General features: G+C 46.2%; 1 protein-coding gene and 1 pseudogene across 2 annotated transcripts; one reads left to right on the top strand and one right to left on the bottom strand.

Moving 5' to 3' along the window:
• Positions 1-77,557: 77,557 nt before the first annotated feature.
• On the bottom strand, positions 77,558-128,303 carry LOC146839307 (uncharacterized; annotated as a pseudogene). The gene is made up of 3 exons (XR_014981057.1): positions 128,114-128,303; positions 100,045-101,337; positions 77,558-79,963 (listed from the first exon to the last, which is right to left on the bottom strand). The product of XR_014981057.1 is annotated as an uncharacterized LOC146839307 (transcript).
• A 115-nt stretch (positions 128,304-128,418) lies between these two features.
• LOC146839306 (uncharacterized) lies at positions 128,419-143,095 on the top strand. The gene is made up of 4 exons (XM_085651331.1): positions 128,419-128,619; positions 139,215-139,383; positions 140,767-141,547; positions 141,596-143,095. Exons 2-4 carry the CDS (start codon positions 139,246-139,248, stop codon positions 143,002-143,004), a joined length of 2,328 nt encoding a protein of 775 aa, XP_085507457.1. The 5' UTR covers positions 128,419-128,619; positions 139,215-139,245; the 3' UTR covers positions 143,005-143,095.
• Positions 143,096-144,179: the final 1,084 nt, after the last annotated feature.

Here is a 144,179-nt window from a genome sequence, read left to right as displayed (position 1 = left end):
GCGCGGCTCATATGCCTCAATGCTCCACAACGTACTAGTGGTTCTGGGGAGTTTCACACGTGACCTTGTGAGCATTTCCGCTTCCTATTAAGTGCCAGCTCAGTTACCTGAACACGGCCAAACAAGCGGATCCGATCGGCTGCGTAGGTGAACACGACCTTTCTCCCCTGCCAAATGTGAGTACTAGTTTTCGAGTAGCCATACCATGCTGCACAAACGGAGTTCTTCCACATAATTGTGTAGTTATCCTTACTACCTCTTCATCTCGATAGGGTCAGCATGGGACTTTGCAGGCCGATCGGATCTCAGAGGAATAACACACTCAGAGTTAATGTGAGACCGCCATTGTCAGTCCTTCATGTTGTTGGTCTGTTTTTAGTTTTCACATGATTTTCACAGAATATGAACTACGCGCCACAACTAAATATATGTTGTTGAATGACGACTTTGTTTGTCTTAAGTCTGTCTTTATGGTTTATGTGATTGCCACTATGCGCCACAATCAGATAGAGCTTATCGTATTTAGAAGTTAAATGTATGAAAGCACTTAAGAATACTCATAGGCAATAGTGTATATGAGGTCAATGTGCCCAAATTTGTCGCGCCATTATCACTTACCCTCATACACCTATGGATTTCCCGTTTATTCTTAGCATCACCGGGGCACATTGTAGCCACGCAAGTTTTTTAGTGGTTAACCATCATGCATGCCCACCCTGCCACATGCATGAAACCACCAGCTACAAATAAATTGGAGCATGCATTAATAATACAGATGCATGAAAGAACAACTGTGTACTTGTACTCGCTAATCTTTTTATTTGCAGGTACTCCCATCAGAGGTTTTGTGAGTAATAATCACAACCCACTACACTCACAGCACACTTTAGGGTGTGTGCTGATACTTGCACCCCACGTGGCCTCGTCCACTTTTTAGGCCACGCACTATTTTTTGGTCCTGAAGAAAGCCTAAAGAGCTATCTAAAAGGCTGAAACTAGTAGACCTTATGTATCAGGGATACCAGGGTACATCCTATACCCCTGTAGAGATCCCGATTTCGTTTTTACTCATGTCCAAGGACCCTTCCATTAAAATTTTTCAAAAGGGCACTCCTAAGAGACATTTTTAACTCGTAATCACACTTCACATAGCACGTCACTTCCCTTTCACCAACAACCTGCTCCGCTGTAACTCAGGCGTTGTAGCACAGCTGGATTGCATCAGGTAATCCAGTTGGGCCCCGATGATGAAGCATGCCACCTACTAGGTAGGTGGGTGAGGGTTTTTTTACAACAGTTGTTTACTCTCCTTTTCATTTTCACAAAAGGTAACGGCAAAAAGCGTGTGCCTGAAGATACCTTGTTAAAAGAACTTGTCCATTTTGTTTCGCAATACTTACTGGGGAAGAGGACAAGTTACCCTTTTTTTTCTCGCTCTCTTCTTGTTCACATATACTGTTCCCATGAGGCACAGGGTCAGACTGATTTGCATATGGACATGTCTGAACCGGAGTGGTGGAGTGAGCTAAAGAATAATGATGGATTAAACCCAGATCAGTTGACTGGGGGTGAGTGTTTGATTTGCTCAAGCGCTACGTCCATCATCCCCTTTGGTACTGCCCCTCAGGGTGGCAAAAACAGGCACATTAATGCTCCCCAAAGGGGAGCAACCCTTGCCCCAGGGGCCACTCCCCACTACATTTATTCTATTGGCCCAGTGGGCCGATTTCATTTAAAAAAAAAAAATAATCTACACCCCCCCGGGGGCCAGACAAAGCCAAAATGTATGCCCCCAAAAGGGGAGTGACCTTTGCCCAAGGGACCACTCCCCACTACATTTATTCTATTGGCCCAGTGGGCCGATTTCATTTAAAAAAAAAAAAATCTACACCCCCCCCAGGGGCCAGACAAAGCCAAAATATATGCCCCCAAAAGGGGAGCGACCCTTGCCTAAGGGGCCGCTCCCCCAAACAAAACATACCTACATAGTCTTTCTAAAATGGCCCCGAAAGGGGGGTGACCCTTGCCCAATGGGCCACTCCCCACTACATTTATTCCATTGGCCCAGTGGGCCGATTTTATTTAAAAAAAATTAAATCTGCCGCCCCCCTGGGGGCAGACAAAGCCAAAATGTTTCCTCCCAAAAGGGGAGCGACCCTTGCCTAAGGGGCCGCTCCCCAAACAAACATAGGCTGTGGAAAATGACCCCCAAAGGGGAGTGACCCTTGCCCAAGGGGCCACTCCCCAGTACATTTATTCAGTTGGCCCAGTGGGCTGATTTTTAAAATCCCGGGGGGGCAGACAAAGCCGAAATTGAGGCCCCCAAAGGGGGTGCGACCCTTGCCTAAGGGGCCGCTCCCCCAAACAACAACACTCACACCAGCACATTTAAAAAAAAAAAATCCCTGGTGCTCGTGGGCATTCCTGCTGCACAATTGCACGATCGTGCAGCAGGAATGCACAAAAGAGGCATCGAGGGAAAGGAAAACCCTTTCCTTTCAACGATGCCTCTTTCGCTTAAATCCCCCCTCCCCAGCCCCAAAACGTACCTGTTTGTTCTCTGACATGCAGGAAGCAAATGGCTTCCTGCGCGTCGGAGAACAAAGGGAAACCTCCAATGACGTCAGCGCGGCTCGCGCGCTGACGTCATTGATGACGCAGAGGGGCGGAGGCAGGGGAAGGTCTTCCCCTGCCTTCCCCTGTAAAAACACCGGGATCAACCGCCCACGGGGGGAGCGCCAGCGCCTTCCCCATGGGTGGGTGTCATGACGAGCTGGACTCGTCATGAGCACACGACGACTGTGCGCCATGACGAGTCCAGCTCGTCATGAGCATGCAAGGTGTTAAGAGTCTGAAGAGTCCACGCAAATTGCATGACTGAACACTATTGAATTTGACCATGGTACAAAAGAGAAACATCCTCTTGCACAATGTCCACAACAGATGAAACAATATTGTCCAAAGTGTAAATGCGGGAAGAAAGTGTATTAATACTATTATCAACAACAGCAAGAACTTTCTCAAGATTAGCCTGATCAATAGCCCTTAAACGTGAAGCTGCTTCAATTTAGGATAGCTTCCAGATTTCAATGTAAGTTGTATAAATAAATCTTTTTGATCTTAGACCAGCAGGACCTTCTGTAAAATCTGTCAAATCAATGTCACCTGATAATAACGACAAATGTTGTTTCACTGAACCTAGAGTCGAGTGTTGCAACCAATTTTGACATAACTTACCAACGGAATATGTAGTAACTGAATGGGAGTTAACAAAACGAGGATCAGGCCTATCCTGTGTGTAACCAGGAGCCTTGTCATGGAAACGAAGTTGGCAAATATCCCAACTAGTCTGCCAAACCAACCAACCTAGGGGGTCCAGACTAGAAAAATTAAAGGTGTCATTGTTAAAAAGCAATTGTAATTCAGATAAGGAGTAATTAGTACAAACGCTCCAGTTCTGATATGCAGCCAGAGCAGGAAAAGCAGGGGCATTCATTTGCTTAGAAGTTGCAAATCCAAAACAAGTAGTTTGATAAATCAATTCATTTAAAAATTGAATCTGTGATGGGATCAGGCACGCGCGGTGTAACACTTCTGTGCCTCGTACTTGCCAGGATTTAGAACCCCAAACTGATTTAAGATCAATTGTGGACTTGCAAAGGTCATAGCCACCCACTGACAATTTATCAATAAAGGATTTAGAATATAATAATTTACTGTGGGTTAGCATTATTTTTTAATTTGAAGAAGCATTTAATTTAAAATAGAACGACCCGGGGTTTGATTTTTCAAAACTGGTAAAATATGTGAGTGAATTTTAGAGCAGCCTTCCAAAGGAGCCGGGCAATGTTCCCATTGTGTATGATTAAAAACATTTCTAAATGTGTTAGCCTTATGCAGATAATGATGACCATAGTGTTGATAGCAAAACAAATCTGCATAATTTGAAGTACTCAAATACAAATCTTCAGCATCAAAAGCGGCTTAGTATTTCAAGTCTGAAAACAAAGATTGCTCGGCTTGCACGTCCCAATTATCAGACCGTATGTTATGTTTCACTACATCACCCATTGAAACACGAAGTACATTTGGCACATTAATTATTTCTGTAGGGCCATGGATTTGAAAATCTACAGCATCCCAAACTATGCCGTCTATAACTGGCCTGGTAGTGATGTTCACAAAAGTCATGTCTCTTTTCATGATGTGTGAAGAAGAGTGCGGAGCCAAAGTTCCAACTACCAGTTTAACAGCAAAGCGTTCAGGAAGGTAGTGGCCATTGATGAGAAGGAAAAAGAATGTCACAAAGCCATTGGACATAAACAAAAAAATTGCGATGAGCACCAACCAGATGTATGTCGAAGGCGGAACCAAATAAGTTTGTTTAAACCATGCGACAATCTGGAAGGGGTCTTCGATGATCTGGAATGCAAGTCAAAAGAAAAACGGGATTCATTAATGGCTTCAGGTCCTAAACCAGGTAATGACACTGTAGTTGGATAGGCATATTCAGTTTCTTCATTTTGAGTGGAAGCAGGCGGGAGCAGCAAAGGATTGGTAACAGAGTCCAGCTCAATGGAAGTGTCTTCCTGCGTGTTGTTAGTAGCGGGCAAACCAGGATCGCTCGACACTGTTGTTGCAGAGATTGCTGGTGTGATGCTATTCAGGATCGGCCAGATGTTGTAGCTTGACATTGTCCACTGAAATGTTTCTGTTTTCTTTTTGACCAGAAAGAGGTGGTAAAATGACTGTACGAGTACCCTCCACTCCAAGCACTGGGACAGGTGCACGATAAGATGGGCCAAACTCTTTCTTGTTCTCCACCTTCTCTCGGACCAGCTCACCGATTTTGGGTAGCTAGCCGACTACCGGAACTGCAGCGCAGCATCAGTGGATGAGGGGAAATGTTCCTTTGCAAGACTGTTGAGGGTCTCTTGTAGTTTCTGTAATACAGCAGAATGATTATCTACGTCAAAGGATGCGGCTGATGCCGCCATGTCTAGACCATCAAGGTCTGGCACAAACATTTTCATGCTGAAGAGCATTTCGTATGGGGTCCGCCCACCCAGAGATCTTCTAGGGAGATTATTTACTGCACGTTGTACGCCATACAAATGGGCGAACCAGTTCCTGCCAGTCCATATAACCCTAGCTGTCAAGGATTGCTTTAAGTCACGGTTCATTCGCTCCACAACCGAATTGCCCTCAGGCCTGTATGGAGACAAAAATTTTACCTGCACCCCCAAAGACCTCATGGTATCCTTGTATGCCTTAGAGGCGAATGCTGGACCCTGGTCCTAATGGAACGTGCCACATGCAAAAATTCCCACAAAGACACGCAATCCCTGATGACAGTTCGGGCGTCAGCACTGCGTTGTAGCCAAACCCATAGAAAGCGTGTGCACGAATCAACTGCAACTAAGATGTATTTATAGGCAGTATCTGAAGAAAAAGGACCGCAGTGATCTAAATAAACACAACCAAAAGGGTTATTAGAAATGCATAGCTGTGTTTATGGTGGGCGGATTTCCGTGGACGGTTTAATCTGCTGACAAATGTCACAAGATAGTATTTAATTACGGGTTTGTTTATGTAATCCGCGCCACCAGTAACGCTGCTGCAAGACAGAAACAGTAGCAGACAATCCAGCATGCGCCGAAGCCATGCCTTCGTGTGTGGCTGTTATCAGTGAAGGTCTGCGGTCCTCGTTGGGTATCAACCTGTCACCAACGTCGTTAATTCTCATGTATGGAACATTATCAGGACTTAAATGATAAGAGTATTTGAAAGGGAAACCCTGCGGGTAATTAGCACCCTTCTCTGTAGCAGCTATTGATGCAAAATGTAATTATCACTTTTATTCATGGATCTTGTAACTGCTGCTACTAAACACATGGCTACTGCTGATTTGGCAGCTTCATCCGCCAAACTGTTGCCAACTACGTGTACTCCTACGTGCTGATGACCAAGAGTATGAATAACCTGTGGGAGAGGCAGACGGTCTTTAAGATCTGCGACTCGAACCCAAAGCATTTTATGTTTAATTGCGCTGCCTTTCGAATCACGATAGTCATTTTGAAACCAAAAGAATAAATTGTCATTAAAAAACTGAACACAGTAGTATGAAACGCTTTCAATTAATGTAGTCGGATTTGGATCTGCAAACTCCAGAGCTAGTACCAAAGAGTGCAACTCTGCTAATTGGGCGGTACAGTCACCTAGTGGCTGAATATGCACAACATTCGACTTGTACTCTCCGTTCACCAAGGTACCTGCCACTATAGCACAAGCAGCCAAGTAAGAATGCTTTGACCCAGTTGCTGGTTGCGCCAAACCGTCAGTATAGATGATACATTGGTACTTCTTAAGGGAGAGCATTGACAGTGGAGGAGGATGCACAAATTCGTACTGTAAAAACTCCTGTGTACGCAATGATGAGTCAAAAATAAACGTTACATCAGGAGAGGTCAATGCTGTGGCCCATTGTATCCATCGAGGATGTAAACCCTTAGACTTCGGTACACTTGCCTTTGTCACCGCTTCCAGAGCAGGACATGGTGTTACAACCAAAATCCGTTTCCCTTGTGCCAGTGCGCATTCCTTTAGGATCGCCATCTGGACCGCAGTCAAAAAAATTTCAATAGGGGAAAACCATAATTCTGCCAAAGTGTACAAATGCGACTTGTAAGCAACAGGTACTGTGTCTCCTTCATTAAACGTTAAGTAAGTGAAACCCACTGCACCTGGCACGATTCGTATCCCCAGGTTTGTATGGTTATCACGGGTCAACAAGAACTTAGATGCAATAAGATCAGACTGCAAAGATTGCAGTAAAGTGGAATGTTCCGGTAGCCAGCAGGCTTTTGACAAGTTAGGTTGTATCAAAGCATACAAAGGCTTGATATGCTGGGCATAATCGGGAATGTTTATTCGAACGAAAGTTAAAAAACCCAGCAAAGCCTGTAATTTTCTCAGTGTAGTTGGAGGGCGCAAACGTGCCTATTTTTCAAGAAGTGAGGTGCTAAGCCTCTTCCTTCATTATTGAGCTTGTAGCCCAAAAACAACACTGTGTACTCCGCAATGTGTGATTTTGCAAAGTTAACTTTGTAACCGTGGTCCACAAACAAAACTATGATGCGATCCACGCGACAAAGATGCGGCCACAACTCGTTGTCAGTTAGATATCATCAACGTACGAGTATGCATCTTCGTCTATGCTGTCTAACAAAGAGACAATACGGGCGGCAAAAACACCAGGGCTATTTTTGTAGCCCATTGCCAAATGAGATTTTTTTTCTGTTTTCCGCCCGCTGTGAGGGCGGTCTATTGAGTGCTTTCAGTTGATAGATTGTGTGTAAAAAAGCTGTTTGAAATGTCTAGTGTAGTTTTATATTTTTTGCGAACAAGACTGACGACTAACGCAGAACTATGGGTATTCTGCACCGCACAAGTCCAACAATGTGAGTTCAAATGTCGGTAATCCAAAACGAAGCAGTACGACCCATCGTGTTTCGCTACGGTGAATAGAGGGTTATTCATCGGTGACACACATGATTCAATTACTCCTTGATACTCTAGTTGATCCAGAATATTTGCAACAGGAGTTTTTGCCTCCCGCAGGAGAGGATGTTGGGGTTGTGGCTGTGGCATAGACTGTAATGGTATCTCATGCGGAGGAGAATCTTTATCCCAGCCCACCTGAGTACGGTACAGAGCCGGTGCAAGCACCAAAGCCCACTCTTCTGCAAAAGCCATTGCTTGCTCCTTGGAGACATTATGTGAAAAACTGGGGAGTATAACCTCCTCACCCCTAGGAGAGGCTAAAACAAAAGGCGGTGGCCAATCTTTCTCTGCCAACAGTATGTCATACGAAGGAGTCAGATTTTCCCAAAAAATCCCTTTTATTACAAATTGTATGTCACCTTCAATTAGAAATACTATATCATATAGTCTGTTAGGGGGTGCCACTCGGGTGTCAGACGTTTCAACTGTGATGTATGTTTCAGTTGCTGTCGCCTCCAGAAATGGATGCAGTGCTTGCCGCACTATTGTAACCTCCGCTGTGCTGTCTAGCAGCGTTACTGCCCAAGTTAGGTTCTGGAGCCGTGTTCTCACCGTCTGAGGCATATCTCGCTGTTAAAGCTGCAACTTTCTTTTTCTGAAAAGACGGTCGCGGATGAGGAAAATCGTCCTGTTTCCCTTTGCTTTCAGTCTGACGAGGCTCACGACCTTGCGGGGCACCTCGACCTCTGCCGCGATCCTGGGGTTCCTCTCCACTGGCTTGTGAGCCTGATGTTGCCTGTGAAGAACGAGGAGAATGCTGATCAGGAACCTGAAACCTGTCAGGAGACCTAATTCTTGCATGGTCGCGCAAATCATAAGTGCGCTCAGAAGGTTCGCGAACCAGTGACGGTGCATGAGACCCTTGTGTTTGTTGTTGCTTCACCTGTTTCTTATTTTTTCAGATCTTTTTAGGAAATTTCAGACGGTCATCTTTAGCAGACTGTGCCGTCTGTGCCGCTGGAATTCCAGCGAAAGGCTTAACACCCAAACTATTGCCCCCAATTGTCCTAAAAGCTTCTGCAATCATTTTTTATAATTCGCTGGGTTTCTCTTCATCCAGGACAAGGCGCAAAGCATTAGACACTTGAAAATTAACTGCATCTCCCTTGACATTAGCAAGGATTAGATTAGCAACTACGTCAAACACTCCAACCAACCTCCACAGCCACCTCCAGTCTGTGTTCATCCTGAACACGCTTTATCACAGAGGGGAGCACAGTCATAGATGGTGTGCCAAAACATTTTGCATATACTGCTGCAAACACTTTACCCCAAATTTCAAAATCAGTTACTTTGGGTATTAAGTCTTTCTGCAAACTAATAGTAAGAATCCTGTGTTTCTCAACAGGAGTTATATTCAGAAATACTGCTTCCAGCTGGTCAAATTTCTCTGCAAGCCAGTAAGGTAAATCTTCCTTATTCTGGGGACACTTGAACATAACCGAATCAACCATTACCGGACTAATAGTTAGTCCCACTGGTCCAGCTGGTTGAGCAGCAACCCCAGGTGCTCCCACCTGTAGATTCCATGGGACGTATTGTACTAGAGCCCTGTGCACCTCGATCAAGGAGGTGTGTAGGACGCGCAACTCGTCTACAGGGACCGCTAGATAACGTGGATATGGTGAGTACCTGGCCAAAACTGGCCAAGTGGCCGCTGGAATTGATAAAGGGTCTAACCGGACTGGGGTCACGGTGTGGGGTAGGGTACCATTAAACCAAATACGGTGTTGCCATGCTGAAACCGGAACTTCGAGAGTCGTATATGGTCGATACGCTATAGGTATTGCAGTGGGAGTATATGTATGAAACAAATTATCATCTCCTTTCACTGCCGGAAAGGTTACCCAAGAATAAAACACCTCAAAGTGGTGAGCTGGATTAGCCCCTAACACAAAAATTAGTGAGATACCCGCGTCAGGCACTACAAAAGTTGTCAAATGATGACGGAGCGGCCCACGGCTATGTGCCACAATATTTACCTCAGCCGTATCAAGTAGAAAAGAAAAACAACTTCTGCGTGGCAGCGCAATAGGGTAGTAATTCAACAGAACAATACAACCATTTAATGAATCAAGCTTGAAGCTCTGCCGGCACCTGGGAAAACCTAGCAAACCTATACAGTTTTGAAAACTAGACCAGCCCAGGGCTAAAACCTCATGGGACCCCCCCACCCCCCTTGCAAAACCAGGTCATTTTCGGATACATAGGGGGCATCTAAGTTTTTTGTCCCAAGTCGGCAGCCATCTAGAGAAACCTACCAAAACCACACATTTATAAAAACTAGAGACCCAAGGGAGTCCAGGGAGGTATGGCTTGCATGGGTCCCCCAACGTTTTCCTACCCAGAATCCCCTGTAAACCTCAAATTTAGTTGAAAAAAATCACTTTTTCTCAAATTTCTGTGTGGGAAAGTTCTGGAATCTACGTGGATCCACAAATGTCCTACCAACAATTGCTTATGGTAGTGAGGCAATGCGGGGAAGAGATGCAAAGGAGCTGGACAACACGCAGGTCAAAGCCTATAGAATCATGTTCAGCCTTCCGTCCTAAACATCACCTGCTCAAATAAGGCTGGTGTTTGGCCTCCTACAACAAGATCTAGCTAGGTATGGTGCTTATATCATCTGCTTGCACAGGATTAGAAGTGCCACCACAAACACGTTAAACTATCTGCTGTGGCAGGATATACAGCATAGGGAGCACCCCAAAGCCAGAAGCTACCTTCAGCTAGCCCTAGAATCTACCAAACTCACAGAACTCTGGGATGCGCAAATTGGCTATCCCAACTTCAAAAAACTGGTCTGGAAAACCTTAAAACAAATTTCTTTGGTAGAGGACAAAGCAAGCTTTTCAAACAGATCGCATGCCTGGATGACCCTTAACTGCTATACATTACTGGCTCCACAACCATTCTTCAACCAGGGTTACCCGAAGTCCATAAAAATGAACTTTCTGAGGCATAGGATGGGAATCTTTCTGTGCGCTCAGCATTTTCCACCATGGCTAAGGACACTAGCACAAGAGCCGTGCAGGTTGTGCAAAACCAAACAAGGTGACATACTACATCTAATCTGCTTATGCAAGGAACTGCACCAAGCACGGCAACAGTTTCTTAAAGAATCCTTCAAACAGAAAGGCTTCCGCACCAGGAGGCAAGCGGTGCGGATACACGACTAAATTGTAGACTGATAAAATTCCTTATGCTGGCTAAACAAAAAATGCCCAAAACATCAAAAACTGAACCAGACCTGGCACCGCAGTACTCCGCTGACAGGAACATGTCCTAAACCAGACCACTATAAGGACATACTGCCCACAGTAAAGAGATAATCCTCACAACAAGTGGAAAAATTGGAACAATACACACATGATGACCTGCAAAAAGAATTGCATGGCTGGCCCAAAGGAACACGAGACTGCCATTTTTGGCATCTAGTTATATAAGGACATATACGATGTCTACAATTAATTCAGATATTAAATTTAGAAAGATTTATCCAACAATGGGTATTAATTTGGTTTTAATCTGAAGCTTGCCTTTCATAATTCAAAAAACAAAAAGGAAGCGAAAATGGAGGAAATCATACATACATTGTTGAAAATGTTATATATATTTTTGTATTTTATGCAGAAATATTGCAATCGTTTTAAGTAACTATGCAGGAAATAAAGAAACCTGAAACTACCACTGTCACGTCCGCCGTCGTTCCTGTAGATTCGAGTGATGCACAAGGGTTCCACCTAACGACGTCTCCGGCTCTGTTTACAGAAACACAGAGAACCAGAGCAATCAGGCGAGGGAAAAGGAATAGGATGGGTACCGCAGGGATTGGGAGTTCTGTAAGGACAAGAAGTGAGAGTACAAAGAATAAAGACCACAATAACAACCTACTCTCATTTAGGTCTCACTAAGTGTAATGTGGCACCTCAGACACACTGCTGCATCTCCAGCGTTGAACACAAAACGAGAGGACACACCCCCTCCAACTCCAACACGATGTATCAGTCTCTTCTCCCTCTACTTTCCCCGGTTTGCCTTTCCCATATTTAAATGACCCATCTAAGCGTGTCTCTCTGTGATGCTCTATAGTCCCCTTCACTGGTAAGTACTCCAGCAATAGTTTCTTGTAGAGATTCAGGGTTCCGCTTTTTAATAGTAAGAATGAGAGCGAAGGGGAATCAAATGTCTCGCAAGCCCAGGTACTGAACGCTCCTTCTTCTAAGCACACTGCGAGCATAGGCAAAACAATGTCTCGTACTTCCTATTTCATAACGCTCTTTCTTCCAAGAAAAAACGAGAGCGAAGGGAAATCAAATGTCTAGCAAACCCTCAAGCCTAACGCTATTACTTGCCAGTAACCGAACAGCCCCCCTCTCTCTCGGGTTCCGGGGATACCTGTCTACAAGAGTGCCACGGCGGCGTTCTCGAAGTCCGGTGATCAGACGTTCTCTCCGAACCTTGCGATAATCCTGAGGTCTTGGAACGCGGCGACGCTTACGTCAGCGTCCCGCGTTGGAGTTCCGGGATGACGGAACCAAACAGTCATAAGCCGAGTATCTCTCGGCGGTTTTCTTATCACGGCGAAGTACCAGTTCCCATCCGAAGCCGCAGACGCTAACCCTCGTGTCTTCCTCGCTCGGTGATGGGCATCGAAACCATCGTGATCCACAATCCAGTATTACGTGCCTCCATTGGCTCCTGAGTCACGTATTTACCCTGCTTCGGCCCCGCCTTCGTACAGCCGGGAATTCTGGTTGTTGTAGTCCTCCGACGACTGTACTTTCGGTAGGCGCTCTTGATCAGCGCCTGACAACCACCCCTGTTCCAGCGAAGGGAAAATTCCCTGTATTCTCATGAAAATTATAGATTCAAATGATTACTTTTGTGTTTGGCCAGGTCACAATATACTGTTTATTTGATATCAGTTCTATGTATACTGTTGTAAAAAGATATGCCCTTGAATCTCGTTTGAAAACTTTTAAAATTTCTTCAACTCCTTACACTATTAAGCACCTTCTTTCACGTTCTATGGAACAACTTTCCCTTCCTTTCTGACCCTCTAAGGTCTCTGTACCTTGTTTTTACTCATTACCACCCAGCGTCCCCCCAGGTCTCCCGGGTGGGTCAAGTACACGCGACAGGCAAGGGCCCAAAACGTATTGAGGAGACATCAAAATGACCTATCACAAAACAACCTGGTTTCGCAAGAGGGGTCACCTGGGGTTTTGGACCCGGGCACAGCGTCCAACATGGAAAACTACCAAACCCACACATTTCTGAAAACTAGACACCCGGATGAGTCCAGCGAGGTATAGCTTGCGTGGATCCCCCAACGTTTTCCTTGGGTACTTGTGATAGGTAATTTTGATGTCGCCTCAATAGGTTTGGGGCCCTTGCCTGTCGCGGGTACTTGGCCCACCCATGCGAGTGAGGTACCATTTTCATCGGGAGACCTGGGGAAATGCTGTTTAGAAGGAAATTTGTGCATCCACACAGATTCCAGAACTTTCCCACACAGAAATGTGAGAAAAAAGTGATTTTTTCAGCTAAATTGGAGGTTTGCTGGACTCCCCAGGGTGTCTAGTTTTCAGAAATGTGTGGGTTTGGTAGGTTTCCCTAGATGGCCGCCTAGCCCGGAGCCAAAAACTCATGGGACCTTCCCTTGCAAAACCAGGTTGTTTTGTGATAGGTAATTTTGAAGTCGCCTCAATAGGTTTTGGGGCCTTGCCTGTCACGGGTACTTGACCCACCCACACAAATGAGGTACCATTTTTCTCGGAAAAGACTTTGGGGAGTGGAATTTTGTAGATCCGCACAGATTCCAGAACTTTCCACTACAGAAATGTGAGGAAAATTGTTATTTTTGGACACATTTTGAGGTTTGCAAGGGATTCTGGGTAACAGAACCTGGTGAGAGCTAGACAAGTCACCCCATCCTGGATTCCCCTGGGTGTCTAGTTTTAAAAAATGTGTAGGTTTGCTAGGTTTCCCTACGTTCCGGAAGAGTTAGGGTTCAAAATCTACAGCTAGGCACTTTGCAAAAAAAGGGTCAGTTTTCACTGTGAAAATGTGGTGTCCATCAATCAATCAATCAAACATTTGTAGAGCGCACTACATACCCGTGAGGGTCTCAAGGTGCTGGGGGGGGGGGCGCTACCGATCGAACAGCCAGGTCTTGAGTAGCCTCCTGAAGGTCAGCAGGTCTTGGGTCTGTCGTAGGCTCAGTGGGAGGGTGTTCCAGGTCTTGGCAGCGAGGTGGGAGAAGGATCTCCTGCCGGTGGTTGTTCTTCGGATGCGTGTGACGGTGGCGAGCAAGAGGTCGGCGGAGCAGAGCTGGCGGTTGGGGATGTAGAAGGAAAGTCGTCTGTTGAGGTAGGCTGGACCAGTCTTGTGGAGTGCCTTGTGTGCGTGGATGAGGAGCTTGAAGGATATCCTCTTGTTGACGGGCAGCCAGTGCAGGTTTCTCAGGTGGTGGGTGATGTGGCCGTGGCATGGTACGTCGAGAATCAGTCGTTCCGAGGCGTTTTGGATGCGTTGCAGTCGTTTGATTGGCTTCCGCATAGAGGGCGTTTCCGTAGTCGAGTCTGCTGCTGATGAGGGCCTGGGTGACTGTTCTTGTATCTGTCGGGATCCACCTGTAGATCTTGCGGAACATGCGGAGGGTGTAGACGCAGGAGGAGAAGACGGCGTTGACTTGCTTGGTAATGGAGAGCGTTGAGTCGAGAATGATTCCCAGGTTGCGTGCGTGGTCGGTGGGTGTCGGGGCTGCTCCCAGTGCCCTCGGCCACCAGGAGTCATCCCAGGCTGAAGGGTTGGAGCCGAGGATGAGGACCTCCGTTTAGTTTGTGTTCAGCTTCAGTCGGCTGATCTTCATCCAGTCGGTGACGGCCTTCATTCCTTCGTGGAGGTTGGCTTTGGGGGTGATGGGGTCCTTGGTGAGGGAGAGGATCAGTTGAGTGTCGTCGGCGTAGGAGATTATGTTGAGGTCATGCTGTCGGGCGACGTGTGCGAGCGGGGCCATCTAAATGTTGTACAGTGTCGGGCTGAGGGAAGATCCCTGGGGTACGCCGCAGATGATCTCAGAGGCTTCGGATCGGAATGGGGGAGGCGGACGCTCTGGGTTCTGCCGGAGAGGAAGGAGGTGGTCCATTCCAGAGCTTTGTCTTAGATCCCTACGGCATGGAGGCGAGCGCGTAGTGTACGGTGGCAGACGTTGTCGAAGGCGGCGGAGAGATCCAGGAGGATGAGAGCTGCGGTCTCCCCGTTGTCCAGCAGGGTCCTGATGTCGTCGGTGGCGGCGATGAGGGCGGTCTCGATGCTGTGGTTGCTGAGGAACTCTGACTGGGAAGGGTCCAGTATTCTGTTATCTTTGAAGTATCGGGTTAGCTGTCTGTTGACGATCTTCTCGATGACCTTGGCCGGGAACGGGAGCAGAGAGATGGGCCGCAAGTTCTTGAGGTCTCTAGGGTCTGCCTTGGTTTTTTTGAGTAGGGTGTTGATCTCGGTGTGTTTCCAGCTCTCTGGGAAGGTCGCGGTCTCGAGGGAGAGATTGCTGACGTTGCGCAGGTGGGGTGCGATGGAGCTGCTGGCTTTGTTGAAGATATGGTGCGGGAATGGGTCTGACGGGAAGCCGGAGTGGATTGTGCTCATGGTCTTGATGGTGTCATCGATGCTCACGCTGGCCCAGGCTAGCAGGGGGTCGTAGTCGATGGTGTGCGGAGTGTCTGTTGTGTTGCTGTCTGTTGGGGCTGTCTGGGTGTTGAAACTGTCGTGGATGTCTGCTATCTTGCGGTGGAAGAAAGTGGCGAGGGAGTCCCACAGGGCGTGCGACGGCGTGATGTCATTGGTGTTGGAGCTGGGGTTGGAGAGTTCCTTCACGATGTTGAAGAGCTCCTTGCTATTGTGTGTGTTGTTGTCGAGGCGGTCTTTGAAGGAGGTCCTCTTGGCAGTCCTGATGAGGTGATGGTGGTTGCGGGTGGCATCCTTGTGGGCTGCGTGGCTGTCTGGAGTCTGTTCACTGTGCCATTTCTTCTCTAGTTTCCGGCAGGCTCGCTTGGAGGCTGGGAGTTCTGGGGTGAACCAGCTGGCCCTCTTGCTGGTGTCTCTCTGGGGGGTTTCATCAGCAGGGCGAGGGTGTTGGCACAGTCGTCAATCCAGCGTCTGAAGCTGTGGACAGGGTCATCGGTGTTGGAGGGTAGGGTGGGTGGGCTGAGAGCGAGGTTTGCGTGTAGTTGGTCTTCGGTGATTTTTCCCCAGCAGCGGCGAGGGATCTGTTGGGTGCGGTGGTGTGTGGTGGGTTTCTGGAAGGTGAAGTGGATGCAGCTGTGGTCGGTCCAGAGGAGTTCGGTGGTGTGGCTGAAGGTGAACAACCTTTACAACGCAACTGTTACAACGCACTACACTTACAACAAAATTTTTACAACGCAACATCCACTACAACGCATTCCATTACATAGCATGACACTACAACGCATGTTTAAAAACTACCTTTACAACGCATTCCATTACATTGCATACTACCTTTACAACGCATACCATTACAACGCAATCCAACACTTACCCTACTGTTGCACCCCCTGGAGTTAGAATAGTAATTTTTACCCCTATACTATGCGTTGTAATGGTATGCGTTGTAAAGGTAGTATGCGATGTAATGCAATGCGTTGTAAAGGTAGTTTTTAAACATGCATTGTAGTGTCATGCTATGTAATGGAATGCGTTGTAGTGGATGTAAAAAATGCGTTGTAAGTGCATGCGTTGTAAAAGTGTGCGTTGTAACGACATACATCCGTGGCTGAAGGAGACGTGGGGGCTTGCGGAGATGACGGGGTCAAGCGTGTGGCCGGCAGAGTGGGTAGGCGTTGTGATGAGTTGGCTCAGTCTGAGGTTGGCGAGGTTATCGATCAGGGTTGTCGAGTTGCTGTTGTTGTTGTTCCCAAGGTGAAAGTTCAGGTCTCCGAGGAGAATGTAGTCGGTGGAGGTCAGGGCATGCGTGCTGATAAAGTCGGCAATGGGGTCGCTGAACTGGGGTCAGGGTCTGGGGGGTCTGTAGACGAGGGTGCCTCTGAGGGTGGAGTTGGGGGTCTGTGTGGATATGGAAATGTATGTGTTCGGCGATGCTGAGAGTGTCGTCAGTGCTGGTCAAGACCCTGATGCTGTTCTTGTGGACGATGGCGATTCCTCCTCCGACTCCATTGGTGCGGTCTCTGCGGGTGATCTTATAGCTGTCTGGGATGGCAATGGCGATGCCGGGTGCGGAGGAGTTGTTCATCCAGGTCTCTGTCAGGAAGGCGACGTCTGGGGATGATGTGTCGAGCAGGTCCCAGAGCTCGACGGCGTGTTTGCGTGCGGAGCGGGTGTTCAGTAGGATGCAACGGAGGTGGTTGAGGTGTTTCTTGGCGGGTTGTTCGGCGGCTCTGAGGTTGGTGTAGCTGCAGTTCCGGCAGGTGAAGGGACCTTGTGTGCATTTTGGGGCTTCCTTGAAGCAGGTGTGGGTCCATCCGGGGTTGAGAGCGTGGAGTGTGCTGGCATCGTAGCGGCGGTGGTCGTCGTGGCGGGTGCGGGGACCAGGGGTTCTGGCGCTGGGCACGGTCCAGGTGCAGACAGGCTTGCCTTAGGCTCGCCAGCGGCACGTCCGCTTTGCGCGGCCACGCAGCGGCTGCCATATATGGGGTGGTGGGAGGGAGCAGCAGCTGGGAGGTGGGAGGTGGGAGGCGGGAGGCAGGGGCAGTGAATGGGCAGTGAGGGGGGCGGGGCCGCAGGGGACGCAGAGGCGGGAACAGGAACAGCGAGGGCACCAAAGGCAACCAGGCACAAATCAGGGCAGCTAGGGGGAACAGAAGGCAAATGAGGGCACAGAATGAAGGGGCAACGAGGGGAAAAAAAGGCAAGAAAACGGGCACAGAAAAGACTGCAGTCACAGGGGGAGACAGGCAACAGCGGTCACAGAAACCAGAAGACAGTATGGGCGCTACAGGGAAAGACAGACAGACAGCGACAGTGATACAAACTTAAGGCCTACCACTGGCCACCAGGGATGAGGTGCAGGTGGTAGCCTGCGGGTGGAGGAGGGCCTCAACTTCTGCAGCAGCGGCAGCTGGGGCAGGGTCAGGACACATAGGCGTAGCAGTGTGGTGGGGGAGCGACCTACCTAACAGGTTGCGTTTTGGGCCATTTCCTGTCGCGGGCACTCAGCCTACCCACACAAGTGAGGAACCATTTTTCTTGGAAGACTTTGGGCGATGCGGGCTATGTGGAATTTTGTGGCTCCACACAGATTCCAGAACTTTCCACCACAAAAATATGAGGAAAATGTGTTTTTTTGACAATGTTTAAGGTTTGCAGGGGATTCTGGGTAACAGAACCTGGTGAGAGCCAGATAAGTCACCTTATCCTAAATTCCCCTGGGTGTCTAGTTTTCAAAAATGTATAGGTTTGCTGAGTTTCCCTAGGTGCCGGCAGAGCTAGGGTTCAAAATCTACAGCTAGGCATTTTGCAAAAAAAGGGTCAGTTTTCACTGAGAAAATGTGGTGTGTCCATGTTGCGTTTTGGGCTGTTTCCTGCCGCGGGCCTAGGCCTACCCACACAAGTGAAGTACTATTTTTATCGGAAGACTGTGGGGAATGTGCGGTGGGTGGAATTTTGTGGATCCACACAGATTCCAGAACTTTCCATCCCAGAAATTTGAGAAAAATGTGTTTTTTTTAAAACTAAGTTTGAGGTTTGCAAGGGATTCTGGGTGACAGAACCTGGTGAGAGGTACACAAGGCACCCCATTCTGGATTCCTCTTGGTGTCTAGTTTTAAAAAATGTACAGGTTTGCTAGGTTTCCTTATGTACAAAACAATGACACCAGAGCACAACATGTACATATTACTATCATCCTCTATTATATTGGGACAAAACACAGATGAGTCCACATCACTAAGCAGCAAGAGTAGTTGTCGATCTTTTCCAATTTATTATTTTCTTTTTTCAAAAACAAACAGCCGACACGCGTTTCGCCCCAAAAGGGGCTTCCTCAAGGCTCTATTCACATCCTGTATTGTTTGTGTAAGATCAGTCAGACAAGTCGATATAGTCTATGTTAGATCAGTATAGATGTGTTAAAATCCGAGAAATGCTAAAATTTGAGTCCATACGCTTCGTTACTCGCAGACATATTTGTATAACAACTTCTTATTATTTTCAGACGTAAATAATTCCAAAAAGAACCATGATAAGTTCCATCCAAGTATTGTTCAAAAATAACGTCTCTCGTCAATCCAACGGCGTATCTAGATACGCCGTTGGATTGACGAGAGACGTTATTTTTGAATAATACTTGTAATTTGAGTTACCTTAATGCAATTTTAAGGAGCCACTATTGATGTGCAGATTGTTTGAAGCATATCCACTATACCTTAACCAATCATTAGGTTTCCTTATGTGTTGACTGTGCTAGGACCCATTGGCACATTGCTAAAAACAGGGCCGTGCCTAGTGGGCTTTCTGCCGTCCTGTGGGTAAAATGGTGGGGGGTTCCCCGATATGCTCCCAAGGGGTGCAGAAAGACTGTGGCTATTAGTTTGGAGGGTGGGGGCATTGGTATGCTCATTCTGGGCGGCCCCACACATAAAAAAGCCAGCTTAATCGCTGGCGCCTAGTGTGCTCTCTGATGCCCCATGGGGGGCAGATCAGGGGCTACTGCCCAAATCTGTCTCCTGGGGGGGCAGATAGACTGTGGCTTTTTTGGGGCATGGTGGGGGAATTTGGCATGCCCATTCTGGGCAGTCCATAACCCTGAATTACCAAAAAATATATTCCCTGATGCCTATTGGTCTTTCTGCCCCCCCCCCGAGTCAGATAAGGGCCTTTTGCTCCTATCTGCCTCGGGGGGCAGAAAGACTGTGGCAATTTTGTGGTGGGGGCATTGGCATGCCCATTCTGGGCAGCCTCCACCTCAAACTTTGGAAAAAAAAATCCCTGGTGCCTAGCAGGGTTTCTACCCCCCGGGGGGCAGATAAGGGGCTATTGCCCCATCTGCCTTCCAGGGGGGAAGAAAGTCTGTACCATTTGGAAGGGGGCATTGGCATTCCCATTCTGGGCAGCCCCCACCCCTAATTAAATATAAAAAAATCAATCCCTGGGGCCTAGTGGGCTTTCTGCCCCCTGGGGTGCAGATCAGGGGTCTTGCCCCCATCTGCCTCCTGGGGGGTCAGAAAGTCTTGTGCCTTCTTTGGGGGAGTTAGGGGGAGGGCATTGGCATGCCCATTTTGGGCAGCCCCCACCCCTGGCATATAGAAAGAAAATCCCTGGCGCCTAGGGTGCTTTCTGCCCCCCTGGTGGGGCAGATAAGGGGCTATTGCCTCATCTGCCTTCCGGGGGGGGCAGAAAGACTGCACCATTTGGGAGGGGGCATTGGGATGCCCATTCTGGGCAGCCCCCACCCCAACGTAAATATATAAAAAAAATCCCTGGGGCCTAGTGGGCTTTCTGCCACCCCAGGGGGCTGATGGGGGCTATTGCCCCATCTGCCTCCTGGGGGGGCAGAAAGTCTTGTGCCTTCTTTGGTGGGTTAGGGTGGGGGCATTGGCATGCCCATTCTGGGCATCCCCCACCCCTGGCATATAAAAATAAATAAAATCCCTGGCGCCTAAGGTGCTTTCTGCCCCCCCGGGGTGCAGAAAGGCTGTATGGCTTAATTGCAGATGGGGAAGCATCAGAGGCATCTGTTTGTACGATGAATTCCCGACTGTAGTCGGGGGCCTGGAGCACAGGGGCAGTGCACATGGCGGCTTTCAGTCCCGTGAGGGGCCCCACAATGCTGCCATAGTCCCTCACGAACCGCCGGTAGTAGCCGGTGAGCCCCAAGAAGGCTCGGACCTCGGTCTGCGTAACGGGAGGCTGCCAGGACTGGATGGCAGCAATTTTGAGTTGCAGAGGGGCCACCAGACCGCTTCCCACCTGGTGTCCGAGATAGGTCACGGACCCCTGACCAATTTGGCACTTGCTGGCCTTGATTGTGAGGCCGGCCCGTTGGAGGGCCTGTAGGACCTCTCGGAGGTGGTGGAGGTGATCGGACCAGTGGCGGCTGTACACAGCGATATCGTCCAGGTAGGCGGCGCTGAACTCCTCGAGCCCCGCCAAGACCTGGTTCACCAGTCGCTGAAAGGTAGCTGGGGCATTCTTCATGCCGAAGGGCATGACTTTGAAGTGGTAGTGGCCATCGGGGGTAGAAAAGGCGGATCGTTCTTGGGCCCGGGGTGTGAGACCGATCTGCCAGTAGCCCGCTGTCAGGTCGAAGATGCTGAGGTAGCGGGCAGCCCCCATGCGGTCGATCAGCTCATCCGCTCGGGGGATGGGATGAGCGTCGGTTCTGGTGACAGCATTCAAGCCCCGATAGTCGACGCAGAATCGGAGCTCAGGAGTGGTGCCGGGGGCAGCAGCTTTGGGGACCAGCACGACCGGGCTGGCCCAGGGGCTGTCCGAGGGCTCGATGACCCCGAGCGTGAGCATCTTTGATACCTCCTCTTGGATGCAGGCCCGTACCCGATCTGGTACGCGGTACGCCCGGTGTCTGATAGGGGGACTGTCCCCAGTGTCCACGTCGTGCAAGCACCAGGGGGTGACCCCTGGGGTGAGGGAAAACAAGGTAGCAAACTGCAGCAGGAGGTCCCGGCAGCCTTGGCGCTGTTCCGGGGTGAGGGCATCGGAGAGCCGGACCCCGTCCACGGAACCATCTTTCTCACGAGTCTTCAGGAGATCAGGGAGAGGCTCGGAGTCTTCTTCCGCTCCACTGTCTGTAGCCATCAGGAGGCTGAGCTCCGAGCGCACAAAGTGGGGTTTGAGTCTGTTGGTGTGGAGGACCCGGAGGGGGTTCCGTGGAGATTCCATATCGATGAGATAGGTGACGGGGCTCTTGCGTTCGACCACTTTGAAGGGCCCCGTCCACTTGTCCTGCAAGGCACATGGTTCGGTGGGGGACATCACCCACACTTGTTGGCCAGGTTCGAATTCGATGGAGGAGGCATTTTGATCGTACCATTTTTTCATGTCCTCCTGACTGGCCTCAAGGTTTGCTTTCGCCATTTCTCTGACTCGCCTGGTCTGATTGCGTAGGGTCAGGAGGTACTTGAAGACGTCTGGAGGGGTCTTTAGGGGGGCCATCTCCCAACCTTCTTTGACTAGGCTGAGGGGCCCTCGCACAGGGTGCCCGTACAAGAGTTCGAAAGGGCTAAAGCCGAGGGACTTCTGGGGAACTTCTCGAAAGGCGAAGAGGAGGCACGGAAGTAGTACATCCCACTGGCGACGGAGGGGCTCTTCCAATCCCCCAATCATTCCCTTGAGCGTGCGGTTGAACCGCTCGACTAGTCCGTTTCCTTGAGGGTGATAGGGGGTCGTGAACCGGTAGGTGACCCCGCACTGTTGCCAGAGGGACTTCATATACTTCGAAATAAAGTTTGTGCCTCTGTCGCTGACGACTTCTCGGGGGAAGCCCACCCGGGAGAAGATTCCCATTAAGGCCCGGCCGACCACCGGGGCTGTTACAGTTCGCAGGGGCACAGCCTCGGCGTAGCGGGTGGCGTGGTCCACCAGTACCAGGATGAACCGATGTCCTTGTGCTGTACGGGGGTCCAGGGCCCCACAATGTCTATTCCCACCCTCTCGAACGGGGTGGTGACAACTGGGAAGGGCTGCAGAGGTGCTTTGAGTTTGCGGCCGCTCTTCCCGCTGGCCTGGCACGTGGGGCAGGACCGGCAGTGGTTGAGGACGTCGTTCCTCATCTTTGGCCAGAAAAAGTGGGTCACCAGGCGACTGTACGTTTTGTCCTGGCCTAGGTGTCCAGCCAGAGGGACATCGTGGGCCAAATTTAACAGGAAGTCTCTAAAACGGAGGGGCACCACCAGCACTCGACTGGCCCCTAACTCCGTGATTCTCTGTTCACTGTACAATAGGTTGTTGTCCCAATAGATCCAATGGGCTCCGGTGGTGTCCCCTGCGCTCTGGGCGAGGGCTTGCTGGCGGAGTCCCTCGAGGGAGGGACAGGTCTTCTGTTCTTGAAGGAACTGTTCCTGGGTGGGCCCCCCTTCTTGACGCCACTGAGCCAGGTTGGGAAGGTCCTGGGGCTGAGCGAGCCCTTCGGGGGTTTGCTCTGGGGGGGTCGGTATTGTCGGTGTCTTCTACTTCTACTGGAGCGATCGGGGGAGGAGGTGCTGGCCATTCTGGTTCTTCTGGTCGGGGGATGACACGGGCGGCCATGGACCGGGTGGTTACGCACGCCCAGTCCGGGAGGCCCAACATCCCCAGGTGCTCTCTTCTTTCTACGGCGGCCCACGGGGAACTCTCAAGATCATTCCCCAGGAGACAGTCCATGGGGGCGTCATCTCGGACCGTCACCTTCAACATGCCGGAGACTCCTCCCCATTCGAAGGGGACGCAGGCCATCCGACATAGACTCTCCGAATTGTCGGCTGAACGGACGGGGCAGAGGATGTTCGGCAGGATCTGCTCTGGTTTTACCAGGTGACACCGGACGGCCGTCACACTGGCCCCCGTGTCACGTAGTGCTTCGGCCCGGGGTCCATTAATGTTCACCCACTGACTATATTTTCTGGTGTTGGCGGGTAGGGGAGCCCGCGGGACCATGTCTCTTCCCCCTAGGCACGCTAGAACCATGGCGGCCGGTTCCCACTCTTGTTGTTCCTGCTCGTATTCTTCCTGTTCTTCGGAGATTGGTTCTCCCCCCCAGGGCGGCGGCAGCTACCTGGCGGGGACTCGGAGTTTGGTTCTGTGGACAGTTCGGGTCATTGGCGTAGTGGCCGACTCGCTGGCATCGGTGACACGTGACATTGGCTCGGAACCCCCGGGCGCATCGGGGGGTTGCCCCGGCTGGCCGGGGGCGGGGTGCTGGCAGCGGGAGCGGCCGGGACGGTGTCTCTTCCTCGTCCCTGGCCTCCTCCTCCTCCTCCTCGGGGACGGTGCTGACCTTGGTGGTTCCGGTTCTGTTCGTGCGGCCCTCTCCGGCCCACTCGGGTGCTTTCCCACCGGTCAGCTTCGGCGGCGAGTTGCCGTGGGTCAGTCAATTTACTGTCGAGGAGGTGCTGCCTGAGCTCGACGAAGCAGTTGTTAGAGAGGTGCTCCCACACCATGAGATTAAAAAGTTGCTCGTAGGTCGTTACGTGGCTTCCCTTGATCCAACCCTCGAAGGCTCGGCTGAAATAGTTGACATATTCCACCCAAGTTGTACCCGGGATCCGGGTGCAGTCTCGGAACCTCTGGCGGTACATTTCGGGTGTGAGCCCATATCGGGTGAGGAGGGCCGCCTTCATGTGGTCATAGGATGACATCAGATGGTCTGGGAGCTGTAACAGGGCATCGCGGCCTTCATTGACGAACCTCCCCCATAGACCGGCTCCCCAGTCACTTCGATCGATCCGGTGGGAGGTCATGGCGATCTCGTAGGCCTTGAACCACTGTTGTATGTCGTCCTCTCGGACATACTCTCGAACGACATCCTTGGGGATGTGGACTTTCTTTTCTGTCGCTCCCGGGGTGCGCGGTCGCTCGGGCACCTCCAGTTCTTTGTTTTGCTTCCGTAGATCTAGTTCTGCCAGTTTGCGCTTGTGTTCGTACGCTAATCTCTTTTCTTCGAGCTCTCTCTGCCTCTGTTTTTCTTCCCGTTCTTCTCGGAGCCGCAGATGTTCTAGGTTCAGTTTTTGTTCGGCTAATTTTAGTTCACCGTCCATTTTGAGCCGTGCCATTTCTAGCTCATGTAGTCTGCTTTTTTCTCTCTCTTGGATCTCTTCCTGCGAGAGACCCGTTCTTCGCTCCTCGGGAGCCGTGGTGTTCCTCTCTGATGCTGCATTGTTTTGGTCCGGGGATCTCGCGGCCCCGGTTTCTGCCCACGACTCAATGGCGTGCTTGAAATCGTCTTTGGTACTCAGGCCGGTGGTAGCAATGCCTAGTTCAATGCAGAATTGTTTCAACTCACGATGGCTGTACTCTTCCAATTTCTCCATCTGGAATTTCTCGGTGGATCCGCTCTCTTTGGTTGACATCGTGGTTTCGTCGTGGGGTGAGCTACTCTCTGTACGATTACGCGTTGATTCGGATCGCGCCGCTGGCCACCAATGTTAGACGGACCGGGAGGGTCGGCCGAGGACAAGGGGAGAGGTCTCCGGGGAGAGCCGTCTCCAGCGATCGTACAGACGAGTAACTTCCCCCCCACAGATGTACACCACACAAAGATAAGGTTTAACGTTCTTTATAAGCAATCTTTAGGTACGATAGATTGGTACAAGGAGGTCAGGACTTAGGGGTCCCCTCGATTCTAGTCTCTTGGTTGGGAAAGGGGGTAGCGGGACAGTCTTGTTACCAATCTGGTAGATGCGATGATATGATGGATAGCTCACAATCCTCGAGCTCGGTGTTCTAGCTGGACGGGCCGCGGCAGCGCCAGCAGGTCCCGGTGAAGGTGGTTGTTACACGGTCCGCGGCAGCGCCAGCAGGTCCCGATGAAGGTGGTGGTTACAACGGTCCGCGGCAGCGCCAGCAGGTCCCGACGAGGATGGAGGATGCAGAAGGCCGCGGCAGCGCCAGCAGGTCCCGATGAAGGTGGTGGTTACAACGGTCCGCGGCAGCGCCAGCAGGTCCCGACGAGGATGGAGGATGCAGAAGGCCGCGGCAGCGCCAGCAGGCAGGATGATAGTTCACAAGGCAGGGCTACGGCAGCGCCGGTAGTCCGTCAAGGATGAGTTCTTCTCGGTGTCTCTCGACTCCAGGATACAACTGCCTTCCTGCTCTGGAGCTGCCCCAGTTATAGGTCTGGCGCCCTTTGATGTCCGGACCCTCGCACTTGGAGGTCGGGGGGTCCGGGATGAGGGAGTCCAGACACCCAGCAGGGGGGTGGAGCCAGCGCCCGGGGAAGCTGGGGGCGATCGGCACCTGGCGGGGGAGAGCCATCGACACTTCTTTTCTCCCATCGACCTGCCAAGTGGTCCGTTCACCTCCTGGGTGGATGGTGGTGCCGGGATGTCGGGGCCTGGCCAGGCCCAGGGTTAGGGTCGAGCTGAGGCCACGCGGCCTCGTGGTGCAGTGTCCAAGATGGCGGCCGGGCCGGGCGAGGGAGCCGGTAGTGGTTCGGCCCCATGATACAGAGATGTCCGATGGCGGCCGGGCCGGGCGAGGGAGCCGGTAGTAGTTCGGCCCCATGATACAGAGATGTCCGGGGGCAGGAGTCCCGTCGGGAGACGGGGTGCGGGTTGTTTCTGTGGGTAACACCTGGAGGCCCGGGGCTTGGGCCCTGTCCTGCGGGGAGGGAGCAAGCCCTTCATGTGGCCTGTCCAACAGTTAGTGTAAGAGTTAGGATTAGATAGTGTAAGAATTATCGTTACATACTTTGTGTAAGAGTTTGTGTTAGATAGTTAGTGTAAGAGTTAGGGTTAGTTATATAGTTAGTGTAAGAGGTAGCATTAGTGTAAGAGTTAGCATTACATACTTAGTGTAAGAGTTCGCATCAGTTAGTGTATGAGTTTGCATTAGATAGTTAAAGTGTTAGCATTAGATAGTTAGTGTAAGAGGTAGCGTTAGATAGTGCAAGTTAGCTTTAGATAGTTAGTATAAGAGTTAGGGTTAGATAGTTAGTGTAAGAGTTAGTGTTACATACTTAGTGTAAGAGTTAGCATTAGTTAGTGTAAGTGTTAGCGTTAGATAGTTAATGTAAGAGTTATGGTTAGATAGTTAGTGTAAGTTAGCTTTAGATAGTTAGTGTAAATGTTAGGGTTAGATAGTTAGTGTAAGAGTTAGGGTTAGATAGTTAGTGTAAAAGTTAGTGTTAGATAGTTAGTGTAAGAGTTAGGGTTAGATTGTGTAAGAGTTACCATTAGATAGTTAGTGTAAGAGTTTGCATTAGACAGTTACTGTAAGTGTTAGCATTAGATAGTTAGTGTAAGTTTGTGTTAGATAGTTAGTGTAAGAGTTAGGGTTAGATAGTTAGTGTAAGAGTTAGGGTTAGATAGTGTAAGAATTATCGTTGCATACTTAGTGTAAGAGTTGGCATCAATTAGTGTATGAGTTTGTGTTAGATAGTTAGTGTAAGTGTTAGCGTTAGTTATTTAGTGTAAGAGTTAGGGTTAGATAGTTAGTGTAAATTGTAGCGTTAGATAGTGTAAGAGGTAGCATTAGATAGTTAGTGTAAGTTAGCTTTAGATAGTTAGAGTAAGAGTTAGGGTTAGATAGTTAGTGTAAGAGTTAGCGTTAGATAGTTAGGGTAAGAGTGAGGGTTAGATAGTTAGTGTAAGTTAACGTTAATCAATTAATCTGGATTTTGTAAAGCATTTTACTCACCCGCGAGGATCTCAAGGCGCTGAGAGGGGGGTGCAGCTCCGGATCAGTGGAAAAGCCAGGTCTTGAGGCTCTTCCTGAAGGTGTGCAGAGTAGCGGACCGTCTGATGTGGACTGGGCGCTCGTTCCAGGTCTTTGCAGCGACGTAGAAGAAGGGTCTTCCGCCTGCTCGGGTTCTGCGGATGCGTAGGGTCACTGTCAGGGCGAGGTCAGCGGAGTGGAGGTACCTTTTGGATACGTGGAAGGTGACTCTCTCATTGAGGTATTTAGTCTGATGTTGTGGAGGGATTTGTAAGCATGGGTGAGTAGTTTGAAGGTTACTCTCTTCTCGGAGGGGAGGCAGTGAAAGTCTCGTAGGTGCTGGGTCATGTGCTCATGTCGAGGGGTTCCGAGGACGAGTCTGGCTGCGGTATTTTGGATGGTTTGGAGCTTGTGAAGCAGGGTTCTGTTTATTCCAGCATAGAGGGCATTGCCGTAGTACAGTCTGCTGGTTACAAGTGCATGGGTGACAGTCTTTCTGCATTTGGAGAGGATCCACTTGAAGGTCTTGCGGAGTATGCGGAGGGAGTTGAAGCAGGTGGAGGTGACGGCGTTGATCTCGCGGGTCATGGAGAGGGAGGAGTCTAGGATGATGCAGAGGTTACGGGCATGGTCTGATGGAGTGGGTGGGTTTCCGAGGGCGGGAGCCCACCAGGTGTTGTCCCAGGCGGTGGAGGAGGGTCCAAGGACGAGGACATCTGTCTTCTCCGAGTTGAGCTTCAGGAAGCTGTTGTTCATCCAGGCTGTGACGTCCTTCATTCCTTCCTGGAAGCAGAGTCTGGTGTCTTAGGGGTTCTTCGTGAGGGAGAAGATGAGCTGGGTGTCGTCAGCGTAGGATACTATGCTGAGTCCATACTGTCTGACGATGGCTACGAGGGGGGCCATGTAGATGTTGAAGAGCGTAGGGCTGAGCGAGGATCCTTGGTGTACTCTGCAGTTGACCTCTGTGGGTTTGGAGAGGAAGGGTGGGAGTCTGATCCTTTGGGTTCTGCCAGAGAGAAAGGTGCGGATCCAGTCGAGGGTGGTTCCTTGTATACCAGCGTCGTGGTGTCTAGTTGCGAGAGTGCGGTGAGAGACAGTGTTGAAAGCTGCGGAGAGGTCTAGTAGGATGAGGGCCGCAGTGTGGCCTTGGTCGAGTAGCATGCGGATGTCGTCGGTGGTGGCGAGGAGGGCGGTCTCGTGCTGTGGTTGCTGCGGAATGGGAGGAGTCGAGGATGGCGTTCTCTTTGATGAAGGTGGTCAGCTGGGCATTGATTAATCACTCAATGATTTTGGCTGCGAAGGGAAGGAGAGAGATGGGCCAGTAGTTCTTTAGGTCCGTCGGGTCGGCCGAGGGTTTCTTGAGGAGGGGCTTGTCCTCTGCCCACTTCAGATGTTGGGGAAGATGCCGGATTCAAAGGAGGCATTAATGGTGCGGCCTAGCTCGGGTGCTATGGTGGTGGCTGCTCTGTGCTAGATATGCAGTGGGTAGGGGTTTGTGGGGGCTCCTGAGTGGGTGTTCTTTATGGTCATGGTGGTGTCTTCGGTAGTGGCAGGTTTCCAGGTGGTGATGGTGGGCTGGTTGTTGGTGGTGGGGAGGGGGGTGGTGTCTGGAGTCTGTTCGCTGAAGTTGTCGTAGAGGGTCTTGATTTTCAGGTGGAAGTAGGAGCTGAGCTTGTGGCAGAGGTCCTGGGATGGTGCTACATCCGTGGCTTTGCTGGAGGGTTTGGTGAATTGCTGTATGACGTTGAAGAGTTCGTTTGCATTACTGGCGTTGGTGTGGATTTTGTTCTTGATGAAGGTCCGCTTGGTGGCTCTTATGCGCTGGTGGTATTCAGTCATGGCATTCCTGTAGGTGTTCTGATCTTCGGTGGTTTTCCTGTTCCTCTAGAGTTTCACTAGGCGTCTGCAGGAGCGCCTGGCTTCTTGGAGGTCGGTGGTGAACCAGGCGGCCTTCAGGGGGTGTTGTTTGACAGGGTGGTGGAGGGGTGCGAGCTTGTCTGCGCAGCTGGAGATCCAGCGGTGTAGTTCTTTGGCTGTGGAGTTGGTGTCGGTTGTGCCGAAGAGGGGTCATGGAGAAGGGTGGTGCTGAGGTGTGCCTCTGTGATCTTACTCCGGTTCCTTTGTGGCGGGCACGGAGGCGGGTTTGGGTGCGCTGGTGGTGTTGGAGGTGAATTGTACACAGTGGTGGTCTGCCCAGAGGGGCTCTGTGGCGTGGCTGAAGTGGATGTTTGGCCCTCCTGCAAAGATGGGGTTGAGGATGTGTACGGCTCTGTGGGGGGGGGTTGGTGACGAGCTGTTCCAGTCCGTGGTTGGCGAGGTGGTCAAGGAGGGTGGTGGAATCGGGGTCGCTGTGGTTGTCGATGTGGAAGTTCAGGTCTCCGATGAGCATGTAGTCTGTGTAGGCGATGGTGTGGGGTGCGACGAGGTCGGCAATGGTGGTGGCGGTAGAGGCACGAGGCCTGGCCGGTCTGTAGACGAGGGTCCCGCACAGCATGGTTCTGGGGCTGGTATGGTTCTAGAAGTGCTCTGTGTTAGAGAGGGGGCGCGCGTGCTGGAGATGGAGAGTCAGAGGGAGCTCTTGTGTGCGATGGCGAGTCCTCCTCCTGGGCTGTGGGGGAGGTCCTTTCTCTGGATCGTGTATCAGTCGGAGATGGCGGTGGCAATGTCAGGGGCAGAGGAGGCATTGGTCATTGTTTCCATGAAGAATGCGACGTCTGGCGAGAGGGTGTTGAGCAGGACCCAGATCTCTATGGTGTGTCTGTGTATGAAGCGCAGTTAGTGTAAGAGTTAGGGTTAGAGTGTTAGTGCAAGTGGTAGGGTGAGATAGTAAGTGTGCGTTAGATAGCGTAAGAGTTAGGGTTAGATAGTTAGTGTGAGAGTTAGTGTTTGAAATGTTCTAAAATTATAATTTGGAACCTGAGAGCAATATTCTATGTGAGGCCCGGAGGCTCAGATTATGCTTCACTTTTTTTTTTACTGAATTTTCACAGCTGCCAATCATAAAGCAGTAATCTTGAAAACAAGATTTATATACTATATATCAGCAACCACAGCCTACCAATCACTGCCCTTTATTCTCCTCAAATATGGCCAGCACCATCTTGACTGCCTCTTTTTTTGCTGCTCAGCAGCTAAAATAAATGAGGAAGTATTTGAGTGCAGAAGTTATTGAAGGAAAGTGCCTCTTTTGACATGGTCACCCCTACTTTATCTAGTATTTGATGCAATTTTGACTGGAAGTGCATTGGGTTCCTGCTAACCAGGTTTCCATTGCCAGATCCCTTTCCCAAACCTGTTCAATTGTTTCCACAAATGGCAATACCTTTAGCACCCTCTGTAAGTCCTTAGTAAATGGTTCCCCTGGTACCTAGGGCAAGGAGGCTAAAGAGGGTACCTACGGGCTCCAGCATATATTGTGCCACCCTAAGGGACACCTCAGCAAAAACATACACACTGCCACTGCAGGCTGCATGTCTTGGTGCAGACAAAAGTGAAAACACCACATTGCTCACCTCCCTGTGTGCCATGCCAGCATACACTGCATGCAGTGTAGGTAGGTCACCCCTACAGCAGGACCTACAGCCCTAAGGCAGGGAGCACTATGCTACATGTGTGGACATACCTGCATGAGCAGATATGGCACTGTGCTGGTCAGTTCCATTACTGCCAGTGAACAGGGAAGCCGTTTTAGGTGCATGTGCAGAACACTGGTGAAAACGAGTTCCCCAACTACATGATGGTATCAAACATCGCGTATTAATAAGCCCACACTGACTCCAGTGGTGATTTATTAATACATGCACCCAGAGGGCAACTTAGAAAACCTACCAACTACCAGTGTGCTGTGCTGACTGGTCCTAGCCAGCCTGCCACCACAGACAAGGCTCTGGCTCCCAAGGGTGAGGGGCTTTCTCGCAGGAGGTCAGAAACAAAGCCTGCTCAGGCAGAGGGAGTTTACAAGCCCTCCCACAGGATGACCTGTGAATTAGCATTTTAAGGCACGGAGCTTCAAAGAGGATGCTGATCCCCCTTGGCCAGGGTCTGTTTGGTGCCTGGGCAAGGTGGGAAAATTAGTAGTCATAAATGTATGTTCACCTTCAGGATAGTTCCACCCCTGAGATGGGCTACCTGAGTGAATGTGAAATCTCAGAGTCATCTTTGTGATGACAGAATTAGGAACTCTGGGATAGAGTTATGCCCAATTCCCACAGGATTATTTGGCTATTACCCTTCACTCCTCTAAAACAACCCCTAAATCTAGTATTTAGGGGAGCCACTGGCACCATGAAATCAGATCCTGATGACCTGAAAGAAGAAGAGGGTTGTGCAGATTTGCAAGAAGGAACAGAAGACACTAATTGACTTGGTGCCAACCTGATTGCTGTCCTTGACATTTGCAACAAAGACAACGTGTCCTGCAGCTGCTGTGTCTCCAGAAGCCTGGGAGAACTGCCAGCACTTCACCCACAAACCAGGATTGCCCAAGGAGCAGCAGAGCTGCTTCCCTGCATCCTGCAGGCACCCAAACAGGACTGAGAGGACTCTGGACACCAAAAACCCAACACGGAAGGCACCGTTGGCGAAGAGGACCAAGTCAAGTTTGTCCCTTACAATGTAAGCCTTGAAGAGAAAAAAAGCCTGCTCCCTCTAAAGAATGCAGAAATTCAGCATCTTTTGGGAAAAGCTATCTCAGTCTCGCCCACACTCCAGAGGGTTTTGTATTTCTTGTTGAAAAAGAAGGGTTGGATTATTGTTTAGTCTTGAACTTTTGGGAGTTCGATTATTTCATAGTCTACAGGCACTTCAAAATGGAATTCAACTTGTTGCGAGATCGCCTTCAGGCCGGTAATTTGATGGTCGGACGGGATTTAAAAGATGCAGATCGGATTATTCCAATCTTCATCCCACACCATCGTTTTCTTCAGTATCAATGGGGAAACGAGGGATTTGAATTCAAACTTCTTCGTTTTGGGATCATTGGTGTTTCACAAAAAACCAAGGCTTTGTGGAACGTCTAGGGATACACACAGTGTGTCTTATTGTATATCTAGATGACATTATCATACTGACTCAGTACCAGATGGCGGTGATGCAACATCGGTCTTGGGCAATTCGCTTGTTTCAGTACCTAGTGTTTGTCATAAACTCAAAGAAATTGATTCTGTCCGCAGTACAATCCATAGAGTTTTGGGGCTTTTATGTGGATTCACTGATGGCCCAATTACCCCTTCACACCAACAAACTAAAAACCAAGCATTGGCAGAGCCAATAGGTCTCGCTTTTGGGACCTTAGAAGTGTTTAGCCATGCAACACATGATGTTGTTTAATCAAGGATGTTGTGCTGGATAACTAAACACTTATAATGTCCTAAAGGCATTGAACAGAGTGCTTGCATGCAAGGACACCACGCTTCTGAGGTTCAAGGTAACACTGCAGCGCCTGATTATTAGACACAAACATTAACCTCTCAATAATTCTACAATTCGATGTCCTTACACAACAAACACTCTGCAGTGATCAAATTTTCATAGTTCCCACAATGTTTTGTCTGAGAAAAGCTTACCTTAAATAATCCCCAAATGCCTTCACACTGCCACAACTGAAGCCAAAGGTTTGAGCTAGTGAATGCAACATGTTCGAGGTTTTGACCGCTCGTTTATAGTGATTTGTTTGTATGTGATGAGATCATTAAATGAAGAGTTATAATTTTGGAAATAAAAAGCAGCTGGCTGCACGAGAGCGAGGGCAGGGTAGGGAGGAGGGATGGTTTTGTTTTTAGTTTTAATGTTGTTATATGGACAGCCGCCTGACTCATATCACCAATGATGCCAAGTTGTAACTTTTATGAGTGGCCAAGGTTGTCTCAGGGGTGGCTGGAGGTTGCTGGACTGTGGTGTCTGAAGGTAGACAAAGAGTGTCTCTAAGGCAGGCTTCTCCAAACAGTAGTTTGTGAGCTATGGTAGCTCTCTAGATACCCGTGAGTAGCCTTCCTGTGTGCAGCCGAGCCTGCTGAATTAGACGCTGTTACTTGCTGAATATATTGAAATCAAAATTGAAAAGTGTGTCTCAGAGATTAAAAGTTGAGTATTGTCAAAACTCATATGATCATGTTTGGAGAAAAATTGTGTTAACTTCCAAAATATTGCTAAAGCTAATATTTTAATGATAAATCATATGGCATTGGAAAGGCTAATTACCAATATTATTTCCTTGGTGCCACGAGAATGCAGCTACGCTCTTTATGTATCACATAAGAAGTGGGATTTCAAATTGACAAAGCCTTTTTTACATTAATACAGGCAACCTTGCCTGATGCACCGAGGTGATTACTCCTGGCAATCTTGCATTGTGGACCCACTGCTGTCATCTTGTCTGATGTGGCCAATATTACAGCGCTCATACTAGCAGCTCGGGATATTTTGCATTGCACAGAATTAGTGCTTGTTACAGAAAAGGTTTTGGAGACCCCCTGCTCCAGGGCATGGTTAAGGGATATCCAGTAGGCTCGGAGACAGCTGGCATGTACTTCAACACTGCCTAGTTTGCCCTAAATTGGCAGGGTTTGCCCAGACGTGGGTCCCTTGCTCACTTTGCCACTGGATTCAAGCTAGTCTGGCTGATGAGGGCTGTTACCCCGAAACCGGTCCCTGGATGCTTGTTTCCGGTTCAGGGAAGACCTGGCCTGGCAGTTCGGGCTGGACTGTTCACATGAGGCACAGGGCCAGACTGATTTGCATATGGCTGGGTCTGAACTGGGGTGGCGAAGTGAGCTAAAGAACTATGATGGATTCAACCCAGATGAGGGGGCGAGTGTCTGATGGATTCAACCCAGATGGGGGTGAGTGTCTGAAAAGTTTCAGCGCTTCGTCCATCATCTCCTTGTGTGTGCTATGTACTTCAATACTCCCTGTAGGCTAAGTGCCATGGAAGGTTGGAGGAACAGCAAAGTGTGTCTGATAGTAAAGGACCCTTGAGGGTAAGATGAGTAAGCAGTCACTGCCCTTCACACTTCTTTAGTGCAGACTCGCAGTTTAAGGATCAGCTGGGGTGTCCGAAGAAAGCAGTTACAAGGGTCGACAGCCAGATCACTTTTCCACAGGCTTGGAGCCTGTGATGGCCCTATGTCTGTGATTCATTTCCACATTCTAAAAGGCAACAAGAGGTTAAAAAAACGGTAAGCTTTCCTTTCTCCTGGGGAAGCCCGCAAGAAATGAGTCAAAAAACACAAACGTTGCTTAAAATGCCTCTGTGGGCTGGGCTCTGTTAAAGCCTGGGCACTTTCAGTTACCACACAGAGTTGTAAGTGGAAGCCTTGCGCCCAGAAGCTCCACAGCTACTTCCGAGATAGGTTTGCGGTTCTCCATTATATACAGAAATTCATAGGTTTGTTAAATAATTTGTAATTTCATGAAAGAGAGTGAATCTTAAAATCAGTGGTACATTTCAATTTAGATGTCTTGTGTACAATTTAAAACATTTCCAGTGCAACCATTTATCTTTATTTCCATGATTAATTATAAATCTTTTTGTCCTGGTGCTGACTTTAGTGCTCATCACATGTGACAACAATCTCAATCTAGTAGGGAGCCTAGCCATTGTTCAATCTAAGAAGCATGTCGTTTTACCTTTCTCCCTCTTGAAACTTCCTCCAGTCCAATGCAACTTTACGGAGAATTCAATTCCCCACATTTTATTCGTTTTTTCCCTTGATTGATGCGTATATAAGAGCTTTATAATCTAGTGCTTATATGACCGGTTTTGATTTAAGTCAAACATCTGTTGGTCTGTTTAAAAACAAACACACGCAAAATAAGTGCTCGGCGGCATGATGGTTCTTGCCGAGTGGCAACAGTCCACATGCAACACTTTCAGCCAGTCCGGACATATCTCTAAAGCCAGAAGCCCTTTGCGCGCTGGGATGGTTTACGCTATACTTACAATGTGCACAGTGGAATGAAGAGTTCCGGAATGCCCATGCAGATGCCCATCAAGCCAAGATCAGGTCCTTTACAATTGTGGTTTGCAGGGTTTTCTCTGCAGAACTGGAGATACAGGAGTTGGCATCTTGTGTGCTGCGCTTTACCATTCGGGTGGGATGTTATCCTTCCGCTGTCCTCTGTATAATGGACGAGAATAAACCTGGTGGTGCAGCCTGTGGCAGTAAGAGAGCCAGAGCGAGGCTTGTGTTGCATGCTGGTGGATCCGTGCCGGGGCCCAAGACACTAACAGCGCCGTCACTGCTGCCGAATGCCTGTGCTAGCATCACGTACGTGCCAGAGTTACCATTTTTAAATAAACACTGCGTTGATAAATTGAGCTGAAGAATGGACACACAGCGCCAGCAAGTGGTGAGATCCCATAACAGGCACTTGTGTTTAGAAGAAGTGCCGAGCGTCGGCTGGGGTTCTTATCTGTCGGCTGTCCTCTGTATAATGGGTCACACAAAACCACCTTGTGCAGCAGCAGCGGAGTTTGCAGTAGTAAGAGCCATAGCGAGGTTTGTGCGTTGCGTTCTCCTTTAAGTTTCATTTCTTGTCATTGGACAAAGTGATAATGTTACATATTGTCACCTCATTTGAAAATATGTGTCTAACCTTGATCATCAGATTCAACACATTACGGGGACCGCATTACGTTTAATGGCATCAGCTCGCTGGAAAAAACCAAGTAAAACAAGGGAACAGTATTTGAAATGTTGGTGTTGGCGCCCAGTGAGTGGCATCAAATTACAAGGAAACAACTAGAACAAGCGGCCGCGAAAGTGATCACGATCAAACATCAAACATCAAAGCAGCCGTGCGGCCGCGAAAGTGAAAGTAATTGCGGTCAAGCGCGGCGCGCGCGCCCGCGCACATGCGCTGTAGCCCTAGGCTGGCCTGGAAGCACTTTTTGGAGCCCTCTCAATAAGTCTCGCCTGACCCAGCGCATGCGCTGGGTCAGGCGAGACCTAATGAGAAGGAACTTCAGTTTGCACTGAGCAGGCAGACAATATCCCTGCCTTTAGTGGCCAGACATACTCCAATCGTGTCCCATTATTGATCGAATCTAGGACGGAACTGACATAGTTGTGCGGGCACATGGAAGCGTGGTACGGCAGGGAGATCTTTGGATGCCTTCCGAAGGTCAAGATAGAGTCTTATGTCAGACGCTGAGGAAGAGGAGCCCGATGTGGAACCCTATCCACAAGGGGCTGGTGGGCAACAGAGGAATTGAAAATGCATATCAGCTCCCGGTACTGTTGGCGGGCTCCTTTGCGCTCAAGAAGTTGCACCCAACAAAGTGAGTTGCTACATTTCATTAAGAATGGACGACGTTTCAGCTTTCTATTATATCAACAAATTGGGCGGCATGAAATTGTGAACGTTTGTAGAGATAGCCACGGTGTTATGGCACTTCTGACTTCAGCACAGCATTTAAGTGATAGCGGAACATCTGGCCGCGCCACCAGGACACAGTGGGTGATTGGCATTCCAGACATCTAGCAGACTGCACCGGCTGGATGTTGGATGCCAGAATTTTCCAGGTGCTCCATTACCACTGAGGTCGACGTCTCATGGACATGTGTGCTTCAAGATTGAATCAACAACTGAAATAATTTTTCAGATGGAGGCCGGATCCAGACGCCCTAGCGACCGATGCATTCCTTCAACATTGGAAGGAATGTTATGCTTTCCTTCCATTGATGAGGATTCCGACGGTATGCTCCCAGGTGAGGAGGCAGAGTTGATTCTGGTGACAACTGCTTGGAAGACTCCGGTATCTTTCCCAGTCCTTCTACAGCTGTCCTGCGACTCGTAGTTGTTCTTCCACTTTGTCCGATGTTACTCCTGGACCTGTTAGGCTCTTCCCCATCCACTGGCGCAGTCCATTCGTCTGTGGCTCGTGGCATGGAGAATTTCAGGACGAGATTGCAAGTGGCAGGACATTCTGAACAGTCTTTTGTCTTCATCCACTATGCCCATAAGATATCCTTCAGCCTAGTCTAGTCAGTTAAGTTGGTGTGTCCAGTGGAAGCACCTATAACCAAGGTGGTAAATGTCCTACCTGAACTGGCGACTTGTGGTCTCCCTTATCAGACCATCAGCAATGGTCAGTCTGTCATTTCTGCCAGACATTGTCCTTTGGAGGGTCATTCGGTGGGGCAAATCCTTCGGTCAGTAAACTATTCAGGGTAATTAGACTTTCCAATCCCTCTTGACCACGATCTTAATTTATGTGAATGTGGTTTTAAAGTTCCTGGAACATTAGTCTGCGGTTTTTTTTTGTGTACAAACTTACGTAAAACTAGAAAACCTCAAGAAAAAGCACATTAGAACAGAACTGCATGCGCGCATGCTTAGAGTATCTGAAAGCAGACATTATTCCCCTAGGGTTACAGGTGCGCAATACCCCAGCCATCTTTTTACAGGACCCTAAATTCAAAAATGGCTTTGCACACATAGGGACAACATGCTCACGCCATTGGATGGTCCTAGGTATAGACACTGCGCTTGAACAAAGTAAAAAAGAACTTGAGGAAATATTACTACTTGAAAAAGCTATTCTGGAACTAGACAGTCTAGCAGACGTCAAATCAGTTCTTGAAAAACTTGACACAACTATCTCTGATTTCCACAAGTTTGAAGACCACAAAAAAGCGACCAAAGTGACTAAAGATATCAAAAACTACAGCAAAGAAAAAACATACCCATACCCCAGGGAGGATTACTTTACTCAGCCCCAATTCCCACTAAGACAACAGGCAGGCACATGGGGTAGATTTAAAAACAAACAACCAGTCACATTCTCTGACTCTTCTGCAGACTCTGACTCATCTGGCCAAAGCGCAGGCCCTAGCTCAGCCCCCAACACTCCCAATTTTTTAGGGAGAGGCCAACACTTCCAACCAGAGAGGGGGAGGAACAAACAGAGATACAATTTCCAACCAGGGGAACGTCAGACACTATCTCTCTCAGGCAACCCTTTGAAGAAATCCCAATTTTCAACCTCTCTAGCCATCAGTTGGCTAGCACGGAAATTTCCCTCCTCAGTAAGGGGCTATCCTATGTCCTCACTGGGAAAACTGATTGATTTAAGATACAGACCGAAATTTTCCAATTCTTTAGAAGAATTAGACTCCAGGCCTGTTTTCTTAACAGAGATACTACCCCCAATTTAGACACCACGGGACTACGCCCGAAATCCACCTTCAATCCTCCTACGGGATCACTACCACCTGAGGTAGTCTCTTTTGAGCACCTTGTTCTAAAAGATTTGAACAAACTAAGAAACCAAGTCAAGTTTGTCCCTTACAATATAAGCCTTGAAGAGAAAAAAAGCCTGCTCCCTCTAAAGAATGCAGAAAACATGGTCATCAAACCATGTGACAAAGGTGGAGGGATTGTTATCCAAGATAAGACCACATACGACAAAGAAATTATGCGGCAGCTCAACAACACTACCCATTATGAATCATTAGATAACAACCCCCTCAATGGCATAAAAAATCTTATACAAACATCCACAAAGGCCGCAGAAGAGGCAGGTTACATTAGCCACAATGAGTTTCTATTTTTAAACAACAAAAATCCTAGAACTCCTATACTTTACACACTCCTGAAGGTTCACAAAGATCCTAATAATCCTCCAGGCAGACCGATCCTTTCAGGCTGTGACTCCATCCTGGAACCCCTAGGGAGATATGTTAACTTCTTCATTCAAGACATTGTTATGGACACAGTTGCCTATGTTAAGGACACAACACACTTCATTAACATAGTAGAAAAAGAAACCTTTGACGCATCATGCAAACTCTTAGTCACTTTGGACATAGAGTCCCTCTACACAAACATTCCACAAGACAAAGGCATGAAAGTCATTGAAAAGCATCTCAACAATAGACACCGACCACACAAGGTACCCACGGAATTTATCATCTCCCTTCTCCAAATAGCTCTCTCTGAAAACCACTTTTTTTTTATGGGAAATATTATAAACAAAGAAAAGGCACTTCTATGGGAGCAGTTTTTACACCTAACTTTGCAATACTGTACGTCGATGAAATGGAGAAAGAATTTATCCTCAATTACCTCAACCCACAACGTAATAAAATCTAAAGCTGGCATCGATACATCAATACATCGATGACGTCTTTATGATCTGGCAGGGCTCCAATCTGGAACTTGAAGAATTCTGCCTCTGGCTTAACAACTGTCAGCCAGACCTTAAATTCACACATAGCTCCAGCAATCACTCCATAAACTACCTAGATGTGACTATCATTCAATCTGAGGGTGTCTTATACACTACCCTCTACAGAAAAACCACCGAACGTAATACCCTACTACACTATAAAAGTTAATATCCCAGAGCACTTAGAGATGGACTTCCCTTCGGGCAATTCCTGAAAATCAGAATGAATTGCAAACTTAAAGAGGACTATTTAAAAGAAGCCAACACACTCTGTGATAAACTGCTCAACAGAGGCTACTCTAGACGCCTAGTCAAACGATCTATGAAAAGAGCATGGTACTCTCACAGAGAAATACTCCTGGAGCCTAAACCCAAGAAAGTCCTCTCACGGATCACCTGCGTCACCACCTTCTGCCCTGCTACCAACAACATAACTAAAGTGGTTGAAAAACACTGGCCATTACTGACATCCATAAACATCACTAATGAAGCCCCCCTCTTCTCATTTAGTAGAGGACGCAATATCAAAGACCATTTGGTTAGAGCCCAAAGACCAACACCTAAAAACAACAGAATACAATCATTTCTAGGACTGCCTCCTGTTATAGGCCATTTTAAGTGTGGTAACTGTGCTGCATGCCCCTTCACAAGTAACACCAAAGTATTCCAATATGACCCTGGCATGCATAATTTGAAATTTTTCTCCAACTGTAATTCCACAAATGTAATCTACTGCATTCTATGTCCATGTAACCTAAAGTACATAGGCCAGACAACACAAAAAAATCAAAGCAAGAATTGGACAACATCGAAGTAGAATTCGATGTCAAGTCACAACAGCTCCTCTTGTGAAACACTACATTGAAAAAGGACACACAGAACAGGATATCCAATGGCAAGTGATCGACATGCTTCATCCCAAGTTTCAAGTTTCAAGTTTAAGTTTATTATGTTTTGGCTCTCAAAGAGGGCCACATAAAATAAAAACACAATTATACAACAATACTTACAATAAAATCACAGACAAACAGATGAGAAGAAGATACATCATATACACTGGTCTGACAATTGACAGATATTTCTCTATATTTCATTCAATAAATATTTAAAAAACCTTTAAAAAAGTTAAAAACTTTAAAACAGAACATTTCATTTGGAGGACAGTAAAGTGCATGAAAAAAAGTGTTTACATTTAAAATTCCTAATTGTAAACAGATAGGTTTCAACCATTTGTAACGCAATGGGCGTAAAACAGGACAGATAAACAGAACGTGATTACGATCCTGTACAGCATTATGACAAAGATTACATATAGGAGATACACCATACCATTTAGCTAAAAGTGGATTTAGTGGAAGCAAATCTTGTCTTAACAGGTACCATAACCTACGGACTCTGTGGGGGATATTCCATGTGAGGTACTGTTGTGGCAGCTTTAATGTATATGTGTTTAAGAGAAGTTGCCTTTCCGATTTTCCTTGTTGGGCAATCATATCCAATTTATAACTGAGCTCCCAAGATGCACTTTTTAATTTAGATTTTAGTTCGGAGGGAGTAAGTAGGAACAGAGTACTTACATCCAGCTCTAACAGAATTACTGCTTCTCTAAAGTTTTTTACTAACAGGGAAAACTCATTGAAATTGCCCAGAAGCTCATTTTTTATGGTTTCCCGTAAGGAATCCTTTTTACCTCTAGCTATACAAGCTACCCACCTTACCAGAGCTATCAGCCCCTGTACCCAACAACTTCTGAGTCCGAACTCCAATCTACATGAGGATACAGAACAAGCTGTATTAATGGAAGTAATTCTTCTTAATATCTTTCCTTCCGTTCTATGTAAAAATCCCCAGTGTTTTAACTCTACTAATTCTAACCCATACAATAAAGTTGCAGGGATCTTTGCCCTAAATACCTCCATAAATAGTGTAAGGTGTCTCTTCCCTGTAGCCTTGTACAAGGAGCATAATCCCATACCATGGGCTAATGCTTTACGCGAGTTATGATCTGTATGGAGTTTCTCACTTAAGTTTGCCGATATTATTTTACCCAAAAAGGTGTAGGTTTTTACCACCTCTAACTTATGTCCGCCTATGGCCCATCCGTAATTTACAGACCTACATTTTTTCTTTCCAAAAATACACATGATTTTACTTTTCGAAGCATTAATCTTCATGAAATTTGCTTCTGCAAATTGATTTAATGCATATCAGCGGTTAGACAAGCCCTTCGGAGTTAAATCTAATATGAGGATATCATCTGCATACATTAAAATTGATACAGGAGATCCTCCAATTATCGGGGCTATCCCACCACACACTGAAATGGAAGAAGGAAGGTCTAACGTATAGAGAGAAAACAATATAGGGGCCAATATGCACCCTTGTTTTAGCCCATTAGGTGAGGGGATAGATTGAGACAAACCTCTTTCTCCACCTTGTAATACCTTACACCACGTGTTCGAGTGGAGGGCTTTTACAAGTTCGAGCAAATATAACGGCATCCCTAAAATAGCGAGTTTTCTCCACAGGGTTGGTCGGTCGACCTTATCAAACGCTGTGGAGAAATCAATGAATGCCGCATATATTCCACCACCGCGAACACGTACATATTTATCGACAATCACCTGTAATGCTGTTAAGTTATCAAGTGTACCATGCTCTTTACGAAATCCAGTTTGTTCCAAAGGTAGGATGTCATTCGCTTCCATCCATTCGGAAATTAAAATCAAAAGACATTTTGCAAAAATTTTCCCTATCGAATCTAAAAGAGCAATTAAACGATAGTTCCCAGGGCTATCCCGCTCTCCTTTTTTGAATATCGGGATTAATATACTTCCCCTCCACGAATTAGGGACTGATCTAAGTAAAAAGCACGCACGGAATACTGGAAGGAGAATCCTACTCCAGGATGTAACGTCTTGCTTTATTATAGACATGGGCAGCTCATCCGGGCCCATAGCTCCGGACGCACTCATACTCTTTATCACCGAAGCGATCGTTTTCTCAGATGGGAGCTCTATAATAGGCTGACTATTTAGGGCTAAATCCCAGCTATCCCCCTCTACATTATTAGAAGCATACAAACTGGATATAAATGATATCCAGACATTTTCGGCAATAGAGATAGGGATAGGGGAAGTTCTTACCCCACATCCTTTCCCTATTAGGGTCCAGAATTCTCTAGATTTATTAAAGGCCGATGCCTCTCTTAACCTGATCCAGAGAGAATCTTCTTTTTCTCTTTTTAATTTGAATCTAAGTCTAGCTCGCCTTCTTCTTAATAAGGCTATCTTATACTCATTTTCCTTAGTTCTACTAATGAACTGTTGCCTTACGAGTTTATTTATTTCCTTATTTAGGGGTAATAATAAACTAGGAGGGAGATGTGGCTTTTTAGGTTTACTTAATTTCCTAGCTCTCATGGTAAGGGTTTCCTTAAGAGTTTCAAAACATAAAAATTCCCTACCCTGCCAATCATCTAGATCAAGTAAGGTTTGGGCAAGAATATTTTGTACGTCTTTCATAGTGGAAGGGTCCCAGAAACACCTTCCAGACTTGCAATGAATAGAAACACCTTTATTAATTATAGACCATGATTCGGTATCTGGGGTTTGTAATGAAACTATTATATTAATCACATTATGATCGCTCAAACAAGATTGAGAGACCACCATGTCCTGAACATAAGAAAATGAATCATAATCCGTAATTACATAGTCCAAGATAGATTCACCCCTAAAGGAATTATGTGTAAACTTAGCCGGAGTGTCAGAGGGCATCCTACCATTTACAATTAACCCCTCTACATAGCTAAGTTCTTCAAGTAATATCTTTCCTCTTTTGTTAGTTTTCATTTTACTAGGAAAGATTGCTTGGGGTATATTGTATGCTTCTTCCTTAAATTTACTTCTAAACAAGTCTATACTCGAAGTGGACACTTTACTATTTAGGTCACCCATAAGTAATATATATGGGGGGTGATCGAGCTCCAGTAGTTGTTTGACATAAGAAAACATTCGCTTCAGAACGGTATTAAAAATCTCTTCAGGTGGGATATATGCATTAAGAATTACAAGAGAGGACCGTCTACCTGTGGACACTAAATTATTAATAGTAATTGATTGAAAAAGATTACTAGTGTCCTTATAATGGGAAAATTGCCATTGTAATGAGTTTGATAAAAAACAGGCTATTCCTCCTTTCGCGTGCCCTTTTTTTGAGGGTGTGGCAGGGGCCTCGAATAAAAAAAAAAATTTTCCCCCCATAAAGAGAATCTTTGCACCATGATTCCTGAATACATAGCACATCTGCATTCAGAGAGAACAGATAATCAAACTTCTGAGGACAATTATGTAATCCTGCAGCATTCCAGGATATGATTTTTAATTGACTGTTAAAGATGTAGAAGCGGTCTTAAGTTGTTCGATGTGTTACTGGATAAAACTCCAGGAAGCCAATTCCAGTGTTGATTATCTTCTGTCTTGGAAATAAGAAGATTTTCAGGGGGGGAAGGTACCTGAGAGACCATACGCTTTCCTCTAGAAACCCGTATCTTTAGATCTTTATTTTGAATAGTTGGGTCTTCTTGCCCAAGTCCCAACTCAGAAGCTCCTTTTCTAAAGAACATATGATTTCCATTATTAATAAAGGGCAGCACATCAATCCCTCTACGTTGAAATGATTCCGCTTGTTGGAGGACAAGATTCGCAATTATTTTTGAACAGAATTTTACCCTTACGCGCGGACCATTTTCAAACCCCATTATTGAAACCAAATCAATGTCGCTTGACAAAATAAGTTTTAAGCATTCAATGTCCTTGAAGGAATTCAGCAACCATGATCTGTTCATATTAAGGTCTAAATCGAATAAGGGGAGAAAATCCAGTGACAAAGTATCCACACATGGATTGGAAGTTTTTAGTGTTACAGTAGATGAATTAGTGGTCACATGCTTCATCCCAACAATAGAGGTGACGACCCCAACCTCATCCTAAACAGACTGGAATGCAAATGGATGTTCAACTGTCGCTCGATTGAATATGGCTTGAACACTATTGATGAGTGGAATATGATTCTGTAAGCCAATTTCAACAGTGATGACAATGTGCCAACTTCTAACAGAACCTACTATAGGAATTCCTCAACCCTGCACACAATGCGCAAATGCAATAGAGTGGCTATCTCTCGTGTCCACCCTATTACCAATAATGGCACCAACAATGATGTGTATAATTTCCAGTTTTATTTTTATTTATATTTATTTTTAATTTATTTTTATAATTCATTATTATATGTAGTACAACAAAGCTATTTTTCCATAATTCACATTGACATGAATAATCGCGATGACATTACTGCAAATTGAGGTTGCTTATGAGTTGCGGCTCCTTTCCTGTGTTAACCCTATAGCTCTGTAGAGCGATACTAATACCGCTAACCCTATCCCTTGGAATCGTCCTAATCCACTCCCTCACCCAATATGGCCGGCCTTGGCCCCCTTCCGGGTTCTACAGGGTTGACACGCCCAATACTCGCGGGCGACACATTATCAGTAAGCCCCTCGGTCATGCACGCCACATGCTCCGGACTGCTGCCGGCACGTTCACCCCGGGATTGATTCCCCAATGAAGCAACTCATTCCAAGTAAGTGTTTCATCCTGCGGACACGCCGCCATTGTTGCGATGTCAACCCCCTTAATTACCATTGTATACCTTTCCCCTTTAGAACTAACCGGGATACTCGACTACTAACACGAGTCCCCGCCTCCACTCGGGCAATCGACACCCGATCAAGGTTATGGCTACCACCTCACGGCCCAAGCAAGCTTTGTCACCATAAGTCTTTAATCACCGATGCTCAGCGCGATATTCTTCAATACGCACGCCAATATGCGATTAAGACCGTCTTTCCCAACACCACTCAATTATAATATCTACCTAGGCACGCTTATCACCTTTCTCTGTGCCTGCTCTCCCCATACCTACACCGGAACCATATTCCACTGCTCACCCCTTTTAAATGCATCAGACACCAGGAGCACCTTGAATTACCTCTCTAGGCACCTTAATTTGACTGCCTTCATGATTACCAGCACTATCCTCCCACGGAACGCACGCCCATACTCGAGTCAGTTTATAATTGTCTTCTTGCGTCCTAGCATCACATTAATTGCTTCGGGCCTGGGCACGCGATACTTCTTCATTATGCTTCATCTTCTTGGGCACAATCGTTACCACTTCCTTCGCTGCTTTTTCTCCAGACTGTCACTACAGCACGACGCAATTAGTAGAGATTTGTTCAGTACTCCAACAGACAGAGAATTTATTTTAATTCATACCTTTCCCTCATTTTAGATTCTACGTGCTCTCACTTCATAATGTCCTGATGATGATCTTGATTAACTAAGATCGAAACGGCGTCGACCACAATATCAAAGTTCCCTAAAACTGTAAAAATTACTTGGGTTCTTTTGATCTGTTTCTCAATGCGATGTAATGTTTTACTGTCACTAAACACCTCACTTCACGCACTGTCACTTATTTATGTGTAAGCACTGTATTCTCTCTCTGCAAAATGAAAGAAACGGAAGCTACTCCATTTTATGATGTTTAAATAAAATGTGATGCCTTCCTAAAATATTCTGTGTCCATACTTGTATTTCTGAACTGAACCCACCTTGGCTTCAGTATCTCAGTGACTCCAATTGAATTAACCTTAACTAAATAACTTGTAGCCTTGCTACCGGAGGATCTTACAGACCTCACCCAGACCACTGTTTTTGTAAACTATACTATTACCCCAGGTCACATTAGTGTGGAGTCCCCTTGTTTTTTGAAACACTTGACAATAATCCAGCTGCCAAGCCAGGTCCTCCCTGGACCGGAAACAAGCATCATAGGACCGGTTTCAGGGTTTCACCCCTCTTCAGCCAGGATAGCTTGAATCCAGTGGCACAGTGTCAAAATGCTGAGATCACAAGAAGAATCTATCAGGAAAAGGAATGCTTCAAAAACTGGGGAATAGATATGGAGTTGGTCATAAAACCACCATATCCAACTCCTTTCCTAACAAATAGAACAAGCAATTTAAACCAGACAATTCAGTATTGAGCGGCGCAAGAAGCAGAAGTCCCGGAGCCATTAGAGATGAGAATTTATTACCTACAGTAGCTATTGCAGGTCCTCAACATACTCAATCACAACTTTCAATAAACAAAAACTGGCTAGGAATACATTGTGCTCTTACAATAGAGTCCAAAAAATGACCTGACCGGATAACAACTCACCTATTACAAACTAAACAAAGTGGGATAAAAATATGTACCTGGAACATCAATGGTCTAGCGGCCAAAATGTCAGAGCAGGAATTCATGAGCTACATAGAAAAATTCGATATAATACTTCTGGAAGAGACTTGGAAAGAGGATCTATTTAATTTGAAGGGATTTGCATAACTTTCGGCTCCAGCAACCAAGACCTCAAACCTAGGTCGTAGCTCAGGAGGATTATCGATATTGACCTCTGTAACAACCATCGGAGAAACAATACCAGTAACTATTAAAATATCACTACCAAATGGGGTGCAGGCCATAAAAATAGCGTTGAAAATAGACAAACAAATACAGACAGTAATAATAATAAACATCTATTTACACCCAATTGGGAAGAAAAAAGCTATCTCAGAATTACCTGCTGAATTAGACAGGTTGATGGAAGAGGAAATTACGGACCATATAATTCTTGCCGGGGATTTTAATATGCACCTCATAGAAACGACCCAATCCTCAGATTTTATACAATTGATATCTGACGCTTGGGATATACCAATGCAAGTTTCCGGCCCCAACATCAAAATGACTTGCGGTGCTAAAAAACTTCTTCAGGAACTAGAGCATTGTAATATGAGGGCTCTGAATGGCCGCTTTAGCGAGGATCAGCCACCGGCTGCAACTTTCCACACGCCCAAAATCTCAACACACTTGGACTATACCTTTGTGAGCCTAGGTCTTTTCAATAATATAACTGCATTTGAGATTGGCAGTAATGATCTCAGCGATCATTTTCCCCAGGAATTAATCCTGGGAGCAAATCCAACAGAGAAATTTTTAGTAACTACAGAAATAGCCCAAATCAGTACTATTAATCTCAAGCGAATAAGATGCAACTCGGAAAATATAGAGATAATAGCTGTGACCGCAAAACAACTCCATGCACAAACAGACGAAAAGACTGGCAACCCTTTAGAACGCTGGACCAATTTCACTAAATCTCTTGGCGAGACATTTCCAAATAATTTAAATAAGAAGGAAAAGCCAGCCGCATATAATTTCAATACAACAGTGAATTGCCCGGAGATCCAGAGATTGACCCGAATTATAAATCAAACATTGAAACAACTACGTAAACTCCCATTCAACTGGCAACTGCAAAATACCTTGCGGCAAACAAGGAAAATATTAAAACCAAGGAGATAGGCAGCTAAGCGAGAGAAAGATCATAAAGCCTGGGCATTACTGCACTACGAGGCAAAGCAAAAAAACAGTGCCAAATTTTGGCAAAAGGTCACAATGCTGCTGAGACCAGGACACCATGGGATAAGCTCCAACGTCACCGAAGCAGCATGGAATAATTATCTATTTAAACACTTTAATGATTCAGAACTAGTTGTGGAAACTCAGATAACAAGTGCAACAAGTAGTAATTCTGCCTTTATAATAGCCCCAGCAATTAGTAAAATAAAGACAAGCGAGGTAAAGCACGATAATCCCCATCTGCCAGAACAGAATGAAGAACAGTGGACCAAAACAAACACAGCGAGCTCAGCCGAAGTGAGCCCCGACATAGAATTACAACTGATCAGGAAACAAATAGCTAAAGGCAGGAGAGCAGGAGCACCCGGTCCTAACGGAATACCTCCAATGCCATTTAAACAAGATCCCGATTTCTGGAGTAAAGTCCTTGAGCCAGTATATAGTTACGCTCTAACATGTACGAGACTACCAGATTCATGGAGGGGGTCAATTGTAAGCCCGATATACAAACAAGGAGGGCGCGACAATGCAAACAACTATCGGTTAATCGCCCTAATAGATGTAGAGGCCAAATATTATGCAGGGATCCTTCTGGAAGAACTAACAAGTTGGGCAGCTGAAAACAACATCATTCCTATAACGCAGACTGGTTTTCAAAGGCCAAGGAACGACAACGAACATCATGGCCCTGTCCATACTTATGGATGCCGCAAGAGAAAAAAAACATGCATAGTATCTCTGCTTCATAGACTATGCAGCAGCATTCGATCATGTGGACCGTAATACACTCTGGACCAAACTGGCAAAATGGGGGATTCCTACCCCACTCCTGAACCAACTTAGACACCTGTACACAGACACGTGGATTAGGATAAAACTGGGAGAAGGTTCGCGATTATCCAGAAGGATTCCAACAAATAAAGGCCTCAAGCAAGGATGCGTCCTTTCACCAGTATTATTTAATCTCTTTATGGCTGATTTGCCTGAAGAATTGGACAGATGTTCATCTCATGGTCCATCGCTAGGAGGAAAATGCTTGACAAACTTGCTCTACGCCGATGATTTAGTCCTACTCAGTCGCACTCCTATTGGACTACAACGCCTTTTGGATACTGTGGAAATATGGATTTTTCTGGTCAGTTATGTCCCCTATCTTGGACCCCAACGGTTCTATGTGCATGTCACAAGTACATGTATGTTCCCTCCAGTTCCAGTTATAAAGACGCAAACACATGTGCGTCCACCGTCAACATGTCCTCTGTCAGATCCGCCATGAATAGGCCGGATATTCCATTCCTAAGTATGAAAGGCTACCGGCTTTATATGGTTCACTTATGCCATTTTACAGTCCAGGCAAGTAGGCCCTGATTCTGTCATCAAACTCTTCTTGCCTTCTGCCTCTGAAAGCTCCAGTCTGAGCCTGCATCTGTGACCATGAACTTTGTCTCATTCTCTGCGCGGCTCACAGCCTGACATCAGCCTATTCTCTGCCAAGAACTGTATTTCACCTTCGAGTTATCTGCTTCCCCCTCAGCCGACGCATTCCTGCCTAGTAGTTTAAGTAAACATTCTTCCAGTTACCAAGCAAAGGGCCCGGCTTCTCTGCCCTCATGCAAGTAATTCATAGTCCTGTTATTATGGAAGATTCCTGCCCTCGCATTTAGTGTAGACACCTAGACGCTTGTACACGCACGCACAGTCAGTATAGAATAGATTCTGTCCGAGAGTCCTTCTTTATGGATAACATAGTTCTTTAAACATAGGATGTTAGATATGATTTGGGATTAGGTTGACTTGACCCCTCAGACTTCTTGTCTCCACATGTAGAGCTAAATGTCAAGTCCCCTTCACCCCCTAGTTACACGTCATGCTGCTGCGCGCGCATCTATGCCAAGTATTATCTTATAGATCCACCTATAGGTGACATCATAACCAATTATGTTCCTTTCTACTCCTTGTTCCACCCATTTTCGGTTACGCAGACAACTCGTCATTTTCCTTATCAATTATTACGCCTATTGCATTCGCTTCATTGTAATGTATGTATTATAAAAGTCATTTCATATCAATAATGTGTGTACTTCACTTCCTGAACCTCCGGGGTGATGGAACTTGAAGCATCCGATTATAATCGATTATTGGAATAAAGCCCATTCCGAACCTCTAATACCACGGATTCTGCCTCTCATTTTATTGAGCTATTTTATTATGTTTCTGTATCAAATTCAGTCCCGGTAAAGGAAAATTATTTACCACATGAATGGCGCCCGAACAGGGACACTTTCTCATCTCACGCGCCGGCGGTGCGTTGCAGGCCCAGTCTCCTGCCACAGCTGGACGGACAATAACGCGTACCAGCAGGATTTCCTGTATCTCCCTCCGGTCAAGCGGGGGCGACTGAGACTGCGATCAACACCCAGACGAGGCGGTGAGAAGTGCGAAGTATCCCGACCAGAGCCTAGCTGAGAGAGCAAGATCCGAGGTACACAGAGACCCACCAGTCCGAAGTCAAGCCCAGTGTCCGACGAGTCGAGTCGAGTCCAGTCCGGTTCAAGTTCAAGTTACTGAGGCCTTCCGTTTCCGAAGCTACCCGGTGAGTACCATTGCTGGGGAGGCATTTCTGACGTGCACATAGGTTGTGCCGGTCAAGACGGGTTTGGGTACACAAATCCGGTCTGCACTGTTTTAGCAGTGTATCTGTACTGTTTAGCAGTATATCAAGTATTCCGAAGTATCTAGTTATTGTCAAGAATTAAGCTTGGTGATTAGTTATGCAGACGATCATCATTGTTGTTTCAGTTAAAGGTTTAATGTTTAAATGTTTAATGTGTTTAAGTATGTTCTGAATATCGTGGTATGAATGACTGTTCGTTATCGTGTTTATTGTATTAAGTCTGTTCAAACCCAAGTATTAGGTCAGTTGGTCAAAGTCAAGTATAGGGTCAGTTCTCAATATGCCGCTCTTTTCGAAATTAAGACAGATCACTACTAGAAAAGGGGTTCTCGAAGAAGCCGTTCCTATTCCTCCTAGGGACACTCCAGGGCACTTTATGTATCATAAACATGGCCTAGATGCCATATTATTTCTTGATTTATGGGTAGACTACACCAAGGGATTACCAGAAAGTCAGAGGTGGCCCACAGCGGGAACCTGGGATGCGGAGTGCATCATGAAAGTAGAAGAAGAGTTATGGAAAAGGAAAGTCAGACAATCACAGAAAGACGCCGTTGAGTTATGGCGTAAAGAATCTCATAGACGCACAGAAAAAGCACGTAGACAGGAAGAAAAGAATAAAGAAAGTTCAAATAAAGTTCGAGAGAATGTATTAATTGAGGAAGGTATCCGAGTGAAATCAGAACAAGTGGACAGACAAAGAAATGCCCTTATGAATGGTATGTATCCCCTTCTGGCCGAAGGATTACCTAAGGCTACTCTAGAAATACCGAAAGACTTGCCAACACCATTGTTCCCAATAAAGGTACATCCTAAGGGGCATCCTAGAACAGCAGAAGACGTTTTTCTTTCCTCATATTTAGATGACGCAGCTCCCGAATATGCTAATTCCGCCCCGCGTAGACCGCATACCAGGGAGGTCCAACGCCAAGATCCAGCACCCGTATCCCTACAGCAACAAATCGAGTCACAAGTTCTGGCTAGCACATCTGTTTCTGTATCCGCTCCTACAGCTACTTCTATGGCTGTGTCCACACCTGTAGTTGCTGTGTCACGTTCGACGAATCCTTTCACACCCGACACCCCAGATGGGGCCACGGGAGGTGCTACCAATATCTTTTCTACGCCACCCAGAATAAATAAACGTACTTTTCAAGAGTCAGCACATTCGCGTACACCCAAACTCATAAGTGCCCGTGCGCTTAAGGAACTTCTTATAGATTGCAGATATGATCCGGTGCCCGGTAAAGAGGACGAAATGACCCTGGCATCATTGCGTATCAGACGAGCCGCAGTGTATTTAGGGAAGTTACCAGGAATGACTGCGCATCTAGATAATATATACCATTTTGTCCAAACAGGGCGAGATCCAGAATGTATTAACAGAGCTATGGAATACCAGAAAGTAGAGATACAGGGGGAACTGTTACGTTTCCTCATAAACTGCGTGATCAGAAATCAAGACCGACCGGGGGTAGACCCGGAAGCAATGAAAATTCTTACAAGATGGAGCCAGAATATATCAGAAGGGAGACATGATAAACAAAATTGTATAATAGCCATGTGCCGAAAGATCCGTAAAGAAATAGAACGCCTACACGAAGAGAGATTAGAGGTAGACGAGTTCGAACAAAGCGAGGAAGAAGGGTCAGGACCGCCCACAGGACAGTCAGAAACTATAGCCTATGTAGGTAAAAGAAGATCTTATACTAGTACGAGATGTCTCATTGACCCGATACGCCCGATATGTCCAGACAATAACAGGGGTTTCCCAACACCCATAGTCCATATAAGGTCTAACGAGCATTCGTTCCAAACAGCCGACAAACTACTCCGAGAACGAAGGGGTTATCATTTTCTCGATTCCATGGATGAACAAGATTTAGCCAGGGCAGCTGTCCATTGGGTGGACAGTCCCGGAAAATATAGTGATGATACAGTAGTACGCACATTTTTGAATCTTACCCCAGATGAACAGAGGTTAGCTGGGATTTATATGATTCAACAACTCATTATACTATATCGGAGTCAGCATTCGGACCCTGGTCCCTTACCTGACATACTGACTGAATTACTTATGAATAAATGGAGAGGTTCAGGTACTAAATTAATTAAAGAAATTCTAGAATCAAGAAAGCAGTATATTCTTTTTGTATGTTCAGACCGTGTCTCATTGCCCGTCAAGGAAAGAACTACGTATCACATGGATAGACAGAATCCCTTACGAGAAGTGCACCCAATAAAAGGCGAGGACAACGAGTTCAAACGTGTATTTGTATATACGCCCATATCGAAAATAGAATTGTTACAAATGAAGAAAGTGGTACCCAGTCATGACAAAGACCCAGCGGGTTTTCACCGAGAAATTAAAGACATGTTACTCATGGGAGAGTACACCTATCCCGACATTATGACAATATTAAAGGTATTGATGCCTGCTGGCATTTATGAGAAACTCAAGGAAAAAGAGTGGGAGGTAGGAGACCAAAAGATAGAATGGTCAGTGTTAGAAGCAGAAGAAAAGGCCCGAACTGCAGGAGCAGGACTTGGGGATAAAACTAAAGCACTACCAGGTTTATTAGTACAGGTACTGCCACGTTTATTAACTACAAAAAAGGAAGATTGGGGTACAATTTCAGCCTGTAAACAGAAGCAAGATGAAGACACTAGTGATTACTATGCCCGATTTGAAAAATGTTTTGGTATAAATAGTGGCATAAAAGCAAGTAGCGAATCATACCCGCATCTGTTTGTAACAAAATTAGTAGAAAATGCCCTGCCCCCAGTAAAGAATAGAGTATTAAAATTCGAGAGTACCTGGCAAGGTAACACTCCATCACAAATGTTACAAATGTTACAGTACCATCACAATAGAATTAGAGAAGAACAAGAACATGAACACAGACGCATGAAAGACACGAAAATGAAAATGTTAGTTTCCCAGACAGTTCCAGCTGAAGGGCATAAAAAGGGTATGACACATTCCGATTCAGCAGGACCTGTAAAAGGGACATGTAATTATTGTAAAAAGCCAGGCCATTACGTACACGATTGTCCAGTTTTAAAACATAATATCAGCATAGGTAAAACACAAGAAAGATCACGGCCATTTAGACAAGATCAGAATGAACAAGGAGCTCCGCAGCATGCCCAGGCCATGCCAGCCGCACAACAGCCAATACAGTTTGTGCCAGCTGCACCACCATTGCCTGTTGCTGCCACACAGACAACAACACGACAAATGTATCAGACCGCACAGTATGAATACCCTGAGTATCAGCGTTACGCATGAACTAGCCTAGAGAGGGAAGTTGACTTACCCCTTATCGAGATACCTGTAGATCAAGAAGGACCTTATGTACACAGTGAATTATTAGGTCAAGATAGAAAATTTTTACTCGATACAGGGGCAAGTCGAACAACTATAAAACGTAGTGAAGTTCCAGGGGCACCCCTCTCAGGCTCACAAAATATTTCCCTTGGTTTTTCAGGAAAACCTATTGTTAATGAAGTGTCACAACCTCTGCCACTTACGATAGGACCTCTGACCCGAACTACAGATTTATTGCTTACTAAATCATGTCCAGAAAACTTGCTAGGAATAAAAACGTTGAAAGCTCTAGGAGCCATAATATGTTGTTCTCCGGAAGGAGTACGATTGTTTTTACGTGATTTTAAAGGTCATTATGTGTCTAGAGACATGGATCCCCGACTACAGACATTACCTACACATCTATGGGCACAAGGCCCTACTGATGTTGGACGCATGAATATCACACCATATCGAGTCACATTAAAGGCAGGAGTGGTACTACCACGAATGCGACAATACAAGTTACCACCAGATGCTGTAGTGGCTTTACTGCAAATCATTGACGAGCTCATTGCCCAAGGAGTGGTTGTAGAAACAGACTCCAATGTATGTAATTCACCAATAATCCCGATTCTTAAACGAACAGATCCAAAGGCCCCGCCAGTCTATCGATTGGTTATTGATCTGCGCGAGTTAAACAAATGCATTGTGCCACAATTCCCTGTGGTCCCAGATATCTCGTCATTACTGACAGCTATTGATTCCGAAGCGACATTCTTTACTGTAATCGATCTCAAGAATGCCTTTTTCAGCGTCCCAATAGATCCGGAAAGACAATATTTATTCGGATTTAGTTTAAATGGACGTAGCTTTAAATTCTCACGCGCACCTCAAGGATTTACAGAAAGCCCCAGCATCTATAGCCAAGCACTGAAACGAGAACTAGATAGTATCCACATGCCAGTTAACACTGCTCTGCTCCAATACGTCGATGATTTGCTGATCCCCGCAAGAAGCGAACCAGAATGTGAAAAAGCATCACTGACAGTTTTAAAATTTCTAGCCGAAAAGGGACACAAGGTGTCCCCTTCTAAGCTGCAATTCTGTGTCCAGCGAGTTGTTTATCTTGGACACTCGCTGTCCAAGGAGGGAAGGCAGCTTACACCAGACCGCATTCAGTTAATAGCTAACATGCCAATACCCAAGACACAAAAGGAGGTGCGGGCTTTCATAGGCCTCACTTCATACTGTAGACAGTGGATCCCGCAATATGCATTTCTAGCAAAACCACTCATCCAGTTGACAACCCAGGAGGCAGCCACATCGACTGTTCTCCCTTGGACTCAGGAACATACACAAGCTTTTGAAAGCCTAAAGAAAGCTTTATGTCAAGCACCTGTTTTAGCAACGCCATGTTACAGAAAACAGTTTACACTCTGTGTTACAGAACGCGAAGGTACTGCTTTGTCAGTACTCACACAGGAACAAGCAGGAGCACACAAACCATGTGCTTATTTTTCTAGTACATTAGATCCCGTAGCTCAGGCTTTGCCTGCATGCCTGAAATCAGTAGCAGCGACAGCTTTAGCAATTAGACAAAGCGATGCCATAGTGTTAGGACATCCATTGACAGTTCAAGTACCACACACAGTAGAAGTCCTTGTGAATAGAACGCAAACACAACACTTGACTATAGCACGACTTACAGGGTATGAACTTACATTGTTTCAGCCACATATAGAAATCAGACGCTGTAACACATTGAATCCTGCCACACTGTTGCCAGTAACCGGAGCAGACCCACTAGCTCATGACTGTATTGAAGTTATTACTATAACGACAAAACCCAGACAAGACTTGACAGATGTCCCATTGTCAGATCCAGACCTGACGTTGTATGTAGATGGTTCATGTATGAGAACAAATACAGGAGAGTTAGTGGCTGCTTACGCAGTCACAACAGATACAGAAGTCATTGAAACTAATCGTATTAATACTTTGTCAGCTCAAGCCGCAGAGCTCATCGCTCTGACACAAGCCTGTATTCAAGCCACAAGTAAAAAAGTCAACATATACACTGATTCACGTTATGCATTCGGAGTTGTACATGACTTCGGCGTGCTGTGGCGAGAGAGAGGTTATCTAACTTCCCACGGTGTCCACATTCAGCACGGACCCCTCATTCATGCCTTATTAGATGCAATACATCTACCTACTGCAATATCAATTATGAAATGTAAAGCTCATACGAAAGTTACTGATATCATTTCTCAAGGCAATGATTTAGCCGACAGAACAGCTAAACAGACTGCTCAAACTCAAACTCCCGACATGACAAAGACAATAGTCCCGATGCCGACACATTGTATGACAGTTAAAGATCCTACTCTTGACGTAATTGACATACAGACACATGCTACACCAGACGAAATAAAGAAATGGACTGAATTAGGAGGGATCCAAACGGACCAAGGATGGATGATGAAAGAAAAATCTGTATGGTTCCTTCCTGATTCAATGGTCCAAGTTATAGTTAACACTATACATAGTCCAGCACATCTAGGAGAAAAAGCTATGCTAGACAGCATTCAACACATTTGGTTCAATAAACATTTACGAGCAGCAGCCAAACAAAAAGTCCGTACCTGTATGATCTGTTGCCAGTTCAACCCAGGAAAAAGTGTTCCCGTAGAACAGGGTGGATTTCATCCTCCTGATCACCCTTTTGAAGTCCTCCAGATGGATTATATCCAGATGGAACGATGTCGAGGATTCAAATATGTTCTTGTAGTTGTCTGCGCTCTGTCCCGTTGGACGGAGGCATACCCGGTTTCAGATTACACTGCCCCGACTACTGCCAAACAGTTAGTTCGAGAATTCTTCCCACGATACGGTTTACCACGTGTTGTCTACTCAGATAACGGCCAGCCGTTCTCATCCGAATTAATGAAACATGTTTCACTTCTGCTAGGATATCAGTGGAAATTCCACTGTGTTCGACACCCCGAGGCAGCAGGTCTCGTAGAAAGACATAATCAGATACTGAAAATCAGACTGTCCAAAATATGCAGAGAGAAAGGGGTCGACTGGATAGTAGCATTACCAGTTGCACTTTTTTACATGAGAATGGTAGCACACTCTAGAACAGGGCTATCCCCGTATGAGGTGATCTTCGGCAGACCACCAAATATGTGGGGGACGCCTATACCACGCAAAATAACTGATATTGACTGTAATATGCTGACAGATTACTTGGCTTCCTTGATGTCTGCACTACAATCTTGTCGTTCACAGGTAGCTGCAGCATTTCCCGACAACACTGAGGTGAAACCCCATGACGTAGTTCCGGGTGATATTGTATTTGTGAGAAATTTCGACCGAAAGACTCAGCTGGAGCCCAGGTGGAAGACACCCAAGTTGGTTCTGCTGACCACAAGAACAGCCGTGAAGATCGAGGGCCGCAAGGGTTGGATTCATTCAAGTCATATCAAGAAATTTCATGGACAATCCTCGGATATAGACATTGTGCCCTGCACTCCCTCACAGACTGATTCAAAACTTCCTTTGGTTGAAAAGACTGAAACAGAACTTTACAAAGTTAAGTTGAGGCCTAGAACGTCAGACGGTTTGATTGTTTAAGTCCTCTCCTAGGTGAAGCGGTTGAATCTGTCTCTGACATGTATCCTCTAGACCTGAATCATGGACAGTCGCGAAAAATGATGAAACGACAGGCGTATTGTAAATCACTGCGTAGCCATTGTATAGTGACATTATTAATTTTGTTTTCTTTAAGTCTTTTAATAATTATTACAAGTATGTTGTTGCACCTATATTACCCTATTGCCAGAAATGTTCACAATGTTATTGCAGAACATTCTTTTAGTGACTTACCTCCGCATGAATTGTCTTATAGACTTGCGCTGCGCAATAACACTTTCATTAGTATGTTACATCATTCCCATCAGACTAGTAATGCCACTAATTGTTGGGTGTGTGGCCGGCTCCCTCCCTATCAGAATTATGAAGGAGTCTTGCCTTTCTTTCCGCACCCATTTACACATAATGGCTCCTGTGGAGCATGGTTTAGTTTAATCAATTCCATAGACTCAGACATAGCAGTTTACCAAGATCAGTGGGTATGGGGAAACCTGAACCTAGTTTTACTCAAGGTCTGCTATCCTGACAAGGAGGGTCGCCCCAAAAGAACAGGAACTGATCTAGAAAATGAAGTATATGGATTAGGTAATTTTACACCTAATCTCATGATTCTAAATGTCGTATCCGAAGTTGAACTAGTCTTACCCACCATGTCAGTATTCCCAGCGAAGGGTGAATTGTGTGTAAGAAAGGTTGGTTCCATACATATGGGCCATAGTAAGTGTACTACTACAGTAGAATTCAGTGATCAAGGCAAATCTTCATTCAGAGCTTATCGCCACTCCTACTTTATATGTGGTCAGACTGCATATATGCGTCTACCTCTAGATTGGGATGGTACCTGCTACATTGCATTCCTTTTGCCACCTGTTTTCCTAGCTCCTCCTGATTATTATAGAAATATTCATTTGGTACACAATAGAGAGCGGAGAGATCTCCCAATTGTCGATTATACTGAGACGGCATGGGACAAGTATGTAGATTTCAATAAAGGCATCTTTCCCTATATAGGTACAGTTACCAATAGTAAGCTGATACGTAGATTAACTAGAACCCTTGAAGCAGTAGTGAATGAAACTATTTCCGCCTTAGGCAATTTAACAGAAGAGCAGTCTGCTATGCGGATTGTTGTGCTTCAAAATCGTCTTGTCCTTGACGTCATCTTGGCTGATAGAGGCGGAGCTTGTAGGGTCATCGGATCCAGCTGCTGCGTATTCATACCAGAGAATTCGCCATCTGTATATAAAGCTATAACTCGCCTTCACAAGATTGTAAGCCAGATACACCAGAACCCAGGCACTTGGACTTGGTCCAGTTGGTTTTGGAGTGTGATATCAGCCTGGGGATGGAGAGTTCTATCCTTCCTAGGTATTGGCCTTCTCATACTATTCAGTTGCTGTATATGTCTACAATGTGGACCAGCGATTTGTGGTCTGTGTGCCACATCGTGTATTCCACCACCAAGATTTCATTCAAGATCCCGGAAGAAGAAAGAAGAACAAATGATGCTATATGAACAGATCAATGGATTAATGAAGATTGATATCTCTTAACGGGCAAGTAGGGGACAAGGAGGGAATGTGGAAATATGGATTTTTCTGGTCAGTTATGTCCCCTATCTTGGACCCCAACGGTTCTATGTGCATGTCACAAGTACATGTATGTTCCCTCCAGTTCCAGTAATAAAGACGCAAACACATGTGCGTCCACCGTCAACATGTCCTCTGTCAGATCCGCCATGAATAGGCCGGATATTCCATTCCTAAGTATGAAAGGCTACCGGCTTTATATGGTTCACTTATGCCATTTTACAGTCCAGGCAAGTAGGCCCTGATTCTGTCATCAAACTCTTCTTGCCTTCTGCCTCTGAAAGCTCCAGTCTGAGCCTGCATCTGTGACCATGAACTTTGTCTCATTCTCTGCGCGGCTCACAGCCTGACATCAGCCTATTCTCTGCCAAGAACTGTATTTCACCTTCGAGTTATCTGCTTCCCCCTCAGCCGACGCATTCCTGCCTAGTAGTTTAAGTAAACATTCTTCCAGTTACCAAGCAAAGGGCCCGGCTTCTCTGCCCTCATGCAAGTAATTCATAGTCCTGTTATTATGGAAGATTCCTGCCCTCGCATTTAGTGTAGACACCTAGACGCTTGTACACGCACGCACAGTCAGTATAGAATAGATTCTGTCCGAGAGTCCTTCTTTATGGATAACATAGTTCTTTAAACATAGGATGTTAGATATGATTTGGGATTAGGTTGACTTGACCCCTCAGACTTCTTGTCTCCACATGTAGAGCTAAATGTCAAGTCCCCTTCACCCCCTAGTTACACGTCATGCTGCTGCGCGCGCATTTATGCCAAGTATTATCTTATAGATCCACCTATAGGTGACATCATAACCAATTATGTTCCTTTCTACTCCTTGTTCCACCCATTTTCGGTTACGCAGACAACTTGTCATTTTCCTTATCAATTATTACGCCTATTGCATTCGCTTCATTGTAATGTATGTATTATAAAAGTCATTTCATATCAATAATGTGTGTACTTCACTTCCTGAACCTCCGGGGTGATGGAACTTGAAGCATCCGATTATAATCGATTATTGGAATAAAGCCCATTCCGAACCTCTAATACCACGGATTCTGCCTCTCATTTTATTGAGCTATTTTATTATGTTTCTGTATCAAATTCAGTCCCGGTAAAGGAAAATTATTTACCACAATACAACCAATAGATTTTCAAAAAAGAACATCTTAAAAATACAATTATACAAAAACTAAGATTATGGCAGTTAATTACCACAAAAAGTCAACGCCAAGGTGGTACCTTGACGGGCAAAGAATACAGCAAGCTATTACCTATAAGTACCTGGGTATCCTCCTGGACCATAACAACTCATGCAAACCACAGCTGGAGACCTTAAAGAAAAAAGGGATGACAACCTGTTTGGCACTCAAACCTTTGAAGATTCTGCTACCAGACCTCTCTCTGGAGCCTTTCCTAAAAATTTTGAGAGCCAAACTTCAACCTACAATCTCATATGGGAGTGAACAAATGAGAGGGAGAGACGCTTTGACGTTAAACAATATAATAACAACCTCATATCGTTCGATATTCCAACTTCCTAGATATGTCACTCCAGCCCAACTTCGACTGGAATTCGGGGTACAAAACCAAATAGTGGAGAGAATGGGAGCCTTTGTAAAAAGCTGGCATAAAATCAGACTAGCTGAAAAAGGTACTTTAAACAACCTTTTATGGACAGAGATAACACGAACCAGCAAATCTCCAACTAACAAATATCTCAAAGATTCAATTGAGAAATTAGGTTTAGAGAACCTATGGAATACTTCAGCGTCCCATATTGTTTTTAAAAAGCTACAAAAGCAATAAGAAGCATCTCCCTCGTATTAGGCAAGGAAGCACTGTCAAGACGAGCTCATGCATGGACAGTTATTAACAATGATAAAAATGGCAATCCTCAAACCTATCTAAATCTAGGAATAAAGATGCATACAAAACAAAAATTCATGAAGTTAAGACTGGGGGTTGGATCCATAAAAGCTCTATTACCACCATGGAAAAGAACAGGATTAGACTGTAAATGTAGATTATGTGGACTGGGTGAAGAGAACATTATCCACATTATCTGCATATGTGACAAATTGAAAGACATAAGGGTATCTCTACTAAAGCCTTTTTTTACGCAGCACGGTGTGAGGTCCTGCAGACAAGCAATACTTCTATGTTTTAATCCGACCGTCACTCAATTAAATTGTCGCCTTACAAAATTTTTGGATATTACAGAGAAAAGATTAAATATCTAAAAAAGATTCCCAAATGGTTCAGGGAAACAGAGACTACTCCTCTGATGATGAACAATTTTCTCTTACTTGCACATTTTAAGAATATTAACCTTTTCTCTTTTTGAATTGTATAATATCTTCTGATTTTTAGAATACTGTCCTTTTCATTTTATATGTACAAAATGTATATTAATAAGTAACTGTGCTTTCTTTGTATGATCAACATATGCAATGATTTTAATTAATTATGCATAATAAATTTACTTACTTACTTACAGTGGCACAGTGAACCCGGGACCCACGTCTGGGCATACCCGGCGCACCTAGGGCGAGAAAGCAGAAGACACACAATTGATGGACCAGGCGCAGCGTATGCGCAGGCAACAAGCCGCTCAGCTTCTCTCTCCGGCAAATTACCTTGCTTTAACATCTGGCAACGAGCTGGAATTTTACTTCTCTTGTATTGAAAGGCCCAACATAGGTTTTATTTGACCAGGCTTTGATTGGGGTCCCTGTATTTTCTCTTTGCTTTCCCACATGAAGGGGCTTGGTTTGAGAACCTACCTCCTGCCCTTTGTCACGGCAAAGCACATTGCACTTTCTGAGCACTTTATAAATGAGTGAGAATGCGTTTTTTTATTTCCTCATAGTTTTAATTCTTTTAGGGAGGTTTTAGATTTCTGCAGCACCTTGACCCACCTGAGATTTGCTATGCTGTGATCAGTTCCATTAGAGCACAGGTACTCATAGTGCCGCCAGCGGCCCAGCAAGCATTTCTTGGCGGCCCTCGGACCTTGCAGACATCGTACCTGTGTTTTTTTTTTTTTTAAGAGTGACAGCAAGCACCGCCGGCTGCAGCAGGGCGGACTCCTCATCACTCTGCTTTATGCGGGCTGGGCAATTCCAGCGATAGGCAGAGTGGAGATGCAGGGGGAAAGGGAAAAAGTTTTCCATGTGACCGTGTTGACCTTCTCCTTATACATGTCTCTATGTATCATTTTCCTCAGCGACAGTGCTCAATTACTTTCACTGCCTCCTTCCACCAGATGTACGATATTTTATTTGTAATTTCCTCTACAGACAGCTTCTTAAAGTAAAGTAGTTTTAAAATGCGAACCCTGGTTGACACGGACAACCAAGCAATTCGTTTCACAATGAATAACATGGATCGTAGCCCTTTTTCGAAATTGTGAAATCCTTTTTAGAGCGTTACACTCCGTCGGTTCCCAGCAGGCATTAAGATCGAGATCTCTGATCTCAGAACCATAGAGGGCCATGGGAGGGATCTTATGAGCAAAGGCAGTGAGCAGGTGTAGCAATGAATACCCTATATAAATATTAACTTTTAATAGGGTCTCAACAGAAACTGCTGTCCTAATTCTCAAGGTTTTTAGATTATAATTCCAACATAAACTATTGGAAAAAAGTGGCCCTAGATATCTGTATGTTGTAACGTCCTCCACCTTTCGTTATTTAAAAACTACTTGTACTTCACTTTTTTAATCAAACACCAATATTTTTTCCATGTTTATGTTGAGAAAGGTATTACAACATTGCCCCAAAGTCTCCAATTTCATTTGTACACCTATTTCTTAGTAATCAAATATGGTCAGGTAGTCTGCATACAAGTGGCACAGTATATGGACATCACACATTTTAGGAGCGAACAAGTATGTTTTTCTCTCAAACACAGATGGGTTAGAAATATAAAGACCAAAAAGAGGGTGCATGGACACATCCTTATACCGTAATCAATGTAGTATCGATATTCTATTGGGCAAATCCCCAGACAGATGTAATCCTACCTTGCCCCCTTTGAGGTGTGTCATTGACTAAGGGCTAATTGGGCCAGATGATATTACCCAGGTGAAGACCCCTGGCCACGGCCTGTAATGCTGGGTGAAAGTCTACAAAGCAACAACATCATTTTCGGTTTATTTCAATACACTTTCGACCAATGACCTAAAGAGCAAAATGATGGTCGACTGTAGAATGCCCTTTTCAAAATGCTCCCTGTTCTAAAGGCATTAAGTTGTTCCCAACAGTCCACTCTATTGGTGTGCCGAGTAATTTTGCAAATATTTTGGAGCCATCTGTTAAACCCGTGGTACTCATACTGCGGCTCGGCAGGCCTTCCTTGGCGGCCCGCGGACCTTGCAGGTAATGTACCCATGGCCCCCCAGAAACCCAATTTTACCAGTGACAGAAGAGAGTGGAGAGAGAGAAGAGCGAGAGCGTGGACTGAGAGAGAGAGTGGAGAGAGAGTGGTGAGAGAGAGAGAGTGGTGAAAGAGAGAGAGTGGAGGGAGAGTGGCGAGAGAGTGGAGAGAGAGTGGAGAGAGTGAGAGATTGGAGAGAGAGAGTGGAGAGAGAGAGAGAGAGAGAGAGAGAGTGGAGAGAGACTGACTGACAGAGAGAGACTGGCTGACTAAGAGAAAGAGAGAGACTGACTAACTAAGAGAGAGAGAGAGAGACTGACTGACTAAGAGAGAGAGAGACTGACTGACAGAGAGAGAGAGACTGACTGACAGAGAGAGAGACTGACTGACTGGGAGAGACAGAGACTGACTGACTGAGAGGGGCAGAGAGAGAGGCTGGCCTCAGCCGTCATGGAGTTTGCTCCAGGAATAAAAAGTAAACCTTTGGGAGTCCTCTTGACTTTTTTCAGTTTTTGGTCTTTGCCTTTCCGCCATTGCATTTGCAAGAAATTGCAGGCTATTGTGGAGTTAAGGGTGGGCCAAAAGTAACCCTGTGATGGAATTGGGGTCAAAGTGTGTATGAAGCCATGCAATGCCTCTTAAGATTGCTATTGCCTGCTAATACAAATGCATTATCAAAATGTGCTCTTCGTAGTCACATCTGGTTTTGAAATACAGCATCGTGGCATTGTCTAATTTTTTTAACAGGTTTGATTTTTTTTGCTCTGCCCCCCCCCCCCCCCCACTGACCCCACCCCTACCAGTGTAGCCCTCAGCCACAAACTACACTGTAATGAGTACCCATGCATTAGAGGGTCACTTATAATTAGGAAAATATACTGCTAATGGGTTGGGCTTTTGAGGGATAAAAGGTACATTTCCCGTATATAAGGAGTATCGGACCTATATTATGTTAGCATGATGTATCTATACGTACACTCTTTGTTTGATATACATGCTTTTGCTTGGAGGAAACTCGTTTATTTCCTCTCTGTATAACTATTGCTAAAAGAGTAGGCCGAGAACCATACAGAAGCCATCTTCTGAACATATGCTCGAGCACGGGCCGTGATCACGCGTTGATCACGCGCAGTTGTCAGGCCCCAGTTTATCTGAGTTACTGGTAGCAGCTGAAGGTAGGCTATTCACTCGATTGTTCTAAGACTCAAGGTCGCATCTGGCTTTGGGGGTGATAAGCGCATTCCTGGAGGCGCCGTGTCTACACTCCCAGGCACCAAGACGAAAGGGAGTCACCCCTCCTGACCTCATCAGTAATAGATAGTCAAGCCTTTGTACTGGTCTGATGTATGCCATATATGGTCCTTTCCTGGAGCTCGAGGGCCAACTGGTGTTTTTCCATTTACAGTGATTGTATGTGTTGAACTGAAAAGTATATAACCTCATGTTTGAATACGAGCCAACAGTCTTCTCGGCGCACCTGATGGGTGAGGTTCGGAGAGGCTCCTCTATAGAGTATTTTGTTTAATAAACGATTGAACCTTCTTCACTGCCAAATGACTGATTATTTGGTAATGGTATTGGGACTATTGGTAGGTATAGTCCTTTAGTTTATTTTTATGGTACTTCAGTTGGCGACTCCGCCGGGACTCCGTGACTGGGTCATCCTCCCCGTAAACGGGTGTTAAGGACAAGGGGTAATTCTGGTCGAGCGGGTGGACGCAAAAAAGGATCCTTTGAAATTTAGGGTCGAGGTGTAAGTCCATTAAACCGGGAAAAAACAAAAACAAAAAGGCACTGATTAGTGCTGCAGGAACCACTTTCGCTAAGACAGGGGGAAAGGCCCGTGGGGGGGAATTAGGGTGCGATGAGTGAGGGGGGGGCGGAAATGGAAACACCGTCACCAGAGGAAAGGCTGGGAGCAGGCCACGACCGGCATAGGGGACTTTTCTCACGATAGAACCCAGTGAGGCTGTCCTCCCCTGTTACCCGGTTGGTTTCCGTGTTCCCACCCCGCTCCCGAGGCCCTGTACCCGAGCATGCACCTGTTCAAGCCACGACCCTCCAGGGCCGTGGCTGGGTGCAGCGCCCTCCAGGTGGCCTCTCGACTCCCTCGTCACGGGTGCGGTGCTTTGGACGTCTGTTCCCGAGTCTTCGGCGTCTTCGTATAAGGTGTCCAGACTGCTTCTTCCGTCTTCCTGGTTCCGTCCTCTTCCGGCATCTGTCTCTCCTTATCCGACGCAGTGTGGGACGGGGTACAGTCCGACATCTCTCCCCCAGAGTCGTCCCGATCGGGGAGGACAGGGAACCGGGACAGGAAATCAGCATTCGAGTTCGAGATGCCCTTTCTGTGTCGAACCTCAAACGTAAAGGGCTGTAAGGAGAGGAACCACTGCATCACTCCAGGGTTATTCCCCTTATTGCGAGCCAACCACACCAGAGGCACATGATCCGTGAACAGGGTGAATTTGCCCCCCTCCAGGTAGTATCACAGTTTCTCTATGGCCCACTTGATGGCTCGGCATTCCTTTTCGAGGGCCGGATAGTGGGTCTCTCTGGGAAACAGTTTGCGGCTGATAAACAGGATTGGATGTTCCACCCCTTCTTTTGTTTCCTGAGAGAGAACAGCACCAATCCCTACCTCAGAGGCGTCTGTTTGAAGGATAAAGGGTCGAGAGAAATCAGGGGAAAGAAGTACAGGACCCTGGGTGATGGCGGTTTTTAGATTTTGGAAGGTGTGTTGAACAGTGGGGGAGGGAGAAAGAAGGTGGTGGATTTTTGTTTCTTTTTTAAGGAGGGCTGTAAGTGGAGCAGAGAGGGTGGAGTAGTGTGGTATGAAGCGCCGATAATAGCCTAGAAGACCTAAAAAAGCTTGTACCCCTTTTTTTGTGGTGGGAAGGGGTGCTTCCATGATGCCCTCACTTTCTCGCTCTGAGGTTCTATACAACCATTTCCAAGAAGATACCCTAAGTATTTGACCTTGTTGAACCCCACTCGTGATTTTTTTGAATTGACATGTAAACCCGACCGCCCTAGGGCCTCCAATATCAGTCGAATATGTTCCAAATGCTGTTCCCAGTGTGTACTGTATATGACAATATATGGGTCATCTAGGTATGCTGAGGAGTATCCTTGGTGGGGTTGTAGGACGTGGTTCATGAGCCGTTGGAAGGTGGCTGGGGCACCGTGTAACCCAAAGGGTAGGACGGTGAACTGGAAGAGACCGTCTGGGGTTTATGAAGGCCGTTTTTTTTTCGGTCTGAGTTGCGTAAGGGTACTTGCCAGTACCCTTTTGTGAGGTCTAGAGTGGTTATGTACTGGGCGTCACCTAGGCGTTCAATGAATTCGTCGACCCGAGGCAGGAGATAGACATCGAGAGTGGAGATGGCATTCACACGTCTAAAGTCAATGAAAAATTGAATGCTGCCGTCAGGTTTAGGAACGAGAACGATCGGGGAAGACCAGTCGCTATGTGAGGGCTCAATAACCCCCATGTGTAACATGTTTTGGATCTCCTGTGACACGGCTGCTCTACGGTTGGCGGGTATTCTGTAAGGACGTAGGTGAACCACTTTACCCGGGGTGGTGTGTATGCAGTGTTCGACGAGGGTGGTTCGGCCAGGCTGGTCGGAGAACATATGTTGGTGTAGTACTAGTACCTGAAATAAGGCCTCTTGTTGTTTGGGACTTAGCAGGTCATTCACAACTAGTTGACCCAATGTGTTCTCTATGGGACCAGGAACCTGGGCAAGGTGGGTGTTTTTGGAGGAAGGAGGGGGTCCTAGCCAATTCTTCAGGAGATTGATGTGGTACGTTTGGGTCTGGTTAGGTCCTATCGCTAACCTATAGGTGGTTTTTCCGAAGGTTTTTAGCACCTGGTAAGGACCTTTCCATTCGGTTTTTACTGTGGTCAGTGAACTGGGCACACAAACCAAGGCCCAGTCACCCACTTGAAGCGAGCGCCATTTTTTCCCTTTGTCATACTGGGCCCTCCTCTTCTCTTGGTTCTTTTCAACATTAGTGTGGGCTAGGTCTTGTAACTTGCCCAGGTGACTTCAACTGCTGGGTGTATTCGAGCAGGTCTACCGCTTCGTCTGGTCTTTTTTGCCATGCTTCCCTGGTCATCTCTAACAAGGTCCGGGGTTGTCTTCCATATAACATCTCAAACGATGAGCAACCCAGACTCCCCTGGACCTGTCCTCGTATGACAAACAGGGCAAGCGGGAGGTGATCTCACTGCCTGCCTTCCAGTGTCAGCATTTTCTTAAAGGTTAGCTTCAGGGTCCCGTTGTATCGCTCTACTAAACCGTCGGTTTGGGGATGATAAACTGAGGTTTTTATTTGTTTGATATCCAGGAGGGTACACACTTGCTTCATCAATTTGGAAACGAAGGGGGTTCCCTGGTCTGTTAATATTTCACGGGGAAACCCAACACGGGAGAAATATTCAAGGAGCCTGTTGGAAATGGCTGCGGTTGTGGGAGCTCGGAAGCGCGTACAGTAATCTACCAACATTAACACGTATTGGTGCCCTTTTCTAGTCTTGGGTAGCGGCCCTATAAGGTCCATACCTATACACTCAAAAGATCTGCCTATGATTGGTAGCGGCTGTAGGGGAACGGCTCTGGGTCGGTAGGGCTTTTTTCTCTGGCATACGCGGCACTCCCGGCAATATTTGGTTTGTGGGCATATATGCCCGGCCAATAAAAATATCGGAGGAGGTTGTGAGTTACTTTGTCTGGACCTAAGTGCCCTGCTAACAGATGAGAATGGGCGTAGAACATGACCTGTTCTCTAAAACCCTGAGGAACAAGCAGTTGCGGTGTCTCATTGGCCTTAGCAATTCTATATAACAACCCATTGGGTATTTTAAACAAAGGGAAGGAGGATGCGGTGTTACCGGAGGTGGTTCGTGCTTGTTGCCATGCGGTAGCGAGGGAGGGATCATTGGCCTGAGCCCATTGAAAATTCCTATCATGGTGCCACGGGTCCTGGGTAAGTAAAGCCCTCTGACCCTCCTTTCTTGTCGAAATAGGTCGTGCTGCTTCTGTTTGTCTCCGTATAAGAGACATGAATGTTGGGTTGTCAGTGCCTAGAATCAGCTGTTCGGGGAGGGAGGGTAGAACCCCGACTGTTACTTTGGTGGGGCTGGTCTTGGGGCATGTTAAGGGTATGATAGCTGTGGGATATTCCCTTACGTCTCCATGAGCACATCGGATATAAGCCTTCCCCCCCGGAGTGACCTGTTCCCTCTTAACCAAACTGGCGTGGATTACGTATTGTCTACAACCCGAATCCAATAGGGCCTCTATGGGAACCCCATTTACCTTAACACTCACATAGAAACAAGCGCCTATTTCATCGGTGTAAAACAGGCTTCGGGTATATAGCTTACGTCCATGGGTTCGTCTAGGTGACAGACTGAGAGCGGGATGGTTTTTCTGCTTCCGCATGGGTGTTTTGGGGTTGGGCTCTGGAGTACGAGGCAGCCATGTCCACGGCCTGCTCAGGTGTCAGGTTGGAATGCTGTCTCAACCACCTCTGCGTGGGATAGGGTAATGCTTCTATGAACTGTTCTAGGTAGATAGATTATTTTCTAAGCGTAGTCGACGGTCAATGTTTGATTCCTTAAGCCTACGGCAGAAGGAAGCTAGGCGTAGACGTATGCGGGAGGAGAAAGTATGTAGGATGAAAGGAAAATCAGACTATTACACAGAAAGCTATAGCTTATGATAAAGCACAAACTGAAAGGGGGATTGATTGTGCAGACAGACAATTTAGATTGCAAGTGGATAAGACCTATGTGGCTAGGACGGAAGAGGAAGATGAGATAGAGGATTTATTGGATACTCGTCCACCACCACCTTATGCTCCGCAGCGTACATATCCCGTTGTTCCCCCGACTCTAGTACCGGTCGCGTCAGCTCCCGCCCCTGTTGTCTCCCTCAGTCTCTGAGAGGGCTACTTTATGGCCTGTCACACTGCCGTCTCCGTTAGGTTCACAGCTGTTTTGTCTTCCCCCACCCCTGTGTGGGCTTTCCTTTCTGCGAGCACGACCCCATCTCCAGCTGTTTCGACTCCATTTCATGCTCTGGGGGATTTTGACACACAGAAGTTGTTTACCCGTTCGGCTGTAGGACAGAATGAGAAACAGATGATTGAGAATCAGTCAACCCAGTGGATGCGACAGCCTATTTACACTATAACTGATATATGGCATACGCTTCGAGACTATGAGCCTGTTATGCAGCAATATGCCTTGAAACACATGGCGGCACATATTATTACTCTCTGGGAACAGTGTTTTCCAGGAGGGATGGCCCCCCAGGTAATGTACGACATCCGGGACAGGGCTCATAAGTCTGAACTAAGCCCAGAAGAAGTGTATAAAAATGTGGAGGTTTTATTAAATTATCAAGGACGGATGCATCAAAGGTGTCCATCATGGGACACTCAGCATCCTATGCGAGAAGTTCATCCTATCTTTCATCCTGAAATACTGGAACTAAAGGATGACAATGGTGTGGTGACTAGACCTCGTGTAGAGGCCCGAGTGCAGGAGCAATGGGTTTACACCCCTGGAAGAGGAGTGAAGTCCTCTCGCTAAAATCACAATTACCCGACCCCCGTAAGAATCCCACGGCTTATTATAAGGAACTCACAGTAGCGGTCTCTTCGGCCGTCATGACCTTAGCTGACAGAGCTATTTTTTGCATTGTTAGTTCCCGTTGATGTATGGCGTCAGGTGCATGATCAGGACCATGCTCAAGAATTAGGCGGAACATGGGAGCAGATAAAAGATTGGGACAAGGATCGTAAGCCTGGAGATAAGCCGAAACCTGAATTATTGGCATTACCTGGCCGTGTTATCACTTACATGCATTCCTTAATTCCGCCTCGTAAGGTGGATTGGGACAAATTGACCGCACGTAAACAGAAGAAAGATGAAAGTGTTTCTGATTTTTTCACTAGATTTGAGGGCGTATTCATTGATTTTAGTGGACAGGATTTGTCATTGGAAGGCGGTATACGATTATTTGTTAATCGTTTTGTGACCAATTTGTTACCAGAATTCCCTGCACGGCTACAAGCCGCTGAAAGTACCTGTTCACCATTGTTCACCTGATGGTGTTTACTTGACTATTAATTTCCTTGGGAAGCATACTTTGCAGTATTTCACTAAAAATGAACCTCTCCCTCCTGAGTTTGCTGCTATTCCAGCAACATTGTGGGCCAATGGTGACACAGATGTAGGATTATTAAAGATTCCGCCCGTTTCTATTACTTTGAAGCAAAATGCTCGGCTTCCTCGTATACCTCAGTACAAAATTTCTCCGGCTGGTGAGAAGGCTTTGCTCTCCATCATACAAGATTTGGTAAAAAGGGGTGTGGTGGAAGAGACAGCTGCTAATGTGTGCAACAGCCCCATTTTGCCCATCTTAAAGAGAGCACCTGTTGGAAGCGATCCGGACTATGCTGATACCTATCGTTTTGTGATTGACTTGCGGGAAATTATTTCTGGTGCCCCAATACCCTGTGGTTTCAGACATCACTACTATTCTCACTATGATTCCTCCTACTGCTAAATATTTCTCTGTGATTGATTTAAAAAATGCTTCCTTTAGCATTCCGATTCATCCTGATAACCACCATATTTTTAGCTTTTCATTATCTGGTCGCAGCTTCCAGTTCTGCCTTGCTCCCCAGGGGTTCACAGAGAGTCCTAGTATTTATAGTCAAGCTTTGAAAACATTATTGGATGATTTGGTCTTGCCCACTGGTAATGTGCTTTTGCAATACGTAGATGATTTGTTAGTGGCCTCTGATACCGAGGAAGGTTGTAAGGAGGCCACTGTACAATTTATTGTCTCATTTGGCTGCTAATGGCAATAAAGTATCCCTTTCTAAATTTCAATATTGTCGACAGGAGGAGACCTATCTCTGTCATCTACTGTCGAAGGAGGGGAGGAGACTAACCCCTGAGCGTGTGACTACCATTTTTAATATGTCTGTACCTCGTACTCAGCGTGATGTTCGTGCATTTCTCGGGATAACTTCTTACTGTCGCCAATGGATCCCTAATTTTTCCCTTCTTACTAAACCTCTTCTGTACTTAACCACTAAAGATGTGCATGAACCTTTACCCTGGACTGATGCTTGTCAAGACGCTTTTGACTCTTTGAAATCTGCGCTTTGTTCTGCACCTGTTCTTGGTACTCCTGACTACCGAAAACCTTTTGTGCTTTCCGTACACGAGGTGGACGGTTGCTCGCTTTCTGTGTTAACACAAGGATTTGGTGGTAAGCAAAGACCTTGTGCCTATTTCTCGGCGGTGTTGGATAACGTCGCCAGAGCACTCCCTAGCTGCGGTTGCGGTGGCTATTAGACAGTCGGAAGGGCTCGTTCTGAACACTGACCTCACATTGATGGTAGCGCACGCTGTGGATACATTATTGAACAAAACAAAGACCCAGCACCTTACGAGTGCGCGTCTTACCAGATACGAATTGACTTTGTTTGCTTCACACATTACGATTAAACGATGTGCCACTCTGAACCTGGCTACGTTACTACCCCTCCCTTTGAATGAAAAGAACAATGATGTTCATGATTGTATATTTCGGACTGAGGAAGAAACGAAGGGACGAGTAGACCTGACTGACACTCCTCTATCTGACCCTCAAGGGGAGTTGTACGTCGATGGCTCTTGTTTCAAGTTACCAGATGGCACGACAACTGCTGCATATGCGATAACTACTCTTCACACTATAGTGGAGGCTTCTCGAGTACCCTATCAGTCAGCACAGGCGGCTGAATTAGTGGCATTGTTTCGGGCCTGTGAGTCAAGTGAAGGACTGAGAGTAAATATTTACACCGACAGCCAGTACGCCTTTGGCGTGGCTCATAGTTTTGGCCAACTTTGGGCCGAAAGAGGTTTTCTTACTTCTCATGGTCAGCGAATACAGCATGGCCCCTTGATTTTGCGATTACTGACAGCATTGACGTTACCAGAAATAGTGGCTGTAGTAAAATGTAGTGCACACATGGCAGTGGTTGATGCAGTGAGGGAGGGCAATGCCTTTGCCGATCAAGTAGCTAAGGAAACAACAAAATCCAAATTAACCTCAATGTTTGTGACTAGCTCTGCTAGGTGGGTGGCTGAAACAGAGATGTTTGATAATACCATGGAGAGTGTCCGAGAAATACATAAAGAAGCTACCCCTATTGAACTGGCTCACTGGAAAGAGCGAATTGGGAGATTACATGCAGATGGTTGTTGGATTGATCTGACAGAAAAGCAGGGTGGCTGTTGCCTAATGCATTAGTGAATGCGGTGGTGACAATGGCACATAGTTCAGCTCATATTGGGGTGAAAGGTATTTGTGCATTATTAGATCATTTAGATCCTGTATGGTACAATTCCAATATTTCTAGGACCGCTGCTCATTTGGTACAATATTGCATGGTCTGCTTACGACATAATCCAGGGGGCAGGGAGCCTGTTCTGAGCGGATATTTTGCACCACCATCTTTGCCTTTTGAGGTGCTTCAAATGGATTATATCCAGCTGGAGCGCGTTAACAATTTGAAGTATGTCCTGGTCGTGGTAAGCGCTTTCAGCAAAAGGGTGGAAGCCAACCAGACAAAAGAAAACACTGCTTTGGCAATGGCAAAGGCATTGGTAAAGGAGTATTTCCCTCGCTACGGATTGCCTCGTGTGATCTGGAGTGACAACGGAAGACATTTTAATGCAGAACTGGGTTGGTCGAGAAGTATAACGGGAATATTAAAGCTCAAATTAGCTAAAATTCAGGAAAGTACTGGATTGAGGTGGCCAGATGCTCTGCCGCTGGCATTGATGTCAATACGAGTTACCCCACATTCTCGTTCTTGTTTGTCTCCATATGAGGTCATTTTTGGGCGCCCTGCTAATGTTTGGGGCGACCCGAGACCCAGAACGTTTCGTGATATAGAGTATCCTATGCTGACAGACTATTTGTATGCTTTGACTAAAGATCTTCGTTCTATTCATCAACAGGTCTCAGCAGTTTTGCAGCCCCTGCCGGAGGGTCCCGGACATCGCTTGGAACGAGGACAGTGGGTTTTGGTCCGTAACTATCAGCGCAAATCCAGTTTGGATCCTCGTTGGTCTGAACCATTTCAAGTCTTGTTGGCCACGCGGACGGCGGTAAAAGTGAATGGCAAGCGACACTGGATTCATGTGTCACATCTGAAAAAACTACCCCTCCCGCTTCCATACGATCAGCGAATCCAGGACAGGGTTCTGATTCAGGAAAGTGAGCGAGTTCCTCGATTTATCCCTTTTTCTGACGCCCAGGTAATTGGAGAAGGGCAAGGAGAAGGTGCACCGGGCTCAGAAGCGGCTTTGTCATCAGCACAATTGATCGCCCCAGATTCTGTTGTTCCTACAGCTAACCCAGAGGCTCGCAGTACCCCTGTTTCACCGGATTCGACATCCTCTGTTTTGTTCATGATCAAGAACTCCCTGGCCATACTCGATACTACCTGTGGCCCAGAAAACAGCATGGTACACCAGGTGAACATGGTAGGCGATAGGGAGAGACTTGAGTGATAGGGTACAGACCTGTGCTATGAATGACTGTTAGATACGCTTCTGGTGTACTGAGCGAGACACTGGACTGAACACGCTGAGAGCCTTGAACATTTGTTTGCTCTGTTCAGAGGGAAAGACTGAATTTCATGTTCAAAGGGGCCCAGGTTGTGTTTTCTTCAAGGATTGTGTGAGAACATAACTTCAACGTGAGAAGTTTGTTTTGATATTATCTGTGATGAACGATAGGAGCCTGCCTGTGAGGCTCTAAACGGACACAGGAAAGAAGCACCCTCTGGCAGGTTGGACTGCATTGCCCTAGTTTATTATCGGACTTTTAGTTAGCATGTATCCCTTTGCTCGTTTTGTTCCTGAAGAGGAACGTCCTTTTGTACCACGCTATTTTCCTACATATATGCCTGTTTTTTCTAGTTGGACCAATCGTGTTAGAATTGCATTTGTAGCTACTATAGCAATATTGATAATTATATTACTTGGAGTATTCATATATTTAGAATTTCGTTACCCTATGCATACTGTTTTAGGAACAACTACCCCACCTCCGGAACATGTGTTTCATACTTTAGCCTCTCATAAGGAAAGGCATCATCAGAACAATGTGAAAAACGCATTAATTGAAATGCTTCATCAAGCACACAGTGCCACCAATACTACAAATTGTTGGGTTTGTGGTCTTTTACCATCGGTTATGCACAAGCACGACTTATTTATATCCCTACCTTTGTCTTATCTGGGAAGTAGCGAGACTTGGTTCAAATTGCTTTCTATGATGCATATGCATTACACTGTGGATGCTCAAAGGTTTTCAGAGAGAGATTATGAAATGATTTTAGCATATATTGAGGTTCATCAAGGATTCAACCCCGATGGCAATAATGGAGAGGGAACCTTAGATCCAAATGCTTGTATGAATATGTATATAACACACGAAAACACCACTTGGCTGAAAAATGAGATTTGGGTTGAATTCAATTTCACTCAATATTATCGTCACTTTCAGGACCGTAATGTTACTGAAGATAGGGCTATTCCAGTGCCTGTATTAAAAAGTACCTCTACGTTTTGTGTTCAAGGAGCAGGGTACATATCAGTAGGAGAAAGCTGATGTAATTACACTTATCAGTTGCTTACCTCTAGCAGCCCTCTGTTTTTAACCCCTCCTAATGTATATTTTGTCTGTGGAGGAAGTGCCTATACTTGGCTTCAACGAGGTTGGACTGGACGTTGCTACCTGTCCTTCCTGTACCCTCCAGTCTATGTTGCCCCTTCTAATTATCACAAGGATCCCCGATTAGATAAACGTAGCGTGCTTATTAGGAGAAATAAAAGAGTGATAGATACCACCGATATAGATCAGACCCATACTCCACTGCAGCATTTCACCAACATTATGAAGGGAGTGTTACTCTATTGGGGGCCTATCATTACTAGCCACGAAGTACGACGTTTGTCTAGGGTAGTTGAAGGGGTAATTAATACTACTGCAGGAATACTGACCAATATAACAGTAGAGCTACAGGCGACCAGACTCGTTTCGCTTCAAAACCGTATGGTTTTGGATGTTATCTTGGCAGATCGAGGAGGAGCATGCCGTGTGATCGGCAGCTCTTGCGGTGTTTATATTCCTGACTCCACCCCCTCCGTTCATTTGGCTATACAGAAGCTACATCGTTTAGCTTCCGAGATACATGTAGACACTGGCACGTGGTCTCTGTGCGGTTGGTTCTGGGGTTTGCTGTCTACTAGGGGATTGAAAATTTTGATGGTGCTGGCATGTATAGCCGGTATCATATTCACGTGTTGTGTTTGTGTACAATGTGGACCTGCATGTTGCTCTTATTGCGCGACAAAACTCACTTCCTCTGTGTCTGGTCCATCCCCAACGGCAGTAAAAGCTCAGCTAGTTCAGCAGGAGCTCAAGGACCTAATGCAGATTGATGAGGGAATATTTGAAGATTGAACTGTTTTAGGTAGCTACATCATGCTAAAAGGGCCGTTCCGAGGGATAAAAAAGTAGATTTCTCCGTATATAAGGAGTATCGGACCTTTATTATGTTAGCATGATGTATCTATACGTACACTTTCTGTTTGATATATATGCTTTTGCTTGGAGGAAACATGTTTATTTCCTCTCTGTATATCTATTGCTAAAAGAGTAGGCCGAGAACCATACAGACGCCATCTTCTGAACATATGCTCGAGCGCAGGCCGTGATCACGCGTTGATCACGCGCAGTTGTCAGGCCCCAGATTATCTGAGTTACTGGTAGCAGCTGAAGGTAGGCTCTTCACTCGATTGTTCTAAGACTCAAGGTCGCATCTGGCTTTGGGGGTGATAAGCGCATTCCTGGAGGCGCTGTGTCTACACTCCCAGGCACCAAGACGAAAGGGAGTCACCCCTCCTGACCTCATCAGTAATAGATAGTCAAGCCTTTGTACTGATCTGATGTGTGCCATATATGGTCCTTTCCTGGAGCTCGAGGGCCAACTAGTTTTTTCCATTTAAAGTGATTGTATGTGTTGAACTGAAAAGTATATAACCTCATGTTTGAATACGAGCCAACAGACTTCTCGGCGCACCTGATGGGTGAGGTTCGGAGAGGCTCCTCTATAGAGTATTTTGTTTAATAAACGATTGAACCTTCTTCACTGCCAACTGACTGATTATTGGTAATGGTATTGGGACTATTGGTAGGTATAGTCCTTTAGTTTATTTTTATGGTACATCACTGGCCTTGGGATTTCAATTGTTATCAACATTTTATTCCATGTTTTTATTTGTTGAGATCCTGAATGTGTTTATCTATGTGTTTTATTGAATGAATTTTGAGTCTAATATACTTGTAACGTACTTTTATGACCTATGTAAGCAGAATAAAGTTGTATGTCTGAGTGATATGCCGTAATTGTGCCAACGCAGCTGTAACAATCTTGTGACCCACTGACTTGCTCTTGACAATAATCCAGTATCATAGCTTCAGCTGAGGCCCCCAATTCCTAGTCATCATTCACTTAGCACCCAGGGCGTCTCATCATTGCACACACATACATGCCACCGTAACCACTTAGTTCATTCCTGTAGACCCACATGTCACTGCAGATCCAGAGCTTGCCACCAGCCACAGCAAGCTCCAGCACTTGCCCAAATGTGGATGGCGACCTGGGCACTGGTGTTTGAGTGACCCCAGAGCAGCCTCGCACAAAGCCTAGCACCAGGCATCTGTCTGTCCCTTGCTTCATGGTCACTGATGACCACAGGTGGATCTTGTGGGGGGACACCGCGTTCACAAGGATGCTTCACGACTCCATACACTAGTGCTGTTGCTTCGATATAATAGTTTGGAGGCAAGCCTCGTGCACTCACAGATGGCACTGAGTCCAGAGTCATCAGACTATATTAAGCCAATCAATACGCTCAGTGAAGGAAAAGGTCCAAGGAACAAAGGTGTTCCCAAAGCAATTACACTATTGAACTTCAAAAGTGGTCTTCTGAAACATCAACAGTGCAAACTGTACTAGTAACACTTGCACTACTCTAATAAACACAGTGATGGTGCGAACTACACACTGGAATGCCTCGCATCTGAGGGACTAGTGATGGAAGGGCTGCAGGGTAGCATAAGTTCCTCCCCACCCTCTTCTGGGACAGACTAATCACCAAGATAAAAAACTGACACTCTGAACGCACTGATGAGTTTGAAGTATCTCCCGTCTCATCACCACATGGAACAAGCAGGCAGATTAGTATATTAGGAATGTTTTATTGCATAAATAAGACATTCTTGGCAAACAGCTCACTGCGACAGTATCCTTTGTCTAGTTGTCAATCTCACCCCTCACACTAGAACAGGACCACAACTGACCTCACAAAACACATCACAGCATGCGATGAAATACTAGTTACAGTGTCTTTATCAGACAATCTGCTTTGTTTTGTAATGTATGTGAAAGTTAGTTTTTGGGTATTTAATTCTCACCAGAATAGCGGCCAAACTCCGGCCGACTTCTACCATATGGTCTGGCTTTGCCCAGGCCTTGACCCATTCAGGGCCGGGGTAGAATCTTAGCTCAGACAGACCTTGGGTTGGCAGGTTCCACACGATCCCTTACGTCTTCGTCTGGGTGTATTTGATGGTTTGGACAGCTCTAGAGCGGACAAACATTTTCTGGGAACGGCGGTTGCAGTGGCTAAATGAGATATTGCAGCGGCCTGGGCCCAGCCCAACCCCCCTACGCTGCGAAAGTGGCGCCGGGGAGTGGATTGGTGGGCGGCCCAGAAGGAACCCCTCTTTGAGGCACGTGGTTGTCCCGCGAGGTTTCATAGGGTTTGGGGCAAATGGCTGAACCTACTGTTTTAAATGCCAGCTTTGGTTCTTCCATGTAAAGGGGTGCTGCTTTCCAGCTTGGGTGGCTTGCATAAATACTCCTACCCTAACAGTGTTTGTTTTTTTACTGTCTGTTGGAGATGAAATTGGCTTTAATGTGTAAGATGTATGTTGTCTTTTTGTTTGTTTGTTTTTCAAAATGATAATAAAATGGATTATAAAAAAAAAAAAACATTCTCACCACAATAAACCATCTCAAAACATTATGAATTGTGCAACGGTTTCGGCAGCTGAAACAGCAGAATTATATGGTTGGTGCCACCTTTGTATGTTGTTAGAATCAGGACAGCCATGAATCCTCTTTTGAACTCTCAGCCTGGATGGGTTGTACACAATATTTACACAACCGGTCTGAAGATACTGACAGGGAGTGGATGTTTCTGCTTTAGTGATGAAAGTAGTTTATATTTTTTGTCCTCAAGTGGTTATTGATTCCTATTTCTTCTCCTAGTTTCTTTTTCCCATTTGCCCAGGTCTTTCAATAATTTTTTGTTGAATCCTAGAAGTTATGTCTATCAAGATAGTTTATGATCCACACGTGGTAACATGTCATCAACACTGCAAACATTTCATGAGAGTCTTACAGGTTTAATTCTCAGTGAAGCAGCTCTCTGTGAAGTTTGTTACTTGGTGAAGTGAAGTTACTGAAGTTGAAGAACCGACATTCTGTTTCGAGATGCTGCGAACGCTAGAGTTTGATCTTTAACTCAAAGCTCTTCTGACATTCAGAGGAAAGGGAGGACCTCAGCCCGAAGGATTGTTAGATGTCATAGGAGGTCTAACTTTAGCTGTAGATTCTTAGATAATGTAAAATATCAGATTTCTTTTTTTAAATTAAGGTTTTTTGGCAGTGCTTTGAGAAGGCTTCCATCTTGTATGTGTTACTTGAGGCTGCTGATCACCACCTTTTCTTTACAACAGTTTCCATTTCCTGTGCAGCGTCATGGCCGTCGCCTGTGTGTTCTTTGATGGCATGCAAGGTTTGCCTTAAGATCAAAGCTCTTGCTACACACAGTGCAGTGATAAAGCGTCTGTCCTGTGTGTGTGACTTGATGGCGTACAAGGGTTGCCTTAAGAGCAAACCCCCTGGAACACACTGTGCAGTGATAAGGCCGCTCTCCAGTGTGAGTTCTTTGATGCAGTACAAGGTTTCCCTGAAGAGCAAACCCCTTGGAACACACTGTGCAGTGATAAGGCCGCTCTCCTGTGTGAGTTCGTTGATGCAGTACAAGGTTTGTCTTCTGAGAAAAGGGTTTGGAACACACAGTGCAGTGATAAGGCCTCTCTCCTGTGTGTACACGTTGATGCCGTACAAGGGTCGCCTTACGAGAAAACCTCTTGGCACACACATTGCAATTATGAGGCTTTTCTCCTGTGTGTATTCTTTGATGTTGTAGAAGAGTTCCCTTCTGAGTAAAACTTTTCTCACAGATATCGCAGTGAAACGGCCGCTCTCCACTGCAAGTATTTTCATGTGTTGCCTTATCAGCAAACCTCATTTCATGCTCGGTGTAGGGATACCATTCTGCGTGTGTTTGTTCGTGCAGTAAAAGATGCGTCTTTCCAGTAAATGTCTTCTTATACTCAGCTCTTAGGCCGGTGCGTATTCTTTTGTGCCTTGCATGTAGTGTTTTATTGTTAAAATTCGCACTCCTGTGTATTCCTTGGTGTTTTCTTTCATTCATTTTATAAGCAAAATTCTTCTTTCCTCCAGAAGCTTTCAGTTTTTCTTTCCCATTCATACTTTCTGTCTGCGACTGCCGTGCTGCAGAATGAAAAGGACACTGAAAATTATACATGGGAAATATTTATTGAAAAAAAATGCACTGTTATATTATGTGAAACATGGACAGTGATATCTAGGAAGGAAACATTTTTTTTACTACCTGTAAACAATCATTAGTTGCTTGTAGTACTACAGTTCACATGTGGTGACCTCTCATGGGTTGGGTTCTAACTATTAAAAAAAAAATCTAATTTAAAGATTGAGTTTTGATCTGGAGAACGACTCGTAATCCCATAGCAGAAAGGCATAATGCGTCCGCGCGCAGACTTCAATTTATATTATTGTGTTTTTTTCTCCATCGGAGTACGTTTGCCTGCTTATATGTGTAAAATCAAAAAAATAAACTGCTTAAACTGAGCAACCTATATACTTTCCAACCATACAGCAAGTGGGTGAGACATGTGAGCCTGCAACATGACAAGCTGATAGTATTTGCAAGAGAGTAACATTTTCCATTTGCAGGGTGCTGTGGCACATCACAGGTTGTACAATAATTTAAAAGAATCTGTAGGGTCAAAGGAAAGAATGGCTAATTGAGTTACTAATATGCTTAGAACAATTAAGCACATCTGGGCTTCTTCCTTGCATTGATGTCACCAAGGAAATATTTTATGAAAGGATGCACAGAACCACATGTTTCTGCTTTACAAATATCTTCTAGAGGTATGTTGGGCAGAAAAGCCATGGAGAGGAGTTGGCCTAACGGCTAGGGCGGTCGACTTCGAATCTGGGGAACTGGGTTTGAGTCTCGGCAATGACGCTGAACATCCTGTGATTCTGGGCAAATCACTTAATCTCCCCGTGCCTAACAAAAAAAAAATGATTGTGTCCTCATGTAATGCAACTGGTACTATGTAAAGCACTCTGATACCCGATTCGGGTCAAGTTTGCGCTATATAAAACTGTGTAAAATAAAAATAAATTAAAAATCACTCGTGGACTCCATATGCCAAATTGTGCCGGTGCAAAAAAAAAAAAGTCTTATTTTTCACACATTTTCAATCCTGATAATGTAGAGCTTGGGTGCTTGTTTAACACTGGGTGCTTATTTAACTTCGTCTTTGTGAACTTGCAGGAACTGTTCATCTACTGATGGGGCGTGTAGTTTGCTAACTGTTTGAGGAAGTGACTGCTACTAGGTAGACAACTATCTACGTTGAGGCTTGCAGTGAGCATGGATGTAGTGGCTTAAAAGGTGGACTTGTCAGTCTTGATAAGACAACATTAAAATCTTAACTGGATGCCAGGGGTGCTCTGGGTGGGATAACCATTCTCAACCCTCCCACGAACATTTTCACAAGAGTTTTTTCAAAAGTTTTCAAACGTTAGTGTAGGCTAGGCCAGCTTCTTTATGTATGTATCTATATGTAATTTTTATACTGCAAACCTAGCCTAAAGCTAGGGCCAAAGATAAGCATAAATTATTTGTCCTCAACTCTTTCCTAAACGGGAGCAATGTTGGGGCGGTTTCGATGGACACAGGGATGTTGTTCCAGATCATGAGTTCATAGATGGAAAAGGCCTGCTAACTTGTTTTTTCTTTGTTACAGTTGTAAGTCTGCAGTCTGATGGAGTTCTCCAACCTCGCATTTGAAAATAAGAGCTGAACTTAAGGACAACAAGAATGACAAACAAGTGATAAGGAAGAGGTATAGGCTATAAAAGAGGAAATTCTAAAGGGAAAAGCAAGACTACTGTACTGGAAGAGTCTTAAACTTTGTAAGATGATACAAATATGTAAGGAGAACAGTAAAAATTACATTAAACACGAAGACGACAGGAACGTCTGACAGGGGAGTCAAGCTCGGAAGGTCACTCAGACTCAGATGACTCCGTTAGTAACTACCTAGAAGAAAAACCTACCTGGCACTTTTTTCGCTGAGTACGGGTTACTGAGACAAGGACGGATAATGGAATTTCATAAAAAGGAAAAACAAAAGCAAGAGGCATAAACAGAGGGAGAGAAAGACAGGAAAGAGCAACTAGAAGACAAAAGATAACTCCACCCATGGGAAGAGAAAGGTGATAGAGCAAGGCGAGATACGACTATTAACTCATCACAACATTAACTGACAATGGATGAACTAAATATGTTTATCTTGGCTTATATTTCTGCCCCAGTAGGGACTTTGATTACAGTTCATGTAGAATTGACATCTTTCTGTTTCTAAGATATCTGAAGATGCATAAGGCACATAAAATCAGACCCAAGCCAATGAACATGAGAATGGGGGGCCCAATACAGAAAGCATGACTTGTGTTTAAGAGACACTGATACTTCATGACATTGGCTGGTCTGGATGAGGGAAATATATGTGCAACGAAAGAGCGGGAAGCGTTGCTGGGAAAGGGGGCACAGATGGATCAGAGAAGCCTAAGTGGCTTCAAAAAGAAACCTTCATGTAACTCCTCCTTGCCTCACGATGACCTGGATGTCTTTAGTGACTTGGTCGCCAAAGACCTGTTCAAATAAATTGTTTATCAGTCAAGACAAGAAGGGAAGAATCAGATCTAACTTGAGTCATGGACAAAGGTAGGCCATTAACACATTACGGAATGACAACAGAATTATCAAAGTCATCCGATAACGGGCAGGAATGTGGTTTTAATGATTGTTTGCAATTATGAATAAAAGTTTTTTCAATAATTATTAAATACTGATTGTTGTGAATTGGGGATATGGGAATGGCAACATTTTCATTTCTGTTAAACACTACCCTCTACTGTACCATGCTTTTACCTTCTACCGAAAGTATGCAAGAACCCCACTAGACCACCAGGGGGGCCTATAGTGCCCTCCAACAATAGCTTACTGGAAAAGACAGCAATAAACTAAAACCATTTAATGCTGATTCTTGTGTAGAGCCTCCCGTCACATTGTAAAGATAGTAGAAGTTTTCTTCAAAAGATATATAATGCAGACAATCATATTTGACAATTACCTAGGATGTGATCTTGCTAATTGTGTATACAACGCATGCAAGGTCTAAGACCATACGAACACGCTTTTTGCAATAGACCAATATCTCCATACATGGATGCTTAGGACCATGACTTTTGCCTAAATAACAATATTTTCATATTTAAAGATAGATATTACAGAAAAATCTCAGGGACAGCAATGGGCACCTGTTCTCTCAGCTATGCAAATTTATTTGTGGGCTGGTGGAAGGAACAGGTGTGTCGTGTAGTTCCCACTAATCCGTAGGACCTGCGCGTTTGTTGGACAACAAACTTTGAATGAGGTGCCTAGACTGGTTCCGGGCACCTCCGCAGGATGAGTTGGCCTAGAGACCAGCTAGCTCACAGTGCCACCATAAGCCTCCCTAACCTTACCAGGAAGCGAATGGTTTCTGGCAACCACTAAAAGTGACAACCCTAACCCCTCAGGGATCGTGGAAACAAAACAACATTTCGCTCAGTCACTCAAGCTTACTTGCTCTCAGAGAAATATACAGAGAATACACAGTGGGACATTTTCAATATATTTATTGAACCAACGTTATTCTTGTATAGAATACGCGCTGCGATAATCAGTAGACCGAACCAGATGAAAGTGATCACAAGCACGTAAATAGTAGATACAGTTCTACCATGGTGCTAAAACAGTGTATATATGCAGGCATATAAACAAGGCAGTAATCAGGCGTACTCCTACTGTGCACTCCCTACTCTGCGTGTACCTAGAGTGTGTGTGGGTGTAAAGCCAAGAATCCCCACTAAGGGACAATCCCACACCATAACATGACAGCAGAGAATGTAGCCCCCGTATTGGTTACAAACTGAACACCCCCTCACGAAGATGCCAGACCGATGCATAGTGAAGTCTCAGCCTGCACGGACCCTCGGTGTCAGCTGGAGTGCCTCCTCTACTAATCTATTGGGATGCTCATTATTTATAATAGGAAGCATCTTTGTGATGTACATATAGATTAGTCGATGTTATAGATATGAAGATAGCCCTGTCACCCCGTGGATGAAGATAGAGAGGACATTTGTACATAGTGCGTCAAGAGGCCTTGTACATGGTGTTCGAGGCATTGTGATAATGTTGAGCGAGGCTAGATGTGTAAACAAAGTAGTTTCAGAGAAACGAATCCAACGTTGCCGTGCACGCAGATATGTACAAAAGGTCACAGCAGAAATGTTACTGTAAAAAATAGGACAATATATGAAATGAGTCACTTCGCTACAGGGGCCTCAGCCGGGCACATAACAGGTGGTCTGGACATTACAAAATGAAAACATGACAAACCATGCGCTGGTTTGGATCGGGGATATAGATGACCTTTCCCTGTTGTGGGATGGAAGTAGGGAAATGTTTAAAAGATTAATCCAGAGATTGACAAAAACTGATCTCAACCTAAAATTCACTCATTAGATCAGAAATAAATCTATAAATGACCTGGCTATCCATACTGAGCTAGAGAAGCACACATGGTCACAAGCCTACATAGAAAGGAAAAAGCAGGGCGTTGTGAATAGCCTGCCTCCACAGAAACTGATATAAAGTATCCCCTATGGTGAAATGCTACGGACCCGTAGGAAAAGGGATAGCCAAGAAGTGTAGGAGAAGGAAGAAAAGGTACTTGATTTTCTGGCAAGTGATGGAGCACATGAGAGGCATCAAACACACTGACTAAAATTCCCCCGTGTCTGGAGATTTTGAAAAATGCCATGATAGTATTTTAGACTCGCTCAGCTTCTTTGGTCTTATATCAGAGGAGGTGATCAGGAGAAAAAATTGAAAAGAATTGAGTTAAGATATAATACAGAGCTGGGTACCGAGGAAGTCAAGGGCCTGAATAAAGATGAGGAATTACACAGGCACATAGGATGCTTACTGATGTCGAATCTGCACAATTAACCACTACTGACACACTCTAGAACACATGTTAAAAAAAGCCACCATTTCCATGCAAGATTAAAATGTAGAATTTCTTTACATTCCTCAGTACACTACTTAGGGTAAAAGTGGGGGTATACCTCACACAATCATACTAGATTGATAATGCTCACCAGGAAGGCACAAGAAGTTGGTCTTAAAATCAGTTATGTTAGGCTGACTTGTAGAGTGCCGAGCTGCCCCAGCAAAGGGGCGGCCCGACGCTAAAAGCAGTAATGGCCGCTAACAGCCATCATGACGAATGAAAGAAAAAGCCAAAGTGCCATTATGAGCCACAGAGACAGACAGAAGGACGTGGACAACAAAACCTAAAAAGAAGGGAAAAGATAGGGATTCAGTGCTTTCCGAAATGTCAGATAGTATCCATACTCCGGATGTGCACAGGAAGGGCATTCCACAGTTTAGCTGCCAGTGTGCGAAAGAAGCGCCCACGGGCGCAAGCCCGCCTGACCTGGGGGACAACTGCTAGGTGTTGACCTACTCCAGCGAAGATGACTAGTAGGAACGTAGGCGGAAAGCGGGCCCGCTAAAATGCCAGGTGCAGGGGAATTCAGGATCCTGAACGCAAAGCAGAGGGACTTGAACTCCACCCGTTTCGCCATAGGCAGCCAATGAAGCTGACAAATGGCGGTGGAGGTGGGGCAGCGTCTAGGCATGCCAAGAAGAGTTCTGGCGGCTACATTTTGGACTCTCTGCAAACTCAGGTACCGCGTCGACCTACCAGGAGGAGGCATAGCCATCGTCCACAAGAGCACCTACCAACTGACCACTTACTCGAATGACTCAACGGCTACCATGGAAAACCTCCCCTTCCAGATCCCGACCAACCCCAACAACACCCTCGTGGCTCCCTAATCTACACCGTCCCTCCACCCCATCTGACGTAGCTGGAACAAGGCCACCGAAGAACTTCTCGTCAACTTTCTCAGCATAACCACACCACCAAGAGACGCCAACACTGCAGCACACAACCTTCACCAATGGATCTCCAACTGAGCAGACACACCGGCACCCCTCAAGAAGACACAAGGCAAGCAAAACTTCAAGAAAGCCTGCTGGTTCACTTCCGCCCTCCACAAGTCCAGACGTACCAGCAGACAACTCGAGAAGAGATAGAAGAACAACAAAATCCCAGAAACCCACACAACCTTAAAAACCGCTGTCAATGCACACTACCTTCTCCTTAAAACCACAAAGAAAACTACCCTCAAAGACAGAATCAATTCCTTTGCACACAACAGCACAGAAGTCTTTGCCATCGTCAAGGAGTTCGCCAGGCCCAACAGCGAGACCACAGGCGTCTCACCCTCCGTAAGACCTCTGCAACAAACTCACCACATTCTTCCACCACAAGATCAGGCAGATCTATGACAGGTTTGACACCCTAGACCTTGCTATAATTCCTGCCACCACCGCACACAACGAGGCCTCACCCCAACAGATCATGCTCAACTGGACTCCACTCACCACAGATGACACACTCAAGACCATGAAGAGCATCCACTCCAGAGCCCCACCGGATCCTTGCCCATATCACATCTTGCATTTAGCAGCCGCAGCACCATCAACTGCTCCATCGAAACTGCCACCTTCCCCGACGACTGGAAACATGCAGAGATCAACCCCCTGCTAAAGAAGCCGTCTGCCGACCCGACAGACCTCAAGTACTTCAGATCTACCTCCCTTGCCAAGACCATCAACGCCCAACTCTCAGAGTTCATCTAAGAGAACCACGTCCTGAACACCTCCCAATCCGGCTTCCAAAGCAATCACAGCACTGAGGCCGGACTCCTCGCCGCCATCAACAACATCCGCTCCCTCCTCGACAGGGGCGACACCGCCGCCCTCATCCTACTGGACCGCTCGGCCACCTTAGACAACATCTACCACCGCACCTAATCACGAGATTCCACGACGCTGGTATCCACGACAAATGCAAAAAGAACAATTGATGGACAGAATCCAGAACAATGTCATACATTCACCCCAGTACACAGATTTGGGCCTAAATCCATTGTTGTTTTGCTCACCATGCCATTTCAGTTTGGACCCAGACAAAACCGGGAGCCCTAATTATGATAAACCACAAAAGAATGACATAATCTGATTAACCCACATGTAGGTACATTGTAGTAACAAATTGCTGGATGCTATAGAAACAATAATTTAATTATACATTTGTGACAGGTCGAGTTTACATTTAAGTCCTATTTCTATGTTAACTAATGACACCGTCCTATTGAGTTTTTTGACTAAGTAATTCAACATGCTTGACAATTTTCTATTATCAACTTAAAGTCTTCGGATTGGTCCAAATTTTAAATCCAGAGGTTGACAAGTATACATTTGCTTCTTTAGGGCTCCATGGGCACAACGCTAGGTAGATTAGTAAAATACACTGCACACATTCTGGACTTGGGCATCACAGCTGCAACCTTGGAGTCGTGCCTACAGCACTAGAATGAGATAAACCACCTCTAAGTGGGGCACGCCTACATTTTATATCATTCAATAATCTGTAATATCTGAAAATCTTAAATTAAATTCCGGAAATAAATATGCACGGCGTAGAAAATGTCTCTATACCACTGTATCACAGCTACTTAACTTGGGCCAGAAATCCAGGTTGTTAATGAATTGTCAACAATTATTAAAAGGCTGCTGATGGCTCCAAAAGCTGCCCCTACTACCCTCTGTCATCATGAGGTGGGGCTTGCCTTTGTTGAAGACTTTATAAACATTGCCCCCCTACTATTGTGGGCCAAACTTTGGCTGTCGTAGACTGTCTTAATCTTGACAGTGTATTAGATATTCGCTGGCTATCTTTTGTCAGGGATAATTTGTATAAATTGGGCCTGGGACAATATTTTCAATACAAAAAGTATTATTAAAGAGGCATATTATGGCAGGGCAAATGCCCGTCGTTCCCAACCAGAGGTAGCAGGTCCTATGTGTTTATTTCCGGCCCAACAGCAATTTTATTTAACGTTTACCTCAAATATTCAGACTCACTTTTACCTAACAAGATGACGACTACTGACCCTGCATTTTTAAGTAGCTTTTCCGACACAAGCTGGTTGGACAGAAATTCTAGTGCCCTGCCCCTGCGACAATTTGGCAGTTCAAAGCCCATTGCACCTTATGCTTTTTTGCACCCTATATAAGGAGCCTAGGAGCAGATTTGTAGTCCCAATTTAAAAAGCTCTAGGCCAAGCTCTTATACTGAAGGTTTTAATGTCTTGTATTCTTTGGCCACATCAGACATATGTTTTGGGGTTTCCAATTATATGAAGGTGGTAATTGCGATCAGAAAACGATATTGCTATCTGTAATTGATTCACATTATTTAGAATTAATAATGAATTTCCTTTTAGTGTTGTTTTAGACTGATTTTAAGGATGGTATTCTTAGTCTTTATTCCTTTTAATAATTGAAATAACTGGTGAGATTATCATGTGTATGTAATTGGGCTCCGGTAACTACAAAATCTATAGTGGATTTTATGCACTTTTATGGGTTTTTTTCCTCTGAAACTGAATAAAGTTACCTTGATGATAATGAGGAATTGTCCACAACTACTTTGGCCTTTTTCACAGATTTTCTTAAGAATAGGCCACAATCTACTTTCAAATATACCTCTATAAACCACTTCAGGTACACTCAGATATTACCTTTTTCAACATGGAGTCATTCTTCCATGTGGACTTTAGCGATTTGAAAAGCATGCACAATATAGTTTTTAAAATGCACATTTACACTTGTCTCTTGGGCTTACACTATTTTCATGCTGTTTGTTACCAGTCGGGCTTCTTGTACCCTCTCTTGGCTCGAGAACAAGCGAAAAACTACATGTCCCATGATGCATTGCGACGGTTATCGCATGGTATGCTTTCCCATGTTGCTGTGAGACCAATCAGGTGACCCGTTACAGCATATAAGCTAGCAGCTCCCTGTACCGGGTGCTTGGCCTTCTACCCTGATTAGGACCACGCCCCCTTGTTCGAGTATCGTGCTTGTGACTACGCACTTCAAGATCCCTTCTACCTGCCTGCCGTATGTTCAGGATTCCTGAGTTTCACTTATGCAACGAATCCCTTGGGTTGCCTTTCTGCGTCCTTGAGAGACCTACTCCTACGCGAACGGACTCCTTTCTTCTTGACGCACCTGGTCGTGCTGCACCCGGCTCCCGCCTTCCCTACATCCCCCTTGGAGAGACTTCCCTGGAGTCCCGTATCGGAGCTCTGCATCACGCTGACGAGTAGCGCGTTCCCTTCTAGGAAACGGCTTTTGAATTTGATTTCAGAGCGCGGAAGAGCGCGGAACGAAGCCTTCTACTTTACCTAAGTGTGCCTGGCAAGAGTACACGCACTAAACGGGAGTTCCCACAATTGCGCGATTCCTTGATTTTTATTTTTTGTTCACTGGCTCTTTTTGGAGGTGAGCGCTGACGGGCGCACAGCAACACTTCGGAATGTGAGTCACACTCGCGAAGAGATTCCATCCCTAGTAGGGAACTTTGTGTTTGGTTGTATAACTCCTGTCCTCCCCAGCGAGTCGATATCGCTGGTCATCTCCTCCTTGTTCTTTCACACGTAAATGGACTCAAGTGTAACGTGAAGGAACCGGAGGACTTCCCATTCCTTACTTGGACATCTGCGTTTTCTTCACGGTGTCCCCAAAACCCTCGTTATAACTGAGAGTCCTATTAAGGAGTGTGAGTATGGGCAAGCATATCATCTGATGGTTGTCGCTTGCTTAAGGGGCTCCTTGGGCGGGCTGCTTATAACCTTGTACCTGTTTGTTCTCTCGTCTCTGCAGGGTTCCTGTTATCTCCCTGTTGTCGTTCTGGTGGTCCTTCCCGGTCTCTTCACTCCCTAGGGGCTCTGGTTATCTTCAGTGTATCCCAACCTGCAGGTACCTTGGTTCTGTGAGAGTGAAGGGACTTTATCTTCGCTCCCGTGGATTTGGATCTGCTATCAATAGACTCAAAGTCTGACACTGTTCAATCAATCAATCAATCAGTGACACTTGTAAAGCGCGCTACATACCCGTAGGGTCTCAAGGCGCTGGGGGGGGGGGGGGAGGGGGGGGTGCCGCTACTGCTCGAACAGCCAGGTCTTCAGCTTCTTCCTGAAGGAGAGGTGGTCTTGGGTCAGGCGCAGGTCGGTCGGGAGGGAGTTCCAGGTCTTGGCGGCCAGGTAGGAGAAGGACCTTCCTCCTGTAGTCGCTCTTCGGATGCGGGGGACGGCGGCGAGGGCGTGGTTGGCTGATCGGAGGTGGCGTTTGGGAGCGTGGAAGTTGACTCGGCTGTTGAGGTAGCTCGGGCCTTGGTCGTGTAGGGCTTTGTGTGCGTGGGTGAGGAGGCGGAAGGTGATTCTTTTGTTGACGGGGAGCCAGTGAAGGTCTCTCAGATGTCCGGAGATGTGGCTGGTTCGTGGGATGTCGAGGATGAGTCTGGCTGAGGCGTTCTGGATCCGCTGGAGTCTCTTCTGGAGCTTGGCGGTGGTACCGGCGTAGAGGGCGTTGCCGTAGTCCAGTCGGCTGGTGACGAGGGCCTGGGTGACGGTCTTCCTGGTCTCGGTGGGGATCCACCAGAAGATCTTCCGTAGCATGCGTAGGATGTTGAAGCACGCCGAGGAGACGTTGTTGACTTGCCTGGTCATGGAGAGGGAGGAGTCCAGGAGGAAGCCCAGGTTGCGTGCATGGTCTGTCGGTTTGGGTGCGGTGCCCAGGGCGGGAGGCCACCAGGAGTCGTCCCAGGCGGAGGGTGAGGAGCCCAGGATGAGGACCTCCGTCTTGTCCGAGTTCAGTTTCAGGCGGCTGGTCGTCATCCACTCGGCTACCTCTTTCATCCCTTCGTGCAGGTTGGATCTGGCGGCGGCGGGGTCGTTGGTCAGGGAGAGGATCAGTTGGGTGTCGTCGGCGTAGGAGATTATGCTGAGGTTGTGTTTGCGTACGATGGCCGCGAGGGGGCTCATGTAGACGTTGAAGAGGGTGGGGCTCAGAGATGATCCTTGAGGGACGCCGCAGGTGACTTCGGAGGCCTCTGACTTGTACGGTGGTAGGCGGACTCTCTGTGTTCTTCCGTCGAGGAAGGAGATGATCCAGTCCAGCGCCTTGTCCTGGATTCCGATGTTGCTGAGGCGCCGTACTAGGGTGCGGTGGCAGACCGTGTCGAATGCCGCAGAGAGGTCTAGGAGGATGAGGGCCGCTGTTTCTCCATTGTCCATCAGGGCTCGGATGTCATCGGTGGCGGCGATGAGGGCGGTCTCGGTGCTGTGATTGGCTCGGAAGCCGGACTGTGAGGGGTCGAGGGATCCGTTTGTCTCGAGGAAGGCGGCCATCTGCTTGTTGACGGTCTTCTCGATGACTTTGGCTGGAAACGGGAGGAGCGAGATGGGGCGGTAATTCTTGAGGTCGGTGGGGTCCGCTGTAGGTTTCTTTAGTAGGGCGCTGAGTTCGGCGTGCTTCCAGCTCTCAGGGAAGATGGTGGTGTCGAAGGAAGTGTTGATGATGTCTCGCAGGTGGGTTGCGATGACAGCGTCGGCCTTGTTGAAGACGTGGTGAGGGCAGGGGTCGGTCGGTGATCCGGAGTGGATGGAGTTCATCGTGCGGATGGTGTCTTCGGTGCTGATCGGGGTCCAGGCGTGGAGGGTGGTGGTGGGGGGTGGTTGTTCGGTCATGGTGTGCGTTGGTTGGTTGTTGAAGCTGTTATGTATGTCCGCGATCTTGTTGTGGAAGTATGAAGCGAGGGAGTTGCAGAGGTCTTGCGATGGGGTGATGTCGTTGTTTCCTGCGCTGGGGTTGGAAAGCTCTTTCACGATGTTGAAGAGTTCCTTGCAGTTGTGTGCGTTGTTGTCCAACCGGTCTTTGAACGCTGTTTTCTTGGCGGCGCGGATCAGCTGGTGGTGTTTCCGGGTGGCAAGTTTGAAGGAGGTCCTGTTGTCTGGTGTCGGTTCCCTTCTCCAGACTTTCTCGAGGGCTCGGCAGTTCTTCTTGGAGCTCTTGAGTTCGTCGGTGAACCATGGGGCCTTCTTGCTGCCGGGTCTGCTAGGCGGGGTCCTCAGTGGGGCGAGTTCGTCCGCGCAGTTGCTGATCCACTTCGTGAGGTTGTCGGCGGCTTGGCTGGGGTTCGCTGAGCTGGCAGGAGGGTGCTGGTTCAGGGAGGTGGCGAGCTGGTCTGCTGTGATCTTGTTCCAGCTTCTGCGGGCTGCCTGTTGCTGGTGTTGGTGGGTCGTCGTTCTCTTGAAGGTGAAGTGGACGCAGCTGTGGTCCGTCCATTGAAGCTCTGTGGCGTGGCTGAAGTCTATGTCTGTGCTGGATGAGAAGACTGCGTCGAGTGTGTGTCCGGCGAGGTGGGTGGGGGTGGACACCAGTTGCTTGAGTCCCAGGTTGGCGAGGTTGTCGAGCAGGGTGCTGGTGTTGCGGTCGTTGTTGTTCTCCAGATGGAAGTTGAGGTCTCCCAGGAGGATGTAGTCGGCGGAGGGGAGGGCATGCGGGCTGACGAAGTCGGCGATGTCCTCGCTGAATTGTGTGCGTGGTCCAGGGGGTCGGTAGATCAGGGTGCCTCTGAGGGTGGTGTTCGGGTTGGTGTGGATCTGGAAATGCAGGTGTTCGGCGCTGGTCAGGGTGTTGTCGGTGCTGGTCGTGAGACGGATGGTGTTCCTGTGGATGATGGCGATGCCTCCTCCCATCTGGTTGGCGTTTCGGTCCCTCCGGACGACCTTGTAGCCCTCTGGGATAGCGATGGCGATGTCGGGAGCTGAAGAGGCGTTCATCCAGGTCTCCGTGAGGAAGGCGACGTCAGGGGCTGTGGCGTCTAGAAGGTTCCAGAGTTCGATGGCGTGTCTGTGGACGGAGCGGGTGTTGAGCAGGATGCACTTGAGGTGGGTGCTGCTGGTGTTCGACTTGGTGGGTGCTGGTGCGAGGCTGGTCCGGATGCAGGTGAACTTGCAGGCGTGGCAGCTGAAAGGTCCGTGGGTACGTCGTGGAGTGGCTTGATGGCATTCTGGGAGTCGGCTGGTGTTGAGAGCGGTGAGGGTGGCGGCGGAGTACGTCAGGCGGGTCGGTCGGGATCTTCGTTGGCCAGGGGTCCTGGCGCTGGGCGCGGTCCGGTCGCGGACGGGCGCAGACGGGCTTACCTTTGGCGCGCCTTCGGCGCACAATCGGCGCGCCCGCTGCGCGTGACCGCTGCGCGTTCGCACGGTCGCCATATAAGGCGAAGTGCGCGGGTGGGCGGGGCAGCTGGGAGGCGGGAGCGGGGAGGGAACAGAAAGGAAAAGGGGGCGTGGTCAGCGGTGGTGGCGGGAAGCGGGGAGTGGGGAGGGAAGGCGGAGGGCGGCGAGGTAGGCGGGCAGACAGGCAGGAGAACGCAAAGGGCTGAAACTGACTAGAAAAAAAATACAGGCACCAAAAGTCAGACAAAAGCTGCTAACACGGGAGGAAAAATGCAGTTCAAACAAGCACAAATGCTAGACAAAACAAGCACAAAAGTCAGACAAAAGCTGCTAACACGGGAGGAAAATGCAGAAACTGACTAGAAAAAATACAGGCACAAAAGTCAGACAAAAGCTGCTAACACGGGAGGAAAATGCAGTTCAAACAAGCACAAATGCTAGACAAAACAAGCAAAAACAGACGCCAGCGGCGACAGCCGGCAGCGAGGCAGGCAGCGAGGCAGAGGGCAAGGCGAGGGGGCACACACAGCAGCTGGTGGCCGTGCGGCGCGGGGGTGTCCCACAAGTGGGTCACACTCACCTGCGTCGCACGGTCGCCATATAAGGCCAAGTGCGCGGGTGGGCGGGGCAGCTGGGAGGCGGGAGCGGGGAGGGAACAGAAAGGAAAAGGGGGCGTGGTCAGCGGTGGTGGCGGGAAGCGGGGAGCGGGGAGGGAAGGCGGAGGGCGGCGAGGTAGGCGGGCAGACAGGCAGGAGAACGCAAAGGGCTGAAACTGACTAGAAAAAAAATACAGGCACCAAAAGTCAGACAAAAGCTGCTAACACGGGAGGAAAAATGCAGTTCAAACAAGCACAAATGCTAGACAAAACAAGCACAAAAGTCAGACAAAAGCTGCTAACACGGGAGGAAAATGCAGAAACTGACTAGAAAAAATACAGGCACAAAAGTCAGACAAAAGCTGCTAACACGGGAGGAAAATGCAGTTCAAACAAGCACAAATGCTAGACAAAACAAGCAAAAACAGACGCCAGCGGCGACAGCCGGCAGCGAGGCAGGCAGCGAGGCAGAGGGCAAGGCGAGGGGGCACACACAGCAGCTGGTGGCCGTGCGGCGCGGGGGTGTCCCACAAGTGGGTCACCACCACTGTTGACTTCCACATGTACATTCAGTAACTTTATCCTGCATATGACGATGATGTCTTCACTGATGTCATCAGTAATGCTGTTTGAGAGGTCATAAGCGATCTCTTCAGTTATGTAATTTAACATATCATGATTGATGTAATATGTGGGGCATAAGCAGTGCATGGTGGGGGCTCATGAAATGGTTAGCACAGTAAATTATACCTGGCGAACTTCAGGTTTGTTTTTCATGAATTTTTACCTTATTTCAACACCTAACTAAGAGAGTGATAGATTCGCCTAGTGGGGACCAAGAAAAAGGGGAGTGGGGGGGTCCCAAAACACGTTTTCCCCATTCAAATTCCCATAGGATTTTATACAGGACTACAGCTCAAACCGCTGAACGGAATTACACCACATTTGGCAGAAATCTAGATCTTGGTCCAGAAAGAGCTCTTTGTATTTTTGCGTAAATCTGCTTTTTTGGAGTTCTTTAAGAAAAAAGATTTATGTATATCTTGGGAGCGGATCCACGCGCCAACAGCAATGCTGTGATTGTCTGACTGGAACCTGAGAGAAAAGCTGCAGCCTCCATTTTGTGAATTGGGACATGGTTTTCGGGGTGGGGCAATAAAGTGCAAATAGGGTATAAGGGGTCAGGATAGCGGTATCCTGACCCCAGGGGACTGATGTAGGGGTCTGTGAGGGACTCCTCATGGGCAAGAAATGGTCCAAAAACATTGTATTTTTGCCGTGGGAGGATCCACCGCGCCGCTCAGCGTGCACCCCCCGCGTGAATCGGTGGCAGATCCAGAGCCCAATTAAAACAAGCGTTGGCACAGACAATAGGCCTCGCTGTTTGGACCAATAGGCGTTACCAATGCTGGGCAGCATAGACTAAAAAAAGCTACTTTAAAAAAATTGATCTCCACATTTTATTTTCTCTTCGCTCAACAGTAAAAGCTTTGACACAGCTGTTGGGGGCATTAAAAATAATTATTTTTCAGGCAAGCAAATCTGACTTTCCACCCCATGCTTTTATTGCATTAGAACTAAATTGCCACTTTCCTATTTTTTTTCCAAATAAAGTGCCAAATCCACAAACCAAGAATTATAAATCGGCCCCGATTTTGACAAGAGGATATTCCTCTCGTTTGGTGAAACTAACCCCGGCGTGTTTTCGTTTGCGCGGCGTGAAGTTGTTGCATGGGAGTGCTGTTCAACTGCAAGGAAATATTTCTATGGTTTGTTTTTGGTTCCAGCAGGCTACGCCACGGCCATAAATGAAAGATAAAGAGAGCGGCAGAGACTGGGGCATTGAAAGAGGCAGACACCATCAGTGGAAGAGAGAGAGTGGAAAAGCAGAAAAGAGGCAGAGACAGGCACAGTGAAAAAGACTGAGATTCTGGGGCGCAGAGACAAGTTATGGAACGATAGAGAAACCGGTCCCAGGATGCTCGTTTCCGGTCCAGGGAAGACATGGCTAGGCAGTTCGGGCTGGACTGTTCCCATGAGGCACAGGGTCAGACTGATTTGCATATGGCCATGTCTAAACTGGGGTGGCAGAGTGAGCTAAAGAATGATGATGGATTAAACCCAGATCAGTTGACTGGGGGCGAGTGCTTGCGATGTTCAACACTCCGTCCATCATCCCCTTTGGTTTTGCAGTGAAAAAGATAGAGGCAGACAGCAGAAAAGACCAACAGAGACAGAGAAAGAAAGATGCCATGGAAAACAAAGTCGAGTTGGAGAGGTTTTCACTGTTTCTGCGGTCTGTAATGGCCGACCTGCTAATATCTGATTAGTTGGGTCACTCAGGGTGGCACAAACAGAGCTTCAGACCCTAGTGATCCCTTTAATGCCCCTGCCCTGGGTACCACCGGTACCACTTCCCAGTAACTTATAAGCGGGTTAAAGTCCTTGCCAGCTGGGGTTACCAATTCACATGTAACAGTTTTAGGGAGAGAGCACTGGCACGGGGGTCTGGTTAGCAGGTCTCAGAGCACTTTCAGAGTCAAAACCATCAGCACTGGGAAAAAAGTGTGGGGGAGGGGGCTGACCATACAAAAAGGGCCCTTTCCTACATCATCCTTTACCCATAACAGATGAAATGACAACACTTGCGGGAGCAAAAATCTTTTCAACATTGGAGATAGCCTCAGGGTATCATCAAGGGCTATTGAGCAAGGAGTCAAGACATATAATGACCTTGGTGGCTCCTTATGGAGTGTATCAGTTTTACACGATGCCATTTGGTCTGGCGTCAGCAGCAGCCATATTCCAAAGGAGGATGGCAGAGGAGGTGAATGGTCTCTCTAAAGTTTTGTTTTTCTAAAACAATGCTTTGATTGGCGGCAAAGATTTAGATAAGCATATGCGTACACTTAGAATATCTTGAGAGCCTTCCTGAAAAGAGGTTTGAGATTAAAAAAAAAGAGATACATGTATTATTGTTTGAATATTTTGGGTGTGTGGTTACACCTAAAGGGATTTCCCTATGGCCAGGGCTGTTGACAGTCACTGAAATAAAAGGTTCCAAAAGAGTGTGACCAACAACTTGAGTTTATGGGAATGTATGAATTTTATTCAAAATGTACTGAAAATGTTGCGGTGATTGCTGAAACACTTCACAACCTTTTCAAAAAGAATGTTCGATTTGTCTGGGGTTGGGGACAGGAAGGTGCATTTGCAGAGATGAGGGGGAAAACTGCTCAATGCACCACTTCTGAGTCCATATCTACCAGGCAATGAGTGCTGTATCACTGATGATACTGGAAGGGCTGGTGCTGCAGTGACTCAAGGCAAAGGAAATGAGGAATGTGCAATGGCATCACACACACTGCGACCACGTCAACGTAAATACTCGATCATGGAGCGTGGGAGGTTGGACTGCACGAGGGCAACTGAAAAGTCATCTTTGTGTGGGACCAAGTTCAGAATATGAACTGATAATAAACCTCTTTTGAATGAAAAAAATGTGAACACCAGCAGGCTACTGCCAGGTTGGTGAGGTTAAGTTTGAAACATCATTTTGAGGTTGAACACACTGCAGGCGAGAGGAATAAGAAGACTGATTGCTTGCCTCGACTGCCCCGAGGGCAGGAAGATGTGGAACATGAGAAAAAAGAGAATGACTGAAGATGTGGAATGTATTGCAGCAAGTATTTGTGAGAGAGAAAGAGAAAGAGAAAGAGTGTGTGTGAGTGTGTGTGTGTACATATGTGGCCTCTATTCTCTTCTTCGGAGGGGCTTTTTGGTGACATTTTGCGCGCATGCCAGAAGCGCGCTTCGGAGGCCCCCCGCATCGTTAAGTTGGACTTGGTTTTGCTGGCATCTGCTGTTGCAGACTTCTGCGAGTTACCAGGGTACTGGATTTGCCAAGACCCGCCACTGTATTCGGGAGGAGACGGGGCGGTGTTGGAGTCATTGACTCCGCGAATGGCAAGATGGAGTACTAGACTTGCCCCCGCCAGATGGAATCCAGATGTATGGTGGTTGATGCGGTCTGGGGACCCAGGGGGACACCGGAATTCAAGTAGGACACAGTTGATGGACACAGACGACATCGTGATGCTATACCTATCCGCAAAAATATCGATTTACTCCCAAAGCACTTACCAGGATAAACCATTGCATTCTGGGATCTGCAGTGCACACGCACCAGGTGTCCTGCAGGTAGTTTGCTTAGACATTGTTCTTGGGGCGGAGCGGATGCAAACCAATAAGGTCGGAGCAGTTAATTCAAAAACACGACGACGCCTGCATCTCCTGAGAAGACTCTTGGCGCTGAGGAAGGCAGTATTCATGCCGAAATGCATTCGCCAAATTTTGTACCAAGCTGAATAAAGAAGTCTCCCTACTCACCCCAGCTGTGGCCTCTATTCTCTTCTTCGGAGGGGCTTTTTGGTGATATATATATATATATATATATATATGTAGAGAAAGACATTGGATGGCGATTCTATTTTATTGAAAGTGATTCATTTCATGAGGAAAGATTGGCCAAAAGAAAACTGCAGACTGATAGCAAAGTTCATACTGTCAGAGGTGAGCCATGAAGGACATTTAGGTGTGATATCTAACAACAAAAGACTTACGATGCAATACTGGTAGCATGCCATGGACTGGGATGTGGAAACGTTCATTAGAAAGAGTTACCACTTGTTTGCAAAGTGATAAGAGACTGATTTACAGAGTGCTGCTTATGACAGAAGTGGGTTTTCCTGACAGAGAGCGGGCCAAAGAATGTAATGATTTTTTAGGTCCATTTCAGATGCTTCCTGTGCATCAGAAATTAGCCATTGTGCTTATAGACTACATGTCAAATTGGTTGGAAGTAAGGTTTGTACATGGCAGAGAGGGTTTTCTGTGTGAATTGGTATTGGATAATGGTGTACAATTTGTCTTGAGGGAGATGAAGCAGTATTTGGATGGAACTGGTATCAAGCATAAATGTGCTAGTCTTCATCACCCACACAGTAATGGCCAAGCAGAGAGGATGAACAGATTGGTCGATCTGTGTTTTTTTCCATGGCGGGTAGCAAAGTGGAAGATGCTGTCAGGGCTATGCTTTCAGCTTATCCAACACTCTGTTCTGCACCATTTTGTGCAGAGAGGCAGAAACTTGCATGATTTGGACCTCGTAATGTGCACTGAATTGTCTAAAGAGGGGCTAAGATACAATAGCTATCTAAAGGAGGAAGAAAGAGGAATTGGCCTTCAAACGATGCATGCGATATTGTAAAGCCATTGTTGGCACAGACATGCTCACAGAGCCAATAATATCTTATGCAATCATAGTACTCAGGAATTACTGGGGGAATCAGATGCCAGATTTCCCCAGTAATTCCACATATCTCAGAGCAATCACCATTAACTTCACCCACCCTCCAGCACAGTTTCTTTAATCGCTGATATTGCTGACTTAGAGGGAGGAAAAAGTGAGGGAATTGTAATAGGAGACATAATGGCAGACAAATAAACATAATAAAATATATCACCCAATCCTGTATATTGTATTACAACTAACCCAGCTTAATATTCAGACCACCTTCTGTGCACATAACCTTACAGACCACACTTAATCTTGAAACTCCCTTAACCTTTTACATTGTTCTACAGGATACAGTATATTATAGTACAACCGGCCCTCTCTGACCTGCAGGTCCCCCAGTTTTATGTACATGTACAACACACTACAGGAAAAAGACCACTTATCGAAGGCTCGGGGGTGCCGTGGACCTTGCCCTACCCATTCCATCACTACAGACCGGACTATCAGATCACTTGTCTTCTTCACACTGCCTTCCTCTCCTCCTAAGCGGCAGACCTTGGCTGACCCAGAAATCCTCTTATATTCTGTGCACTCAAACATCACATACACCCCGCCCAATCTTTAAAGTGCTTTAGTTTGCACTAGCAACAAAAAAGGGCACTGTCACTCTTGGTGAATAACACCTCCCTTTCATCTGACAGGGGATGAGTAGTGCGGTGCTTGGATTGAAATCACAGATTCTGCCACGAATTTCTCAGAGGTCCTGAGCCCGGAATGGGGCGTATCATACACAGACCAGAATTTAGGCAATTTTTCATGTTCAGAGTCCCATTTCTTAGCCTATCACTGAACGGGAAGGAAAAACTCCTTAGCAAAAATAAAGGCAATAGCAGGTACATAATCGCTTCTAGTGCACTCAAGGCTCCCCCAAAGATACCACTCCACACACACTCAGATTTGGCCCCCTGCAGGCCTTACTAAAAATCTGGATTATCCAGTTTGGAGATATGTTATGTTACATTCCTTCAGAACTGTACAAGTTACAAGCCATTCTGCATGTTCATTCAGTACGGACCAAATACCTGGGATGGCTTTGAGCAGCAATCCATCTGCGTCTGTATCTCCTCTCTCCAATGGGTCTGTAGCGATAACTCCATCAGTATCAGGAACATTCTGTGCCAGGAATGATGAGGATCCAGATGGGCCCTGCGCATCAGTACATGCTGGTTGTAGGTCAGAGTTCTCATCTTGGTTCTCAGGATGCAGTGGTTCTTGCTTGTAGTTCTGATCGGAGTCCTCAGGACTCGGTGGTTCTAGCTTATAGCCGCGATCTGGACTGAGTGCCTCAAGGTGCATTGGTTCGGCCTTGCAGTTCTGATGTGGTTCATGTGCATCAGAGAGCACCTGCTGCAGACTTGTGCTGAGCTGCAGACTCTGGTCCTCTCGAAATGCTGGTTGTCTGCAGAGGTTTTGCCGTTGACCCTCACCATCAGACCACAACAACTCTTGCTTTAGGTGTTCACTTGGTCCCTCCCCATCTGGGAGCATTGGTTGTCTGCAGTGGTTTTGCTGTGGCTCATGTTCCTCGTGAAACAGTGGCTGCAGGCAGACGTTCTGTTGTGGGTCCCAACTAACTGCATACAATGGTTCTTTTTTCAGGTGTTCCTCTGGTTCTAGTTGTATGCACTGGTCCAGCTGTGGTTCCTGCCCATCATCAAACGCTGGTGGAAGACAAAGGCTTTTCTCATCTGGGATGACTTGAGCATCCGGAGGAGGGCACCTAGAGCCAGTACAGTCCTGCTGTGGTCCAGGGCCATCCGGGGACAGAGGTTGGAGGAACTGGCTCTGCTTTGGTTCATGCCCATGAGGAGACGTAGGTTGTGGACACTTATTCGGCTGTGGATCACAACCAGCTGAAGATGTAGATTGAAGGCATTGGTTCACCTCCTTTGCCCTGAGTGAAAGATTGATCGGAGGGGACCTGCTGAGAGGACAGTCTCCAACCACCACCGGACTGACCATCTCCAAAGACACCCCCCTATTTTCAAGGGAATCTAGACCCTTTGCTATCCAGATTTGCTCCATAAGCCCAGCGACTCTTGATGGCACGTCCTCTACGGTATTCTGCAAGTTATCCAGTTTGGCTTTCAACTGCTGTAGCAAAGATAAAAGGAATACGTTAGGCAGGTTCCCCGATAGGGGTTCCATCTCACAGTCCCTCGGAGCATCATTTTGGGATCTTGAAGAGGACACATTATGGATACAAGAAGGGAGTGCGGCTCTAACGGGTTCAGGTGAACACTGCACTTCCCCTTTTGGTCTTGGAATCTGCCTTTTCTCCATTCTGTAATTCTGATGTTCAAGTCCTCAAGTGCCTGTGAAGGGAAAGAAAATAGAAAAGACAACACATTATCACCGGACAATTAGGTCAAAATGCTCCTTCCGGTCTCACCACACGTGGTTTAAGATTTAAATAAAACTTATTCAGTCCAGCTAATGGCTCGAAACAAATAATTGTCTCAGGAGCTGGAGAGGACCAACCCTGCTCATGGTCAGGCTGTCCTTGAGGACAACAGGAGTTACTCTGCTGCACAATTAAACCCCGCTAGGTAATGCCCTTTCGTGCTATGTCCGCTCTGCCCTGCCAGAGAGGACTCCCTATCCAGAGCTGATTTGTTAAGTTTCTAAATTCTTCAGTATGACCTCATCAAACCTAACCCTATAATTTAACGGACTTATTATGTTTTTGTAATTCTTTCTTTTTTTAATGTTTTTGATGAGAACCATTCTATTCTCAGTTTGTACCTCATTTGCTTCTGCCTGGGAGCCCTGCTGGGGAAGGGTGCAGACTATGTGTGGAGTAGGGAATGCGAGAAGAATTTGCAGATGTTAAGAAGAGTCTTGTGAATGCTCACAGTCTGCATAGTTTTGTCCCATTGCGTTGTTACAGACGCCAGTGACAAGGGCCTAAGAGTGGAACTGAAACAGCGGCATGATGGAAAAGAATGTCATTGCCTTTGCATCTAGGGCTTTGCCGGAGGCTGAATGTAGACATTCCATTACTGAGAAGGAGGCCTTGGCCGTGTTTTGGGCTATCACAATAAACATTCTTCTGGAGTGTAGGAAACTGTACTTAGAGGCCGTTTGACTAGTCCAAACTGGACCCAATCTATGCAGCTGCTACAGGGTGCCTGTTTTCTAAGGTCACATAAGGGGCAATCTTTTTCAGGCTTTTAATAGGATACATACACAATGACACAACTGACAGAACTTGCCAGACCGAGAAAGAACTTTTGATCTTTACTTTCAAGCTCTACACATTTTGAGCAAACAGTGGAAGAGGGTCCATCTCCGAAGTCTAGTAGGGATCAAGCCATAAGTCATTACGACAATTAACAAGCAGAACTTCTGTCTTCTCTACGTTTCACTTTAGTTTATTGCAACCCAGCCACTGCCATAGGAAAGGCATGGTTCGGTGGAATGGGAGGGGAGGGGAGGGTTTACGGTCTAAACACAGCAAGATCTGGGTGTCGTCAGAACACATACATGCTCTAACACCTTTCTCAAATAAAGCTTCAGCAAGTGGGATTACATAGCTGGTGAACAAACGGGGCGAGATTGACGACCCACGAGTCACTCTGAAACTGCATGCAATTTGTTGGATGAAATGTTGCCCAACCTGGCGATATATGTTCAGCCTGTAAGGAATGATATGAACATCTTTTGGGCCTAGCACCCGATGCCCAAAGCCTCAACATGGTTCACCAAGATGGAGTGCTCAACTGAGCGAAGACAGCAGAGAGATCTAATGAGATCAAAGCATTGGTTCCTGCTCCCATTTCAGCTCATCCATAATCGGTTGAGGCACTGTCTCTGTATTGTATGATGGCCGAAATCATGCCCTAGTGTCCTTGAGAAAGTGGCTTATCTACAAACCTTTCTACCAGCTAGGAGCAAGAGGAAGTAACGATATCGGTAATAACTTTTTAACAAACAAGGAATCTGCTCGTGGCTTCCAGAGCAAGGGATTTGCTGTGGTGTTTTTAAGATTGGCAGGAACCATTCCATTAACAACTAAGTGGGGAGTTAATGGCAGAGGTATTGGTCCAACTTAGTGATTCAGTTGTTTGAAATTTGTTACAGGACTGACGTTGTTCAGCTAACCAGATCTAGTCACCTCAAAAGAAAGTTGCAGAAGTCTCAGGGAAGAAAGTGGAGAGCTCCCTGTGTCAAATATTACTAGGTGCTGAAGTGGTCTCTACCAGGGGGAAGTTACGTGAGTCAATCTCCTCCATAGAGGTTTTAATTCTGTTGTGTCACACAGTTGGTGCAACAGTGTGAGAATGAATTATAAATTGAAAGTTACGGTGACGCTGACATACAAAGGGACTGGGATGAGTTGGATGGCAAGATGAAGTCGTTTTAGGAAGCGACAAACAACAGATTCTCTGAGCTAGAGCAATAATGGTTCCACATAACTGAGCTGGGGAATATAAATATGATATTTCAGGAAAAGCAGGAGGGCTTATAGAAGAGGTCCTGAAGGAATAATATCAGATCGAGAAGTATATATGCGCGAAGAAGGGGAAGGCAAGTAAACATGTTAGAGAAATGTTGCATTCAGTCCTTGACCAGAGGTGAAAAGGGCATGCAGGGTGAAAGTCCTGGGAATGACCAGGCTATGACACTATGAACGGTTGTGGACAGCTGCTTATCATGGGGAAAGGGCCTTTTAACGCAACCCTAATGGAAAGAGCTGAGATTTCTTAGCTATTGTGAAGAAAGTTTTCTATCCTATTAAGGACACAGATGGAAGGATTATGCATTTCTCTCTTCGTTCTGTTAGCTCAGCAGCCAGTCATCAACATAGAACTATACAATCCATTCTGGGACTGCATTTCCAATGAGTCCCATTTTCAGGGAAAAAACAGCCCCTCCTTTCCACGTAAAACAGGCACAAGTTGAAGCACTCCTTCTTTAATTGAGCGAAATCCGTTCTCCTTTGTCATTCCTCCACTGGTAATAATGTTGCTGATCTGAGATTGAAAGGAAAACCCCTAGTGAGTCCCGTCATTCATTGAACCTGTGCCACCGTATGTAGTGCTAAAGGCACTCTTGCGGTTTGAGACCCTGTGATGACCTTTGACTACCATTATTTTAACTGACTTTAGTGTGGTATTTCATCCTAGCCTGGATGTACCAGATGGTCCTGCATATGCCTTGCTTCTCTTCTTGCTGTCTTTCAGTGAGAGCTGTCACGGAGTAAAACAGTCTTGCCAAGAGCAGAGTGTGTGGGATGTGCATTTGAAAGCGTGAAAAGGGAGAGAGAGAGAGTTGTGGAATGTACTTTTTGGTCTCGAAGTGCAGTATTGTGGGCAGTGATGCTCACATGTGCTCGGTGGTGTACATTGAGGGATGAAGTGTGTGAAGCAGTTGTGCACAGTTGTGCATTGTGTTGTACATTAATGAGAATTATTAAGTGCTTACTATTGGCTTTGACATGGCCTCATGTCATTCTTTTTTCCTGGCTTTGCCTTGCTTCAGCTTTTCTGCTTGCACAGCAGTGCTTGGAAGTTGCTTGGGTTATTCACGTTCAAGGTCTTTCTGTTTTTGTGAGGGATTGTTTATGTACTGTGAGCTTCGTCAAGATAGAGGTTGAAACACGTGAGATTTGGAGAAGGGAACGCGAGAGCTCCTTCCTGCTGTGGGAATGCTTGATTGGAACCTGGCCTTTATCGAACCTTCTAGTGTGTTTAAAGCTGAGTGTTGTGGACTTGGAAACTGAGTTTGGAATTCGAGCGAGGACGGACGTGTCTATCTTGGAGCGTGGACCCTGGTTGCAGAGGCTCTCAAGCACGGCTGTTCTCTTCCCCAGTCTGAGATGCAGTGTTTTGCACCAGGCGATGTACTGAGTTTTGGTTATTGCCATTGTGATGTTTGGCCAGTGACATTGATCGTTTGAGGTGTTTTCTTTGTGATGTGGGAGTGAGTTGAGGTGCACATCCAAAGTAATCACCTGAATATATACATATAACAACCAAACACGCCGTGGCGTGTAAAAACGGAAAGCACTCCAAAAGATTCAAAGCATCAATGCTTTATTTTACGAGCTCCCCCCCATTCCAAAACGCTGACAGACGCGTTTCGCCGACTGGCTTTCTCAATGATATATATATATTCACTGAAAAAACCATAGGTTTCAGGGGTGTTATAGTTAGCTGGACTTTTCACTTGTACAAACCATTGAAATTCCCCCTTTATAGTTAGTTCAGCTAACTATAACTCGCGCGCCCGCAATGCACTGCTGATGACGTCACATATTACATCACTCATGACATGGTCAGTGACATCACTCATGACATCACTGATGACATCTCAAATGACATCACTGATGACATCATCGAGTGAATGTGTGTTTTTCTGAAAATTAAATATGTTTTATATATGTATATCTCAAGGTCGATGGAAGAATAAATGGGTATATAAGTGTCTAAATGGATGATTTGTTTTTGAAAAATTGATTGTGTAACTGACTGATTAAGTGTATCATAGTGAATACATGGCTTAGTGAGTAATGTTTAAATATGTAAATATCTGTATCAGTCTCTCACTTTGTGTATAAGTGTCTGCATGGGTTGGTGAGTAGCTACATGGGTGTCTATATAGGTTATTAGTTGGTTTTTTGAGTATCAGTCTGAGTGTCTGCATGGTTCGGTGGGGGGTATTACGTAGTGCATAGGTGCATGAATGAGTGACTCACTGTTTGTATGTGTTGAAGACAGCATGTGTGCAGGACTGTATGGGTGGATGAGTGTGTGTATGGGTGTGTTAGTGAGTGAATGACTGTCTCAATAGTGCCTTTATGAGTAACTACATATGTTTTAAACTAGTATATGTGACTATTGGTGTATATAAGTGAGTATATGTGAGAGTGAGAGATTGGAAGAGTTCCTGTATGAATAAGTATGTGTTTCTATAAGTGATTGTTTAAAAGACTAAGTATGTTTAAGTTTCCATAGAAGTAAGTGTGGTGGTGTGTGTATAACTGTATATGCAAGTAAATGTATGTTTGATTCTTTATTAGCATGAGTGACTATGTGTGTGAGTAACTCTATGGATGAGTGGCATTGTGTAACAGGATGTATAGGTGTATGAGTACATATGATGAGTGAGTACATGTATGAGTGAATGTATAGGACTGTTGGTGAATGAGTGGATGTGTATGTGGATCTTAGAATTACTGAAGAGGTTGTTGTAACTGGTATTGGTATGTCCATTGTTTTGAAAAGTTTAGTCTCTATTTTTGAATGTGTGTATCAAAGGTTATATTAGGGTGAGAGGAGGTCTGCCACTCTATCACAAGGATGATGTCATCAGTGATGTCATGAGTGATGTCACTGACCATGTCATGAGTGATGTAATATGTGACGTCATCAGCAGTGCATTGCGGGGGCGTGAGTTATAGTTAGCTGAACTAACTATAACGGGGGAATTTCAATGGTTTTGTACAAGTGAAAAGTCCAGCTAACTATAACACCCCTGAAACCTATGGTTTTTTCAGTGAATTTCTGAGGTTTTTTAAATGCTAATTCCTAACTATAACGTGCCTGAAACCTATGGTTTTTTCTGTGAATTTCAAAGGTTTTTTAAATGCTAATTTCTAACTATGCCTACAGAGATAGGACATGTGAAGAAAGAAGAAAAAATTCACAGAAAGAAAAAAAAGAAGTGCAGAAAGAAGCAACAGAAGTCCTCAAAGACGAAGAAAAGTGCAGGAAGAAGGATAACGTGCAGAAAGAACAAAAAGAAGAGCAGAAAGAAGCCTTGTTGCAAAATCATCCTGTACCCTCAACTTTTTCAGACGGATACTGGTGGTAACTGAGTCTGACTAACCAGTTCTAGAGCCAGTGCTATGTTAAAAGACACTTAGAATACAGTGAAAACACCTACATACACTAGGGAACATTATGCGTTGGGGTCCCCCTGTGATTAGCATGACCTCCTCTGTAAGCCCCTAGTATATAATAGGGCAGGGGGATTAAAACTACCTCTTAAAACAGGCCACAGGGCGTTTTTGCACACGTTAACTCAGGCCCTGTCCCCTCCCTTCACCACTGTGTAAACACGCCCTGTGTCCGTTTTTAGTTGGGAGATTAAGTTCATTTGAATCCTGAGGGTCCCTAGGGTCCAACTAGCCCACTAGGTACCTCCAGTAAGTGTCACAGAGCTGCGTTGCAGAGAGGTGTAAAAAGTGGCACGGCCTGGACCACCTCTCTGCAATGCAGCTCAGTGGCGCTTACTGGAAGCACTTGGTGGGCTAGTTAGCCCCCAGGGGCCCTCAGTATTGAAGGAAAATTATATCCCCAATTTAAAACGTGCCATAGTGCGCGTTTGCACACGTCACCTCAGGCCCCGTCCCCTCCCTTCACCACTGTGTAAACGCGCCCTGTGGCTGTTCTAAGTTGAGAGGTTAAGTCCCCTTGAATCCTAAGGGTCCCTAGGGTCAAACTAGACCACTAGGTACCTCCAGTAAGCGCCACAGAGCTGCGTTGCAGAGAGGTGTAAAAAGGGGCTTGGCCTCAGAACACCTGTCTGCAGCGCAGCTCCCTGGCGCATACTGGAGATGCCTGTTGGGCTAGTTGGCCCTCAGGGACCCTCAGTATTGAAGAGGAATTAATTCCCCAACTTACAACTCGCCAGGGGGCGCGTTTGCAGAGTGCTGCAAGGAGGGGGCGTGGCCTCCGGCCCTGAAGACCCCATCCCCCAGGGCCTGTCTCCTAATTATATTTTTTTGACCCCAATCCCCAGGGCCGGCCACTGTTTTTTATTATTTTTAAAAAATATTTATTTATAGACACACCTAGGACATGCTGGACAAACCGTACGTGCCTATCACCATGACGATTTGCGTGATATTCATTAAAAGGCGACTATGCATAAAATGAATCCACGTGGAATGTATTTACACCACTAGTGAAGCTCTGACATGTCTGATGCCCTACCGTGCCTAATCCCGGTAGACACCCTTGTCGTTTATTTATACAAACATGGGTAGCTATTGACGGGCACATTTAATACACATGCACACCAAGCCATTCAAAGGGGATTCGACAAAAATTCGACCAAAACTATGCAAGAAACCCCCCTCACGGTTAATAAAACACACATCCACTGCCGGATGTGTAATACTTTTTATTTTACTCTCTGGAAAGGTGACGAACATCACTTGAGAGTCACAGCGCGCTCCTGTCAGAGCCCAATGCTGTGTTACACCCACCATTGCCTGCTGAGTGCCACACACCTCTGTGTTGTATTCCACTAGCTAGTGCATATGCTATGACACTCTCTAGCCCATGTGCACTGTAACACCACCCCGTGAATATGTCATGCCACACTTGTCTTCGCACGGGTTATATTGCCCCATCTAACGTGCCTTCCTCGATGCCTATGTTATAACGCACAGTGCTATGCCATACATATTACAATCTGGGATCCATATCTTTGTCACAGTGCATATGCAACGTTACACTCCCCAGCACATATTTTATATTACAACTTTAGAGACTAGTTAGGTTACACAACACTGCCCTGTGCATATTACACTTCAAGGCGCATATCGCATAGCACGCGCTAGTGCCTGTGCTATCTCGCGCTCTCCAATGAATCTGTCATTGCGCATAATGTATTGCATATTATATTTCCCGCCCGGTTCATCTTATATCACACTTTTTGGTGCATAGTTTATACCATACACTATATCTAGTTTTCATTTGCAATCGTGCTCTCAGGACTATGTTCTATATAACACTGTGTTCACCTACCCTTTTCACGGGCATTACATTTTGCGATAGGGGGTGGAGGGTCAGGGGGTGTTTCTGCCAAGTGAGCCCGGTGTCACAGTCACAAACGTCCTCTTCTTCCTGAATAAAAGTGAAGTTATGCTGCATACTTGTTCATATTTTAAGTAGTTCGCACAGACACACATTTTAAAAACAATAAAGTTCCTAATACCCGCCTTCTCTGAACAGTTAGCTTGCTGCCCCATCCCCCTCCTCCCTATCCTCTGTTGTGTGAATACATGGACTAGCCTCCTCCCTCCTGCCATGCATGGTCTGATGTGCTGCCACTGCCCTCAATTTAGTATGATGTACCAGTCCACTCCTCCTGCCCTCCATTGCCCAATTCTATGCCCCATCATTGACCTCCTGCTTAAACTCTGTGCTTAGCTTGCTGCCCCTATTCTCCTTCCCCCTGCCCTCCGATGTCTTTGTGCATGCCCCTGCTCCATCCTTTTTTCCCACCATGTTCCATGGACCTGCCACTCCTATCTACTCTGAGTGTTCTGTTGAGCTGCCACTCCCCTCCCACCTGCCTAGCATTGTCAGATGACTGTAACCTGTCCCTGCCACCTCCACCCTGCCTGTCAACATGCCATGCCCCTGTCCTCTTCCTCCTGTCCTACATGGTCCATTGTACTGCCACACCCTTCTGCCCTCCCTGGTCTGTTGTGCTGCAACTGCTCCTCCTGCCTGCCCCGTGCGGTCTGTTGTGAAGCCCCTTCCCCTGAACTTTCTTGTCTGTGCACAGGTCCTGACCCTCCCTTCTATCCTCCATCGTCCTTTGTGCACGCCCCTGCACCCTCCTTCTTGCCCATCATAGCCATTGTGCTGCCACTAACCCTCCCACTTGCCATGCATGGTCTTCTGTGCTGCCATGGCCCCTCCCACCTTCCCTGTGTGGTCTGTGTGTATGCCATCAAAGTCTCACTGTTGCTCTTCATGGTGTGTCTTGCTTCTAGTGCCCATCCTGCCTGACCTCCATGGCTATCTTGCTGCTCCTGCCCTGCCCCCTTGCCCCCAGCCCTCTGTTTACATGTGCAGACCCCTACTCCCTCCCTCCTGGCTTGTCTGTTCCATTGTAATGCCCCTGTTCCGTCCCTCCTGCCCTTTATGGTCTGTTATGCTGCAGCTTTCTCTCCTGTCTGTCCATTATGGTCAGCTAGCTACCATTGCCTCTTGCCCCTCTGTTCTCTGTTGTCCATGTGCGTGGTCCTGTCCCCTCCCTCTTGCTTTCTATGGATTGTTGTGCTGCACTCCCGTCCCGCATGCCCTGTGTGGTGTATTGTGCTGCTGCAAACCCTGATGCCTGCCCTGCAGGGTCAGTTTGGTGCACCTCTCCATGTCCCTCCTGTCCTCTGTTATCCAAGTCCATGTCCCTACCCCATTTCCTTCCATGATCCAATGTACCATACTTGCGAACATTTTGAACTTGGTAAGAGGGAGATTTTGAAAAAAAAACTGGGGTATTGATTTTCCCCTTTGAGTTACATTGAAAAAGAGGAGATTGTAGACAGGAGACAGATCAAATAAAGCCCATTTGAGCTTAAAAACATTGGACGTTTCCTGGCTGAATCGGGTCTGTTGGCATGTATGGTTGTACTACCATTGCCTCTTCCTTCTGCCACAATGGTCTATTACATTGCCACAACCTCTCTTGCAAGTCCTGTATTGTTGGTTTGTTGCCCCTTTCCACTGCCCTCCATAGTCTGTTGTACTGCCACGGCCCTTCCTGCCTGCTCAGTGTGGTTAAATTGTTGCCTTTGCACCCTCCTACCTGTCTTCAATTTTCAGAGTCCGTGCCCCTGGCCTCTGCCTCTCAACAGTATCCTAATAAACAACTAGATTGCTAACATTCTATATTTATTACAAAAGTGTGGAACGCCTGACGTCATCTTGATGTAATCAAAACTGTAATACCTAGAGCATTTCCTTTAGAAATAACATATATGAGAGGGTCTTATTGGCATCAAAATTATGGTTAGTGCTCTAAAAGACTAAAATAAGGACATATTTTCTGAGTTTTCAAATAGCGACAAAGCACTTTTAAATTATTTGTTATCTTTATGTTTTTTGATCCAGATGACCACTTGATTAAATGTTGCACTTAGGGGAGAGGATGTGGTGTTACTTCCAGAACTGCAGACTTTGCAACTGGGGAACCAGGTTAGAGTTTCTGCTTCAGCTCGACATTCTGTGATTCTGGTCAAATCACTTAGTCTCCCCATGTCTACAACCAAAATGAATTTGTTCTTGTGTGATGTAACCAATGCTCATGTAAAGCACTCCAATACCTGACAAGTCTGCACTATATAACACTGCAAAAACACAAAATAATAAGTGTTTTGCACACTTCTGTCATTGGGCTATATTTGGGCTACATCTGGGTGATTTTGGGCTACATTTGGGCTCTTTTGTCTCCGGTGGCCATCTTGGGAGATTTATTTGTTATGAAGTTTCCTAATTTCCTCATGTACTGCAGTCTCCTCAGTAGGAAATGCTTTCATTGTTTACTTTGATTCCATCATGAAGGTATTCAGATATGTCACACATTTGCCATAAATTCTGAATGTTAGCACTCTAGTTGCTCATTAGATCACTGTAGTAAAACTACTGTTCACCATGGAAGTCTGCTCCTGGTATTAAAAGTGCATGTTTCAGTCTGCATGTCAGAATTTTTTAATGAAATAGAAGAGGATTTGAGAAGTCACTCAAATCGTGCCCTCATTTTCTTTCTTCAGCATTAATCATAATTTCTATGGCAAAATGAACCCCCTCATTGTGTTACTTTTTAAATTAAATGTTTTAAGTGTTACCAGTTTATTCCAATCAAGATGGCTTCAGGTGTGCCATACTTTTGTCATAATGAAGACAGTAAGCGCTCTAGTTGTTTTTAAGAACACTCTGGGACATTCTGTCATTGGGCTATACTTGGGCTACATCTGGGTGATATTTGGGCTACATTTGGGCTCTTTTGTCTCTGGTGGCCATCTTGGGAGACTTATTTGTAATGAAGTTTCCTCATTTACTGCAGTCTCCTCAGTAGGAAATACTTTCAGTTTTTTACTTTGATTCCATCAAGAAGGCATTCAGATGTGTCACACATTTGCCATAAATTCAGAATGTTAGCACTCTTTTTGCTCATTAGATCACTGTAGTAAAGCTACTGCTCACCAGGGAAAACTGCTGCTGGTATTGAAAGTGCATGTTTCAGTCTGCATGTCAGAATTTTTTAATGAAATTGAAGAGGATTTGAGAAGTCACTCAAAATGTGCCCTAATTTTTCTTTCTGCAGCACTAATCATACTTTTTATGGGAAAATGAACCCCCTCATTTTGTTCCTTTTTAAATTAAATGTTTTAAGAGTTAACACTTTAATGCAAGCAAGATGTTTTCATGTGTGCTATAGGTTTATCATAAGTAGGACTGTTAGCGCTCTAGTTGTTCTTTGGAACACTCTGGGAAGCTGCAGTAGAACACAAAGGAATCAACTGACAGTCTCTGCCCTTGTTGGATGTACATGTTTTACTGAGAATGTCAGACTTCATTCTCACATGACTGAGAAAGATAATGTGAATTTACAGAAAATAAGCTCTCAGTTTAGCTTATAGATCACCTTCCAAACCTCTGTGGGAAAAACATGAGAAAATATTTTTCTCTCAATCATGATATCCGAGCAGAAGGCTTTTTCACATGGTGAAATCACCTTAGAACATACCACAATTCCTAAAATGAGTATGGTACCATCAACAAATGATTTATAATGTAACTGAAGTCTTAAAACCTTCTATTAACCGCAATGCTTTTTAATGAGGTGCTATCATGTATATTGGTCCCAAGATGGCTGCCAACAATTCTTGGATGAAGTGCTGACAGCCAATCAGATCTCAGGATGAGATGTGTGGTTAGGCTCCGCCCACATATATATATGATTTTACTTTTGATTTTCTCAGGAACTACTGAACAGATTGACACCAGACCTGCAAAAGGCACTTCCCTGACCTGAGGACTACCGCTCTGCCAAATTTCAAGTAATTCTGTTCAGCCGTTCGGGCTGTACCTTGGACTAAAGGTCCCTATGGAAAATTGCATGGGGAAAACACGTTTTGGGACCCCCCTTTTTTCTCAGCCCCCGCTTGACGAATCCCCCCGAGACTTTCAGGGTAGGAGCGGAGCGGAGCGCCCCACCTATTTTGAAAATTTCGCGAGGATTCGTCAACCGGCGCCAAAGTTATTCCAAATAGAATGTTGCGGATTTCCTATGGAAACACGGTCCTAACTATAACTATCTACTGGCGACCGCCAGTAGAGTAGAATATATATATATATATATATATATATATATATATATATATATATATATATATATACACACACACACATTACCTACTGGCAATCGCCAGTAGGTAGTTATAGTTAGGACCTATTATCCATACGAAATCCGCAACATTCTATTTGGAATAACTTTGGCGCCGGTTGTCGAATCTTCGCAAAATTTGCAAAACTGGTGCGGCGCTCCGGTCCGCTCCTATCCTGAAAGTCTCGGGGTGATTCGTCAAGTGGGGGCCGAGAAAAAAGGGGGGTCCCAAAACATGTTTTCCCCATGCAATTTTCCATAGGAACCGTTAATCGCAGCTGCAGCCCAAACTGCTGAACGGAATTATACAAAATTTGGCAAAGAGGTAGCCCTTGGTTCACACTCGTACCTTTTGGTTAAATGGTGTAAATCCATTCAGTAGTTGCTGGGAAAATCAAAAGTAAAATCACATATATATCCGGGCGGAGCCTAACCACACATCTCATTGTGAGATCTGATTGGCTGTCAGCACTTCATCCAAGAAGTGTTGGCAGCCATCTTGGGACCAATATACATGATAGTGCTGCAGATCTATAGATATAAATTCTCCTTGGTTCCACGGACAGAGTAAACCTACAGTCACACGCACAAACACACATCATACGCTAGGGCCCAACACACTAAATTCACACTATTACTCTATCCACACTGAATATAAGAGAACCAATCTGCATCTACAATGAGGTCAATGCGACCTGAATGATATTGCCTTGAGTCATGATTTTAAACATAGGAAATACATTTGAAACTCAATAAACGACAAGAAATGAACACCCAACACTGTAATTCAAACAAATGCTTATTTATCTAAATTAGTTCAAAATGAAAATCAATCATTAGCAAAATCATTATTCTCATAGTTACCTATTCTAGCTAAAAGGGTTAGGACAGGTCTCTCAGTAAAGTCTCTCGAGATGCATAGGTTCAGGAAGAAGTCCAAACCGCAATGAACGCACTGAACGCGATGGAACCAAAGAACGCAATGAATACGATGAACACGGACCCTCTCTAGTCTAACATATTTATAGGAAAAGTTACAAATAAAAGTTACAAACAAATGTTAGATATCCGTTGAGCCGCTGAGCAGAGCGGACAGGAAAGGATGCCATTCAGTTACATTTAGGAAACCTCCGCTCAGGAAAAATCACAAAAATAAAAAGACGGAAGAAGGAAACTCGAGTTTGCAAATGTATCTTTCGTAAATGTTCTTCCTTGATATCTTAGCAGAGCCACCGCAGGCTAGTTATTGTTCATTGTGGCTTTATCCTTGTTCAAGGGCAGCTGGAAACGTTCCCAGAGCTACTGTCCTCACGGAAAACTTTCTAACCAGGCAAAGGCTGCGGTCAGGTGACTCTCGACCATGTTCAGCAAGGCCTCTCATCAAAATTCAATCACTCGAGTGCAGGCTGTAAAAGGCAGCCATCTTGTTTTAGGCCAAAACGGACCATCTTAATTAAAAGAAACACAAAACAACTTTACCACAGCATAATGATTAAACAGTGTTAATTCCCACTAATACCCATATGTGTATGTAATTATCTAGCCTTCTGCAACGCAATAAAGCATTAGTACACGTTATTTTAAAAGCATAAACCTGAAACAAATAGCACTTTTCAACACTCATTTAGTTAAACCGCACATTATTATTAAGCAAGATATATGCGTCCCACGTGTAATCGTTTCTTCTCATTAGTAATGTTGGTTAGTTCAGACTTTAACAAAACAAACTATTAATTAGTATTTTCAAATTAATATTTTTAATCATAACATAGAAACAAAACTGGAGCTTAAAACTCGATAAATTTTCAACAGAAAACTCTGCTCCAGCAATAGCACCTCATTAAAAAGCATTGCAGTTAATAGAAGGTTTTAAGACTTTAGTTACATTATAAATCATTTGTTGATGGTACCATACTCATTTTAGGAATTGTGGTATGTTCTAAGGTGATTTTACCATGTGAAAAAGCCTTCTGCTGTGATATCATGAATCATGTTTGAGAGAAAACTATTTTCTCATGCTTTTCCCACAGAGGTTTGGAAGGTGATCTATAAGCTAAACTGAGAGCATATTTTCTGTAAATTCACATTATCTTTCTCAGTCAGGTGAGAATGAAGTCTGACATTCTCAGTAAAACATGTACATCCAACAAGGGCAGAGACTGTCAGTTGATTCCTTTGTGTTCTACTGCAGCTTCCCAGAGTGTTCCAAAGAAATACTAGAGCGCTAACAGTCCTACTTATGATAAACGTATGGCACACCTGAAGCCATCTTGCTTGGAATAAAGTGGCAACTCTTAAAACATTTAATTTAAAAAGGAACAATATGAGAGGGTTCATTTTGCCATATAAAGTATGATTAGTGCTGCAGACAGAAAAATTAGGGCACATTTTGACTTCTCAAATCCTTTTGTATTTCTTTAAAAAATTCTGACATGCAGACTGAAACATGCACTGTTTTTTCCCCCTCTAGCCCTGCCCCCACTGACCCCGCCCCCCACTGACCCCGCCCCCCACTGGTGTGGCCCTCAGCCACAAACCACACTGTAAATTTGGCCCCGAGAGAAAGTTTGTGAGTACCCATGCATTAGACCAAAGAGTGGATGTGAACGGTAGATATGTACTGATCCACGGTACACTAGACGGTATGCATATATTGATTGGCAGCATATGTGCCCCAGATGCAGAGCAGGATAAATTCTCAGGTACCCTTAACAATATCCTAGCTGACTGGGTAGAATACCCCTGGCTTCTGGGAGGGGATTACAATGCAGTCCTTGATATAAACTTCGATCGCTCTCACCCTCCATTGCAGGGAACAGGCGCCAAGAAACAAGCAGCCTCTCTGCATAGATGGGTGAAGGGATGGACACCAACTGATGCTTGGCGCACTAAAAACCCGAGCAGCGGGCACTAAAAACCCGAGCGGCGGGAATATTCATTTTACTCTCCCCCACATATGTTACATACACAAATAGATAGGATATTTTGCTCTTTGCCCCTGGTTGCACAAATTGCCCAAACCACATACTCTGGGAACGCTGTTGGACCACAACCCCCTAGAGGTACCATTTTTCTGGGGCGAAATTCCTACTCCAATCCCAACATGGAGACTGCAGCCCCAAACACTAGAAGACTCTGTATTTCGCAACACCCTAGCCACAGCTCTTTCTAATTATTTCTCTGAAAATGTAGATACTACAGCATCACAACAAGTAGAATGGGAAGGCATTTGAGACCGTTATTAGAGGGGTAGCTTTCAGCACAATAGTGGGAGCCCGACAAACGATTAATAAAGAGCTAAAAGAAATAGAAAGTAGACTGGATCAGACAGCAATCACTGAGACCGCAAGGGAAGCAGCCCTACAAGAGGCTCGCATTACACGTGCCGAACTCTTACAGTGACTATGAGTCATAGATTATCGAACATATACTCAAAAACAACATGCAGAGGCCGATAGGGCTGGCTCTCTCCTGGCCAGGATTTTGAAAGATGCTCTGTCCTCCACCCCTATATAAGAGATCAATACGATTGAGGGAACAACAGTAAACACGCAATCGGACATAAATACAGCATTTATCAAGTATTATGAAACTATGAAATGATATGCATCACCTAGCAATCCCGAGGAAGATGTATTGGATGCGTTCCTAGATGGTCTCGTATTACCCCAATTACTAGAAGCGCACCAAAAAGAGTTAGCAGAACCCATGTCAAAATTTAAAATTCCAGAAGCGATAAAAGAACATCCCAAGAAACAAAACCCTGGGCCTGGACGACCTCCCGGTGGAGTTTTAAGAGACGTTCTCGGCAGCATTGGTCGCCCAATTAGGGCGCCTATACCAGGAATCACTAGACACAGGGTCCCTCCCTCCTACAACATGGCAGGCACTGGTCACGTCCCTCCCAAAACCAGACAAGAACCTCAGGGACATGTCCGGATACCGACCTCTCCCTTTATTAAACAGCGAATTGTAGTAAGTGTGTATTTAATGTAATTCATTTATTATGGTTGTTGTTGCTTTAAGATGTGGAATTCATGTGAGTGTTCTGTGTGACTTAGTATGATTCTGGAATGTCGGTGTGTGACATCCAGATGAAGACTTGGTTGCGTATAGAGCACGTTGTGGGTCTGCTGTACTTGGATTAAACCTCCTAACATTTTAACGTCTTCCTGTGTTCCTGGAGTTCTTTATTATCTTTACTGCTGGAAGACGCATACTACATATTTTGGCGACGAGGATGGGATTCATTTGGCAAGAACGCTGTCGATTCAAGGAAGCAATTAACCGATTTTCACATCCAAATTTACAAAGAAGAGGATAAAAGACCCACCGACCGATGCATCCTGTGTATTTTGGCATTTAATGCAACTTGACACTTGTGAGTACGATTATTTCACTCACCCGTCTTTTTAATTCAACGGCTTACTTCGTGCCTGTTGGTTGATTGGGCATGATTTGAATTGCTCCCTGGATTCTGTGCGCATGCTGCTGCGTGGTCCGCGCTGGTATTCTAATTCCAGCTGATTCTTCGAAAGCCTGCTTTCCTGCTTCACGTCGAACGTCTGTGACACGGCAACGTGTGATTACATCATCACGTTTGGGCGGCCATTTTGTTGGATTGGGATAGTTTGTATTGGAAAGCATTGGAGCCACGTCATACTTTTTGATCGTTTTTTTTTTCTTCTCGTTTTTTTTTCTTTCTCTGCATATTTCCGGACACAGTCTGTGAAAGAACAGTTTAAAAAAAAAAAAAAAAGAAACCTTTAGTTTTCACAATGCCTAATTCCAATGAGAGCATTGTGGCTCCACCAGCTTTTTTTGAAGGTTGCAGGTAAGCCACCTACACCTTGGCACAAGTGGTTAAGGGTGTTCACTAATTATTTGGAAGCAATTGATGCTCTTGAGTACTCTTCTTCAAGGAAAAGAGCTATTTTATTTAATCATCTTGGTGATGCCGGCCAACAATTATTTGATAGCCTACCTTCTGTTCAACATCCGACCTCTGATGACTCTTGGAATGTATATTCGGAAGCTTTAGCTCGCATGGGTAATCAATTCAAAGATGAGCCCTCCATAATGGTTGAGAGACATGTTTTTTTTAAACGAAAGCAGTCATCAGAAGAATCTATAGAGGATTATTTGGCAACGTTAAGGGTTTTGGCTACAAAATGTGATTTTGGATCCTATTTAGATACTGCACTCAGGGATCAATTAGTATTTAACTGTTTCAACAAAAAAATACAGGAGCGCATTTTGACTTGTAAAAACCCAACCTTGGATGAAGTTGTGGTTATTGCAAAAAGTATTGAGTGCTCTGTTACATCACAAAGAATTTTATCCGAGACTGCTTGTGCACCAAATAACGCCAATGTTATGAGTTTATCGTCTGATAATAGTAACCAAATTGAGATTAATGCTGTAAAAAATAGTTTTAAAGATAAAAAAGTGTATGAGCGTAGACCTAACATTTTTTGTTACAGGTGTGGTTCAAAATTTCATGTGGGAAATTTTCCTAATTGCCCAGCTCAAGGCAAAAGATGCAACAATTGTAAAAAGATTGGTCATTTTTTTACTATGTGTAGGGCACCTAAAGACAAAAACACAGTGAATTATGTGTACACAGAGGATGAAATTTGCGAAGCCTTAAATGTTTCTTCTTTATTGGTACATATTAATTCACTAGATGATAAAAAAGTTAAAGGTCCCAATTGCAAGGTTTTGATAGGTCAAATTGATATTGATGTAATGGCTGATTCGGGTTCGCCAATCACCATTCTAGATGAGAAGACATTTTACAGGTTGTGGCCAAATACTGAGTTAATTTTTACTGATGTGAATCCCAAAGCGTTTGGTGAATACGATATCATCATGCGCGGGTACTTTAATGACACCATTAATTTTAAAGGACGGGTTATTGACACAAAAATTTATGTAGCTTTGGATGGAAGGGATATCTTGGGTTGGCGTGACCAAGCAGGGTTAGGTATATTTTTGAAACCTGGTCATCCTGAACCTGTTGTTCTGGGTGATTTTCCTGTTCTATTTGTTGATGATAATACAACACAAGATTCTATTCTGGCTGGATTGATTGAAAAATACAGGTCTGTGTTTAGTTCAGAAATTGGCTTAGTTAAAAACTTTGAACACACCATAAAATTGAAGGAGCAGGTCTGTCCCGTCATTCAAAAGGTACGTCCTGTCCCACTCTCGGTTAGAGATGATCTCAAGAAACATCTTGATGAGCTGTGTTCCCAAGATATTATTTGTCCTGTGGAGTCGTCTGAGTGGGTTTCGGCTGCGGTTGTGGCACGTAAGCCCTCTGGCGATATTCGTCTGTGTGCGGATTTGAGGGTTCTCAATCGCAACATTGTGGTTGATGCGCACCCTCTACCTAAAATTCATGACATGCTTGCAAAGTTGGGTCGCAGTAAATTTTTTTCTACTATTGATTTGCGCTCTGCGTATCACCAGATTCCGTTGTCAGTTAAATCTCAGCCTTTGACTACTTTTGTTACTCCTTTTGGGGTTTATATGTATAAGAGACTTCCATTTGGGTTAGCTTCAGCTGCTAGTATATTCCAGAGGTTGATGGATACAATTTTTGGTAACTGTCCTGGTATTCAGGCGTTCCAGGATGATATATTAGTGCATTCTGAGTCTTTAGAGCAACATTACATTTTAATTGAAAAGGTGTTTAAGGGGTTACAAACACATGGCATGACTGTCAACATGAAGAAGTGTAATTTTCTTGCTCAAAATGTAGATTACTTGGGTCACAATCTATCTTGTGAGGGTATCAAGCCTAAAAATTCATTATTAGATGCTATAAAAAATGCACCAGCTCCTGCTGATAAGGATTCCTTACGAGCATTTCTTGGGTTAAGTGAGTATTATGCTCGTTTTGTACAAGGGTATGCTCTCGTTGTGCAACCCCTTAGGAGTTTGTTAAAAAAACATGCAAAGTTTGACTGGTCTTCTGATGTTGATGAAGCCTTTACATCAGTTAAAAAATTAATTCTCAATGCACCTGCTATCAAACCATTCACATATGGAGTTCAAAGTATCATAACTGTTGATGCTAGTGCAAAAGGTCTTGGAGCTGTTTTGAGCCAGATTGTGAATGGTCAAGAGTCCACGATAGCTTTTGCCTCGCGTACGTTGACCTCTGCTGAACTCAACTATAGCACCATTGAGCGGGAGGCATTGGCTTGTACTTGGTCAGTGGAAAAGTTTCGCATGTACATTTGGGGAACTAGGTTTCAGCTTTTTACGGATCATAAACCGTTAATGTACATGCTTGGTGACAGTTCTTCCAACAAAGCATCTTCACGGTTGGTGAGGTTGTTAGCTAAACTTCAGGAGTTTAACTTTGAGATCAAATATATTCCTGGGGGAAAAAATGTTAGGGCCGATTGTCTCTCACGCATTCCTCTTCCTCACTGTCAAACGAACATTGATTCTGAGGATGAGTTTGAATGTGTCTTTTTAGTTGAGGATGTTATTCAAAGTTACAAAATCACACAGGAGGATTGGATAAAAAGTTTTGAGTGTGATGATTGCTTGCAGAATGTGAAAAAGTTTTTAGTTAAGGGTTGGCCTTCGGACAGGAGTCTTTCTGTGGAGGAAAGACATTTTTCACAAATTGCTTCTGAATTGTCCTTTTCTAGTGATATTTTGTTACGACAGGATAAATTTGTTCCTCCTAGGGGTATTCGGGACAAGATTATTCTGCTTGCACATGAGGGACATCCTGGTATCACTGCTACGGTTAACAAAATTAAGCAAATGTACTGGTGGCCTGGTATTGACAATCAGGTAAAAACTCATATTAATCAATGTCCTCAATGTCTTTGTTCTGACAAACATTGGAAGTCTGCAAATTCGCCCCTGTGTCCTGTTCAATGGCCTTCTGCAGCGTGGAAGAAAATTGGGTTAGATTATTCTGGTCCATTTTCTATTTTCAATTCAGATAAAAAGTATCTTATTGTCGCTGTTGATTATTTTTCGAAGTGGATTTATTTTTCTTTTGTTAAAAATGCGGATTCTGGTACGGCCATTTTATTTTTGCAACGATTGTTTTACACTGAAGGAACACCTGATGATGTGGTTACGGATAATGGTTCGCATTTTACTGCTAATGATTTTAACTTGTTCTTAAAAAACTTTGATGTTAAGCATACATTAGCTCCTTTGTACAGCCCAGCTACTAATGGTCTTGTTGAGCGTGCTAACAGGGTCTTGAAAGATGCTGTACAAACAGCTGCTAGTAATGGTTTAAACATTCCTTCTTTCTTGTTTCAGAGAGTATGGAACTATAATACCACTCCACACACTACCACTGGTGTTTCACCATTCATGTTGTTGAGAGGTCGCATACCTACCTCTAAACTTAATCCGTCATGGTTATTGGAGAAAACTTCTAATGTTCCACTTGATGTTAACAAAATCAGAGAGAATGTAATTAAGAAACAAGAGAACTATAAGCATGATTATGATAAACGTATGCATGTTACTGATCAACCTTTATATCCTGGTGATTGGGTCTTGATTCGGAAACCAATTAGAGTTTCTAAAGGCAATTCTAAATTTTCGTCTCCTGTGCAGGTTCTAAAAGTTTCTCGTATGTGTGTTCTTTTGCAAGATCGGGGCTGGTGGAATAGAAATGCTCTGATTAAAATAACCTGTAAACAAGCTGACATTATTCGTAGTAGTAAGCTTAACACTCAGGTGACTGAGAATTTGAATTCTGATTGGTTTGGTGTTTGTGACGATATTGGTACTCGTTCACGGGCTCTTTCATCTCCTGGAGATTCAGGTCCATCGGATAGAGGTGATTCTAATTTCAATTTATCTCATCAAATCTCTCCTTCTTCTTCACCTCAAAAAGGAGAAGGTGATGGTAGTGGTGTAAGGTCAGTTCCTGGCTTTTCTGTTAGTTCAAGGGTTAGGTCAGCTCCTCTTCGTTTTCGTGATTATGTTATGACTTAGTTTATCTATTTTGTTATTTTTGTTCTCTGTATGGATTATCTTTTATGGTTATGTTCTTTTAGTTGATATCTGTTTCTATTTTGTTAAAGGGGAGGATGTGTAGTAAGTGTGTATTTAATGTAATTCATTTATTATGGTTGTTGTTGCTTTAAGATGTGGAATTCATGTGAGTGTTCTGTGTGACTTAGTATGATTCTGGAATGTCGGTGTGTGACATCCAGATGAAGACTTGGTTGCGTATAGAGCACGTCGTGGGTCTGCTGTACTTGGATTAAACCTCCTAACATTTTAACGTCTTCCTGTGTTCCTGGAGTTCTTTATTATCTTTACTGCTGGAAGACGCATACTACACGAATATAAATTATTAAGCAAAATATTATCCCGTAGACTACTTCAATATTTGCCAAAACTAATAAACATAGATCAATGCTGTTTCATGCCCGCCCATAACACCTCCCTCAATATTAGGCGACTCTACCGCGTATGGACTTCTACAACTGCGGATAACACTGGAGTTGGTTGCATCGCCCTAGACCTGAGGCCAGCTTTTGACTCACTGAGCTGGAAATACATGCTAACTGCCCTTTCAAAATTTGTTAGCCCGCGGGAGTTTGTGAGATGGGTTCACTTATTATATACGGCACCTACTGCACAGGCCGGCACGGGTGCCCGCATTTCACAGTCCTATGCGGTAGCCCGTGGCGTGCGTCAGGGATGCCCGCTGTCTCCGCTTTTGTTCATATTAGCACTGAAACCATTAGCCATCAAACTACATTGCGTTGCAACAGAAAAGGGTATTAAGATCGGAAACACCAACCATATTCTCTCATCATACGCAGATGATATTATTCTTTATTTAAACAACCTGCAGGGTGATCTCGAGCCCATCCCAAGTATTTGTTCCGTTCCAAAGTCTTTCAGGCCTTTCCATGAATGAGTCCAAATTGTATATACCTACTATTTCAATGACACAGCACGGGTAGAGCCGATCCGCTTTGGCCCCTGGGGAATCCCAGTTGAGCCTACTACTTTCAAGTACCTCGGCATACAAATATATAGGGGAACGCAGGAACTACTGGACGACAACCTATCATGTGCGACCAAGGCACTTAAAAATCAGATCGCATTGTGGACCTCATTACCACTTTCGGTGGCGGGGAGAGCTGCCATTTCAAAAATGGTTATGGGCGCAAGAATGCTATATTATTTCACAAATCTGCCCACAGTAGTACCAACAAACATCTTCAAGACCTTGAACACGCTGCTTTTAGAATTAATATGGGGTGGGGGCCGCAGGAGAGTGGGGCTCTTGAAAATTCAGCTGAGTACTGACCAGGGAGGCTAGGGGGTCCCGGACTTTAAGGCACACTGCTATGCGAGTCAACTTCCATGGCTATCATACTGGACTGCAGGTCATAACCTCCATGAGATAGAGATGACGCAACAGACACCAGACCAGAGGACCCTCCATACCCTGTTATAGCCTGGAGGAAGGACACCAACAGCGGCTCCCCCTTTGCTGAAACCAGCCCTCAGCCCAATCCAATACACTCAGAGGTTAATCCCCTACGCCCCTAATGTTCCATTGTTAGGGATCCCCACACAAACAAGAGTAATAAAAACTAGAAGCTTCTCCAGATGGACATGAGAAGGTGTGAACACTGTTGGGATGCTGTTCGCTGACAGTGTTTTATTAGACCATGAGAACTTTGTTAGAAAGCAAGGGGTACCAACTTCCCTTTACATTCTACATGCAAGCATCAGTAGGTACATTAGATGGAACTGGGCACCAGATAGCAGAGAGCCCCCCCCCCCACACACAATTGAGTGCATACATTACACCTTATGGGCAATGGAAGGCATTTAACCCTATGGCTGTACAAGGGAATTCACTCCCACGCAGCAGTTTCACTGGAGGCGCTCAGAGAAAAGTGGAGCACTGATATAGGTAAAGAAACAATTGACAAAGAATGGGACATCATATTAGAATACCCCAAAAAAGTATCCTGCAATGCCAAATTTAAACTTATTCAACAGATGGTGTTACATAGGGCCTACCTTACACCGCACCGATTAAAAAAAGATGTGCCCGGAGGTGGGAGATCACTGTCCCCAATGCTTTGCACAGACTGCTGATCTGCTACACATGTTATGAGCTTGTCCTCGATTGGTCCCCTTCGGGGCAAACGTGATGAAGGTCTAAGGAACTGTTACGAACATAATAGGGGAGACACGGCAGAGAACTGTATACTAGGACCGTGCCGTAAACGCAAGAAACAAACAGTGCAACCCTGATTTGCCTACTTAGCCCGAATATTGGAAAAAAGCTCAATTACTATGAGGTGGAAATCCGCAATGCCCCCTGCAATGCTCACCTGGCATGGAGAAGTCGTCAGATGGGGAAGGGCCGAAAGCATGGCAATAAGGAGGGAGGAAACCAGGGGATTAAGAAAGACCCCCATTTCACTAGAATGGGACGTGATGCTTGAATTCTTTACATCCTCTGAAGCTTCATTACATTAAGACGCTGTAGTTTAGATACTCACTCACAATACAAAATGTAGAAAACCAAAAGCTGATCCCCCCAGACATTAACAAACCAGATACACGCACAGCTGTAAACCAATTAATTGGAAATATACAATACAAACAGGGACTGTCACTAAACCAATTATTGATCGGCTCAAGGGAGGACAGGGGGGAGTCTAGGGAAGGGAGGGGGTGGGAAGGTTTATGCTGTAAGTTATAGGAAGGCGGGGTATGTTAAGTTGATGTAGAACGAATAAATATACCAGTGACACCAGCACTGCTACTACGAGTGACAACACTGTCCCTGCATCTTCTACGGTGGTTATACCTCTTTACAGAACCATCAATTCTATTAACTATACGAAGGTGGCGATTATGCTTCTCAATCTTTGCTGCAATATTCGCAGCAGCCATTAAGAACAGTCAAACACAAAAAACTACATTTACCATCAATTCAGTGACTGATCCGCGCATACATGTCCCTTTATCAATCAGAGGCACCAAAACTATTCCTCTCTCTTTGCTCAATCGACCAAAAGATCAACAACTTGGGACTTCCCTTCCAGAAGAACGAAAAGTCACTGTAATCAAACAGCATTGCAACGATCCGGAATTCCACTATAGAGTAGAACCCCCCAGGAGGTCATGGAAGAGAAACTTGTGTCACTAAAGACAGCAACTCCAGATGAATCACAGATCCAACCTGTTAATGGCGCAATGCCCATAAGAACTGGCCACTTTCTAAAGAGGCCTTTCCTGCGCTTCTGCTCAGTACATCAAACAAGGTAACGTCCAACCCAAAACAGAACATTCAAATAATAGAGAGGGACTTCAAATGAACATATTCAAACGAGACACAATTAGGGTGTATCATTTTATGGGCTTGATTTATTACTGGGAGGATGGCCTGCAGTTTTGCCAAGGGAACGGAATATATTACTACATACCCATGGTGGAGAGCCGTCCACCTAATTTATAAATGACCGCCAAGCAGGCAGTCATTTATCAAAACATGACAGCGGTTCCTGGCAATGTGTATTACTCTCTTCAATGGGGCAGTGCCAGCAGGACGCAGCCCTGCAGCATGGAGTAATTGTCTTTTGTTTGCAAAAAGAAAATCCTGAAACTAGTTCTGTAAACAAAAAATATAATGCTCCTTTCGCCATGGGACTCTTCTCCCACGGCGAATGGAGCATTATAATGCTTTTATTGTTCCTTCTGGCAGTAAGAAACAGCATAAAATGACTACATGTCCAGGATCTAAACTGGACGGGCATGTAGCCATTTCTCCAATAGCTCTTACTCCTGAGGGCTGTTGGAGAAGTTTTGCCACGTCGGAGACAGAGTAGTCTCATTATGGACACACTGAAGGCCCACTTGCATTTAAATCAAGCAGATGGACCCCAATGTTGGCGGTATGTATATTCTGTCACTGTTGTGATGGAGTACACCCAACGCCAACATAATATTCAGGGCCTAATTCACATCTAATGCACATGTTGACTAACGCTGGGATAATCCTCACCCTGTGCCCTTAATAGAATTTAAAATTCTTGATGCAGGAGCTAGATCATTTTTTATTCTACGTCAGGAACGGAGGCTGAGATTTTGCCTGTTTGAAGCTTGTCAACGAGCACAGATTGGATATTGGTTTGTAATAAAAATGTCTTGAAAGTAAAATCAGATGACCAATCTATACAATCATTAGATCATCCAACCTGGTGCATAATAAAAATGTTTTGGGCACCACTGAGCCCCTGACTGAGTCTGCCCAAATGTACTCATGTCAACCCCGTCTTCTGCCATAAAACGCCCAACCCATCTGACCAGATCAGCTGATCTGACAGGACCAAATGGCTTTTGCAATCAAAAAATGGCCTTCAGCATCTTGCTTGAATCCCATTGAGCAAAACTGATACGCTTTCAAACATTGTACAACACAAAGTTTAGGGTCATTAGGAAAACCTAAATATGACTCATTTAAAGAGGTGATATTCTGTCTAGAAATGTGGAAAGACATCCCTTCAGGCGAAAATACTTCTTAAATCGAATGCTCTTATAATCAAAGATCTGCTACATGATATCCAGCATAAAAGCATTGTCAATCTGACCAACATCTGACCAACAGTTGTTTCACAATCAGGAGAAATGGCTTTTATCGGCCCGTCTGCCTTTTAGTTCATGAAGTCAATAGAGCTCCCCCCTTGGACTCACCTCCCTTCTCCCCCCTTGGACTCACTTCCTCTCTACACCCCTGGACTCACTTCCTCTCTACACCCCTTGAATCACATCTCCTCCCCTGGTCTCACCTCCCCTCCTCCGCCCTGGATTCACATCCCCTCCCCCACCCCCTCTGCCTGGACTCGCCTCCCTCGTCCCACCCTGCCTGGACTCTCCTCCCCTCCCCCCTGCCTGGACTCACCTTTCCTCCTCCCACCCCTGCCTGGACTCACCTCACCCCTGCCTGGACTCACCTCCCCCCCGCCTGGACTCACCTTTCCTCCTCCCACCTCTGCCTGGACTCACCTCCCCTCCCCCTCTCTAGACTCACCTCCCCTCCCCCTCTCTAGACTCACCTCCCCTCCCCCTCTCTAGACTCACCTCCCCTCCCCTCTCTAGACTCACCTCCCCTCCCCTCTCACCTCCCCTCTCTAGACTCACCTCCCCTCTCCCCCCTGGACTCACCTTCCCCCTCTCCCCCCTAGACTCACCTTCCCCCTCTCCCCCCTAGACTCACCTTCCCTCTCCCTGGACTCAGTTTCCCTCCCCTCTTCCCCCTCCTGGACTCACCTTCCCTCTCCCTGGACTCAGTTTACCCCTCCCCGATGGACTGACCTCCCCTCTCCCCCATAGACTGACCTACCTCTCCCCCAACTCACCTCCCTGCTCCCCCCTGGCCTCACCTCCCCTCTCCCCCACCTCTCTTCTCCTTAGACTCACCTCTCCTCCTCCCCCTGGACTCACCCCCCCTTTCACCCCTGGCCTCTCTTCCCCTTGGACTCACCTCCCCTCCCCCTCTTGGACTTACCTCCCTTCTCTCCCCTGGCCCCTCCTCCCCCTGGACTCACCTCCCCACTGTCCTATGGGCTTTCTTCCCCTTCGGACTCACCTCCCCTCTCCCACTGGACCCTCCCCCCGCTACACCACTGGACCCCCCCCCCCCCCATCAACCCACTCTCCCCCTTCTCCCCCCTGGACTCACCCCATTTTGTCCCCTTCCCCCTCTCCTCCATGGACTCACTTCCCCTCTCCCCCTGGACTCACCTCTCCTCTTCCCCCTGGACTCAGCCTCGTTTGCCCCCCTCCCCATGGACTCACCCCATCTCCTCCATGGACTCATCTTCCCTCCCCCTCCCTAGACTCTCCTCTCCCCCCTGGACTGCCCTCCCCTCCGGACTCTCCTCCCCCATCACCTCCCCTCTTCCCCCCTGGACTCACCTCCTCTCGAAACTACCACTACTTCCCTCATGTAGTTCACGCCCGCGCAGATTCACTTCCGGGTGACCGGAGGCAGCGGCAGCTCCATGCGAGGTTATTTAAAGCATCCTTGTTTTCTAAGGACAACACGACAACCCCCACACATTTCAGCTTCCGGGTCAATCGTGGCAGAGTCAGCAGCAGCGTAGGCTGAAGGTGGCATCCCCTTAGGATAACAAAGGTCTGCTTCCGGGGCAGAGTCTCCAGTAGTCCCGGATGCTGATGAGCTCCTCTGTGCCTAAAGGTAGAATAGTGTCCGGGTCACCGGGGGCAGCGTCAGCACCAGCAGCGGTTCCGCCTCCTGCAGCAGGGGAGAGAAGAGCCCCTGAGCGTTTGCCTGTCTGTCTAGTGGCAGGAGGAGCCCCCAAGGGTCTGTATATCTGTCTAGTGGCAGGAGGACCCCCAAGGGTCTGTCTGTCCAGTGGAAGGAGGAGCCCTGTCTGCAGTTACCTTCCATTTCAGTCGGGGTAAGTTAGGCGTTAGATGTAGTGTGATGCCCTGAGCCTTTCCCACTCACCGTGCAATCTATGAAGTGTGAATGCAGTTCATGTAGTGCCAGCTCTCATAGTATCCCTCTCTGAAGGGGTATTTACTGAGAGGTTAGAGTTCATGTAGTGCCAGCTCTCATAGTATCCCTCTCTGAAGGGGTATTTACTGAGGGGTTATCGGCCCTTGGAGTATCTTGGGGGTCAAAGGCTCTCTGCCCCCCCCCCCTCCGTTCATTTAGGGGTGTCTCACCCAAGGCTCACTGGCAGAGGCAGAACATGCATCAGGGGGGCCACAGGTCTTATGCAGACCAGCCCTGTGAACCGTCTGGTCGACCAGCACTGTACAGTTTTACCACACCAGGCGAGGGCTAGCTAGCTCATTTTTTTTTGTGCATATTTATATAGCGCGAACTCGACCCGAAGGTATTGGAGCGCTTTACATAGCACCGTATTTACATTACACATTCAGGCACGGGGAGATTAAGCGATTTGCCCAGAATCACAGGATGTGGACGCGACCTCGAGGCTCGAACCCTGGTTTCCTGCACCAAAGTCGGCAGTTTAAGCCGACGGACCACATCCTCATTACTCCAGGCACTTCCCTTCCGCCTTCTCACTCTTGCCTGCTCCGGACATAGCTCATCAGCTCCATCCGCGTCTATCTCCGCTGCTCCAGGATGTGGCTTGGAGAATCCATCATGGTCCCAGGAGGTTCCCCCACCTCTGTCAGCAGAAGGCCTGCGCTACCATTATAAGGTTGGGAGCTGGAATGCTTCTCTTTCGGTTCCCCCGGGTGCTTCTCTTTCGGTTCTCCGGTGTGCTTCTCTCTCTGTTCTCCGGTGTGCTTCTCTTTCGGTTCCCCCGGGTGCTTCTCTTTCGGTTCCCCCGGGTGCTTCTCTTTCGGTTCCCCCGGGTGCTTCTCTTTCGGTTCCCCCGGGTGCTTCTCTTTCGGTTCCCCCGGGTGCTTCTCTCTCGGTTCCCCCGGGTGCTTCTCTCTCGGGTCCCCCGGGTGCTTCTCTCTCGGGTCCCCCGGGTGCTTCTCTCTCGGGTCCCCCGGGTGCTTCTCTTTCGGGTCCCCCGGGTGCTTCTCTCTCGGGTCCCCCGGGTGCTTCTCTCTCGGGTCCCCCGGGTGCTTCTCTCTCGGGTCCCCCGGGTGCTTCTCTCTCGGGTCCCCCGGGTGCTTCTCTCTCGGGTCCCCCGGGTGCTTCTCTCTCGGGTCCCCCGGGTGCTTCTCTTTCGGGTCCCCCGGGTGCTTCTCTTTCGGGTCCCCCGGGTGCTTCTCTTTCGGTTCCCCCGGGTGCTTCTCTTTCGGGTCCCCCGGGTGCTTCTCTTTCGGTTCCCCCGGGTGCTTCTCTTTCGGGTCCCCCGGGTGCTTCTCTTTCGGTTCCCCCGGGTGCTTCTCTTTCGGTTCCCCCGGGTGCTTCTCTTTCGGTTCCCCCGGGTGCTTCTCTTTCGGTTCCCCATGCTGCTTCTCTTTCGGTTCCCCTGGCTGCTTCTCTTTCGGTTGCCCCAGGTGCGTCTCTTTCGGTTGCTCCAGGTGCCTCTGCTCCAGCGCGGAATGCAAAATCCCTCCCTACCGTCACGGACCAAAGATCTCACATACACACACTATCCATACATTCGCTGGTGGGGCCCATAACACCAACATTCACTCTCCTTCAGTCCGTGTGGGAGGCGATCATCCTTCCAAGCGCCGGAAATGAGAGGGAAATATACCATTTCTATCCTAATGAGCGACAAATCTACACAACCTTCTGATACTCATTAGGCCCGAACTTCACCTTTAGTATTCCTCTCTTAAATAGGGACAGATCAGTTAGTTGCAGGTTTAAGTGACTTTCTGATTCTCTAATTAACCTTCTCATTAATACATTTCAATGAATAAACAATCCAACTCATTTCGGCTGAAATTCAATTCAAACTTCATATTAATATTGCAAATTAAATCATTCATTTGATTAAGTTGCCATTCATATTGACCTATTCTGGCTAATTGTCGTCCTCTATGTCAAATCTGGCAGTCTCGCAAATCTATGCCCATCAAATTTAGTAAATTCAGTACATCAGGATTTTGGGCATTAATTCAGTTCATCAAAGATTCAGGCAATCAGCTGTCCTGCAGTGTCACCGTCCTCTCCGTCAGCATAACGTCAGGAAATCGAGAGAGGCCAGAAACGAACCCGCACCCACCTCTCTATTCTACCATAATTTATAGTAAAAATCATTATCAAATGTATCAAAGCTTGGGCATCCAAGTTCGCTGATTGGTCAATCAGGGATCATCCTTTTTAAGTTCTCACGAAAGTGTCTTTTGGGTTATGACCCTTGTCAGTTCCGGCTCACACAACAGTCTTTGTTTGTAATATTTGGCCGATATCCCAGGCTGTCCTTGAAGGGTACATGTTCATCTGGGGTCATGACGAGGCCACTGTGTAGCTGTTGTCAGCGCAAGCGCACTTCACCCAAGCCTTGTTCAGCCTTGGCAGTCGGGCTAGGCACTAAAGGCAGCCATCTTTCGATAGGCCAAAGTGGCCAACTTAAGCAAAGAAACACAAAAACATAATTAATACATAGAAATGAGTAATTAAATGTTATTCCCTCGCTAATACCCATATGTGTATGTATTTATCTAGCCAAAGCAACACTCAATGCGGTTTATACTTACTAAATAAAGCACGAATCACAATTACATCACAAAAGCGACATACATCATGCAATATTCTAATTGTCTATCATTAATATGCGTACAAAGTTTAGTTTACGTAATTAATTGGGCCATGCAAATCCCCGTGTAATTCGTGTATTAGTAAGGTTGGTAAATATTTTCCACATCACTCCAATCTATTAGTTCAATTACAATTAATTAATCTAATTAATAAAACAACTTTCAAAATGGGGTGGGTATACAGATTTTTGCATAACCCGCTCCAGCACCTCTCTTTCGGTTGCCCCAGGTGCTTCTCTTTCGGTTGCCCCAGGTGCTTCTCTTTCGGTTGCCCCAGGTGCTTCTCTTTCGGTTGCCCCAGGTGCTTCTCTTACGGTTGCCCCTGGGTGCTTCCCTTTCGGTTCCCCCGGGGTGCTTTCCTTTCGGTTCCCCCGGGGTGCTTCCCTTTCGGTTCCCCCGGGGTGCTTCCCTTTCGGTTCCCCCGGGGTGCTTCCCTTTCGGTTCCCCCGGGGTGCTTCCCTTTCGGTTCCCCCGGGGTGCTTCCCTTTCGGTTCCCCCTGGGTGCTTCTCTGTTTGTTGTTTTCTGAGAGTAAGGTTAACCCGACAAATGTCTGCTTCTGGGTCAATCGCGGCAGAGTCGGCACAAGCAGCAGAGGCTGAATGAAGCTTCCTCGCCAGATGATATCCGCCCAAATATCTGCTTCCGGGTCAGTACCGGAAGCTGGAGCGCTCTCCTCAGGCCTGTGCGTCGAATCGTGTCCGGGTCAGAGCGGGCAGCGTCAGCAGCAGCAGCGGCCCCGCCTCTGCCCCCGTCCCAGTCGTAGGACACACAGCAGGGGTAAGTTAGACGTTGGATGTAGTGTGCATGCCCTGAGCCTGTCAGACTCATCGTGTAACCTTTGAAGTGTGAATGCATCCTGCAGGTGTACTGACCTCACACCATCACCGGGGGGGGGGATGCAGGGGGCAGGTGTGCTGACCTCTTACCATCATGGGGCGAATGCAAGGACTGCAGGGTGCAGCCCTCTGGGCTCACACCATCAGGGGATGCAGTCTGCGGGTGTACAAGCCTCACACCATCACCGGGGAGGGTGCAGGGGACAGGTGTACTGGCCACACACCATCACCGGGGGGGTGCAGGGGGCAGGTGTGCTGACCTCTTACCATCATGGGGCGAATGCAAGGACTGCAGGGTGCAGCCCTTTGGGCTCACACCATCATCAGGGGATGCAGTCTGCGGGTGTACAAGCCTCACACCGTCACCGGGGGGGTGCAGGGGGTAGGTGTACCGGCCTCACACCATCACCGGGGGGGTGCAGGGGGTAGGTGTACCGGCCTCACACCATCACCGGGGGGGATGCCGGGGGCAGGTGTACTGGCCTCACACCATCACCGGGGGGTGCAGGGGGCAGGTGTACTGACCTCACACCGTCATCAGGGGATTGCAGGGGGCAGGTGTGCTGACCTCACACCATCATCGGGGGTGCATGGGGCAGGTGCACTGACCTCACACCATCATGGGGCGAATGTAAGGAATGCAGTGTGCAGCCCTCTGGGCTCACACCATCATCAGGGGGTGCAGGGGGCAGGCGTGCTGACCTCACACCATCATTGGGGAGATGCAGGGGGCAGGTGTGCTGACCTCACACCATCATCGAGGGTGCAGGGGGCAGGTGTGCTGACCACAAACCATCATCAGGGGGTGCAGGGGGCAGGTGTAGTGGCCTCACACCATCATCGCGGGATTCAGTGGGCAGGTGAACTGACCTCACACCATCATCGGGGGTGCAGCCTGCAGGTGTACAGACCTCACACCATCATCGGGGGTGCAGGGGGCAGGTGTGTTGACCTCAAACCATCATCGGGGGGATGCAGGGGGCAGGTGTACTGATCTCACACCATCATTGATGGGTGCAGATGTACTGGCCTCACACCATCATCGGGGGTGCAGGGGGCAGGTGTGCTGACCTCAAACCATCATCGGGGGGGATGCAGGGGGCAGGTGTACTGATCTCACGCCATCATTGGGGGGTGCAGATGTACTGGCCTCACACCATCATCGGGGGGTGCAGGGGGCAGGTGTACTGACCTCACACCATCATCGGGGGGGTGCAGGGGGCAGGTGTACTGACCTCACACCATCATCGGGGGGGATGCAGGGGGCAGATGTACTGGCCTCACACCATCATCAGGGGGATGCAGGGGGCAGGTGTACTGACCTCAAACCATCATCGGGGGTGCAGGTGTACTGGCCTCACACCATCACCGGGGGGGGGGATGTAGCCTGTAGGCGTGCGGACCTCCAAACGATCATGGGGCGAATGTAAGGAATGCAGGGGGCAGCCCTCTGGGCTTACACCATCATCGAGGGGTGCAGGTGTGCTGACCTCACACCATCATCGGGGGGTGCAGATGTACTGGCCTCACACCATCATCGGGGGGGATGCAGGGGGCAGGTGTACTGGCCTCACACCATCATCGAGGAGGTGCAGGGGGCAGGTGTACTGACCTCAAACCATCATCGGGGGGTGCAGGGGGCAGGTGTACTGACCTCACACCATCATCGGGGGGACACAGGGGGCAGGTGTGCTGACCTCTTACCATCATAGGGCGAATGTAAGGACTGCAGGGTGCAGCCCTCTGGGCTCACACCAGCTTCAGACACAGGAGATGTTCTTTCTCAGCATCGATGACACAAACATGTTACCTTTAGGAAACGATGGGAGACAAACACCGATCAGGCGGCAATAACCTGCCCCAATCTCTGATGCCTCAAAGTTGCTTAATGTGAAACTCGGACTCTGGCTGAGCAAGGCAGGACATGTACTCACAGGCTGGTCTTCCTCCTGGGTCCTCCATCAGCAGGAGTTTCTCCTTGAGTGCTGGCATGAAAGGACCTAAGTGGAGACTGTCAGACTTCCAGTCTCTCTTCCATGCCTTTCTCTGCAGTGGTCCCCAGAGCACACTCATATTAAAAGGGGACCCTTGATATGCTGCAAGGATCAGCTTATAGTCATAGAAAAGGGGGTGGAAACCCAAATTTGGTGCCCACCTTACATTTTCCTAAGCACTCTCAGCCATGCAACACATACAAAGTGAATGGGGTGCCTACTTATCACACAGACGTTATCAGGGAGAGCCAATATACAGCTCAACCCCCCCCCCCTCCTCCGGTTCATTTAAGAGATTATTTTCAGTTTAATTGCCACCTGCCGCCATGCACAAGAGACTGTGAGGGTTGAGGCTGGGAAGACCACGCATGCGCAAGATAATGTGAGGGTTAAGGATGGGCAGACCACGCATGCACAAGAGAATGAGGGTTAAGGATGGGCAGACCATGCATGCACAAGAGAATGAGGGTTGAGGATGGGCAGACCACACATGCACTAAAAAATAATAAATCTGCTCCTAACTGTGCAACGCAGTTCAGCAGTTAGGTAAAGCGCTGTGATGTGCAAGGGGGAGAAAGGAGCGCTGTGCCAGATTTATTAAATATAGCCCGCTGCTTCTCACTACCGCGGCACAAGTGCACAGTCTACCTAGTGCCACGCAAAACCTTTACACCATAGGGCAGAGGAGTGTGTGCTGTCTAGCATTAGATTCATACTGGGAACACACCATTCCAGTATAAAATCCTATACATAGACTAATTCTTAAACACTCCACAAGTTGTGTTTGTGCTGTAAAGTGCAGTGTGCAATGTGTTGAGTGTTTGAAGAAGTGACAACATTTCTCTGTGGTATAACCCGCTTCAGTGGCTTTTTTAACATAAAATTAACAGATCCTCAGTACTTTCACAATGCGATATTGAAGCGCTGTACATTTTTCCCTATTTCCGCACGTCGCTAATATATGAAGTATCGCGTGTCCATGGTGGTGATAGAAATGACTAATTTATTTCCTTACAGAATGCTCCACCCACAGTTAGATCTGCTTCCGCCTCAGATACTGATACCTACCAACTCCCTCAACAGCATTTCACATTCGGTGTTGCCTCAGAGAATCTGGGATGTCACATCTCTGTTGAAGAGACTGCAAGATCTTTGTGTAAAGAGTGACCCGTGATTATTTGGGGTTTTACATGTGATTGTGCAGATCTGTGCCCACCTTGTGCCCACCCTGTGTGTAGGTCTCTTGGAGTAGGTGATGCTTGTGAATGGCCTGGATGAAGCCTAACCTTTCACTACAAAATGTATGGAAGTGATTTGTTTGTGCGAGACAGTGTGTGTGCTTGTTTGTGATTGGGCCTCTCAGGTGGAAAAAATCTCGGAGTGTGCAGGGCTCGAAAAATCTGAAAAATTGTATTAGTCCTGCAGGTCTAGTACCTTGAAAAATCTCCTCGACCTAACAATAACCTACTTGACCTCCGTCTCTGAAAGCGGAGCAAATGTGACAAGATAACAAGATTTAAAGGCATCTTTATTGCTCATTTGCTTTGTGAGCAATAAAAAGGCCTTTAAATCTTGTTATCTTGTCACATTTTCTCCGTTTTCAAAGACAGAGGACAAAAGTTAGTATGTTTTCCTACTCGCCAGAAAGGGCGAGTAGGACCTAAAAATAGCTCGACCTCATTAAATTTACCTCGCAAATGCGAGCGGTCGAGTGGATTTGTCGAGCACTGGTGTGTAAGCGACTGAGCCGTCTGAATACTTATTTCCAGTGTGTAGGTCTTTGTGCCTGAGGATGAATAGTGTTTCACATGTGTGTGTGCACTGCAGAGCACAATGCCTGTGTAAACTGTGTGTTCGTTGTGCAGCATTCAAGATGTGGTTAAGAGATATATGGTCTGTTACATTAATCCATTTACAAATGAGGTGTGAGGCTGTGCAAGTGAGAGTTGGGGTTTGTGTCACATCTGTGAGTATACAGTTGAATTGAGTTTTTAAAGAGCAATTTTTTTGTGTGTGTGTTGCAAAAAGTTTGTGTGTGTGTGTGTGTGTGTGTTGCAAGCATTTTGCCAAAGACAAGCCTGTCTGCTCCCAGGCACGCCCAGCCGCAACCGCTGGGACCAGGAGTCCGGTAGTATCCTCAATATTTCTCATATTCAGCATAAGATCTGCTGTCTTTCATGTACACATATTTTAGTATCTCCCCCATGCTTACCTCATCTTTAGAGGCAAATGGCATGTATGGCAGCCACACATATAGATTAATCTGGTACTCAACAGCCCTCACTGCGGACCAACAAACAATAAGACTCTTCTGCATCCTCAGATGGAGGAGTCGTTAAAAGCGGCTTTACTAAACCCACCCTCCCTAGGCAAAGATAAGGTAGAAATACTCAAATTATTAGTCTTCTAAGCTGGATATCCTGTTCTTAACTGAATCCTGGTTGTCAGAGGAATCTACTCCAGATCTCCAGAAGCAATACCCTAAGATAACCAAAAGAGGACGAGCTCAGAGAGAGGAGGTGAGATATCCGCAATTATTCACCAGTGGATCCACACATCTCTTTTACAAATTACTCAAACTGAAGGTGTCGATCTACTTCCCTTTTCAGTTTTCGAATTGATGACCTGAACTCGGACTCTAAAGATAATGGATTTGCTGAGTTAATGGTTTTGTTGAATTTATACTAACACATTACACGCTCAGATCACATAAAACGAAATCCCTTAGATCTGATCTGGGCGTATAATTTGAATCGATCCAATATAATCGTCCTTCCTTGCACATGGTCCAATCAGCATTTGATCAGCATTTGTATTCCAGTAGATTTTTCTAACGTGATCCCCAAGCAGGAAATGAAACCATACACACATGGCGATAGATTAATACAGAGCCAGTGTTATCAACACTTTCAAACCCTCCCCCCACTTACCATCAATTGAAGACATTCGCTCCAAAGAAAAGTAATCTACTCTGTGGCTCAGACGCTAGTGACCCACACCCCTCAAATCCAACAGCGTGTTATAAACCGCACCAGACCAGTGCCCTGGTACAAGCCAGAGTTAAGGAGGGTGAAACCTGCATTGCGTCGACACTGGCGGGAAAGTGATGATGAAGAGAGCAAAATCAAATTTAAAATTTAGCTTATAGACTACAAAGGGAAACCCGTTCCATGCAAAGTCCTTTTAATAGGCAAATAATAAAAATAGTTTTTTGATATCCTGAATGATTTGTCGCCCCCAGATGAAATGAGAACTTCCCTGACTCCTATCGAGGCATTCTGTGACAATTTAAATACTTAACAAAAAAGTTCTTTAAAGATAGTATAAACAAATACAGCAGCAGTAGTTCTGAAGGTAAGTATGAAAATCTCTACCACCCTATCCTAGTTTGAACAAACAAGCCCTCCAGCAGTCATAGAATCTCTGACCTCATCAATCAATCGATCAGCATTTATAAAGCGTACCCGAAGGATATCTGGGCGCAGGGGGTGCTGTGTCTGCGTCGAAAAGCCAGGTCTTGAGCGATCCCCTGCAGAGCGTTTTCATCAAATCAGTAGCTCAAGCTGTCGCTCCAAGCGCGTTTCAAAGTGCTGTAGAGCTCACGTTACTGAAAAACCAGTGAGAAGTCCCGGATATAACCAAGAATTATAGGCCAATACCTCTGCTCCCTTAACCTGCAACACCTATTGGTCAGAGAACTATCTTCAAGAGGTTCCAGGCTTTATAACCACACCAGCTCTCAGTTGTTAATTTTTATCGATGGAATGTCAGCCTCACCACTCCAGGTTCAAAATATGATGCAATTTGATGATTTCTTGATGAGGTTGAATCAGCTAAAACTGACTATTGACAAAACTGAGGTTGTAATTCTAAAGAATAAGACGAATCTTTGGAACCAACTTTACTCACCAACAAAAATGAGATTATTACTGAAGCCTAAACCCGCAGTTAAGAGCCGGGGCGTGATCATCGATAGCAATCTTAGCAAGAACCGGCTGCTGGAGCCGTAGGATCTAAATGCAGATTTATGTCTCAACTACTTAAGAGAATAACCCCCCTCCTCCCACTTTAGGCAAGAAAAGCGATAGCGGCGGCCGCAGTCCTATCTAGATCGCATTATGCCAACCGAGTATATGTAAGAATACCCAGTATCACCATTCATAGACTACAAGTGATTCACAGCGACGCAGCTTGTTTACTACATTATCTACCGAGGTGGACACACGCCACACCTATATTAAAATAACAAACCCCCTCTAAGACGCTCTGCCTCAGCTCTAAAGGGTTGAGAGGTCTAGCCCCTCATTTTATTGCAGACCAGTTGGAAATGCATACACCCGTACCAAACCAGAAATCTCCTCACTTGAATTTACTGTCTATTCTGAAAGTACAGAATATCAGATCAGGTGGACTCAGCTTTGGGGTACAATCTCCTTCCATACGGAGCTCTCTCCCGGCTAAATCCATTTTGAATCTAACTTCAAGTGTTTTTCCAGAAATCTCAAATCCCTCAAGTCTACTCATCCTACATTCTTACCTGGTCTGAGTCGTTGTCTCCACTTTTATGTATTTCGGTTTCAGATCCAAGAAACCTCAGATTGAACATACGCTCTACATATGCAATGACATAACAAGCATTTTGTAGAGGTTTGGTATGTTGGCGCGTGCTTCAGACACTTAACTGAATATTGCAAAAGAGAGCTGTACAGTTAAAGTGAGAATGATAGCGCAGTCTTGTCTGCTAGGGTATGATAAACCCTTCATTGCTGCAGGGCAGTTACAATATTCTATTTTTTTCATAACCGTGTGCAATTTGAGCAGACCAAGGAAGAGACATAGCGTTGGAAACAAATTTCAAATCAGTGCCTTTCATAATAGATGAACTATGTTATGGATATTGTTAAATTTTAATGATTTAATTTTTTTCAGGTTTTAGAAATTCGCAATCGATCAGGAGTATTTTGACCCAGCTGTCCTGTGATAACGTGTTGTCTTTTCTCTTTTCCTCCCCTCTGCAGACACTTGAGACTTGAAATTCAGAGTACCAGAATGGGCAGAAGACGGACTCCAGGAGAGAAAGTGACAGCGCAGTGTTCACGTGAATCCGTAAGAGCCACAGTCCCATCTTTACCTCTCCTTGACGTCTCAGCTTCAGGATCCCGAAATGATGCTCAGAGGGACCAGGATGTTACACATCGGGCTTCTTGTCTGGCCCCTTGGCTATTTGAGAACAATAAAGTTGAATACACGCTGATCTGCACTTTGCATACGCTCCCTGCTCGAGGTGTAGGGAGGCGGACTTTATACATACTCCCTTCCTTAAATACGGGGCGTTGCCAAGAAGCCAGTGCTTGGCTTTCCGTTCCTTGGGTCCTGTTGCCTGGTCGGTTGACTCCCTCCTTGCTCCTGATTATCCTTGAAGTTTCCTTATTGGTGTTTCCCTGTGAAGAAGGTCTCGGTTAGTGGTAGTTCGAGTTGTCTAGCGAGAGGATTGCTCCGCTTTTCGAACTCACGACTGTTTCCTCTCGCATTTGTGCGGCAAGTATTATTGCTGTGTCTGTAATCGTTGTGGTAACAGATAGCTTCTCCCCTGTGCTCGCTACCGTTCCCGGGTTTCCTCTCCCTCTCCTTCCTGTGTCTGCCCTGGGGAATTCGTAGCGTAGGTGGCAGGCTTGAGACTCCCTCCCCTTCATCATAGTTTATTCCCCAGCGTTTTGGTTGCAGTACAGATATTGACACGAGTACGTGTGTGTATTTTGTGGACCGAGAACTGCTCGGTGACGCGCAGTGCGCGTAGGTTTCCTTCGAGTAGCGTCCTTTTACTTTGTAGATTGCTTTTGACACGCGCGTTGCGCGTGGGGGATAACGACAATTCCTGTATAGTCGATGTGTTGGCTTCTTGTGTTTTTACACGTGGTGTAAGCTGGAGTACGGATTCTCCCCCCTCCTACCCCGGGGCCTATATTGCAAGCGGCACTCCTTGAGACCTTGGGCCACGAATATTATCTATGCAATAAGCATTGAAGCTACAAGATTCATTGTGGTTGGTCCTCTTCATGGAAGAGTTCTCCTCTTTCTTTCCTCTTCCTATGTAGACTTGCTTTCCCTCATTTAGGATTTATATCGCCTTGTTATTCATCGAAGAAGTCCATTATGTTATGCCAAGCATAAGCCCCCTCTTGTATAGAAAATCCTACCCTCTTGTATTCAAGGCATTCATGTGAAAGCCCCATAAGATGTCCAGCTGGTAAGACATAAGAGAAGGACAGCAACATACACATATACCAGTGAGAGAGAAGTTGCCGGAGGCAGATGGTAGGGGGTCTTAATAATATCCTTTTTGTCTCCCCTAGGTTCTTCCTTACTCCCGCCCATGAGGGAAACCAGCTGGGGGACTTGAAGCTTATCCTCCTCCGCTTTGGGTCCCCACATCTTCCTTTGTCTTTCTGCAGTAAGGGTGTTAATACTTCACTCTTCTGTGCAGAGATTGGGGAAGTGTGGAGACATTCTCGTCGCTCCTGTGGATCAGACGTTCACATCCTATCGAGGTGGGTGTGTTCGGTGACACAGGACCTGGAACTTCTATCGGAGAAACTACCGCACATTATCCTTCTATCCATGCTGGAGGAGGTGGAAGCCAAACTGGATAACTTGCTGAATACTGTGGAGGACGTCCCTTCCAGAGTCGCTGGGCTGATTAAGAATATCTGGATAGAAAAGGATCAAGGTTACCTAGATAATGGTGGTGTGTCTTTGGAGGTGGTCTGTCTGGCGAGCATTAGAGATTGTGCTGTTAGCCGGTGTCCTGTGACACCTCAATTGGACAGACCAGGGGATCCGAGCTTGTGTCTTCAGCCGGTTTTTTCTGATGGGCATGCACCAAAGCAGGACTCTGTGCTCTCTTCTCCGACCAATATTCAAGTGCGTCCAGAGGAGCCAAACCTTTGTCTACAGCCAGTGTTTCCAGATCGATGTGAATCACGGGTGGACCAGTGCTTGCAACCTGGGTTTCCATATGTACACGAGTCGAAGCGAGACCAGTGTTTGCAACCAGGTTTTCCAGATGTACACGAGTCACAGCAAGACCAGTGCATGCAACCTGGGTTTCCAGATGTACATGAGTCGAGGCGAGACAAGCGCATTCAGCCTGGGTTTCCAGATGTACACGAGTCAAAGCGAGACCAGCGCATGCAGCCTGGGTTTCCAGATGTACACGAGTCGAAGCGAGACCAGCGCATGCAGCCTGGGTTTCCAGGTGTACACGAGTCGCAGCAGGACCAGCGCATGCAACCAGGGTTTCCAGATGTACACGAGTCGCAGCAGGACCAGTGCATGCAGCCTGGGTTTCCAGGTGTACATGAGTCGCAGCAGGACCAGCGCATGCAACCAGGGTTTCCAGATGTACACGAGTCGCAGCAGGACCAGTGCATGCAGCCTGGGTTTCCAGATGGAAATGTACTACAGCAGGATTGTACTCTATCCAGATGCCCTCAGACAGATCCTCCAGGCAGATCACTGGAGGCAAACCTGGAATTTGTTGATGGGCAGGCACCAGAGCAAGACCAGAGCGTACGGTCCGCGTTCCCAGAAAAGAGGGAACCAGATGAGCCCCTGAAGCAAGAACCATCCCCATTGTCTACTTACAGCCGTGACCAACAACAGAACCTCTGCCCACGCCTACTATTTCCTGATGGACGCGAACCACAGCAAAACCACTATGTAGAACACTTGCTACCATATGGGAAGGGACCTGATGATCCCTTGGAGGAAGAATTGATGTGTTTTGATTGCCAAGATCCCCAGGAGAACCAGTGCTTCCAACCAGTGTCACCTGATGAGATGTCATCAGACGAACACTTAGAGTCTGGGCTGTTGTCTTTTGGTGGCTTGGGGTCACAACAAACCCAGTGCCTACAGCAACACCTATGCTTGAAGCAGGAACTTCCTTATGCACAGGATCCAAATGTGAACTACGAGCTAGAATCAATGTGCCCTGAAGCACAGGAACCGGATCAGAAAGACAAGTTAGAACGGACCTGTGCTGATGCACCGGGTTCAGAGCAGAACAACACGGTGGAACCACTGCACACTGCGGCACAGGATCGAGAGAGAGAATCTGTGTGCCCTGAAGCACAGGAACCAGATCAGAACAACACGGTGGAACCACTACACCCAGAGGAGCAGGACTCAAATCAGAACTACAAGCTAGAACCAGCTTGTACTGATGCACATGGTTCAGATCAGAGCTGCATACTCCAACTACTGCACCCTGAATCACAGCATCAACATCAGAACTGCAAGGCAGAACTGCACTGTCCTGAAGAGAGGGGTCAGCCTGTGCCCCCATCATGCGTAGAACTGGACACAATTACTGCAGATGAAGATGCCCCCTCAGACTCAATGGAGACAGGACCAACACAGTCACATTTATTGCCATCCAAAGCCACCCCAGGTATGTGTTTCACTATACATGGACACTCAGAGTGCGTACTAACACATGTAACCTCTCCAAAATGCATATGTGTAGATTTTAGTAAGCCTTCGCGGGGATTAATATGGTTTGGGTGGAACCCCCTGAGCGATACTGACCCCCGGAGTACGCTTGGTGCAGATGTGTCCCTGCTCTCTTTTCTGGTTCCACACAGGACTGCATCCTTCCTGTGCAGAAACAGGCCTGGTTATGGGACTCTGCATGAAACAAGAAGGCCAGTAGCTCTCGTCCTTGCTTGTTTGTCCCCATTCCAGGCTGAGGAACTGGAAATAGCGCTATTCATGCGAGGAATTACTGGCCGGAATTACACGTACTAGTTGGATGCAGGTGAGGTGGTGTTCATTGAGAATCGCAGACATGCGCAGTCTAGAGAGGGAACTGTTTCCTGTTGCAGAGTTACATTGGGTAAGACGCAGTCGTCTCCTCTCCAGTTCCTGATGTAAAAATCCTAGTGTGTATTCTGCCTCAACAGCCGGGCCCACTAGGGATGTTCTTGCCACTGCAGGCTTCTCTAAGAGTGCACATGGCCTCATGATAGACAGATACACAAAGTTAAACAAAAAATGGAAGGTGCACCAGTCAGTAGAAGTCCAAAACAAATCGGTATCTTTAGTTATCTCCTTTATTTTTCATACGGATACTCAGCCAACGCGTTTCGTTCCACACTGGAACTTCTTCAAGGCTGCAATTAATTAACATAACAACATAGAAAGACATTTATAATCTACGAACAACAAACATATATAACTTAAGACAACACTGTCATAATACAAACAATTTTACCAATGTTTTTTTAAAAACTTTCACAAACACAGGGATCAAACAAAGACATAAAAACCAATCATAAAAGATAATAAACATATATATATATACAATCTGAGACAATGGGCAAATAAAACATAAATGACAAAACAAAATTATTTGAATAGTACATCCGAACAGATTTATAAGCAACAGTGTTACCATATTTCTATGGATAAGATATGTCTATGGATTTCATTAGTTTTCTAGTCCTAAATAATCTATTTCACCAGCACATTGAAAATATACGGACCTATGGCAAGAAAGGTCCATAGTATCTTGTGGTGTTAATACAAGATACAAGTTAATAGCGACAACACGGAAGATCAGGTGAGAGTACAAAATAGGACAAATAGTGGAACGAAAAAAAGGAATCCAAAAACTCACCAAACGTAAGTCTTAGGACCAAACGAGCAAGGCAATGTAATGTGTCTTAATTCCACATTCATCAATAAAGTTCAAAGCAAAACAAGTAATCTGGTAAAAAGATAAATACAAATATATAAATATATTTAAATTTTTTAAAAAAACAACTCTGAAAATTGCTATATACCATAACTCAAAAACACAAGAGCTCCTAACAGATTTCTGACCACTATTCCAGAAATAGTAGATGGCCTATATAAATCCAATGTTAATAGACTCTCGTGGTAAGTACAACAATGTCGAAATATTCAAGCTAATATTCAAG

This window comes from Triturus cristatus, chromosome 4_1 (genome assembly GCF_964204655.1).
Source record: "Triturus cristatus chromosome 4_1, aTriCri1.1, whole genome shotgun sequence".
Lineage (NCBI taxonomy): Eukaryota > Metazoa > Chordata > Amphibia > Caudata > Salamandridae > Triturus > Triturus cristatus.
Note: the sequence above shows the minus strand (reverse complement) of the source record. Positions and strands in the feature narration are given on the sequence as shown.

What these genes read in the sequence shown, in the direction of transcription:
- LOC146839306 (XM_085651331.1), top strand. Translation starts at nt 139,246, where the DNA reads ATGGGCAGAAGACGGACTCCAGGAGAGAAAGTGACAGCGCAGTGTTCA. An exon ending in ATGCTCAGAGGGACCAGGAT is followed by an intron (nt 139,384 to 140,766) that starts GTTACACATCGG and finishes TCGGTGACACAG; the next exon opens with GACCTGGAACTTCTATCGGA. An exon ending in CATGCAGCCTGGGTTTCCAG is followed by an intron (nt 141,548 to 141,595) that starts GTGTACATGAGT and finishes CAGGGTTTCCAG; the next exon opens with ATGTACACGAGTCGCAGCAG.